The sequence below is a fragment of the Lampetra fluviatilis genome, chromosome 81 (assembly GCF_964198595.1).
Source record: "Lampetra fluviatilis chromosome 81, kcLamFluv1.1, whole genome shotgun sequence".
Taxonomy (NCBI): domain Eukaryota; kingdom Metazoa; phylum Chordata; class Hyperoartia; order Petromyzontiformes; family Petromyzontidae; genus Lampetra; species Lampetra fluviatilis.
Window position 1 is genome coordinate 1383894 of NC_136355.1, and position 119340 is coordinate 1503233.

A 119340-nucleotide genomic window follows, 5' to 3' on the forward strand; every position below is an offset into this window, starting at 1 on the left:
CATCCACACTACCACCACCCACACTACCACCACCCACACCACCACCACCCCCCACCACCACCCACACCACCACCACACCCGCCCACACCACCCACCCACACCACCACCACCCACCCCACCACCACCCCCACCACCACCCACACCACCACCACCCACACCACCACCACCACCCCCACCACCACCCACACCACCACCACCCCCACCACACACACTACCACCACCACCCACACCACCACCCACACCATCCACACCACCACCACCCCCACCACCACCCACACCACCACCACCCCCACCACACACACCACCCACACCACCACCACCACTCACACCACCACTAACACCACCACTAACACCACCACCCACACAACCACCACCACCACCACCCACCCCCACCACCACCACCACCCACATCACCACCACCACCACCCACACCACCACCACCCCCACCACCCCCACCACCCACACCACCACCACCACCACTAACACCACCACCCACACAACCACCACCACCACCCACACCACCACCCCCACCACCACCACCACCACCACCCACACCATCCACACCACCACCACCACCACCCCCACCACCAACCACCACCACCACCCACACCACCACCACCACCCACCACCCCCACCACCACCACCACCACCAACACCCACACTACCACCACCAACACGAACACCCCCACCACTACCACCACCCACACCACCACCACCCACCCCACCCACACCACCACCACCCTCACCACCACCCACACCACCCACAACACCCACACCACCACCACCACCCACACCACACACACCACACACACCACCACCACCCACACACCACCACCACCCACACCACCACCAACTCACCCGTTTGCTGGAGGTTGATGCTCACAACCAGTGAGGGTTGAGATGCCGTTGGGTTGCTGCTGCTGACAACTGCGGTTGTTGCTGCTGCGGCGGTGGTTGTTGTTGGTGGTTGTTGTGGTTGCGGTTGTTGTTGTTGTTGTGCCGCGGTCGCCGTGGTGACGCTGCCGGACTTCTCCTGCGGGTAGGAGTCTTGCTTCCGCTTCTTCAGGGGTTTGTCTACGGGGGGAGGGGGAGGGAGACACTCAGACCCAGCCACTCACCCAGCCACTCACTCACCCACTCACCCACCCAGCCACTCACCCACCCAGCCACTCACCCACCCAACCACTCGCCCACCCACCCGCCCAGCCACTCGCCCACTCACCCACACCACCCACCCAGCCACTCACTCACTCACACCAGCCACTCACCCACACCACCACCCAGCCACTCACCCAGCCACTCACCCAGCCACTCACCCAGCCACTCACCCACACCACCACCACTCACTCACTCACCCACCCACCCACCCACTCACCCACCCGCCCAGCCACTCACCCACACCACCCACCCACCCACTCACTCACCCACACCACCACCACCCACCCGCCCAGCCACCCGCCCACCCACCCGCCCAGCCACCCGCCCAGCCACTCGCCCACCCCACCCGCTCGCCCACCGACCCACCCACCCACCGACCCACCCACCCACCGACCCACCCACCCACCGACCCACCCACCCACTCGCCCACTCAGCCACTCGCCCACACACCCGCCCACCCGCCCGCCCACCCGCCCAGCCACTCGCCCACCCACCCAGCCACTCGCCCACCCACCCAGCCACTCGCCCATCCACCCAGCCACTCGCCCATCCACCCAGCCACTCGCCCACCCACCCAGCCACTCGCCCACCCACCCAGCCACTCGCCCACCGATCCACCCACCCACCCGCCCACCCACCTGCCCAGCCACTCGCCCAGCCACTCGCCCTCCCACCCGCCCAGCCACTCACCCACTCGCCCAGCCACTCGCCCACCCACCCACCCTCCCACCCGCCCAGCCACTCACCCACCGACCCACCCACCCACCCAGCCACTCACCCACCCACTCACCCACCCACCCACCCACTCACCTTTGTCCTGCACCTCCTTGAATGCACGCTCTCTCTCCAGCGCCGCCTCTCGCTCGATCCTCTCGATCTCCGCCAGCGCCTCCATCTCCGTCTCGTCACAGGCCGCGTCGCCCCCACCACCACCGCCACCACCACCACCGCCACCACCACCACCGACGCCCACAGCCTGCTGCTGCTGCTGCTGCTGCTGCTGTTGCCTGCCCTGCTGCTGCTGCTGCTGATGTCTTTCCCTGGGTCCCAGCGACTGCAAGATGTCCAGAGGAACTGCAACTGCAGCAGCAGCCGCCGCATGCTGCTGCTGCTGCTGCTGCTGCATCAGCAGCTGCCTGCGAACCCCAACAGCGTCGCCGCTTTCCTTGCCGCTAGCGCCCTCAGCCCCCGTGCCTCTGCCCCGTAGCGTGGCCAACGCACCCCCCCTCCTCTCCTCCGCCCCCTCCACCTCCTCCTCCTCCTCACCCTCCTCACCCTCCCCGGGTCCCACCCCCTCCTCCCCCTCCTCCTCGTCGCCCGTCCCCTCGTCGCGGCCGCAAAGCGACGGCTTCACACGAAGCTTCAGCGTCAACTTGCCGGGGTCGAGTCCCGCCGAGGTCACGATGTCGTACTCCACCTTGTCCACCACTCCAACTCCACCTCCTCCAACTCCACCACCGACGCCACCACCTCCACCACCACCACCTCCACCGGCTCGCTGCTGCTGCTGCTGCAGCTGTAACAGCTGCTGCTGCTGTAGCTGCTGTAGCTGCTGCTGCTGCAGAGTTGTTGGTTTGCAGCGTTTCTTGTGCTGCTGCTGCTGCTGCTGCAGCTGCTGCTGCTGGAGGCTTTTGCGATCTGGAGAATCACGGAGGATGTCTGGGGGCAGCTCGCTCGGAGAGTTGTACTGCTGCTGCTGCTGCTGTTGTTGTTGTTGGACCGTGGACGCTCCAGGCCCGAGGCCTGCCACTCGTCCTAATTGGCAAACTGTGGGAGGGGTGGGTGGGTGAGTGGGTGGGTGGGTGAGTGGGTGAGTGGGTGGGTTGGTGAGTGGGTGGGTGGGTGGGTGAGTGGGTGGGTGGGTGAGTGGGTGAGTGGGTGGGTGGGTGGGTTGGTGAGTGGGTGGGTGAGTGGGTGGGTGGGTGAGTGGGTGGGTGGGTGAGTTGGGTTGGTGAGTGGGTGGGTGGGTGAGTGGGTGGGTGGGTGAGTGGGTGGGTGAGTGGGTGGGTGGGTGGGTGGGTTGGTGAGTGGGTGGGTGGGTGGGTGAGTGGGTGAGTGAGTGGGTGGGTGGGTGAGTGGGTGGGCGAGTGGGTGGGCGAGTGGGTGGGTGGGTGAGTGGGCGAGTGAGTGAGTGGGTGAGTGGGTGGGTGAGTGGGTGGGTGGGTGGGTGAGTGAGTGAGTGGGTGAGTGGGGTGAACGAGTGGGTGGGTGAGTGAGTGAGTGGGTGGGTGAGCGAGTGGGTGGGTGAGCGAGTGGGTGGGTGAGTGGGTGAGTGAGTGGGTGGGTGAGCGAGTGGGTGGGTGAGCGAGTGGGTGGGTGGGTGAGCGAGTGAGTGGTGTGAGCGAGTGAGTGGGTGAGCGAGTGAGTGGGTGGGTGGGTGAGTGGGTGGGTGGGTGAGCGAGTGGGTGAGTGGGAGGAGAGTTACAGGGGGGCAGAGGAGGTGGTTGTGAGTTGGGATCAAGTACAGCCTGACTCTTGTGTGTGTGTCGCGTCTCCCCGCGTCTGCCAAAACAACCACGTGGGGAGTGCTGTGGGCCTCAGACAGAATTTGTCCGCACAGTTTGGTGCTCAGAGTTCGAATGTCTTAACTCAGCATCATCGGCTCCACTCACATCTCCCCGTGTCTCCCCCATGTCTGCCCGTGTCTCTCTCCCCGTGTCTCTCTCCCCGTGTCTCTCTCCTCGTGTCTCCCTCCCCGTGTCTCTCTCACCGTGTCTCCCTCCCCGTCTCTCCCTCTCCCCGTGTCTTCCTCCCCGTGTTTCCCTGTGTCTCTCTCCCCGTGTCTCTCTCCCTGTGTCTCCCTCCCCGCGTCTCCCCCACCGTGTCTCCCCCACCGTGTCTCCCTCCGCGTGTCTCTCTCCCTGCGTCTCTCCCCCCGTGTCTCTCCCACCCTCGCCACCCCCTCATCTCCCCCGTGTGTCTCTCACCCTCCCACCGCCCTCACCCCTCACCGCGTCTCCCCCACCGTGTCTCCCACCCTCATCTCCCCCGTGTGTCTCTCACCCTCCCACCACCCTCACCCCTCACCCCTCACCGCGTCTCCCCCACCGTGTCTCCCACCCTCATCTCCCCCGTGTGTCTCTCACCCTCCCACCACCCTCACCCCTCACCGCGTCTCCCCCACCGTGTCTCCCACCCTCATCTCCCCCGTGTGTCTCTCACCCTCCCACCGCCCTCACCCCCCATCGCGTCTCCCTCACCGTGTCTCCCACCCTCATCTCCCCCGTGTGTCTCTCACCCTCCCACCGCCCTCACCCCCCCACCGCGTCTCCCTCACCGTGTCTCCCACCCTCATCTCCCCCGTGTGTCTCTCACCCTCCCACCGCCCTCACCCCTCACCGCGTCTCCCTCACCGTGTCTCCCACCCTCATCTCCCCCGTGTGTCTCTCACCCTCCCACCGCCCTCACCCCCCACCGCGTCTCCCTCACCGTGTCTCCCACCCTCATCTCCCCCGTGTGTCTCTCACCCTCCCACCGCCCTCACCCCTCACCCCCCCCCCTCCCCCCCAGGTACCGCTGGTGCCAGGGTCCTGGCAGATGGGCGACTGTGGCACGCGTCCTGGGTAGATGGACACCGCAGACTGCCCCGTCGCTCCCTGCTGCTCCTCTTCACCACCACCAACACCACCACCCTGCTGCTGCTGCTGCTGCTGCAGCTGCTGCTGCTGTTGGTGGTGGTGGCCACTGCCGCTGTTGGAGCCGGCAGCTCCGAGCGGAGCCCCGTCGCTCATGGGGCGCAGAGGGACCCCAGCGGAGAGCAGAGGTGCTGAGAGCACACGGGGGGGGGGGGGGGGAGAGGGGAGTGGTTGAGTGAGTGACTTAGTGAGTGAGTGACAGAGTGAGTGACTGACTGAGTGAGTGACTTAGTGACTGACTGAGTGAGTGACTGAGTGACTTAGTGACTTACTGAGTGAGTGACTGACTGACTGGGTGAGTGACTGAGTGAGTGACTGAGTGAGTGACTGAGAGTGAGTGAGTGACTGAGTGAGTGAGTGACTGAGTGACTGACTGACTGAGTGAGTGAGTGAGTGACTGAGTGAGTGAGTACCCTGTTGCTGCAGCTGCTGGTGCTGGCTGTAGGAGGGGGGGGTGCTGGCTGTAGGCAGAGTCACTGAGTGAGTGACTGACTGGGTGAGTGACTGAGTGAGTGACTGAGTGAGCGAGCGACTGAGTGAGTGACTGAGTGACTGAGTGAGGGACTGAGTGAGTGAGTACCCTGTTGCTGCAGCTGCTGGTGCTGGCTGTAGGAGGGGGGGTGCTGGCTGTAGACAGAGTCACTGAGTGAGTGACTGACTGACTGAATGACTGAGTGACTGAGTGAGTGAGTGAGCGAGCGAGCGACTGAGTGACTGAGCGAGCGACTGAGTGAGTGACTGAATGACTGAATGAGTGACTGAGTGACTGAGTGAGTGACTGAGTGAGTGAGTACCCTGTTGCTGCAGCTGCTGGTGCTGGCTGTAGGAGGGGGGGTGCTGGCTGTAGGCAGCGTGGAAGGCGGCGGGGCTCTGAGGGGCGTAGGGGGAGGGGGCCGGGCTGCTCTGCTGGGGGTGGAACCGGCCAGAGCCGGAGCCGGACATCACCATGTACCTACTGGCGACACATACATACATATATATACATACATATACATACACAGACATCACCATGTACCTACTGGTGACACACACACAGTCACACATATATATATACATACATATATACACACATCACCATGTACCTACTGGTGATACACACACAGATACATACAGATATACATACAGATACATACATATATATACATATACACACACACATCACCATGTGTGTGAGGAGGTGAGTGAGTGAGTGGCTAGGTGAGTGAGTGAGTGAGTGGCTAGGTGAGTGAGTGAGTAGGTGAGTGAGTGGCTAGGTGAGTGAGTGAGTAGGTGAGTGAGTAGGTGAGTGAGTAGGTGAGTGAGTAGGTGAGTGAGTGAGTGGCTAGGTGAGTGGCTAGGTGAGTGAGTGAGTGAGTGGCTAGGTGAGTGGCTAGGTGAGTGAGTGGCTAGGTGAGTGAGTGAGTGGCTAGGTGAGTAAGTGAGTGAGTGAGTGGCTAGGTGAGTAGGTGAGTAGGTGAGTGAGTGGGTAGGTAGGTAGGTGAGTGGCTAGGTGAGTGGCTAGGTGAGTGAGTGGCTAGGTGAGTGAGTGGGTGAGTAGGTGAGTGGCTAGGTGAGTGAGTGGCTAGGTGAGTGAGTGGGTGAGTAGGTGAGTGGCTAGGTGAGTGAGTAGGTGAGTGAGTAGGTGAGTGGCTAGGTGAGTAGGTGAGTAGGTGAGTGAGTGGGCAGGTAGGTAGGTGAGTGGCTAGGTGAGTGAGTGGCTAGGTGAGTGAGTGGGTGAGTAGGTGAGTGGCTAGGTGAGTGAGTGGCTAGGTGAGTGAGTGGGTGAGTAGGTGAGTGGCTAGGTGAGTGAGTGAGTAGGTGAGTGGCTAGGTGAGTAGGTGAGTAGGTGAGTGAGTGGGTAGGTAGGTAGGTAGGTGAGTGGCTAGGTGAGTGGCTAGGTGAGTGAGTGGGTGAGTAGGTGAGTGAGTAGGTGAGTAAGAAGGTGAGTGGCTAGGTGAGTAGGTGAGTGAGTAGGTGAGTGGCTAGGTTGAGTGAGTGGGTGAGTAGGTGAGTGAGTAGGTGAGTAAGAAGGTGAGTGGCTAGGTGAGTAGGTGAGTGAGTAGGTGAGTGGCTAGGTGAGTGAGTGGCTAGGTGAGTGAGTGGGTGAGTAGGTGAGTGGCTAGGTGAGTGAGTGAGTAGGTGAGTGAGTAGGTGAGTGGCTAGGTGAGTAGGTGAGTAGGTGAGTGAGTGGGTAGGTAGGTAGGTGAGTGGCTAGGTGAGTGGCTAGGTGAGTGAGTGGGTGAGTAGGTGAGTGAGTAGGTGAGTAAGAAGGTGAGTGGCTAGGTGAGTAGGTGAGTGAGTAGGTGAGTGAGTAGGTGAGTGAGTGGCTAGGTGAGTGAGTGGGTGAGTAGGTGAGTGAGTAGGTGAGTAAGAAGGTGAGTGGCTAGGTGAGTAGGTGAGTGAGTAGGTGAGTGAGTAGGTGAGTGAGTGGCTAGGTGAGTAGGTGAGTGAGTAGGTGAGTGGCTAGGTGAGTGAGTGAGTAGGTGAGTGGCTAGGTGAGTGAGTGAGTAGGTGAGTGAGTAGGTGAGTAGGTAGGTGAGTGAGTAGGTGAGTGAGTAGGTGAGTGAGTGAGTAGGTGAGTAAGTAGGTGAGTGAGTAGGTGAGTGAGTGAGTGGGTAAGTAGGTGAGTGTGTAGGTGAGTGGCTAGGTGAGTAAGTAGGTGAGTGAGTAGGTATGTGAGTGAGTAGGTGAGTAGCTAAGTGAGTAAGAAGGTGAGTGAGTAGGTGAGTGAGTGAGTGAGTAGGTGAGTAGCTAAGTGAGTAAGATGGTGAGTAAGTAGGTGAGTGTGTAGGCACCTCGAGGGACTGGGAGGCATGGAGGCTGGCTGGTAAGAAGCTGCTACTGGGCTCCCGTGCATCGAGTTCTGAGAAAGCTTGTACTGCCCTCCCCCTCCGCCCCCACCTCCTCCTCCTCCACCCGCACCTCCTCCCCCATGGCCCCCACCTCCTCCCCCCCCCACCTCCTCCTCCTCCCCCGTGGCCCCCACCCCCCGCCTCCTCCTCCTCCTCCTGCCCCTCCCCCGTGCTGCAGCAGGGGCTGCTGCATGAGACCTGGGGGAGGTGAAACAAGAAAACAACAAGCCGGTACATCGTGTAGAGTGGCCACAGTGGTTCAGCATGTACAGTGGTGCTGCGCTTAGCGGTGCAGCGTACAGTGGTGCAGTGTGTACAGTGTGTACCAGAGGTGGGACAAAGTCATTGTTATGCAAGTCCAAGTCGAGTCGCAAGTCATCAAATTCATGACTCGAGTCTGACTCGAGTCCAAGTCACATGACTCGAGTCCACATCTCATAGGTGGGACAAAGTCATTGTTATGCAAGTCCAAGTCGAGTCGCAAGTCATCAAATTCATGACTCGAGTCTGACTCGAGTCCAAGTCACATGACTCGAGTCCACATCTCATAGGTGGGACAAAGTCATTGTTATGCAAGTCCAAGTCGAGTCGCAAGTCATCAAATTCATGACTCGAGTCTGACTCGAGTCCAAGTCACATGACTCGAGTCCACGCCTCTGGTGTGTACAGTGTGTAGTGGTGTGGCGTGTACAGTGGCACAGTGCATACAGTTTGTGTGCTGACGGAGCGTGTGCAGTTGTACAGTTTGTGTGGTGGTACGGTGTAGTGTAGTGGTGTCGTGTGTAGTGTAGTGGTGTAGTGTGATTAGTGGAGTGTGTCGTGTATAGTCTAGTGTAGCGCTGTAGTGTATAGTAGTGTAGTAGTGTATAGTGTAGTGTAGTAGTGTATAGTGTAGTGGTGTAGGGTGTGGTGGTGTAGTGTGTACGCTGTAGTGTGTATAATGCGGTGTAGGGGTGTAGTGTATACGGTGCAGTGTGTATACAGTGTAGTGTGTAGTGTGTATAGTGTAGTAGTGTGTGTAGTGTATGTGTATAGTGTAGTGTGTGTAGTGTACACGGTGCAGGGTGTAGGTTGCGGTGTAGTGTATACGGTGCAGTGTGTAGTGTGTATAGTGTAGTAGTGTATAGTGTAGTGTGTGTAGTGTAAAGTGTAGTGTGTGTAGTGTATAGTGTAGTAGTGTATAGTGTAGTGTGTGTAGTGTACACGGTGCAGGGTGTAGGTTGCTGTGTAGTGTGTATAGTGTAGTAGTGTATAGTGTAGTGTGTATAGTGTAGTGTGTATAGTGTACACGGTGCAGTGTGTAGGTTGCGGTGTAGTGCGGCTGTACCCTGTGCGTGCGGGAGGGAGTTGGAGGCGCTGGGTGACGGCTGCAGGATGTTGGGGGAGTGCATGCGGCTGTTGGACGGCTGTACGTACGGTGACGCCACCATGGGGGTGCGGGGCGCCAGGGCTGGGAGAGAACAGACAGACGCAAGACACACACAGGTAACAGTCACACACACACACAACACACACAGCACACACACACACAACACACACAGCACACGCACACAGCACACGCACAGGTAACAGTCACACACACAACACACACACAGCACACACACAGGTAACAGTCACACACACAACACACACACAGACACACACACACAACACACACAGAGTACACACACACACAACACACACACAGGGCAACAATCACACACACAACACACACAGCACACACACAGAGCACACACACACACAGGAAACAGTCACACACACAACACACACACAGCACACAAAACACACACACAAAACACACACACAGGGCAACAGTCACACACACAACACACAGAGCACACACACACAGGGTAACAGTCACACACACAACACACACAGCACACACACAGCACACGCAACACACACAGCACACGCAACACACACAGCACACGCAACACACACGCAGGTAACAGTCACACACACAACACACACAACACACACAACACACCACACGGAAGACACACACAACACAACACACACACAGCACACACACACACAACACACACACAGGTAACAGTCACACACACACACAGCACACACACACAGAGCACACACAACACAGCACACGCAACACACACACACAGCACACGCACACAACACACACAGCACACACACATAGCACACACACAGCACACACACACAGGGAAACACACACAGCACACACACACAGCACACGCAACACACACGCACACAGACACACACACACAACACACACAGCACACACACAGGGCAACAGTCACACACACAGCACACACAGCACACACACACAGGGCAACAGTGTAGTCTATAGTGTAGTCTGTAGTCTATAGTGTGGTCTATAACTCTATAGTATAGTGTAGTCTAGTGTAGTAGTATAGACTCACTCTGCACTCCGTAGTGTATAGTGTAGTGTATAGTGTAGTCTATAGTGTAGTGTATAGTGTATAGGCTCACTCTGCACTCCGTAGCGTATAGTGTAGTCTATAACTCTATAGCGTAGTGTATAGTGTAGTGTATAGTGTAGTCTGTAGTGTGGTATAGTACAGTAGTATAGCCTCACTCTGCACTCCGTAGCGTATAGTGTAGTCTATAGTGTAGTCTATAGTGTAGCGTATAGTGTAGTGTATAGTGTAGTCTATAACTCTACAGTGTGGTATAGTACAGTAGTATAGGCTCACTCTGCACTCCGTAGTGTATAGTGTAGTGTATAGTGTAGTGTATAGTGTAGTGTATAGTGTAGCGTATAGTGTAGTGTATAGTGTGGTCTATAGTCTGTAGTGTAGTCTGTAGTGTAGTCTATAATTCTATAGTATAGTATAGTGTATAGACTCACTCTGCACTCCGTAGTGTATAGTGTAGTGTATAGTGTAGTCTATAGTGTATAGTGTAGTGTATAGTGTAGTCTATAGTGTAGTCTATAGTGTAGTGTAGTGTATAGTGTAGTCTATTGTCTACAGTAGTATAGACTCACTCTGCACTCCGTAGCGCGACTGGAGGCTCTTCTCCTTGAAGACGGAGGGGCTGCGAGCCAACACCGACTGCAGCAAGGCCGGCACGTCGCCATCCGGCTCCTCAGAACCGCCCACACTCTCCTTCACCTCGCTACACAACAACAATAACAACACAACAACATCAACAACAACAACACGGGGGGGGGGGGGGGGGGAGACGTGATAGACTCACACGTGCTCTGTGGAGACCTGTGGGTGAGTGTGTGGGTGGGTAGGTGAGTGAGTGGGTGGGTAGGTGATTGGGTGAGTGAGTGGGTGGGTGGGTAGGTGGGTGGGTGAGTGGGTGGGTGGGTGGGTGGGTGAGTGAGTGAGTGAGTGAGTGGGTGAGTGAGTGGGTGAGTGAGTGAGTGGGTGGGTGGCTGGGTGAGTGGGTAGGTGAGTGGGTAGGTGAGTGGGTGGGTAGGTGAGTGTGTGTGTGTCTCTGGGTGAGTGGGTGGGTGGGTGGGTGAGTGAGTAAGTGGGTAGGTGAGTGTGTGTGTGTCTCTGGGTGAGTGGGTGGGTGGGCGAGTGAGTGGGTGGGTGAGTGGGTGGGTGTGTGTCTCTGGGTGGGTGGATGAGTGTGTGTGTGTTTCTGGGTGGGTGAGTGGGTGGGTGGGTAAGTGAGTGAGTGGGTGGGTGAGTGAGTGGGTGGGTGGGTGGGTGAGTGGGTGGGTGGGTGAGTGAGTGGGTGAGTGGGTGAGTGAGTGGGTGGGTGGGTGAGTGAGTGGGTGAGTGGGTGAGTGGGTGAGTGAGTGAGTGGGTGGGTGGGTGGGTGAGTGGGTGGGTGGGTGGGTGGGTGAGTGAGTGGGTGGGTGGGTGAGTGAGTGGGTGAGTGGGTGAGTGAGTGGGTGGGTGGGTGAGTGGATGGGTGAGTGGGTGAGTGGGTGGGTGGGTGAGTGGGTAGGTGAGTGGGTGAGTGTTTGAGTGTGTGTCTGTGTGTGTCTGTGTGTGTGTGTGTGTCTGTGTGTGCGTCTGTGTGTGTGTCTGTGTGTGTGTCTGTGTGTGTGTCTGTGTGTGTGTCTGTGTGTGTGTCTGTGTGTGTGTGTCTGTGTGTGTGTCTGTGTGTGCGTCTGTGTGTGTGTCTGTGTGTGTGTGTGTCTGTGTGTGTGTCTGTGTCTGTGTGTGCCACTCACATGTGCTCGGTGGAGACCTGTGCGAGGGCGTGGCACAGCTGGGCCACCAGCGCATCCTCCCGGCACGACAGCAGCCGAGCGGCATCCTCGGCCACGCGCGGAGAGAACAGCAGGGACTTGTTGGTGGTGGCGGGAAGCGGTGACGGTAGGGGCAGCTCGTTCAGCACTGGGGTGGACAATCACAGCGTGGGTGAGTGGGTGGGTGGGTGGGTGAGTGGGTGGGTGATTGAGTGGGTGGGTGATTGAGTGGGTGAGGTGAGTGGGTGAGGTGAGTGGGTGGGTGGGTGGGTGGATGAGTGCGTGGGTGGGTGAGTGCGTCGGTGAGTGCGTGGGTGAGTGGGTGATTGAGTGGGTGAGGTGAGTGGGTGGGTGGGTGGATGGGTGGGTGGATGAGTGGGTGGGTGGGTGAGTGGGTGGGTGGGTGGGTGGGTGAGTGGGTGGGTGATTGAGTGGGTGAGGTGAGTGGGTGGGTGGGTGGGTGGATGAGTGCGTGGGTGGGTGAGTGCGTCGGTGAGTGCGTGGGTGAGTGGGTGATTGAGTGGGTGAGGTGAGTGGGTGGGTGGGTGGATGGGTGGGTGGATGAGTGGGTGGGTGGGTGAGTGGGTGAGTGGGTGAGTGGGTGGGTGGGTGAGTGTGTGGGGTGAGTGGATGAGTGGGTGGGTGGTTGAGTGGGTGGGTGAGTGAGTGGTTGGGTGAGTGAGTGGGTGATTGTGTGGGTGATTGAGTGGGTGGGTGAGTGGGTGGGTGAATGCGTGGGTGGGTGGATGAGTGGGTGGGTGGGTGAGTGGGTGGGTGGATGAGTGGGTGGGTGGATGAGTGGGTGGGTGAGTGGGTGGGTGAGTGGGTGGGTGGATGGGTGGATGAGTGCGTGGGTGCGTGAGTGGGTGGGTGGGTGGATGAGTGGGTGGGTGGATGAGTGGGTGGGTGAGTGGGTGAATGGGTGAGTGGGTGGATGAGTGGATGAGTGATTGAATGGGTGGGTGGGTGAGTGAGTGGATGACCAAGCTGGTGGGTGAGTTGGTGAGCAACTCACGGTCGGTGAGGCTGGTAATGCCGGCCAGCGTAGTGATAGGGACATGAGGCATATCGCCATTCATCTTTCGGAGATTGGGCCACAGGCGTTTTCACTTAAAAATATCCGGCCGATGCTTCACCTACACACAAGGGAGAGATACACACGGCGACATGTTCACTACCTCGCCTGGTACACAGGGGGGGGGACAGAGACACGGGGGGGGGGGGGGACAGAGACACGAGGGGGGGGGGAGACACGGGGGGGGACAGAGACACGGGGGGGCAGAGACACGGGGGGAGACACTGGGATACACTGTGACACACTGAGACACTGGAAGACACAGGGAGACACTGGAAGACACAGGGAGACACAGGGAGTCTCTGGGAGACACTGAGACACTGTGAGACACTGTGAGACACTGAGAGTCTCTGGGAGACACTGTGAGACACTGAGACACTGGGAGACACTGTGACACACTGAGACACTGGAAGACACAGGGAGACACTGGAAGACACTGGAAGACACAGGGAGTCTCTGGGAGACACTGAGACACTGTGAGACACTGTGAGACACTGAGAGTCTCTGGGAGACACTGAGACACTGAGACACTGGGAGACACTGTGACACACTGAGACACTGGGATACACTGGAAGACACTGGAAGATACAGGGAGACACAGGGAGTCTCTGTGAGACACTGTGAGACACTGTGAGACACTGGGAGACACTGAGAGTCTCTGGGAGACACTGTGAGACACTGAGACACTGGGAGACACTGTGACACACTGAGACACTGGGAGACACTGGAAGACACAGGGAGACACAGGGAGTCTCTGGGAGACACTGAGACACTGTGAGACAGTGGGAGACACTGAGAGTCTCTGGGAGACACTGTGAGACACTGAGAGTATCTGGGAGACACTGAGACACTGTGAGATACTGGGAGACACTGTGACACACTGTGAGAGACACTGTGAGACACTGATACACTGGGAGACACTGGAAGACACAGGGAGACACTGAGAGCCTCTGGGAGACACTGTGAGATACTGGGAGACACTGTGATACACTGTGAGAGACACTGAGAGACACACTGAGATACACTTAGACACACTGAGAAATACCGGGAGGCACTGGGAGACACTGGGAGACACACTGAGATATTGGGAAACACAGAGACACTGAGAGAGACTGTGAGACAGAGACAGCAGGAGACACCGTGAGACACTGTGAGACACTGTGAGACACTGTGAGACACTGAGACACTGTGAGACACTGTGAGACACTGAGACACTGTGAGACACTGGGAGACACTGTGAGACAGAGACACTGTGAGACACTGTGAGACACTGTGAGACACTGTGAGACACTGAGACACTGGGACACTGTGAGACACCGGGAGACACCGTGAGACACTGAGACACTGGGAGACACTGAGACACTGGGAGACAGAGACACTGTGAGACACCGGGAGACACCGGGAGACACTGTGAGACACTAGAAGACACTGAGACACTGGGAGACACACTGATATATTGGGAGACACAGAGACACCGGGAGACACTGTGAGACACTGAGAGATACTATGAGATACTGTGAGACACTGGGAGACACTGGGAGACACACTGAGACACACTGAGACACACTGAGATATTGGGAAACACAGAGACACTGAGAGAGACTGTGAGACAGAGACGGCAGGAGAGACCGTGAGACACTGAGAGATATACTATGAGACACTGGGAGACACACAGAGACACAGAGAGACTGTGAGACACTGGGAGACACACTGAAACACACTGGGATATTGGGAGACACAGAGACACTGCGAGAGACTGTGAGACAGAGACGGCAGGATGGGGCCTTTTATCTCCGCAGGGTGACAAAGACTCAATCTGTCGCCTGCACTTAGCACTGTACACATAACACGATGCACCCCACAGACAAAGATCCCCCGCGTAGCCTCTAGCAGGCTGTAGGGGCAAGTGCTGTTAGTAGCATCTATACAGACAAAGATCCCCCGCGTAGCCTCTAGCAGGCTGTAGGGGCAAGTGCTGTTAGTAGCATCTATACAAAGATCCCCCGAGTAGCCTCTAGCAGGCAGTAGGGGCAAGTGCTCTAAGTAGCATCTATACAGAGACAAAGATCCCCCGTGTAGCCTCTAGCAGGCTGTAGGGGCAAGTGCTGTCAGTGGCACCTACACACAGACAAAGATCCCCCGTATAGCCTCTAGCAGGCTGTAGGGGCAAGTGCTGTTAGTAGCATCTATACAGACAAAGATCCCCCGTGTAGCCTCTATTAGGCTGTAGGGGCAAGTGCTGTTAGTAGCATCTATACAGACAAAGATCCCCCGTGTAGCCTCTAGCAGGCTGTAGGGGCAAGTGCTGTCAGTGGCACCTACACACAGACAAAGCTCCCCCGTGTAGCCTCTATCAGGCTGTAGGGGCAAGTGCTGTCAGTAGCACCTACACACAGACAAAGGTCCCCCGTGTAGCCTCTAGCAGGCTGTAGGGGCAAGTGCTGTTAGTAGCATCTATACAGACAAAGATCCCCCGTGTAGCCTCTAGCAGGCTGTAGGGGCAAGTGCTGTCAGTGGCACCTACACACAGACAAAGCTCCCCCGTGTAGCCTCTATCAGGCTGTAGGGGCAAGTGCTGTCAGTAGCACCTACACACAGACAAAGCTCCCCCGTGTAGCCTCTATCAGGCTGTAGGGGCAAGTGCTGTTAGTAGCATCTATACAGACAAAGATCCCCCGTGTAGCCTCTAGCAAGCTGTAGGGGCAAGTGCTGTTAGTAGCATCTATACAGACAAAGATCCCCCGTGTAGCCTCTAGCAGGCTGTAGGGGCAAGTGCTGTTAGTAGCATCTATACAGACAAAGGTCCCCCGTGTAGCCTCTAGCAGGCTGTAGGGGCAAGTGCTGTCAGTAGCACCTACACACAGACAAAGCTCCCCCGTGTAGCCTCTATCAGTCTGTAGGGGCAAGTGCTGTCAGTAGCACCTACACACAGACAAAGCTCCCCCGTGTAGCCTCTCGCAGGCTGTAGGGGCAAGTGCTATCAGTATCGAGTAGTAGTTTTACCTCAAATACTCTCACAATCCCTACACTGATGAGAGTTTTACCTCAGACATACACTCACACACCACCACTGATTCACCACAATCACTACACTGATGAGGTTTTACCTCAGACATACACTCACACACCACACCACTGATTCACCACAATCACTACACTGATGAGGTTTTACCTCAGACATACACTCACACCACACCACTGATTCACCACAATCACTACACTGATGAGGTTTTTACCTCAGACATACACTCACACAGCCACTGATTCACCACAATCACTACACTGATGAGGTTTTTACCTCAGACATACACTCACACAGCCACTGATTCACCACAATCACTACACTGATGAGGTTTTTACCTCAGAAATACACTCACACTCCCACTGATTCACCACAATCACTACACTGGTGAGGTTTTACCTCAGAAATACACTCACACTCCCACTGATTCACCACAATCACTACACTGGTGAGGTTTTACCTCAGAAATACACTCACACTCCCACTGATTCACCACAATCACTACACTGATGAGGTTTTTACCTCAGACATACACTCACACAGCCACTGATTCACCACAATCACTACACTGGTGAGGTTTTACCTCAGACATACACTCATACTCCCACTGATTCACCACAATCACTACACTGATGAAGTTACCTCAGAAATACACTCACACTCCCACTGATTCACCACAATCACTACACTGGTGAGGTTTTACCTCAGAAATACACTCACACTCCCACTGATTCACCACAATCACTACACTGGTGAGGTTTTACCTCAGAAATACACTCACACTCCCACTGATTCACCACAATCACTACACTGGTGAGGTTTTACCTCAGAAATACACTCACACTCCCACTGATTCACCACAATCACTAAACTGGTGAGGTTTTACCTCAGAAATACACTCACACTCCCACTGATTCACCACAATCACTACACTGGTGAGGTTTTACCTCAGAAATACACTCACACTCCACTGATTCACCACAATCACTACACTGATGAGGTTTTACCTCAGACATACACTCACACACCACCACTGATTCACCACAATCACTACACTGATGAGAGTTTTACCTCAGACATACACTCACACAGCCACTGATTCACCACAATCACTACACTGATGAGGTTTTACCTCAGACATACACTCACACAGCCACTGATTCACCACAATCACTACACTGGTGAGGTTTTACCTCAGACATACACTCACACTCCCACTGATTCACCACAATCACTGCACTGGTGAGGTTTTACCTCAGACATACACTCACACTCCCACTGATTCACCACAATCACTACACTGACGAAGTTTTACCTCGGACATACACTCACACTCCCACTGATTCACCACAATCACTGCACTGGTGAGGTTTTACCTCAGACATACACTCACACTCCCACTGATTCACCACAATCACTACACTGATGAAGTTTTACCTCAGACATACACTCACACAGCCACTGATTCACCACAATCACTACACTGATGAGGTTTTACCTCAGACATACACTCACACCACACCACTGATTCACCACAATCACTACACTGATGAAGTTTTACCTCAGACATACACTCACACTCCCACTGATTCACCACAATCACTACACTGACGAAGTTTTACCTCGGACATACACTCACACTCCCACTGATTCACCACAATCACTGCACTGGTGAGGTTTTACCTCAGACATACACTCACACTCCCACTGATTCACCACAATCACTACACTGGTGAGGTTTTACCTCAGAAATACACTCACACTCCACTGATTCACCACAATCACTACACTGATGAGGTTTTACCTCAGACATACACTCACACACCACCACTGATTCACCACAATCACTACACTGATGAGAGTTTTACCTCAGACATACACTCACACAGCCACTGATTCACCACAATCACTACACTGATGAGGTTTTACCTCAGACATACACTCACACAGCCACTGATTCACCACAATCACTACACTGGTGAGGTTTTACCTCAGACATACACTCACACTCCCACTGATTCACCACAATCACTGCACTGGTGAGGTTTTACCTCAGACATACACTCACACTCCCACTGATTCACCACAATCACTACACTGATGAGAGTTTTACCTCAGACATACACTCACACTCCCACTGATTCACCACAATCACTACACTGATGAAGTTTTACCTCAGACATACACTCACACAGCCACTGATTCACCACAATCACTACACTGATGAGGTTTTACCTCAGACATACACTCACACCACACCACTGATTCACCACAATCACTACACTGATGAAGTTTTACCTCAGACATACACTCACACTCCCACTGATTCACCACAATCACTACACTGACGAAGTTTTACCTCGGACATACACTCACACTCCCACTGATTCACCACAATCACTGCACTGGTGAGGTTTTACCTCAGACATACACTCACACCACTGATTCACCACAATCACTACACTGATGAAGTTTTACCTCAGACATACACTCACACTCCCACTGATTCACCACAATCACTACACTGATGAAGTTTTACCTCAGACATACACTCACACTCCCACTGATTCACCACAACCACTACACAACCACAAAGAGTGACTTTACCTCAGGAACACAACCACAACAACCACCACTACCACCACCACTACCACCACCACCATAGCCACAACAACCACCACCACTACCACCACCACGATTAATTTCAACTCAACAACACAGACAACCCGACACGGCTTTACACAACCAGAGTGAAATTACATCAGAAACACGACCACCACCAACAACAACCACCACCACCAACCACAACAACACCCACCACCAATCACAACCAAAACCACCAACCACAACAAAACCAACCACCGCTACAACCACAACCACCACCACAAAACCATCAACCACCGCCACCACCACCAACCACAACCATCACCAACCACAACAACCACAAAAACAACAACCACCACCACAACAACAATCACCGACACAACAATCACCACCACAACAACCGCCACCACAACAATCACCGACACAACAATCACCACCACAACCGCCACAACAACCACCACCACCACTACAACAACTACCACAACAACAACAACAACCACCACCACAACAACCACCACCACAATAATCACAACAACCGCCACCACCAACAACAACCACAACAACAACTCTGAACCCCAACCACCCACCAAGGCCCAAGGCTTCTCCTGTCCAGCGGCTCGCTCAGCCCACCGCGGGGGAGGGGCGAGTGGGGGAGGGGAGGGGCGAGTGGGGGGGGTGGGAGGGGCGAGTGGGGGAGGGGAGGGGCGAGTGGGGGAGGGGAGGGGCGAGTGGGGGAGGGGAGGGGCGAGTGGGGGGGAGGGGAGGGGCGAGTGGGGGGGTGGGAGGGGCGAGTGGGGGAGGGGAGGGGCGAGTGGGGGAGGGGAGGGGCGAGTGGGGGGGGTGGGAGGGGCGAGTGGGGGGTGGGAGGGGCGAGTGGGGGAGGGGAGGGGCGAGTGGGGGGGTGGGAGGGGCGAGTGGGGGAGGGGAGGGGCGAGTGGGGGAGGGGAGGGGCGAGTGGGGGAGGGGAGGGGCGAGTGGGGGGGTGGGAGGGGCGAGTGGGGGAGGGGAGGGGCGAGTGGGGGAGGGGAGGGGCGAGTGGGGGAGGGGAGGGGCGAGTGGGGGGGAGGGGAGGGGCGAGTGGGGGGGGTGGGAGGGGCGAGTGGGGGAGGGGAGGGGCGAGTGGGGGAGGGGAGGGGCGAGTGGGGGGGTGGGAGGGGCGAGTGGGGGGTGGGAGGGGCGAGTGGGGGAGGGGAGGGGCGAGTGGGGGGGTGGGAGGGGCGAGTGGGGGAGGGGAGGGGCGAGTGGGGGAGGGGAGGGGCGAGTGGGGGAGGGGAGGGGCGAGTGGGGGGGTGGGAGGGGCGAGTGGGGGGAGGAGAGGGGCGAGTGGGGGAGGGGAGGGGCGAGTGGGGGGGTGGGAGGGGCGAGTGGGGGGTGGGAGGGGCGAGTGGGGGAGGGGAGGGGCGAGTGGGGGAGGGGAGGGGCGAGTGGGGGTGGGAGGGGCGAGTGGGGGAGGGGCGAGTGGGGGAGGGGAGGGGCGAGTGGGGGAGGGGAGGGGCTAGTGGGGGTGGGAGGGGCGAGTGGGGGAGGGGCGAGTGGGGGAGGGGAAGGGCGAGTGGGGGGGTGGGAGGGGCGAGTGGGGGGTGGGAGGGGCGAGTGGGGGAGGGGAGGGGCGAGTGGGGGGGTGGGAGGGGCGAGTGGGGGAGGGGAGGGGCGAGTGGGGGGGTGGGAGGGGCGAGTGGGGGGAGGAGAGGGGCGAGTGGGGGAGGGGAGGGGCGAGTGGGGGGGTGGGAGGGGCGAGTGGGGGGAGGAGAGGGGCGAGTGGGGGAGGGGAGGGGCGAGTGGGGGGTGAGAGGGGCGAGTGGGGGAGGGGAGGGGCGAGTGGGGGGTGGGAGGGGCGAGTGGGGGAGGGGAGGGGCGAGTGGGGGAGGGGAGGGGCGAGTGGGGGTGGGAGGGGCGAGTGGGGGAGGGGAGGGGCGAGTGGGGGAGGGGAGGGGCGAGTGGGGGAGGGGAGGGGCGAGTGGGGGAGGGGCGAGTGGGGGGTGGGAGGGGCGAGTGGGGGGAGGAGAGGGGCGAGTGGGGGAGGGGAGGGGCGAGTGGGGGGGTGGGAGGGGCGAGTGGGGGGTGGGAGGGGCGAGTGGAGGAGGGGAGGGGCGAGTGGGGGGTGGGAGGGGCGAGTGGGGGAGGAGAGGGGCGAGTGGGGGAGGGGAGGGGCGAGTGGGGGAGGGGAGGGGCGAGTGGGGGAGGGGAGGGGCGAGTGGGGGGAGGAGAGGGGCGAGTGGGGGAGGGGAGGGGCGAGTGGGGGGGTGGGAGGGGCGAGTGGGGGGTGGGAGGGGCGAGTGGGGGAGGGGAGGGGCGAGTGGGGGGTGAGAGGGGCGAGTGGGGGAGGGGAGGGGCGAGTGGGGGAGGGGAGGGGCGAGTGGGGGAGGGGGGGGGCGAGTGGGGGAGGGGGGGGGGCGAGTGGGGGAGGGGGGTGGGAGGGGCGAGTGGGGGGTGGGAGGGGAGGGGCGAGTGGGGGGTGGGAGGGGAGGGGCTAGTGGGGGGTTGGAGCACCAATCCGCGGCCGTCTTTGTCTCTCCTCGCACTGTGCTCGCCACAACGCGCGCGCGCGCACTGTACACGGCGGTTCAACTCGCTGAGGTAAGCCCCGCCCCCCGTTAGGCCCCTCCCCCCGTTAAGCCCCTCCCCCCCCCCCCAGTTAGGCCCCTCCCCTCGATAACCCCTCCCCCCCCGGAGCCCCTCCACCCCAAACTCGCGCGCGCCAAGCAGCCCCGCCCCTCTACCACCAGCCCCCCCCCAAACTCCACCCGGCCCCTCCCCCACTCGGCCTTTGTCGCGCGCAGAAGGCGGGAAAACAAGAGACGAAAGGGGGGGGGGGGTTAGGTCAGTCAGGCAGAGCCAATAGGAATGCGGGGAAAGTGAGGGAGAGTAGGAGGGGTGGGTGAGAGGCGGAGCCAATAGGGAGCCGGGGAAAGCGGGCGAGAAGGGGGGGGGGTTAAAGAGGCGGAGCCAATAGGGAGCCGGGGAAAGTGATGGGAGACTCAGCACTGCAACCCATAGACTCAGCACTGTCACCCACAGACTCAGCACTGTCACCCACAGACTCAGCACTGTCACCCACAGACTCAGCACTGTCACCCATAGACTCAGCACTGTCACCCATAGACTCAGTACTGCCACCCATAGACTCAGCACTGTCACTCAGACTCAGTACTGTCACCCATAGACTCAGCACTGTCACCCATAGACTCAGCACTGTCACCCATAGACTCAGCACTGTCACCCATAGACTCAGCACTGTCACCCACAGACTCAGCACTGTCACCCACAGACTCAGCACTGTCACCCACAGACTCAGCACTGTCACCCACAGACTCAGCACTGTCACCCACAGACTCAGCACTGTCACCCACAGACTCAGCACTGTCACCCACAGACTCAGCACTGTCACCCATAGACTCAGCACTGTCACCCATAGACTCAGTACTGCCACCCATAGACTCAGCACTGTCACTCAGACTCAGTACTGTCACCCATAGACTCAGCACTGTCACCCATAGACTCAGCACTGTCACCCATAGACTCAGCACTGTCACCCATAGACTCAGTACTGTCACCCATAGACTCAGCACTGCCACCCATAGACTCAGCACTGTCACCCATAGACTCAGCACTGTCACCCATAGACTCAGCACTGTCACCCATAGACTCAGCACTGTCACCCATAGACTCAGCACTGTCACCCACAGACTCAGCACTGTCACCCATAGACTCAGCACTGCCACCCACAGACTCAGCACTGTCACCCACAGACTCAGCACTGTCACCCACAGACTCAGCACTGTCACCCATAGACTCAGCACTGCCACCCATAGACTCAGCACTGTCACCCATAGACTCAGCATTGCCACACATAGACTCAGCATTGTCACCCATAGACTCAGCACTGCCACCCACAGACTCAGCACTGTCACCCATAGACTCAGCACTGCCACCCACAGACTCAGCACTGTCACCCACAGACTCAGCACTGCCACCCACAGACTCAGCACTGCCACCCACAGACTCAGCACTGTCACCCACAGACTCAGCACTGTCACCCATAGACTCAGCACTGTCACCCACAGACTCAGCACTGCCACCCATAGACTCAGCACTGCCACCCACAGACTCAGCACTGCTATAGACTCAACACTGCCACCCACAGACTCAGCACTGTCACCCACAGACTCAGCACTGCCATAGACTCAGCACTGTCACCCATAGACTCAGCACTGTCACCCACAGACTCAGCACTGCCATAGACTCAGCACTGCCACCCATAGACTCAGCACTGTCATCCATAGACTCAGCACTGTCACCCACAGACTCAGCACTGCCATAGACTCAGCACTGTCACCCATAGACTCAGCACTGCCATAGACTCAGCACTGTCACCCACAGACTCAGCACTGTCACCCATAGACTCAGCACTGCTACCCATAGACTCAGCACTGCCACCCACAGACTCAGCACTGCCACCCACAGACTCAGCACTGTCACCCACAGACTCAGCACTGCCACCCACAGACTCAGCACTGTCACCCACAGACTCAGCACTGTCACCCACAGACTCAGCACTGTCACCCATAGACTCAGCACTGCTACCCATAGACTCAGCACTGCCACCCACAGACTCAGCACTGCCACCCACAGACTCAGCACTGTCACCCACAGACTCAGCACTGTCACCCATAGACTCAGCACTGCTACCCATAGACTCAGCACTGCCACCCACAGACTCAGCACTGCCACCCACAGACTCAGCACTGTCACCCACAGACTCAGCACTGCCACCCACAGACTCAGCACTGCCATAGGACTCAGCACTGTCACCCATAGACTCAGCACTGTCACCCACAAACTCAGCACTGCCACCCACAGACTCAGCACTGTCACCCACAGACTCAGCACTGCCATAGACTCAGTACTGCCACCCACAGACTCAGCACTGTCACCCACAGACTCAGCACTGCCACCCACAGACTCAGCACTGCCACCCACAGACTCAGCACTGCCATAGACTCAGCACTGTCACCCATAGACTCAGCACTGCCACCCATAGACTCAGCACTGTCATCCATAGACTCAGCACTGTCACCCACAGACTCAGCACTGCCACCCACAGACTCAGCACTGCCACCCACAGACTCAGCACTGCCATAGACTCAGCACTATCACCCACAGACTCAGTACTGCCACCCATAGACTCAGCACTGTCATCCATAGACTCAGCACTGTCACCCACAGACTCAGCACTGCCATAGACTCAGCACTGTCACCCATAGACTCAGCACTGCCACCCACAGACTCAGCACTGCCACAGACTCAACACTGCCACCCACAGACTCAGCACTGTCACCCACAGACTCAGCACTGTCACCCACAGACTCAGCACTGCCACCCACAGACTCAGCACTGTCACCCACAGACTCAGCACTGTCACCCATAGACTCAGCACTGCCACCCACAGACTCAGCACTGCTACCCATAGACTCAGCACTGTCACCCATAGACTCAGCACTGCCAGCCACAGACTCAGCACTGTCACCCATAGACTCAGCACTGTCACCCACAGACTCAGCACTGTCACCCATAGACTCAGCACTGCTACCCATAGACTCAGCACTGTCACCCACAGACTCAGCACTGCCACAGACTCAGCACTGTCACCCACAGACTCAGCACTGCCACCCATAGACTCAGCACTGCCACCCATACTCAGCACTGCCACAGACTCAGCACTATCACCCATAGACTCAGCACTGCCACAGACTCAGCACTGCCACCCACAGACTCACACCATTGCACCACATCAACACTGAGGCTGGCTCTGCCCACGGTAAGGCTTCCGTGGAGGAGGATGTTTAGCTTAGGACGCTGCTTGCTGGGCCAGTGTGCCAGGCTAGGTGCACCTTGAGGCGGCTGCTGGGCAGCTGGAGAGGCAGTCGCCCCTCCAGAAACAACGGAGGAGCGACGCTCACAACAACGAGCGGAGTGCCGGGCGGTTAAAGCACAGCAAGTTGGCACAGTGTGGTGGTACAGCTGGTGCACCTAGCCTGGCACAGTGGGGGGGAACATCTGTGCGTATCTGTGTGTGTCTTTGTGTGTCTTTGTGTGTCTTTGTGTCTGTGTGTATCTGTGTATTTATGTGTGTATCTATGTGTCTGTGTCTGTCTGTGTGTGTATCTATGTGTCTGTGTGTGTATCTGTGTGTGTGTCTGTGTCCGTGTATCTGTGTGTATCTATGTGTGTGTGTGTGTATCTGTGTGTGTGTGTATCTGTGTGTATCTGTGTGTATCTATGTGTGTCTATCTGTGTTTATCTGTGTGTATCTGTGTGTATCTGTGTGTGTGTATCTGTGTGTCTGTGTGTGTATCTGTGTGTGTGTATCTGTGTGTCTGTGTGTGTGTATCTGTGTGTGTATCTGTGTGTCTGTGTGTGTGTATCTGTGTGTGTGTATCTGTGTGTGTGTATCTGTGTGTGTCTGTGTGTGTGTATCTGTGTGTGTGTATCTGTGTGTCTGTGTGTGTGTATCTGTGTGTGTGTGTATCTGTGTGTATCTGTGTGTGTGTATCTGTGTGTGTGTGTATCTGTGTGTGTGTATCTGTGTGTATCTGTGTGTGTGTATCTGTGTGTGTGTATCTGTGTGTATCTGTGTGTGTATCTGTGTGTGTGTATCTGTGTGTCCGTGTGTGTGTATCTGTGTGTGTGTATCTGTGTGTGTGTATCTGTGTGTGTCTGTGTGTGTGTATCTGTGTGTATCTATGTGTCTGTGTATCTGTGTGTGTGTATCTGTGTGTATCTATCTGTGTGTGTGTATCTGTGTGTGTGTATCTGTGTGTATCTATGTGTCTGTGTATCTGTGTGTCTGTGTGTGTGTATCTGTGTGTATATGTGTGTATCTGCGTGTATCTGTGTATCTGCGTGTGTATCTATGTGTGTCTGCGTGTGTATCTGTGTGTCTGTGTGTATCTGTGTATATGTGTATCTGCGTGTGTATCTGTGTGTGTATCTGTGTGTCTGTGTGTATCTGTGTGTATGTGTATCTGTGTATCTGCGTGTGTATCTGTGTGTCTGTGTGTGTATCTGCGTGTGTATCTGTGTGTGTATCTGCGTGTGTGTATGTGTGTCTGTGTGTGTATCTGAGTGTATCTGTGTGTGTCTGTGTGTATCTGAGTGGGTCTCACCGTATATAGACTGTAGCTGTGTACTGTATGTAGACTGCAGCTGTGTACTGTATATATACAGTGGCTGTGCACTGTATGTAATATATGTACTGTAGCTGTGGACTGTATGTATACTGTAGCTGTGTACTGTATGTACTGTAGCTGTGCTGTATAGATACTGCAGATGTGTACTGTATATATACTGTAGCTGTGTACTGTATATGGACTGTAGCTATGCACTGTATATAGACTGTAGCTGTATACTGTATATACTGTAGCTGTGTACTGAATGCACTGTAGCTGTGCACTATATGTACTGTAGCTGTGTACTGTATGTACTGTATATACTGTACGTACTGTAGCTGTCTCACCTCTTCACTCGCGGTCCAGGCGCCAGCATCGCAGCCTCGGGGCCCTCGTCCCGCGGCCGCCTGTGTCTCTCCCCCCCCTCCCCCCCCACGACCGCCTTTGTCTCTCTCGCTCTCTCTCTCCGACCGCCTGTGTCTCCACCACCACCTCCACCACCTCCACCACCTCCACCACCTCCACCACCTCCACCACCACCTCCACTCTCTCACTCACCCACCACCTAGGCCGCCTCTGTGTCTCTCTCGCTCTCTCCTCTCGCGCGCGACTCGACCGTCTTTGTATCTCTCTCTCTCTCTCTATCGTCACGTCCACCTTTGTCTCCCCTCCTCCACCACCACCTCCACCACCTCCACCACCACCTCCACCTCCTCCTCGCGCGGAGCGCCGCTCGCTAAGGCGTCCCTCCACAGAAGAAGAAGCAGAAAATGTCTACCGCGTGACGTCACCCGCGGTAGCCGCTACAACTTTATAGACAACACTTCACTACAACTTTATAGACAACACTGATACAACTTTATAGACAACATTGATACAACTTTATAGACAACACCGATACAACTTTATAAACAACACTGATACAACTTTATAGACAACACTTCACTACAACTTTATAGACAACACTTCACTACAACTTTATAGACAACACTTCACTACAACTTTATAGACAACACTTCACTACAACTTTATAGACAACACTGATACAACTTTATAGAGAACACTTCACTACAACTTTATAGACAACACTGATACAACTTTATAGACAACACTGATACAACTTTATAGACAACATTGATACAACTTTATAGACAACACCGATACAACTTTATAGACAACACTGATACAACTTTATAGACAACACTGATACAACTTTATAGACAACACTTCACTACAACTTTATAGACAACACTGATACAACTTTATAGACAACACTTCACTACAACTTTATAGACAACACTTCACTACAACTTTATAGACAACACTGATACAACTTTATAGACAACATTGATACAACTTTATAGACAACACCGCTACAACTTTATAGACAACACCGATACAACTTTATAGACAACACTGATACAACTTTATAGACAACACTTCACTACAACTTTACAGACAACACTGATACAACTTTATAGACAACACTTTACTACAACTTTATAGACAACACTGATACAACTTTATAGGCAACACTGATACAACTTTATAGGCAACACTGATACAACTTTATAGACAACACTGATACAACTTTATAGACAACATTGATACAACTTTATAGACAACACCGATACAACTTTATAGACAACACTGATACAACTTTATAGACAACACCGATACAACTTTATAGACAACACCGATACAACTTTATAGACAACACCGATACAACTTTATAGACAACACCGATACAACTTTATAGACAACACCGATACAACTTTATAGACAACACCGATACAACTTTATAGACAACACCGATACAACTTTATAGACAACACCGATACAACTTTATAGACAACACCGATACAACTTTATAGACAACACTGATACAACTTTATAGACAACACTGATACAACTTTATAGACAACACCGATACAACTTTATAGACAACACCGATACAACTTTATAGACAACACCGATACAACTTTATAGACAACACTGATACAACTTTATAGACAACACTACAACTTTATAGACAACACTACAACTTTCTAAACAACACTAATACAATATAACTTTATAGACAAGACAGACGCTGTCTTCCCGACAGACCTGTCTTTAAATTTCGATTTAAAGCTTTCGTGACTGCAGGGATTCATCTTCTTGGTTCAATAATAAAAATAATAAAATAAAACATCTTCAGGTGAAGACGGATGCTTGCGTTGTAGCTGAAACGTCGTGAGAATTATTTTATTATGTTTTATTTTATTATTTTTATTGTTTCCATTCTACGTGACTTTACCGAAAGAACCAAGAAGATGAAGACCTGCCTTTCTCCTGAGGACGGCTGCTTGCGTTGTGGCCGAAACGTCGTGAGAATTGTATTTTATTATTTTATTTTTATTATTTTATAATTATATTTTATTATGTTTTATTTTTATCATTTTATTATTTCCCTTCTACGTGAAAGAACCAAGAAGATGAATCCCTGCAGTCACGAAAGCTTTAAATCGGAATCAAAACACCGTTTGCCGACCTCTGCCGTAAAATGCTACTGCTGCTGTCACCGCGCCAGGCACTGCAGTTGTAGCATGTGACCACAAGGTGGCGATGCAGCACCATGATGGTTAAGTTGGTTAGCGAGTGTCCATGTTGGTTAGGTTATTTAGCGAGTGTCCATGATGGTTAGGTTATTTAGCGAGTGTCCATGATGGTTAGGTTATTTAGCGAGTGTCCATGTTGGTTAGGTTATTTAGCGAGTGTCCATGATGGTTAGGTTATTTAGCGAGTGTCCATGATGGTTAGGTTATTTAGCGAGTGTCCATGATGGTTAGGTTATTTAGCGAGTGTCCATGATGGTTAAGTTGGTTAGCGAGTGTCCATGTTGGTTAGGTTATTTAGCGAGTGTCCATGATGGTTAGGTTATTTAGCGAGTGTCCATGATGGTTAGGTTATTTAGCGAGTGTCCATGTTGGTTAGGTTATTTAGCGAGTGTCCATGATGGTTAGGTTATTTAGCGAGTGTCCATGTTGGTTAGGTTATTTAGCGAGTGTCCATGATGGTTAGGTTATTTAGCGAGTGTCCATGTTGGTTAGGTTATTTAGCGAGTGTCCATGTTGGTTAGGTTATTTAGCGAGTGTCCATGATGGTTAGGTTATTTAGCGAGTGTCCATGTTGGTTAGGTTATTTAGCGAGTGTCCATGATGGTTAGGTTATTTAGCGAGTGTCCATGATGGTTAGGTTATTTAGCGAGTGTCCATGTTGGTTAGGTTATTTAGCGAGTGTCCATGATGGTTAGGTTATTTAGCGAGTGTCCATGATGGTTAGGTTATTTAGCGAGTGTCCATGTTGGTTAGGTTATTTAGCGAGTGTCCATGATGGTTAGGTTATTTAGCGAGTGTCCATGATGGTTAGGTTATTTAGCGAGTGTCCATGATGGTTAAGTTGGTTAGCGAGTGTCCATGTTGGTTAGGTTATTTACCGAGTGTCCATGATGGTTAGGTTATTTAGCGAGTGTCCATGATGGTTAGGTTATTTAGCGAGTGTCCATGATGGTTAGGTTATTTAGCGAGTGTCCATGATGGTTAGGTTATTTAGCGAGTGCCCATGTTGGTTAGGTTATTTAGCGAGTGTCCATGTTGGTTAGGTTATTTAGCGAGTGTCCATGATGGTTAGGTTATTTAGCGAGTGTCCATGATGGTTAGGTTATTTAGCGAGTGTCCATGATGGTTAGGTTATTTAGCGAGTTAATTTTAGAACTTTCGTGACTGCAGGAATTATTATTTGGTTCTTTCGGTTAAGTCACGTCTAAAGATAAAATAATAAATTAAATTAAATAATAGAATACGACGTTTCGATTGCAACACAAGCAATCATCAGGTATAATGAAATAGCGACATCAAATCTAACCAGAAAACTATAGACAGACATATTAGCAGACAGATATTACCAAAATACATCGCGAGAGTAACACAGGTAACAGAGAGGGGTGATCGTCTCTGTGTGGTGGCCTTAAATAGACAGAGGGGGGGGGGGGCGGAGGCAGAGAGAGGGAAGGGGGTAGAGAAAAAATTAGCATATCAATTGGTGCTGCAAGAACGATTACACGGCAAGCACGCCTGAAAATCAGGAGAAAGACACACTAAAATTAAATAACCTAGTAAAGTTTCGAAATGTTTGAAATACGTAATCAACCAGGCTATGCGTTAATTGTGTGTTGACCGACCCTCTGTGTTGTATTACATTACATTTCGAAATTTTACTAGGTTATTTAATTTTAGTGTGTCTTTCTCCTGATTTTCAGGCTTGCTTGCCGTGTAATCGTTCTTGCAGCACCAATTGATATGCTAATTTTTTCTCTACCCCCCTCCCTCTCTCTGCCTCCGCCCCCCCCCCCCTCTGTCTATTTAAGGCCACCACACAGAGACGATCACCCCTCTCTGTTACCTGTGTTACTCTCGCTATGTATTTTGGTAATATCTGTCTGCTAATATGTCTGTCTATAGTTTTCTGGTTAGATTTTATGTCGCTATTTCATTATACCTGATGATGATTGCTTGTGTTGCAATCGAAACGTCGTATTCTATTATTTAATTTAATTTATTATTTTATCTTTAGACGTGACTTAACCGAAAGAACCAAATAATATTTAGCGAGTGTCCATGTTGGTTAAGTTGGTTAGCGAGTGTCCATGTTGGTTAGGTTATTTAGCGAGTGTCCATGATGGTTATGTTATTTAGCGAGTGTCCATGTTGGTTAGGTTATTTAGCGAGTGTCCATGTTGGTTAGGTTATTTAGCGAGTGTCCATGATGGTTAGGTTATTTAGCGAGTGTCCATGATGGTTAGGTTATTTAGCGAGTGTCCATGTTGGTTAGGTTGTTTAGCGAGTGTCCATGTTGGTTAGGTTGTTTAGCGAGTGTCCATGTTGGTTAGGTTGTTTAGCGAGTGTCCATGATGGTTAGGTTATTTAGCGAGTGTCCATGTTGGTTAGGTTATTTAGCGAGTGTCCATGTTGGTTAGGTTATTTAGCGAGTGTCCATGTTGGTTAGGTTATTTATCGAGTGTCCATGATGGTTAGGTTATTTAGCGAGTGTCCATGATGGTTAGGTTATTTATCGAGTGTCCATGATGGTTAGGTTATTTAGCGAGTGTCCATGATGGTTAGGTTATTTAGTGAGTGTCCATGTTGGTTAGGTTATTTAGCGAGTGTCCATGATGGTTAGGTTATTTAGCGAGTGTCCATGTTGGTTAGGTTATTTAGCGAGTGTCCATGATGGTTAGGTTATTTAGCGAGTGTCCATGATGGTTAGGTTATTTAGCGAGTGTCCATGATGATTAGGTTATTTAGCGAGTGTCCATGTTGGTTAGGTTATTTAGCGAGTGTCCATGTTGGTTAGGTTATTTAGCGAGTGTCCATGATGGTTAGGTTATTTAGCGAGTGTCCATGTTGGTTAGGTTATTTAGCGAGTGTCCATGATGGTTAGGTTATTTAGTGAGTGTCCATGTTGGTTAGGTTATTTAGCGAGTGTCCATGATGGTTAGGTTATTTAGTGAGTGTACATGATGGTTAGGTTATTTAGCGAGTGTCCATGTTGGTTAGGTTATTTAGCGAGTGTCCATGATGGTTAGGTTATTTAGTGAGTGTCCATGATGGTTAGGTTATTTAGCGAGTGTCCATGATGGTTAGGTTATTTAGCGAGTGTCCATGATGGTTAGGTTATTTAGCGAGTGTCCATGTTGGTTAGGTTATTTAGCGAGTGTCCATGATGGTTAGGTTATTTAGCGAGTGTCCATGATGGTTATGTTATTTAGCGAGTGTCCATGATGGTTATGTTATTTAGCGAGTGTCCATGTTGGTTAGGTTATTTAGCGAGTGTCCATGTTGGTTAGGTTATTTAGCGAGTGTCCATGTTGGTTAGGTTATTTAGCGAGTGTCCATGTTGGTTAGGTTATTTAGCGAGTGTCCATGTTGGTTAGGTTATTTAGTGAGTGTCCATGTTGGTTAGGTTATTTAGCGAGTGTTCATGTTGGTTAGGTTATTTAGCGAGTGTCCATGTTGGTTAGGTTATTTAGTGAGTGTCCATGTTGGTTAGGTTATTTAGCGAGTGTTCATGTTGGTTAGGTTATTTAGCGAGTGTCCATGTTGGTTAGGTTATTTAGTGAGTGTCCATGTTGGTTAGGTTATTTAGCGAGTGTTCATGTTGGTTAGGTTATTTAGCGAGTGTCCATGATGGTTAGGTTATTTAGCGAGTGTCCATGATGGTTAGGTTATTTAGCGAGTGTCCATGTTGGTTAGGTTATTTAGCGAGTGTCCATGTTGGTTAGGTTATTTAGCGAGTGTCCATGTTGGTTAAGTTATTTAGCGAGTGTCCATGTTGGTTAGGTTGTTTAGCGAGTGTCCATGATGGTTAGGTTATTTAACGAGTGTCCATGATGGTTAGGTTATTTAGCGAGTGTCCATGATGGTTAAGTTATTTAGCGAGTGTCCATGTTGGTTAGGTTATTTAGCGAGTGTCCATGTTGGTTAGGTTATTTAGCAAGTGTCCATGATGGTTAGGTTATTTAGCGAGTGTTCATGTTGGTTAGGTTATTTAGCGAGTGTACATGATGGTTAGGTTATTTAGCGAGTGTCCATGTTGGTTAGGTTATTTAGCGAGTGTCCATGATGGTTAGGTTATTTAGCGAGTGTCCATGTTGGTTAGGTTATTTAGCGAGTGTACATGATGGTTAGGTTATTTAGCGAGTGTCCATGATGGTTAGGTTATTTAGCGAGTGTCCATGATGGTTAGGTTATTTAGCGAGTGTCCATGATGGTTAGGTTATTTAGCGAGTGTCCATGATGGTTAAGTTATTTAGCGAGTGTCCATGTTGGTTAGGTTATTTAGCGAGTGTCCATGATGGTTAGGTTATTTAGCGAGTGTCCATGATGGTTAGGTTATTTAGCGAGTGTCCATGTTGGTTAGGTTATTTAGCGAGTGTCCATGTTGGTTAGGTTATTTAGCGAGTGTCCATGATGGTTAAGTTATTTAGCGAGTGTCCATGTTGGTTAGGTTATTTAGCGAGTGTCCATGATGGTTAGGTTATTTAGCGAGTGTCCATGTTGGTTAGGTTATTTAGCGAGTGTCCATGATGGTTAGGTTATTTAGCGAGTGTCCATGATGGTTAGGTTATTTAGCGAGTGTCCATGTTGGTTAGGTTATTTAGCGAGTGTCCATGTTGGTTAGGTTATTTAGCAAGTGTCCATGATGGTTAGGTTATTTAGCGAGTGTCCATGTTGGTTAGGTTATTTAGCGAGTGTCCATGTTGGTTAGGTTATTTAGCGAGTGTCCATGTTGGTTAGGTTATTTAGCGAGTGTCCATGTTGGTGTGTATGTTGAACTTCTTTCACACCATACATAGCCAACCATGCTCACAGGAGGTGCGGGATGAGGACAAAAAACTAAGCACAAAAGCAGTTCTCAAGAAAATTTATTTTCAAACTAGATTCTACAAATGCGTAGCCCCAGTGACTTCCATATAAGAACGGGAGACAGAGCAGAGCCTCACCATTCTGGCGAATTGCCCGATGATGCTGGATGCAATTACCAGCGAAACGTTGTACTACTCAAATTATAAATGTTGTGGTTTCACGCTTCAACACACCGGTGGGCTAAAGCAGTGAACTATTTTGTCTTTTGTCAACGTGACACTTTTTTACTGATTGGCCGTGTCGGGTGGTGGAGGGTTACGACACATTTATAAATAACGCCATCTAAATCCAAAAACGTTGATTATGAATAATATTGGTCGCAAAAACCTCACACGTGTTAAGCTGACTTCCTAATATCGGAAGTGCATCTGAAAGCGTGCAATGCAGCGGCCGTCTTTGTTCAATGACAAGCCAAAATCTGCTGAGAGGATGACCAGAGTTTGCTTGATGGTTTATGCTCTTTGATGATACCAGCAAGGTATTGTGGTTCATTTGTGGCAAGCGCTTTATCTGTAATGAGTGCAACCTTCTAATGTGCGAGTTGGGCAACAGGAAGCCAATGCAGTTCGGTGAGCACTGGACAGATATGGTCGGATTTTGCAGTACGCGTCATGACGCCTGCCAAAGAATTTTGTACACGCTTCAGCTTGGTAATGTTTTTGCCAGATGTGCCGGAGAGTAGCGAGTTGGAATAATTGAGCCCTAACCCTATCCCTAACCCTAAACCCTAACCCCTTACCATAACCCTAAGCTTAACCCCTACCCTAACCCATAACCTTAACCCCTAACCCCAAACGCTAACTCCTAACAATAACCCTCTAACCTTAACTAACCCTAAACCTGTAACCCTAACCCTATAACCCTGAACGCTAAACATTAACCCTAACCCTAGCTCTAAACCCAACCAAAACTAATCCTACCCCTAACCCCTTCCCCTAAACTATAACCCTAACCCCCAACCCTAACTTCTAACCCCTAACCGTTATCCCTACCCTAACCCAACCCTAACACCTAACACTAACCCCTAAACCCTAACCGCTACCCTAACCCCTAACACTAACCCCTACCCATAACCCCTAACCCCTACACGTAACCCTAACCACTAGCCCTAACACATAACCCCTACCACTAACCCCTAACCCTAACATCTAACTTCTAACCCTAACCCCTAACCCAACCCTAACCCTTACCCCTAACCGTAAACCCTAACCCCTAACCGTAAACCCTAACCCCTAACCTAACCCCTAACCGTAAACCCTAACCCCTAACCGTAAACCCTAACCCCTAACGTAACCCCTAACCGTAAACCCTAACCCCTAACCGTAAACCCTAACCCCTAACCGTAAACCCTAACCCAACCCACACCGGGTACTCGTTTGAGGCCGAGTGGACACTGCTGCTCCCTTTCTGTCAACAAACTTGAACTCTGACCCCGCTCTCTGACGTCACCGCGCGGCGTGACCTCATCGGCGTCAAACGCTAGGGGGAGGTGTGCCTCGCTAGTGACGTCATGTCACCTACCCCGACCACCGCGCTTTTGAGCGTGACGTCACCTCTGCTCGGCCACTGCCGATATCTGTCCCAGTGCAAATCCTTATTTGGGCAAAGCCACGCCCGGTGACTGGCGCCTCATTAACATAATTTATTCGTGAAAGCCGTCGCTAGTTGAGAGCCGTTCATTGTGGGAGGGGAGTGTCATCGTACCCCGCAAGTGACGTCATGTCACCTGCTGCCGCGTGACGTCGCGAGGGACCAGAAAGTTGCCGCTCCGCCCGGGAACTAAAATCCGAGGTGAGAAATTCTCATCGCGGTTGTGGTGGTTGTGGTTGTGGTGGTGCTTGTGGTGGTGGTGGTGCTTGTGGTGGTGGTTGTGGTGGGGGTGATGTTGGTTGTGGTGGTGGTACCAATGGTGTAAATGCTTACCCCGAGCTCTCATACTCTTGTAGTAAGTATTTAGGACGCTTTGACGACGGGGTCGGAGGCACACTTATTTATGAATACCAACTCGTGTACAGTAACGGGTACACACACCACTTGAAGGGGTATCGTCCCCTTCACTCGTCTAACAGGGAGACACAACGCCTAACCCCGCTAACCTACGCCCGAGTCCTCCACTACGGAGTCTCCAGACTGGCTCTTATAAGAACGTCAGTCTGGGCTCTCGGGGCCACGCCACCGGCTTTCCCTGGTCGGTCCTGACAAGGACAGCGAGCCAGGGGAGCTCCGGGGCCTATTCTAGCTGGTCTTCACTCTTCACTGGTTAAAGCTAACACTCGACCTCGAGCACTCCGGCTCACCACCTTTTATAGCACTCGGCCCCTGGGAGGGGCCCGTGGGGGATGCAGGTGCGGACGTCGGTGTGAGCACCTCCTCTGTGTACGGCCCTAGCCACGCCCCTTGTGTTTGTTACCCATCCGTGCCCATACATTTCCACAATTACACCTCTACACTCTTATGGTGCATTGTCTTTGAGTTGTGCGCCTTTTGCCGTCATCTGGTCCAACACCATGTGAGACTAGGCTCTAAGGAAAGCTGTCTCGGGTGTGGACCAATCAACTTCAAGGACAGTGCACATACATTATCAGAGTTATGTTTTTTTGTTTGCATTACGACTGCAGGTATTGTGGTCTATGCAAACAAGACTCCTCGTAAAAAAAGGTGTCAGTTTTGTTGCCAGATAGAAAGGTAAAAAACCAATTATCTCTCGCTTAAGTTGAATTTGTCTTCACCCGACTCGCCACTTTGTAACTTTGTTTTACTTTAAATATTAACACAGTTTTTATTTTTACCAGGCCAAGCCCGCTTGAGCTGCTGTACCGCTCTTGTTTTCAGAAGCGACCTGCCCACAACAACAATAACAACAAGGTGGGGCTTGTCAACAGCGTGGTGGTGTTCACTCTGGACGTGTGACGGTGTTCACTCTAGACGCGTGGAGGTGTTCACTCTAGACGCGTGGCGGTGTTCACTCTGGACGCGTGGCGGTGTTCACTCTAGACACGTGGCGGTGTTCACTCTAGACACGTGGCGGTGTTCACTCTAGACACGTGGCGGTGTTCACTCTGGACGCGTGGTGGTGTTCACTGTAGACACATGGCGGTGTTCACTCTAGACACGTGGCGGTGTTCGCTCTGGACGCGTGGCGGTGTTCGCTCTGGACGCGTGGCGGTGTTCACTCGAGATGCGTGGCGGTGTTCACTCTGGACGCGTGGTGGTGTTCACTGTAGACACGTGGCGGTGTTCACTCTAGACACGTGGCGGTGTTCGCTCTGGACGCGTGGCGGTGTTCATTCTAGACGCGTGGCGGTGTTCGCTCTGGACGCGTGGCGGTGTTCATTCTAGACGCGTGGTGGTGTTCGCTCTGGACGCGTGGCGGTGTTCACTCGAGATGCGTGGCGGTGTTCATTCTAGACGCGTGGCGGTGTTCACTCTGGACGCGTGGCGGTGTTCACTCTAGACGCGTGGTGGTGTTCACTGTAGACACGTGGCGGTGTTCACTCTAGACACGTGGCGGTGTTCACTCTGGACGCGTGGCGGTGTTCACTCTCTGCATGTGGAGTGGGGACAAGCGGGGGATCCGGAGGGAAATCCACGCGACCACGGGAAGAGAGAAAGAGACACGCAAACTCCAAATATACAGCAGGCGTCAGGGTCGCGATTGAACCCACGACTTCCTGTATGCCAGGAGAGGTAGTTAACATCTCACCACAGAGAGACACGCAGCCTTGGCAATGTTGATTGATCCTCAATGAATTACTTGGTGGAGTCAGGAAGCATTAATAGTGAGCGGATGAAGGTGGTTAGGCATGGGTCTGGACACACCTCTTAACCATGCCAGTGTGTGACAGTGTAAAGTTTGTGTTGGCAGTAAAGTCTATTAACTCTATTGAACACGGAGGTTATATCACAACAATAGTTTGTTTTCGTTTTCCTCTGAAACGCTTCATAAGAATGGAAACAGTCGAGAAGTTAACACAGCACACACATGCAGCTGAAGTCAGATCAGCATTCAAGGACATCGTAAGCCTGGCTGGCTTCACACCTCTAAGTTGCGATTGAACATTAATTTATGCATTTCTGCATAACACAAATAGTATTATTTTCAACACCTTTTGCTATATCAACTGATCTTCTTGGTTCGGAAAGACAGCGTCTGAATGACGCATTCAGACGCTGCCTTTCCGACAGACCTGTTCTTCACCTGAGGATGGCTGCTTGTGTTGTGGCCGAAACGTTGTGATAATTGTATTATGTTTAATTATTTCATTATTTCCCTTATACGTGACTTTACCGAAAGAGCCAAGAAGATTAATCCCTGCAGTCATGAAAACTTTAAATCGAAATTCATGTAAACTGAATTTAGCTTTTAGAAATATTCCTTTTGTAGCCAGACAGCCGAAATTGTGTGCTCGGAGTTTTGGGTTAACATTCATTTTGAAGATACGAGGGCTTCCAGGCATGTTTATGACCATTCACCCTCATTGTGTGCCATAGCAGCCCGTGTGATGAATTTGGTAAACTTTTTCACTATGTCATGAATATATGAATAAGTATAGACTTGTAATTCACGTGTCACTGTGTATATATGCATTCCTCTGTGTGGATATTATTTTTTTTCTGTCTGCAGCTGTCGCTGCCTCTGTCGCTTCATCTGCCGAATTTGTCTGATGGAGCAAAGGCACTCGGCGAAGCTCGGTACGACAAGGCAACAATGCGACCGGTGTGCATACAGCACGGATCATCCTGGAAAATTGACACGGCACCAGAGAACTCACACACGAGAGAAACCCTTCAAGTGCAGTGTGTGTGGGAAGCCGTTTGCACATTCATCTATTCTTGTAATACACCAGAGAACACACACGGGAGAGAAACCTTTCAAGTGCAGTGTGTGTGGGAAGGCGTTTGCACAGTCATCTGCTCTTGTAGCACACCAGAGAACACACACGGGAGAGAAACCCTTCAAGTGCAGTGTGTGTGGGAAGGCGTTTTCAAAGTCATGTGCTCTTAAAAAACACCAGAGAACACACACGGGAGAGAAACCCTTCCAGTGCAGAGTGTGCGGGAAGGCGTTTGCACAGTCATTTGCTCTTGTAGCACACCAGAGAACACACACGGGAGAGAAACCCTTCCAGTGCAGAGTGTGTGGGAAGGCGTTTGCACAGTCATTTGCTCTTGTAGCACACCAGAGAACACACTCGGGAGAGAAACCCTTCAAGTGCACTGTGTGTGGGAAGGCGTTTTCAAAGTCATCTGCTCTTCAAAGACACCAGAGAACACACACGGGAGAGAAACCCTTCAAGTGCAGTGTGTGTGGGAAGGCGTTTGCACATTCATCTGCTCTTGTAATACACCAGAGAACACACACGGGAGAGAAACCCTTCAAGTGCAGTTTGTGTGGGAAGGCGTTTTCAGATCCATCTGCTCTTCATGTCCACCAGAGAAGACACACGGGAGACAAACCCTTCAAGTGCAGTGTGTGTGGGGAGGCGTTTGCACAGTTATCTGCTCTTGAAAGACACCAGAGAACACACATGGGAGAGAAACCCTTCAAGTGCACTGTGTGTGGGAAGGCGTTTGCACATTCATCTGCTCTTGAAAGACACCAGAGAACACACACGGGAGAGAAACCCTTCAAGTGCAGTGTGTGTGGGAAGGTGTTTGCACAGTCATCAAATCTTCAAAGACACCAGAGAAAACAGAAGCATCAGAAGATCCACAAGGAGTGGAGTCTGAAATCAGCTTGTGAAAGTCAAAGTGCCGCAATGAGCCCATCCCTCGTGAAACAAGAACCGGAAGAAAATCCCAGCTTGGACACTTTTAAGGGTATCGAGGTGAAATATGAAGAGGTGAACGTGAAATGTGAAGACGTGATGGTGAAGAGCGAAGAAGTGAAGGTAAAATGTGAAGATGAAGATTCAACTCCCAAATGGGACCTTCACTTCGATGGAGGCAACGTGAAGCAGGAGGAGAATTCTGACTGTGAGGCAGAGCGAGGCAACTCCCAGCAGTTTGTGGAAGTGGAGGTGTGGGTGGACTTCCTCTGAGAATACAAAGTCAAATGGAGACCCGGTAGATGTGTAAGCCTGAGACGATGTCGCTCCAATAGATGCACCTTTGTCACAGGCTGTTAATGACAAGAATGTGAAGTTGAACACTCAATTCCTATGTTCAACCTGCAGGGTAAGAGCGGCCAGTCTTTGTGGACCTGTGGGTTGGGTATATCTCTAACCAGGAGCGAGAGCCAATAAGCTCCCAAGCATTCACTATGTTATCAATTGCATTTATATGGTGCTTGCTTAATCGCCTCGGCAACTCAGAGTTTTGCATCGTATCTCGTTTCAAACACTCGAAGAGCATCCCCAAGTAGCAGCTGCCCCTGTGTGGCACAAGGTGGTGGCCCTGCACCGGCCTGCATGTGGACAAGAGCCTGTCAGTAGGGGGCGATGGTTGATGTGGCATCTCAGTTGTGGAGTTTGTCGGTAATGTTTAGAATTTCATCAATTTTGACCCAGACGCCAGCATGCAATGGCCGACTCGTTTTGAATGGTGCATTAGTATGTTGTACATACACTGTTAAGCAGATGGTGCGTATATTTTTAATTAGCTTCTTGTTAATAGGATGTAACGTAATGCAGTATATTTCAGTGCAGTAATTCAATTTTGTTAATATGCCTGTCAATAATTTAGAATGAATACTTGTATGATGGTGTGCGTACATGTACCATTTTGTCTATAAGGGTCAAACATTGAATAAGTGATGTTAGGACAAAGTGTGTGTTTTGCAAGTAGCCTGTACAGATCACTCAGGTGAGACTCATTGTTCTTGTGGTACAGGTCAAAGGGTACTTTTGTGTTTTCAGGAAGCATCTCCCTCTGGAGCAACTCATCGTCTTTGAAATAGGGAGCACACTCGGATCATTCATCTGTTACAAGGCATACCACTCAAAAGTTACACATAGTGGAGATACATTCTCAACAACACGAATTATAATTTTGTATTACGTGTTGACGTAGATTTTGTCGAATTAGGACGAGAAATGGTCCTTGCCGATTAACGTCTGGATGTTGACAACCATGGGGTGTAGCAAGCCTGACCGCCTGCGGTGCCCCTCACAACCATTTACGGCCTTGGGCCAGGAAAGTCACGAAAAAAATTGTCCACGAACGACGCATCCACGCAAGCACCCGATGCTCCCTTTTGAAGTTTTAATATGAAACAACTTTGAATTGTATATTGTTTTGCATTTGATTATTGTATTTCTTCATTAAAAGCCGATATTTTCCATCTGGAAGACTTCATTGAAAACAACATTTCGTGTGAATTTTCTCTAGTCGTGAGGAAAATGGCCTTTCCGGGGTTCGGTTCGATGCGGACTTTCTCCTGGTTGGGATCGCGGGGTGGAGATAAGGCGACACAGAGCTGGCCGTGCCAGAAGACCGCCGTCTGCAGATCGATTCCAACGCGATCGAACGTCTGTCCCTGCTCCTCCGTCGTTCATGTAGGGGGCGAGTAGGTTTGCAGTGCCTCCTGCATGAAAACGAAGGAAAGTGCAGCGTTCATCACAGATGAAGTTGTGTGCTTATATAAGAGTACTCGCGGGAAGTACCCAGCGTGAAATTTCCCACCTTGTATCGTAATATATAGGATACTAAGGCTAAACACACCCGAGGATTGCACTTTTGTTGAAAAATGAAGTTGCAAATATTTGTCCATTATTGGCCAAAAACGGCATAGGTTAGTATACCGATTTTATATATTGGGACGTGCACATTTCATCATAAAATGTTCAACTTTTAATCTAATACATAGCATACTAAGGGTAAATACAATTGATGAATGAACTTTTTGTTGAAAAAGAAAGCTATGAAAATTTGGCTCATTTTGGTTAAAACCGGCATAAGTAAGTATCCCCGATTTTATTTTTGGGACGTGAAAATGTAATCGTGAAATTTCCCACTTTTAAAGTAACATAGAGCATACTAATGCTGAACAAAATGGAGGAATTCACTTTTTCTTGGAAAATCTAGCTATGAAAATTGAGAAAATTTTGGCCAAGAACAGCATCGGTAAAGTATGCCGATTTGATCTTTTTACTTCAAATTTCATGGTCAAATTTCCCACTTTTAATGTAATATATAGGCTAGGCAGTCTAAACACAACCGAGGAATGCACTTTTTGTTAAAAAATACAGCTGTAAAAATTCGTTCAATTTTAGCCAAAAACGGCAGAGGTTAGTATGTCGATTTTCTGTTTGGGACGTGAACATTTCATCGTGAAATTTTCCACTTTTAATCTAATACGTGGCATACTAAGGCTAAATACAATGGAGGAATTAACTTTCGTCCTAAAATAAAGCTGTCAAAGTTGGGCTTATTGAGCCTAAAAACGACACAGTATGCCGATTAACTTTTTTACATTCGAAAATTTCATGCATGAAATTCCCCACTTTTTGACGTAATATATGGGCTACTCAGGCTAAACACAACCAAGGAATGCACTTTTCGTTGCAAAAAAAAGCTAAAAAAATTTTGATCGATTTTGCCAAAAAACGGCCTAGGTTAGTATGGCGATTATCTTTTATGGACGTGAAAATGTCATCGTGAAATGTCGCCAGCGGTGTGCTGGAGAGCCAAGCCACGACATCTACAAAGCGCTGCTCATAGCGAGTAGCAGCACCGATGGAGGTCGTCACGGCACACACAGAGGGGGTGGGTGGCCAGCACCACGCCCGGCCGCCTTTGTCTCCCCAGTGCTGGCGATGTTGACACACCGCACCGGGTTCTCGTTTGAGGCCGTTTCGACACTGCCGCTCCCTTTCTGTCAACAAACTTGACGTCACCGCTCAGCGTGACCTCATCGGCATCAAACGCCAGGGGGAGGTGTACCCCGCAAGTGACGTCATGTCACCTGCTGCCGCGTGACGTCACGAGGTAACGGAAAGTTGCCGCTCCGCGCGGGAACTGAAATCCGAGGTAAGAAATTCTGATCGCGGTTGTGGTGGTGGTTGTTGTGGTGGTTGTTGTTGTGGTGGTTGTTGTGGTGGTGGTTGTGGTTGTTGTTTACCGAGGTAGAGCCTCGCTCTCTCTCTCTCGTAGGGATGTCAATTGAGTAGCAGCGAGCATGGAAGCGATGTCCTGATTGAAACTTTACAACGCGGGGCCTTGCCTCCTGCCCTCGCCTGATCGCGTTCGCTTCAATTCTCTCGCTTCGTTGAGCAATTTCGATGTAAAGCTTCTTTCGTGACTGCAGTGATTCATCTGCTTGGTTCTTTCGGTAAAGTCATCACGTAGAATGGAAATAATGAAATAATAAACATAAAACAATAAAAATGTAACATAATAAACTTTTAATATGTTTTACATCACGTAGAATGGAAATAATAAAATAGTAAAACTAATATGTTAAATAATTTTTATTATTTTATTATTTCCATTCTACGTGACTTTACCGAAAGAACCAAGAAGATAGTTTAGCAACCTGTGGAAGAACGCGATCAGCCAGGCGATGCGTTAGTTGTGTTAACTCTAGATTTGAAGCTTTTGTGACTGCAAGGATTCATGCTCTTAGGTTTGTTAGGTAAAGTCACCGTGTAGGTGAAAAAATAAATAAAAATTAATAAAAGTAACAATAGAAATAAAATATTAAATAAAAAATAACGACGTTTCGGAGGCAACACAAGTCTCCGTCATCAGGTGGGACCGTCACAGCCAGATTTGCTGCATCAAGTGAGGCGTGATTTTTTATTATTTTATTTCTATTTTTACTTTTATTAATTTTAAATTAATTTGTTACCGACATGGTGACTTTACCGAAACAACCTAAGAGTACGTCAGTTGGTGTGTTGACCGACTCTCTGTGTTGTATTACATTTCAAATATTAAGTTTGTTTGATTAAGTGTCTCTCTCTGTGTGCAGTCACCAAAGCTCCAAATCTCTCATTGACACAAGGCCGTAATTATAATGTTATAATAAATATAATATATATTAATTATAATGTTATAATAAGTATATGTTATAATAATTATAACATGTTATAATAATCATAATATGTTATAATAATTATAATAATCAAATATGCCCCTCCAATATATTTCTGTAAAATATTTGTAAATAATAATTGCGATGCTCTGTTAATAAAAAGAACAATTTGCTAAACCTTGGCCACGAAATCTGGAGTTGTCTTCATATCACAATGCATAGATTTCTGTTTATATGATTGCGTTGTACTTTATGAATCCCTAATCTCTGCCATTACATACTATGAAACAAGAAAAGGTAAAAAAGAAAAAACAGAGCAATGTAATACAATACACTATTAGACATTATTGTATCAAATAAAACAAATTCCATCCCATGTGTTAGTGCACTTTTAAAAATATGTTTGGGAGGAAATGGCAGGAAATGAGTTTTCAAATTTAGATATTTTTCTGGGGGGGGGACCCCAGACCCCCCTGGAAGATTTGGTCCCCCCCAATGTTGACTCCATGGCTACGGCCTTGCATTGACGTGCTAATTTCTCTACCCCCCCCCCTCTCTACCCCCCCCCTCTCTCTGCCCCCCCCCCTCTCTCTGCCCCTCTCTCTATTTAAGGCCTCGACACAGGCGTTGTTTCTCTGTGTGCTTGTGTCTCTCTCTGTGTGTCTCTGTGTCATCTCTCTGTGTCTATGTGTGTGTGTCTCTCTCTGTGTGTCTGTGTCATCTGTCTGTGTGTCTACAGTGAGGGAAAAGAGTATTTGATCCCCTGCTGATTTTGTACGATTGCCCACTGACAAAGAAATGATCAGTCTATAATTTTAATGGTAGGTTTATTTGAACAGTGAGAGACAGAATAACAACAACAAAAATCCAGAAAAACGCATGTCAAAATGTTATAAATGGATTTGCGTTTTAATGAGGGAAATAAGTATTTGACCCCTCTGCAAAACATGACTTAGTACTTGGTGGCAAAACCCTTGTTGGCAATCACAGAGTTCAGACGTTTCTTGTAGTTGGCCACCAGGTTTGCACACATTTCAGGAGGGATTTTGTCCCACTCCTCTTTGCAGATCTTCTCCAAGTCATTAAGGTTTCGAGGCTGACGTTTGGCAACTCGAACCTTCAGCTCCCTCCACATATTTTCTATGGGATTAAGGTCTGGAGACTGGCTAGGCCACTCCAGGACCTTAATGTGCTTCTTCTTGAGCCACTCCTTTGTTGCCTTGGCCGTGTGTTTTGGGTCATTGTCATGCTGGAATACCCATCCACGACCTATTTTCAATGCCCTGGCTGAGGGAAGGAGGTTCTCACCCAAGATTTGACAGTACATGGCCCCGTCCATCGTCCCTTTGATGCGGTGAAGTTGTCATGTCCCTTTAGCAGAAAAACACCCCCAAAGCATAATGTTTCCATCTCCATGTTTGACGGTGGTGATGGTGTTCTTGGGGTGATAGGCAGCATTCCTCTTCCAAACGCGGCGAGTTGAGTTGATGCCAAAGAGCTCCATTTTGATCTCATCTGACCACAACACTTTCACCCAGTTGTCCTCTGAATCATTCAGATGTTCATTGGCAAACTTCAGATGGGCATGTAAATGTGCTTTCTTGAGCAGGGGGACCTTGCGGGCGCTGCAGGATTTCAGTCCTTCACGGCGTAGTGTGTTACCAACTGTTTTCTTGGTGACTATAGTCTCAGCTGCCTTGAGATCATTGACAAGATCCTCCCGTGTAGTTCTGGGCTGATTCCTCACCGTTTTCATGATCATTGCAACTCCACGAGGTGAGATCTTGCATGGAGCCCCAGGCCGAGTGAGATTTACAGTTCTTTTGTGTTTCTTCCATTTGCGAATAATCGCACCAACTGTTGTCACCTTATCGCCAAGCTGCTTGGCGATGGTCTTGTAGCCCATTCCAGCCTTGTGTAGGTCTACAATCTTGTCCCTGACATCCTTGGAGAGCTCTTTGGTCTTGGCCATGGTGGAGAGTTTGGAATCTGATTGATTGATTTCTACTGTGAACAGGTGTCTTTTATACAGGTAACAAGCTGATATTAGGAGCACTCCCTTTAAGAGTGTGCTCCTAATCTCAGCTCGTTACCTGTATAAAAGACACCTGGGAGCCAGAAATCATTCTGATTGAGAGGGGGTCAAATACTTATTTCCCTCATTAAAATGCAAATCAATTTATAACATTTTTGACATGCGTTTTTCTGGATTTTTGTTGTTGTTATTCTGTCTCTCACTGTTCAAATAAACCTACCATTAAAATTATAGACTGATCATTTCTTTGTCAGTGGGCAAACGTACAAAATCAGCAGGGGATCAAATACTTTTTTACCTCACTGTATGTGTGTGTCTCTCTTTGTGTGTCTCTGTGTCATCTCTCTCTGTGTGTCTATGTGTGTGTCTCTCTCTCTGTGTCTTTCTGTCATCTCTCTCTGCTTATGTGTCTGTCTATGTGTCTCTGTGTCTGTTTTGTCTCTCTCTCAAATTGAGCAATCTTTGGAAGAACGTTATCAACCAGTTGGGGTGTTGACTGTTATGTTAGCTGACTCTCTGTTGTATTGCATTACATTTCTAAGTTTACTAGGTTTTTTTTCTCTTTCATTTGTACCTGATGATGATTGCTTGTGTTGCAATCGAAACGTCGTATGCTATTTGCACACAGCGTTGGTTTAGGTGCTTTTTGTGGAATATTTTGCTGTTTTTCCCTGGATTTTAATGTTTGCACAGTCACATAGTCACTTTAAGATGTTTCCTCGTTCATGTTTTAGTTTTTTGTTTGTTACGGTTGCATCCGATTCAAGAGCCGAATGGCTCACGCGGCTATACCAAATAAATGAAACAGAAACTATAAATTGATTTATTTATTTATTCTACGTGACTTTACCGAAAGAACCAAAGAGTATCTTGCTTAAGTTTTAATTTCTCTTCACCTGGCTCGCTACTTTGTAACTTTGTTTTATTTGAAATATTCACACTTTTTTTTTTCATTTTTTACCAGGCCACGCCCGCTTGAGCTGCTGTACCGCTCTTGTTTTCAGAAGCGACCTGCTCACAACAACAACAACAACAAGGTGAGGCTTGTCAACAGCGTGGTGGTGTTCACTCTGGACGCGTGGCGGTGTTCACTCTGGACGCGTGGCGGTGTTCACTCTAGACGCGTGACGGTGTTCACTCTGGACGCGTGGCGGTGTTCACTCTGGACGCGTGGCGGTGTTCACTCTGGACGCGTGGCGGTGTTCACTCTGGACGCGTGGCGTTGTTCACTCTGGACGCGTGGCGGTGTTCACTCTGGACGCGTGGTGGTGTTCACTCTGGACGCGTGGCGGTGTTCACTCTGGACGCGTGGCGGTGTTCACTCTGGACGCGTGGCGTTGTTCACTCTGGACGCGTGGCGGTGTTCACTCTGGACGCGTGGCGGTGTTCACTCTGGACGCGTGGCGGTGTTCACTCTGGACGCGTGGCGGTGTTCACTCTGGACGCGTGGCGGTGTTCACTCTGGACGCGTGACGGTGTTCACTCTGGACGCGTGGCGTTGTTCATTCTGGACGCGTGGCGGTGTTCACTCTGGACGCGTGGCGGTGTTCACTCTGGACGCGTGGCGGTGTTCACTCTGGACGCGTGGCGGTGTTCACTCTGGACGCGTGGCGGTGTTCACTCTGGACGCGTGGCGGTGTTCACTCTGGACGCGTGGCGGTGTTCACTCTGGACGCGTGGCGTTGTTCACTCTCTGCATGTGGAGTGGGGACAATCGGGGGATCCGCAGGGAAATCCACGCGACCACGGGAAGAGAGAAAGACACACAAACTAAATATACAGCAGGCGTCAGGGTTGGGATGAATCCACGACTTCCTGTATGCCAGGAGAGGTAGTTAACATCTCACCACGGGGAGCGAGAGAGACACGCAGCCTCAGGGGTGTTGATTAATCCTCATTGAATTACTTTGTGGAGTCAGGAAGCATTAATAGTGAGCAAATGAAGGTGGGTAGGCATGGGTCTGGACACACCTCTTAACCATGCCAGTGTGTGACAGTGTAAAGTTTGTGTTGGCAGTTAAGTCTATTAACTCTATTGAACACGGAGGTTATACTGTATCACAACAATAGTTTGTTTTTGTTTTCCTCTGGAACTTTATAAGAATGGAAACAGTCAAGAAGTTAACACAGCACACACATGCAGCTGAAGTCAGATCTGTTCATTCCAGCGTGCAAGGACATCGTGAGCCTGGCTGGCTTCACACCTCTAAGTTGCGATTGAACATTAATTTATGCATTTTTGCATAACACAATTAGTATTATTTTCAACACCTTTTGCTATGTCAGCTAAATTTAGCTTTCATAAATATTCCTTTTGTAGCTAGACAGCCTAAAATTGCGTGCTCTGAGTTTTGGGTTAACATTCATTTTGAAGATACGAGGGCTTCCAGGCATGTTTATGACCATTCACCCTCTCATTGTGTGCCCTACCAGCCCGTGTGATGAATTTGGGAAACTTTTTCACTATGTCATGAATATATGAATAAGTGTCGACTTACAAGTCATGTGTTACTGTGTAAATATGCATTCCTCTGTGCATCGATACTGACGTGGATGTAACTTTTTTTCTGTCTGCAGCTGTCGCTTCCTCTGCAGAATTGGTCTGATGGAGCAAAGGCACTCGGCGCGGCTCGGTGCAAAAAGGCATCAATGCGACCGGTGTGCATACAGCACGGATCATCCTGGACATTTGACAAGGCACCAGAAAACTCACACAGGAGAGAAACCCTTCAAGGGCAGTGTGTGTGGGAAGGCGTTTTCAGATTCATCTACTCGTGTAAAACACCAGAGAATGCACACGGGAGATAAACCCTTCAAGTGCAGTGTGTGTGGGGAGGCGTTTGCACAGTCATCTGCTCTTGAAAGACACCAGAGAACACACACGGGAGAGAAACCCTTCAAGTGCAGTGTGTGTGGGAAGGCGTTTTCACAGTCAACTAATCTTGTAGCACACCAGAGAACACACACGGGAGAGAAACCCTTCAAGTGCAGTGTGTGTGGGAAGGCGTTTTCACAGTCAACTAATCTTGTAACACACCAGAAAACTCACACGGGAGAGAAACCCTTTAAGTGCAGTGTGTGTGGGAAGGCGTTTTTATTTTCATCTCATCTTGAAATACACCAGAGAACACACACGAGAGAGAAACCCTTCAGGTGCACTCTGTGCGGGGCGGCATTTGCACGTAAAGATTATCTTCAAGTACACCAGAGAACACACACGGGAGAGAAACCCTTCAAGTGCAGTGCGTGTGGGAAGGCGTTTTCAGATGCATCTACTCTTGTAACACACCAGAGAACACACACGGGAGAGAAACCCTTCAAGTGCAGTGTGTGTGGGAAGGCGTTTTCACAGTCAACTAATCTTGTAGCACACCAGAGAACACACACCAGAGAGAAACCCTTCAGGTGCACTCTGTGCGGGACGGCATTTGCACGTGATCAAACTCTTCAAGTACACCAGAGAACACACACGGGAGAAAAACCCTTCAAGTGCAGTGTGTGTGGGAAGGCGTTTGCACTGTCATCTGGTCTTGAAAGACACCAGAGAACACACACGGGAGAGAAACCCTTTAAGTGCAGTGTGTGTGGGAAGGCGTTTGCACAGTCATCTACTCTTCAAAGACACCAGAGAACACACAAGCATCAGAAGATCCACAAGGAGTGGAGTCTGAAATCAGCTTGCGAAAGTAAAAGTGCCGCAATGAGCCCATCCCTCATCAAACAAGAACCGGAAGACAATTCCAGCTTGGACGCTTTTAAAGGTATCGAGGTGAAACGTGAAGAAGTGATGGTGAAGAGTGAAGAAGTGATGGTGAAGAGCGAAGAAGTGAAGGTAAAATGTGAAGATGAAGATTCAACTCCAAAATCGGACCTTCACATCGATGGAGGCAACGTGAAGCAGGAGGAGAATTCTGACTGTGAGGCAGAGCGAGGCAACTCCCAGCAGTTTGTGGAAGTGGAGGTGTGGGTGGACTTCCTCCGAGACAATACAAAGTCAAATGGAGACCCGGTAGATGTGTAAGCCAGTGACGATGTCGCTCCAATAGACGCACCTTTGTGACAGGCTTTTTGTGACAAGAATGAAGTTGAACACTCAATTCCTAGGTTCAACCTGCAGAGTAAGAGCGGCCAGTCTGTGTGGACCTGTGTGTTGGGTAGATCTCTAACCAGGAGCGAGAGCCAATAAGCTCCCAAGCATTCGCTATGTTATCAATTGCATTTATATGGTGCTTGCTTAATCGCCTCGGCAACTCGGAGTTCTATAAACATACAAACAGACATAATTTCAACCGTGATGATGGGTACAAACTTAGTAATCATTGGAAAGATGTTAGCAACCACGCAAAAAAGACTTAATTACACATTTTTGGACCATCTTATCTGACAGGCACTATTTTACTTTACTTTACCGAGTGTTAACATCCCCAGTGTTTAACAGTACTCTCTTCATTGTTCAGCCAGCACTGGTATAAACATTGGCATTTTCGTTCTTTTCTATCATGTGTATCAACAGGTGCTTGTACACAAACATGTCCACGTACACTTGCACCCCACACTCTCTTTTGGCCTCCCCTCCCCCTCTCTGTCCAATGCGTTGGCGTGTGCAGCAGTAGTTGCTTGCGCACAACCACGTCCACGCCGCCGACTCTCGTGTACCACGTCGTGCATTCTTTTGGCCCCTCCCCCCCTCCCCCTCCCGATGCGTTCTACGTGGCACGTCGTGCCGTCTTTGAGCCCCGCCCCCCTCCCTCCCGATACGTTCCATTCATTGGCTACCACATTCTGATGAGCCCCCCCCCCCTCTCCTCCCCCCTCAACTTGCTTTTAAGGGATTACATCTTGAATCATTGCCTCACTTGATGCAGCAAATCTGGCTGTGACGGTCCCACCTGATGACGGAGACTTGTGTTGCCTCCGAAACGTCGTGATTTTTATTTTATTTTACTTTCATTAATTTTAATGTTTTACCTACGTGACTTTACCGAAAGAACCTAAGAATTTGAATCCTTGCAGTCACGAAAGCTTCAAATCTAGAATGAGTTCTATATCGTTTCTCGTCTCAAACACTTGAAGAGCATCCCCGAGTAGCAGCTGCCCCTATGTGGCACAAGGTGGTGGCCCTGCACTGGCCTGCATGTGGACAAGAGCCTGTCAGTAGGGGGCGATGGTTGATGTGGCATCTCAGTTGTGGAGTTTGTAGATAATGTTTTTAGAATTTGCTACATTTTGACCCAGATGCCAGCATGCAATGGCCGACTCGTTTTGAGTGGTGCATTAGTATGTTGTACATACACTGTTAAGCAGACGGTGCGTATTTTTTTAATTAGCTTCTTGTTAATAGGATGTAACCTAATGCAGTATATTTCAGTGCAGTAATTAAATTTTGTTAATATGCCTGTCAATAATTTAGAATGAATACTTGTATGATGGTGTGCGTACATGTACCATTTTGTCTATTAGGGTCAAACATTGAATAAGTGATGTTAGGACAAAGTGTGTGTTTTGCAAGTAACCTGTACAGATCACTCAGGTGAGACTCATTGTTCTTGTGATACAGGTAAAAGGGTATTTTTGTGTTTTCAGGAAGCATCTCCCTCTGGAGCAACTCATTGTCTTTGAAATAGTGAGCACACTCGGATCATTCATCTGTTACAAGGCAAACCACTCAAAAGTTACACGTAGAGGAGATACATTCTCTACAACACGAATTATAATTTTGTATTACGTGTTGACGTAGATTTTGTCTAACTAGGAAGAGAAATACTCCTTGCTGATTAACGTCTGGATATTCGTAATTGTCAGTTGAAGCAACCCCGGCTGCTCTTGAGACGCTGTGCACCAATACGGGTCCACAGGTGGCTTGCACTGAATCAATGACGGACTCCCAGAAGGCTGTGCTAGTTATAGTTTGTGTAAAATATTCCTCTTGTTTCATGGAGAGATCGATAAATGAAAGATGTCGTGTCTGCTGATCTGCTTCATAGCAAGGAGGTAATTTTAAGAGCACATTTGAAATGCATTTTTGGTACAGATTTGTATTCGGTTACAAGGCAGAGCACATCTAGTAGATACATTCTGCACAACAACACTCATTCGAATTTTGCATGATGTCTTATATGTTGGCGAACTAGGACGAGAAATGGTCCTTGCCGATTAACGTCTGGATGTTGACAACCATGGGGTTGAAGCAAGCCTCACTGCCTGCGGCGCCCCTCACAACCATTTACGGCCTTGGGCCAGGAAAGTCACAAAAAAAATTCACACGAACGACACATCCACGCAAGCACCCGATGCTCCGTTTAGAAGTTTTAAAATGAAACAACTTTGAATTGTATTCTTTTTGAATTAGATTATTGTATTTCTTAATTAAAAGCTGATATCATTTTCCATCTGGAAGACTTCATTGAAAACGACATTTCGTGTGAATTTTCTCTAGTTGTTAAGTAGATGGCCTTACCGGGGTTCGGTTCGATGCGGACTTTCACCTGGTTGGGATCGTGGGGTGGAGATGAGGCGACACAGAGCTGGCTGTGCCAGAAGACCGCCGTGTGCAGATCGATTCCAACGCGATCGAACGTCTGTCCCTGCTCCTCCGTCGTTCATGTAGGGGGCGAGTAGGTTTGCAGCGCCCCCTGCATGAAAACGAAGGAAAGTGCAGCGTTCATCACAGATGAAGTTGTGTGCTTATATAAGAGTACTCGCGGGAAGTACCCGGCGTGAAATTTCCCACCTTGTATCGTAATATATAGGATACTAAGGCTAAGCACACCCGAGGATTGCACTTTTGTTGAAAAATGAAGTTGCAAATATTTGTCCATTATTAGCCACAAACGGCAGAGGTTAGTATGTTGATTTTCTGTTTGGGACGTGAACATTTCATCGTGAAATTTTCCACTTTTAATCTAATACATAGCAAACTAAGGCTAAATACAATGGAGCAATGAACCTTTGTCGACAAATAAGGCTGTGAAAGTTTGGCCAATTTTGGCCGATTTTATTTTTTTACTTTAAAATTTCATGGTGAAATTTACCATTTTTTTACGTAATATATAGGATACTAAGGCTAAGCACACCCGAGGATTGCACTTTTGTTGAAAAATGAAGCTGTAAAAATTTGCCCATTATTGGCCAAAAACGGCATAGGTTAGTATGCTGAAAACGGCATTTTAATCTAATACATGGCATACTAAGGGTAAATACAATAGAGGAATAAACTTTCGTCCTAAAATAAAGCTGTGAAAGTTGGGCTTATTCAGCCTAAAAACGGCACAGTATGCCGATTAACTTTTTTACATAAGAAAATTTCATGCATGAAATTCCCCACTTTTTGACGTAATATATGGGCTACTCAGGCTAAACGCAACCAAGGAATGCACTTTTCGTTGCAAAAAAGCTAAAAAAAATTGGATCAATTTTGCCAAAAAACGGCCTAGGTTAGTATGGCGATTTTCCTTTTATGGACGTGAAAATGTCATCGTGAAATGTCGCCAGCGGTGTGCTGGAGAGCCAAGCCACGACATCTACAAAGTGCTGCTCATAGCGAGTAGCAGCACCGATGGAGGTCGTCACGGCACACACAGAGGGGGTGGGTGGCCAGCACCACGCCCGGCCGCCTTTGTCTTCCTAGTGGCGATGTTGACACACCGCACCGGGTACTCGTTTGAGGCTGAGTCGACGAAGGGGAGGCTCAGGACCGGCTCAGAAAGTCGTCACTGGCGGTGTTGGCCACGAGCGGGAATGGAACTCGGCTGGTCGGTACGGAGCGCAGCGCTCACCACGACACTGCCGCTCCCCTTCTGTCAACAAACTTGAACTCTGACCCCGCCCTCTGACGTCACCGCTCAGCGTGACCTCATCGGCATCAAACGCGAGAGGGAGGTGTACCCCGCAAGTGACGTCATGTCACCTACTGCCGCGTGACGTCACGAGGTAACGGAAAGTTGCCGCTCCGCGCGGGAACTGAAATCCGAGGTAAGAAATTCTCATCGCGGTTGTGGTGGTTGTTGTTGTTGTGGTGGTTGTGATGGTGGTTGTTGTTGTGGTGGTGGTTGTGGTTGTTGTTTACCGAGGTAGAGCCTCGCTCTCTCTCTCTCGTAGGGATGTTATTTGAGTAGCAGCGAGCATGGAAGCGATGTCCTGATTGAAACTTTACAACGCGGGGCCTTGCCTCCTGCCCTCGCCTGGTCGCGTTTTTATATTTTTATTTTATTATTTCCATCTACGTGACTTTACCGAAAGAACCAAGAAGATAGTTTAGCAACCTGTGGAAGAACGCGATCAGCCAGGCGATGCGTTAGTTGTGTTAACTCTAGATTTGAAGCTTTTGTGACTGCAAGGATTCATGCCCTTAGGTTTGTTCGGTAAAGTCACCGTGTAGGTGAAAAATTAAATAAAAATTAATAAAAGTAACAATAGAAATAAAATATAAAATAATAAATCACGACGTTTCGGAGGCAACACAAGTCATCAGGTGGGACCGTCACAGCCAGATTTGCTGCATCAAGTGAAGCGTGATTTTTTTATTATTTTATTTCTATTTTTACTTTTATTAAATTTAATTTAATTTTCTACCTACATGGTGACTTTACCAAAATAACCTAAGAGTACGTTAGTTGGTGTGTTGACCGACTCTGTGTTGCATTACATTTCAAATATTAAGTTTGTTGTGTCTCTCTCTGTGTGCAGTCACCAAAGCTCAAAATCTCTCATTGACACAAGGCCGTAGTTATAATGTTATAATAAATATAATATATATTAATTATAATGTTATAATAAGTATAATATGTTATAATAAATATAACATGTTATAATAATCATAATATGTTATAATAATTATAATAATCAAATATGCCCCTCCAATATATTTCTGTAAAATATTTGTAAATAATAATTGCGATGCTCTGTTAATAAAAAGAACAATTTGCTAAACCTTGGCCACGAAATCTGGAGTTGTCTTCATATCACAATGCATACATTTCTGTTTACATGATTGCGTTGTACTTTATGAATCCCTAATCTCTGCCATTACATACTATGAAACAAGAAAAGGTAAAAAAGAAAAAAACAGAGCAATGTAATACAATACACTATTAGACATTATTGTATCAAATAAAACAAATTCCATCCCATGTGTTAGTGAACTTTTAAAAATATGTTTGGGAGGAAATGGCAGGAAATGAGTTTTCAAATTTAGATATTTTTCTGGGGGGGGGGACCCCAGACCCCCCTGGAAGATTTGGTCCCCCCCCAATGTTGACTCCATGGCTACGGCCTTGCATTGACGTGCTAATTTCTCTACCCCCCCCCTCTCTACCCCCCCCTCTCTCTGCCCCTCTCTCTATTTAAGGCCTCGACACAGGCGTTGTTTCTCTGTGTGCTTGTGTCTCTCTCTGTGTGTCTCTGTGTCATCTCTCTGTGTCTATGTGTGTGTGTCTCTCTTTGTGTGTCTCTGTGTCATCTCTCTCTGTGTGTCTATGTGTGTGTCTCTCTCTCTGTGTCTTTCTGTCATCTCTCTCTGCTTATGTGTCTGTCTATGTGTCTCTGTGTCTGTGTTTTGTCTCTCTCTCAAATTGAGCAATCTTTGGAAGAACGTTATCAACCAGTTGGGGTGTTGACTGTTATGTTAGCTGACTCTCTGTTGTATTGCATTACATTTCTAAGTTTACTAGGTTTTTTTTCTCTTTCATTTGTACCTGATGATGATTGCTTGTGTTGCAATCGAAACGTTGTATGCTATTTGCACACAGCGTTGGTTTAGGTGCTTTTTGTGGAATATTTTGCTGTTTTTCCCTGGATTTTAATGTTTGCACAGTCACATAGTCACTTTAAGATGTTTCCTCGTTCATGTTTTTGTTTTTTGTTTGTTACGGTTGCATCTGATTCAAGAGCCGAATGGCTCATGGGGCTATACCAAATAAATGAAACTGAAAGTATAATGTAATTTATTTATTTATTCTACGTGACTTTACCGAAAGAACCAAAGAGTATCTTGCTTAAGTTTTAATTTCTCTTCACCTGGCTCGCTACTTTGTAACTTTGTTTTATTTGAAATATTCACACTTTTTTTTCATTTTTTACCAGGCCACGCCCGCTTGAGCTGCTGTACCGCTCTTGTTTTCAGAAGCGACCTGCTCACAACAACAACAAGGTGAGGCTTGTCAACAGCGTGGTGGTGTTCACTCTAGATGCGTGGCGGTGTTCACTCTGGACGTGTGGCGGTGTTCACTCTGGACGCGTGGCGTTGTTCACTCTGGACACGTGGCGTTGTTCGCTCTCTGCATGTGGAGTGGGGACAATCGGGGGATCCGGAGGGAAATCCACGCGACCACGGGAAGAGAGAAAGACACACAAACTAAATATACAGCAGGCGTCAGGGTTGGGATGAATCCACGACTTCCTGTATGCCAGGAGAGGTAGTTAACATCTCACCACGGGGAGCAAGAGAGACACGCAGCCTCGGCGATGTTGATTAATCCTCATTGAATTACTTTGTGGAGTCAGGAAGCATTAATAGTGAGTGGATGAAGGTGGCTAGGCATGGGTCTAGACACACCTCTTAACCATGCCAGTGTGTGACAGTGTAAAGTTTGTGTTTGCAGTTAAGTCTATTAACTCTATTGAACACGGAGGTTATGCTGTATCACAACAATAGTTTGTTTTTGTTTTCCTCTGGAACTTTATAAGAATGGAAACAGTCAAGAAGTTAACACAGCACACACATGCAGCTGAAGTCAGATCTGTTCATTCCAGCGTGCAAGGACATCGTGAGCCTGGCTGGCTTCACACCTCTAAGTTGCGATTGAACATTAATTTATGCATTTTTGCATAACACAAATAGTATTATTTTCAACACCTTTTGCTATGTCAGCTAAATTTAGCTTTCATAAATATTCCTTTTGTAGCTAGACAGCCTAAAATTGTGTGCTCTGAGTTTTGGGTTAACATTCATTTTGAAGATACGAGGGCTTCCAGGCATGTTTATGACCATTCACCCTCTCATTGTGTGCCAGAACAGCCCGTGTGATGAATTTGGGAAACTTTTTCACTATGTCATGAATATATGAATAAGTGTCGACTTATAAGTCATGTGTTACTGTGTAAATATGCATTCCTCTGTGCATCGATACTGACGTGGATATAACTTTTTTTCTGTCTGCAGCTGTCGCTTCCTCTGCAGAATTGGTCTGATGGAGCAAAGGCACTCGGCGCGGCTCGGTGCAAAAAGGCAACAACGCGACCGGTGTGCATACAGCACGGATCATCCTGGACATTTGACAAGGCACCAGAAAACTCACACAGGAGAGAAACCCTTCAAGGGCAGTGTGTGTGGGAAGGCGTTTTCAGATTCATCTACTCGTGTAAAACACCAGAGAATGCACACGGGAGAGAAACCCTTCAAGTGCAGTGTGTGTGGGAAGGCGTTTTCACAGTCAACTAATCTTGTAGCACACCAGAGAACACACACGGGAGAGAAACCCTTCAAGTGCAGTGTGTGTGGGAAGGCGTTTTCACAGTCAACTCATCTTGTAGCACACCAGAGAACACACACGAGAAAGAAACCCTTCAAGTGCAGTGTGTGTGGGAAGGCGTTTTCACAGTCATCTACTCTTGTAACACACCAGAGAACACACACCGGAGAGAAACCCTTCAGGTGCACTCTGTGCGGGACGGCATTTGCACGTAAACAAAATCTTCAAGTACACCAGAGAACACACACGGGAGAGAAACCCTTCAAGTGCAGTGTGTGTGGGGAGGCGTTTGCACAGTCATATGCTCTTGAAAGACACCAGAGAACACACACGGGAGAGAAACCCTTCAAGTGCAGTGTGTGTGGGAAGGCGTTTGCACGTTCATCTGCTCTTGAAAGACACCAGAGAACACAGAAGCATCAGAAGATCCACAAGGAGTGGAGTCTGAAATCAGCTTGCGAAAGTCAAAGTGCCGCAATGAGCCCATCCCTCGTGAAACAAGAACCGGAAGACAATTCCAGCTTGGACGCTTTTAAAGGTATCGAGGTGAAACATGAAGAGGTGAAGGTGAAATTTGAAGAAGTGATGGTGAAGAGCGAAGAAGTGATGGTGAAATGTGAAGAAGTGATGGTGAAGAGTGAAGAAGTGATGGTGAAGAGCGAAGAAGTGATGGTGAAGAGCGAAGAAGTGAAGGTAAAATGTGAAGATGAAGATTCAACTCCAAAATCTGACCTTCACATCGATGGAGGCAACGTGAAGCAGGAGGAGAATTCTGACTGTGAGGCAGAGCGAGGCAACTCCCAGCAGTTTGTGGAAGTGGAGGTGTGGGTGGACTTCCTCCGAGACAATACAAAGTCAAATGGAGACCCGGTAGATGCGTAAGCTTGAGACGATGTCGCTCCAATAGATGCACCTTTGTCACAGGCTTTTAATGACAAGAATGTGAAGTTGAACACTCAATTCCTAGGTTCAACCTGCAGAGTAAGAGCGGCCAGTCTGTGTGGACCTATGGGTTGGGTAGATCTCTAACCAGGAGCGAGAGCCAATAAGCTCCCAAGCATTCGCTATGTTATCAATTGCATTTATATGGTGCTTGCTTAATCGCCTCGGCAACTCTGAGTTTTGCATCGTATCTCGTTTCAAACACTCGAAGAGCATCCCCAAGTAGCAGCTGCCCCTGTGTGGCACAAGGTGGTGGCCGTGCACCGGCCTGCATGTGGACAAGAGCCTGTCAGTAGGGGGCGATGGTTGATGTGGCATCTTAGTTGTGGAGTTTGTAGGTAATGTTTAGAATTTCATCAATTTTGACCCAGATGCCAGCATGCAATGGCCTACTCGTTTTGAATGGTGCATTAGTATGTTGTACATACACTGTTAAGCAGACGGTGCGTATTTTTTAAATTAGCTTCTTGTTAATAGGATGTAACCTAATGCAGTATATTTCAGTGCAGTAATTCAATTTTGTTAATATGCCTGTCAATAATTTAGAATGAATACTTGTATGATGGTGTGCATACATGTATAATTTTGTCTATAAGGGTCAAACATTGAATAAGTGATGTTAGGACAAAGTGTGTGTTTTGCAAGTAACCTGTACAGATCACTCAGGTGAGACTCATAGTTCTTGTGATACAGGTCAAAGGGTACTTTTGTGTTTTCAGGACGCGACGGCCTTTGGAGCAACTCATTGTCTTTGAAATAGGGAGCACACTCAGATCATTCATCAGTTACAAGGCGACCACTCAAAAGTTACACGTAGAGGAGATACATTCTCAACAACACGAATTATAATTTTGTATTACGTGTTGACGTAGATTTTGTCGAATTAGGACGAGAAATGGTCCTTGCTGATTAACGTCTGGATGTTGACAACCATGGGTTGAAGCAAGCCTGACCGCCTGTGGTGCCCCTCAACCATTTACGGCCTTGGGCCAGGAAAGTCATGAAAAAAATTCACACGAACGACGCATCCACGCAAGCACCCGATGCTCCGTTTAAAAGTTTTAAAATGAAACAACTTTGAATTGTATTATTTTTGAATTAGATAATTGTATTTCTTCATTAAAGCTTATTTCATTTTACAACTGGAAGACTTCATTGAAAACAACATTTCGTGTGAAATTTCTCTAGTCGTGAGGTAAATGGCCTTACCAGGGTTCGGTTCGATGCGGACTTTCACCTGGTTGGGATCGCGGGGTGGAGATAAGGCGACACAGAGCTGGCTGTGCCAGAAGACCGCCGTGTGCAGATCGATTCCAACGCGATCGAACGTCTGTCCCTGCTCCTCCGTCGTTCATGTAGGGGGCGAGTAGGTTTGCAGCGCCTCCTGCATGAAAACGAAGGAAAGTGCAGCGTTCATCACAGATGAAGTTGTGTGCTTATATAAGAGTACTCGCGGGAAGTACCCGGCGTGAAATTTCCCACCTTGTATCGTAATCTATAGGATACTAAGGCTAAGCACACCCGAGGATTGCACTTTTGTTGAAAAATTAAGTTGCAAATATTTGTCCATTATTGGCCAAAAACGGCATAGGTTAGTATGCCGATTTTATATATTGGGACGTGCACATTTCATCATAAAATGTTCAACGTTTAATCTAATACATAGCATACTAAGGCTAAATACAATGGAGCAATGAACTTTTGTCGACAAATAAGGCTGAAAGTTTGGCCAATTTTGGCCGATTTTATTCTTTTACTTTAAAATTTCATGGAGAAATTTCCCACCTTGTATCGTAATGTATAGGAAACTAAGGCTAAACACACCCGAGGATTGCACTTTTGTTAAAAAATGAAGTTGTAAAAATGTGTCCATTATTGGTACGTGAACATTTCATCATAAAATATTCCACTTTTAATCTAATACACGGCATACTATGGGTAAATACAATTGATTAATTAACTTTTTGTTGAAAAGGAGAGCTATGAAAATTTTGCTTATTTTGGTTAAAACGGGCATAAGTATGGCGATTTTATTTTTGGGACGTGAAAATTTAATCGTGAAATTTCCCACTTTTAAAGTAACAGAGAGCATACTAATGCTGAACAAAATGGAGGAATTCACTTTTTCTTGGAAAATTTAGCTATGAAAATTGAGAAAATTTTGGCCAAGAACAGCATTGGTAAAGTATGCCGATTTGATCTTTTTACTTCAAATTTCATGGTCAAATTTCCCACTTTTAATGTAATATATAGGCTAGTCAGTCTAAACACAACCGAGGAATGCACTTTTTGTTAAAAAATACAGCTGTAAAAATTCGTTCAATTTTAGCCAAAAACGGCAGAGGTTAGTATGTCGATTTTCTGTTTGGGACGTGAACATTTCATCGTGAAATTTTCCACTTTTAATCTAATACATAGCATACTAAGGCTAAATACAATGGAGGAATTAACTTTCGTCCTAAAATAAAGCTGTCACAAAGTTGGGCTTATTGAGCCTAAAAACGACACAGTATGCCGGTTAACTTTTTTACATTCGAAAATTTCATGCATGAAATTCCCCACTTTTTAACGTAATATATGGGCTACTCAGGCTAAACACAACCAAGGAATGCACTTTTCGTTGCAAAAAAAAGCTAAAAAAATTTTGATCGATTTTGCCAAAAAACGGCCTAGGTTAGTATGGCGATTATCTTTTATGGACGTGAAAATGTCATCGTGAAATGTCGTCAGCGGTGTGCTGGAGAGCCAAGCCACGACATCTACAAAGCGCTGCTCATAGCGAGTAGCAGCACCGATGGAGGTCGTCACGGCACACACAGAGGGGGTGGGTGGCCAGCACCACGCCCGGCCGCCTTTGTCTCCCCAGTGCTGGCGATGTTGACACACCGCACCGGGTTCTCGTTTGAGGCCGTTTCGACACTGCCGCTCCCTTTCTGTCAACAAACTTGAACTCTGACCCCGCTCTCTGACGTCACCGCTCAGCGTGACCTCATCGGCATCAAACGCCAGGGGGAGGTGTACCCCGCAAGTGACGTCATGTCACCTGCTGCCGCGTGACGTCACGAGGTAACGGAAAGTTGCCGCTCCGCGCGGGAACTGAAATCCGAGGTAAGAAATTCTCATCGCGGTTGTGGTGGTTGTTGTTGTGGTGGTTGTTGTGGTGGTTGTTGTTGTGGTGGTTGTTGTGGTGGTGGTTGTGGTTGTTGTTTACCGAGGTAGAGCCTCGCTCTCTCTCTCTCGTAGGGATGTTATTTGAGTAGCAGCGAGCTTGGAAGCGATGTCCTGATTGAAACTTTACAACACGGGGCCTTGCCTCCTGCCCTCGCCTGATCGCGTTCGCTTCAATTCTCTCGCTTAGTTTAGCAATTTCGATTTAAAGCTTCTTTCGTGACTGCAGTGATTCATCTGCTTGGTTCTTTTGGTAAAGTCATCACGTAGAATGGAAATAATAAAATAATAAACATAAAACAATAAAAATGTAACATAATAAACTTTTAATATGTTTTACATCACGTAGAATGGAAATAATAAAATAGTAAAACTAATATGTTAAATATTTTTTATTATTTTATTATTTCCATCTACGTGACTTTACCGAAAGAACCAAGAAGATAGTTTAGCAACCTGTGGAAGAACGCGATCAGCCAGGCGATGCGTTAGTTGTGTTAACTCTAGATTTGAAGCTTTTGTGACTGCAAGGATTCATGCCCTTAGGTTTGTTCGGTAAAGTCACCGTGTAGGTGAAAAATTAAATAAAAATTAATAAAAGTAACAATAGAATAAAATATCAAATAAAAAATCACGACGTTTCGGAGGCAACACAAGTCATCAGGTGGGACCGTCACAGCCAGATTTGCTGCATCAAGTGAAGCGTGATTTTTTTATTATTTTATTTCTATTTTTACTTTTATTAATTTTAATTTAATTTTCTACCTACATGGTGACTTTACCAAAATAACCTAAGAGTACGTTAGTTGGTGTGTTGACCGACTCTGTGTTGCATTACATTTCAAATATTAAGTTTGTTTGATTAAGTGTCTCTCTCTGTGTGCAGTCACCAAAGCTCAAAATCTCTCATTGACACAAGGCCGTAATTATAATGTTATAATAAATATAACATGTTATAATAATCATAATATGTTATAATAATTATAATAATCAAATATGCCCCTCCAATATATTTCTGTAAAATATTTGTAAATAATAATTGCGATGCTCTGTTAATAAAAAGAACAATTTGCTAAACCTTGGCCATGAAATCTGGAGTTGTCTTTATATCACAATGCATAGATTTCTGTTCATATGATTGCGTTGTACTTTATGAATCCCTAATCTCTGCCATTACATACTATGAAACAAGAAAAGGTAAAAAAGAAAAAACAGAGCAATGTAATACAATACACTATTAGACATTATTGTATCAAATAAAACAAATTCCATCCCATGTGTTAGTGAACTTTTAAAAATATGTTTGGGAGGAAATGGCAGGAAATGAGTTTTCAAATTTAGATATTTTTCTGGGGGGGGGACCCCAGACCCCCCTGGAAGATTTGGTCCCCCCCCCCCCAATGTTGACTCCATGGCTACAGCCTTGCATTGACGTGCTAATTTCTCTACCCCCCCCCCTCTCTACCCCCCCCCCCCCTCTCTCTGCCCCCCCCCCCCCTCTCTCTGCCCCTCTCTCTATTTAAGGCCTCGACACAGGCGTTGTTTCTCTGTGTGCTTGTGTCTCTCTCTGTGTGTCTCTGTGTCATCTCTCTGTGTCTATGTGTGTGTGTGTCTCTCTCTGTGTGTCTGTGTCATCTGTCTGTGTGTCTACAGTGAGGGAAAAGAGTATTTGATCCCCTGCTGATTTTGTACGATTGCCCACTGACAAAGAAATGATCAGTCTATAATTTTAATGGTAGGTTTATTTGAACAGTGAGAGACAGAATAACAACAACAAAAATCCAGAAAAACGCATGTCAAAATGTTATAAATGGATTTGCGTTTTAATGAGGGAAATAAGTATTTGACCCCTCTGCAAAACATGACTTAGTACTTGGTGGCAAAACCCTTGTTGGCAATCACAGAGTTCAGACGTTTCTTGTAGTTGGCCACCAGGTTTGCACACATTTCAGGAGGGATTTTGTCCCACTCCTCTTTGCAGATCTTCTCCAAGTCATTAAGGTTTCGAGGCTGACGTTTGGCAACTCGAACCTTCAGCTCCCTCCACAGATTTTCTATGGGATTAAGGTCTGGAGACTGGCTAGGCCACTCCAGGACCTTAATGTGCTTCTTCTTGAGCCACTCATTTGTTGCCTTGGCCGTGTGTTTTGGGTCATTGTCATGCTGGAATACCCATCCACGACCTATTTTCAATGCCCTGGCTGAGGGAAGGAGGTTCTCACCCAAGATTTGACAGTACATGGCCCCGTCCATCGTCCCTTTGATGCGGTGAAGTTGTCATGTCCCTTTAGCAGAAAAACACCCCCAAAGCATAATGTTTCCATCTCCATGTTTGACGGTGGTGATGGTGTTCTTGGGGTGATAGGCAGCATTCCTCTTCCAAACGCGGCGAGTTGAGTTGATGCCAAAGAGCTCCATTTTGGTCTCATCTGACCACAACACTTTCACCCAGTTGTCCTCTGAATCATTCAGATGTTCATTGGCAAACTTCAGATGGGCATGTAAATGTGCTTTCTTGAGCAGGGGGACCTTGCGGGCGCTGCAGGATTTCAGTCCTTCACGGCGTAGTGTGTTACCAACTGTTTTCTTGGTGACTATAGTCTCAGCTGCCTTGAGATCATTGACAAGATCCTCCCGTGTAGTTCTGGGCTGATTCCTCACCGTTTTCATGATCATTGCAACTCCACGAGGTGAGATCTTGCATGGAGCCCCAGGCCGAGTGAGATTTACAGTTCTTTTGTGTTTCTTCCATTTGCGAATAATCGCACCAACTGTTGTCACCTTATCGCCAAGCTGCTTGGCGATGGTCTTGTAGCCCATTCCAGCCTTGTGTAGGTCTACAATCTTGTCCCTGACATCCTTGGAGAGCTCTTTGGTCTTGGCCATGGTGGAGAGTTTGGAATCTGATTGATTGATTTCTACTGTGAACAGGTGTCTTTTATACAGGTAACAAGCTGATATTAGGAGCACTCCCTTTAAGAGTGTGCTCCTAATCTCAGCTCGTTACCTGTATAAAAGACACCTGGGAGCCAGAAATCATTCTGATTGAGAGGGGGTCAAATACTTATTTCCCTCATTAAAATGCAAATCAATTTATAACATTTTTGACATGCGTTTTTCTGGATTTTTGTTGTTGTTATTCTGTCTCTCACTGTTCAAATAAACCTACCATTAAAATTATAGACTGATCATTTCTTTGTCAGTGGGCAAACGTACAAAATCAGCAGGGGATCAAATACTTTTTTACCTCACTGTATGTGTGTGTCTCTCTTCGTGTGTCTCTGTGTCATCTCTCTCTGTGTGTCTATGTGTGTGTCTCTCTCTCTGTGTCTTTCTGTCATCTCTCTCTGCTTATGTGTCTGTCTATGTGTCTCTGTGTCTGTGTTTTGTCTCTCTCTCAAATTGAGCAATCGTTGGAAGAACGTTATCAACCAGTTGGGGTGTTGACTGTTATGTTAGCTGACTCTCTGTTGTATTGCATTACATTTCTAAGTTTACTAGGTTTTTTTTCTCTTTCATTTGTACCTGATGATGATTGCTTGTGTTGCAATCGAAACGTCGTATGCTATTTGCACACAGCGTTGGTTTAGGTGCTTTTTGTGGAATATTTTGCTGTTTTTCCCTGGATTTTAATGTTTGCACAGTCACATAGTCACTTTAAGATGTTTCCTCGTTCATGTTTTAGTTTTTTGTTTGTTACGGTTGCATCCGATTCAAGAGCCGAATGGCTCACGGGGCTATACCAAATAAATGAAACAGAAACTATAATTTTATTTATTTATTTATTCTACGTGACTTTACCGAAAGAACCAAAGAGTATCTTGCTTAAGTTTTAATTTCTCTTCACCTGACTCGCTACTTTGTAACTTTGTTTTATTTGAAATATTCACACTTTTTTTTTTCATTTTTTACCAGGCCACGCCCGCTTGAGCTGCTGTACCGCTCTTGTTTTCAGAAGCGACCTGCTCACAACAACAACAACAACAAGGTGAGGCTTGTCAACAGCGTGGTGGTGTTCACTCTGGACGCGTGGCGGTGTTCACTCTGGACGCGTGGCGGTGTTCACTCTAGACGCGTGACGGTGTTCACTCTGGACGCGTGGCGGTGTTCACTCTGGACGCGTGGCGGTGTTCACTCTGGACGCGTGGCGGTGTTCACTCTGGACGCGTGGCGTTGTTCACTCTGGACGCGTGGCGGTGTTCACTCTGGACGCGTGGTGGTGTTCACTCTGGACGCGTGGCGGTGTTCACTCTGGACGCGTGGCGGTGTTCACTCTGGACGCGTGGCGTTGTTCACTCTGGACGCGTGGCGGTGTTCACTCTGGACGCGTGGCGGTGTTCACTCTGGACGCGTGGCGGTGTTCACTCTGGACGCGTGGCGGTGTTCACTCTGGACGCGTGGCGGTGTTCACTCTGGACGCGTGACGGTGTTCACTCTGGACGCGTGGCGTTGTTCACTCTAGACGCGTGGCGGTGTTCACTCTGGACGCGTGACGGTGTTCACTCTGGACGCGTGGCGGTGTTCACTCTAGACACGTGGTGGTGTTCACTCTGGACGCGTGGCGGTGTTCACTCTGGACGCGTGACGGTGTTCACTCTGGACGCGTGGCGGTGTTCACTCTGGACGCATGACGGTGTTCACTCTGGACGCTTGGCGGTGTTCACTCTGGACGCGTGGCGGTGTTCACTCTGGACGCTTGGCGGTGTTCACTCTGGACGCGTGGCGGTGTTCACTCTGGACGCGTGGCGGTGTTCACTCTGGACGCGTGGCGGTGTTCACTCTGGACGCGTGGCGGTGTTCACTCTGGACACGTGGCGTTGTTCACTCTCTGCATGTGGAGTGGGGACAATCGGGGGATCCGCAGGGAAATCCACGCGACCACGGGAAGAGAGAAAGACACACAAACTAAATATACAGCAGGCGTCAGGGTTGGGATGAATCCACGACTTCCTGTATGCCAGGAGAGGTAGTTAACATCTCACCACGGGGAGCGAGAGAGACACGCAGCCTCAGGGGTGTTGATTAATCCTCATTGAATTACTTTGTGGAGTCAGGAAGCATTAATAGTGAGCAAATGAAGGTGGGTAGGCATGGGTCTGGACACACCTCTTAACCATGCCAGTGTGTGACAGTGTAAAGTTTGTGTTGGCAGTTAAGTCTATTAACTCTATTGAACACGGAGGTTATACTGTATCACAACAATAGTTTGTTTTTGTTTTCCTCTGGAACTTTATAAGAATGGAAACAGTTAAGAAGTTAACACAGCACACACATGCAGCTGAAGTCAGATCTGTTCATTCCAGCGTGCAAGGACATCGTGAGCCTGACTGGCTTCACACCTCTAAGTTGCGATTGAACATTAATTTATGCATTTTTGCATAACACAAATAGTATTATTTTCAACACCTTTTGCTATGTCAGCTAAATTTAGCTTTCATAAATATTCCTTTTGTAGCTAGACAGCCTAAAATTGCGTGCTCTGAGTTTTGGGTTAACATTCATTTTGAAGATACGAGGGCTTCCAGGCATGTTTATGACCATTCACCCTCTCATTGTGTGCCCTACCAGCCCGTGTGATGAATTTGGGAAACTTTTTCACTATGTCATGAATATATGAATAAGTGTCGACTTATAAGTCATGTGTTACTGTGTAAATATGCATTCCTCTGTGCATCGATACTGACGTGGATGTAACTTTTTTTCTGTCTGCAGCTGTCGCTTCCTCTGCAGAATTGGTCTGATGGAGCAAAGGCATTCGGCGCGGCTCGGTGCAAAAAGGCATCAATGCGACCGGTGTGCATGCAGCACGGATCATCCTGGACATTTGACAAGGCACCAGAAAACTCACACAGGAGAGAAACCCTTCAAGGGCAGTGTGTGTGGGAAGGCGTTTTCAGATTCATCTACTCGTGTAAAACACCAGAGAATGCACACGGGAGATAAACCCTTCAAGTGCAGTGTGTGTGGGGAGGCGTTTGCACAGTCATCTGCTCTTGAAAGACACCAGAGAACACACACGGGAGAGAAACCCTTCAAGTGCAGTGTGTGTGGGAAGGCGTTTTCACAGTCAACTAATCTTGTAGCACACCAGAGAACACACACGGGAGAGAAACCCTTCAAGTGCAGTGTGTGTGGGAAGGCGTTTTCACAGTCAACTAATCTTGTAACACACCAGAAAACTCACACGGGAGAGAAACCCTTTAAGTGCAGTGTGTGTGGGAAGGCGTTTTTATTTTCATCTCATCTTGAAATACACCAGAGAACACACACGAGAGAGAAACCCTTCAGGTGCACTCTGTGCGGGACGGCATTTGCACGTAAAGATTATCTTCAAGTACACCAGAGAACACACACGGGAGAGAAACCCTTCAAGTGCAGTGCGTGTGGGAAGGCGTTTTCAGATGCATCTACTCTTGTAACACACCAGAGAACACACACGGGAGAGAAACCCTTCAAGTGCAGTGTGTGTGGGAAGGCGTTTTCACAGTCAACTAATCTTGTAGCACACCAGAGAACACACACCAGAGAGAAACCCTTCAGGTGCACTCTGTGCGGGACGGCATTTGCACGTGATCAAACTCTTCAAGTACACCAGAGAACACACACGGGAGAAAAACCCTTCAAGTGCAGTGTGTGTGGGAAGGCGTTTGCACTGTCATCTGGTCTTGAAAGACACCAGAGAACACACACGGGAGAGAAACCCTTCAAGTGCAGTGTGTGTGGGAAGGCGTTTGCACAGTCATCAAATTTTCATGTACACCAGAGAACACACAAGCATCAGAAGGTCCACCAGGAGTGGAGTCTGAAATCAGCTTGTGAAAGTCAAAGTGCTGCAATGAGCCCATCCCTCATCAAACAAGAACCAGAAGAAAATCCCAGCTTGGACACTTTTAAAGGTATCGAGGTGAAATATGAAGAGGTGAACGTGAAATGTGAAGACGTGATGGTGAAGAGCGAAGAAGTGAAGGTAAAATGTGAAGATGAAGATTCAACTCCCAAATCGGACCTTCACATCGATGGAGGCAACGTGAAGCAGGAGGAGAATTCTGACTGTGAGGCAGAGCGAGGCAACTCCCAGCAGTTTGTGGAAGTGGAGGTGTGGGTGGACTTCCTCCGAGACAATACAAAGTCAAATGGAGACCCGGTAGATGTGTAAGCCAGTGACGATGTCGCTCCAATAGACGCACCTTTGTGACAGGCTTTTTATGACAAGAATGAAGTTGAACACTCAATTCCTAGGTTCAACCTGCAGAGTAAGAGCGGCCAGTCTGTGTGGACCTGTGTGTTGGGTAGATCTCTAACCAGGAGCGAGAGCCAATAAGCTCCCAAGCATTCGCTATGTTATCAATTGCATTTATATGGTGCTTGCTTAATCGCCTCGGCAACTCGGAGTTCTATAAACATACAAATAGACATAATTTCAACCGTGATGATGGGTACAAACTTAGTAATCATTGGAAAGATGTTAGCAACCACGCAAAAAAGACTTAATTACACATTTTTGGACCATCTTATCTGACAGGCACTATTTTACTTTACTTTACCGAGTGTTAACATCCCCAGTGTTTAACAGTACTCTCTTCATTGTTCAGCCAGCACTGGTATAAACATTGGCATTTTCGTTCTTTTTTATCATGTGTATCAACAGGTGCTTGTACACAAACATGTCCACGTACACTTGCACCCCACACTCTCTTTTGGCCTCCCCTCCCCCTCTCTGTCCAATGCGTTGGCGTGTGCAGCAGTAGTTGCTTGCGCACAACCACGTCCACGCCGCCGACTCACGTGTACCACGTCGTGCATTCTTTTGGCCCCGCCCCCCCTCCCCCTCCCGATACGTTCTACGTGGCACGTCGTGCCGTCTTTGAGCCCCGCCCCCCTCCCTCCCGATACGTTCCATTCATTGGCTACCACATTCTGATGAGCTCCCCCCCCCCTCTCCTCCCCCCTCAACTTGCTTTTAAGGGATTACATCTTGAATCATTGCCTCACTTGATGCAGCAAATCTGGCTGTGACGGTCCCACCTGATGACGGAGACTTGTGTTGCCTCCGAAACGTCGTGATTTTTATTTTATTTTACTTTCATTAATTTTAATGTTTTACCTACGTGACTTTACCGAAAAAACCTAAGAATATGAATCCTTGCAGTCACGAAAGCTTCAAATCTAGAATGAGTTCTATATCGTTTCTCGTCTCAAACACTCGAAGAGCATCCCCGAGTAGCAGCTGCCCCTATGTGGCACAAGGTGGTGGCCGTGCACCGGCCTGCATGTGGACAAGAGCCTGTCAGTAGGGGGCGATGGTTGATGTGGCATCTCAGTTGTGGAGTTTGTAGATAATGTTTTTAGAATTTGCTACATTTTGACCCAGATGCCAGCATGCAATGGCCGACTCGTTTTGAGTGGTGCATTAGTATGTTGTACATACACTGTTAAGCAGACGGTGCGTATTTTTTTAATTAGCTTCTTGTTAATAGGATGTAACCTAATGCAGTATATTTCAGTGCAGTAATTAAATTTTGTTAATATGCCTGTCAATAATTTAGAATGAATACTTGTATGATGGTGTGCGTACATGTACCATTTTGTCTATAAGGGTCAAACATTGAATAAGTGATGTTAGGACAAAGTGTGTGTTTTGCAAGTAACCTGTACAGATCACTCAGGTGAGACTCATTGTTCTTGTGGTACAGGTCAAAGGGTACTTTTGTGTTTTCAGGAAGCATCTCCCTCTGGAGCAACTCATTGTCTTTGAAATAGGGAGCACACTCGGATCATTCATCAGTTACAAGGCATACCACTCAAAAGTTACACGTAGAGGAGGTACATTCTCAACAACACGAATTATAATTTTGTATTACGTGTTGACGTAGATTTTGTCGAATTAGGATGAGAAATGGTCCTTGCCTATTAACGTCTGGATGTTGACAACCATGGGGTGAAGCAAGCCTGACCGCCTGCGGTGCCCCTCACAACCATTTACGGCCTTGGGCCAGGAAAGTCACGAAAAAAATTCACACGAACGACACATCCACGCAAGCACCCGATGCTCCGTTTTGAAGTTTTAAAATGAAACAACTTTGAATTGTATTATTTTTGAATTAGATAATTGTATTTCTTCATTAAAGCTTATGTCATTTTACATCTGGAAGACTTCATTGAAAACAACATTTCGTGTGAAATTTCTCTAGTCGTTAAGTAGATGGCCTTACCGGGGTTCGGTTCGATGCGGACTTTCACCTGGTTGGGATCGCGGGGTGGAGATAAGGCGACACAGAGCTGGCCGTGCCAGAAGTCCGCCGTCTGCAGATCGATTCCAACGCGATTGAACGTCTGTCCCTGCTCCTCCGTCATTCATGCAGGGGGCGCGTAGGTTTGCAGCGCCTCCTGCATGAAAACGAATGAAAGTGCAGTGTTGACCACAGATGAAGTTGTGTGCTTATATAAGAGTACTCGCGGGAAGTACCCGGCGTGAAATTTCCCGCTTTTTATCGTAATCTATAGGATACTAAGGCTAAGCACACCCGAGATTGCACTTTTGTTGAAAAATGAAGTTGCAAATATTTGTTCATTATTGGCCAAAAACGGCATAGGTTAGTATGCCGATATTCTATATTGGGACGTGCACATTTCATCATAAAATGTTCCACTTTTAATCTAATACATAGCATACTAATGGTAAATACAATTGATGAATTCACTTTTTTTTTTTAAAAGAAAGCTATGAAAATTTTGCTTATTTTGGTTAAAACCGGCATAAGTATGCCGATTTTATTTTTGGGACGTTAAAATTTAATCGTGAAAATTTCCCACTTTTAAAGTAATATAGAGCATACGAATGCTTAACAAAATGGAGGAATTAACTTTTTCTTGGAAAATCTAGCTATGAAAATTGAGAAAATTTTGGCCAAGAACGGCATTGGTAAAGTATGCCGATTTGATGTTTTTACTTCAAATTTCATAGTGAAATTTCTCACTTTTAATGTAATATATAGACTACTCGGGCTAAACACAACCGAGGAATGCACTTTTTGTTAAAAAAATACGGCTGTAAAAATGCGTTAAATTTTAGCCAAAAACGGCAGAGGTTCGTATGCCGATTTCCTGTTTGGGGCGTGGAAATTTAATGGTGAAATTTCCCACTTTTAATGTAATATAGAGCATACTAATGCTTAACAAAATGGAGGAATTCACTTTTTCTTGTTACTTCTAAATTTAATGCATGAATTTCCACACTTTTAACGTAATATATGGGCTACTCAGGCTAAACACAACCAAGGAATGCACTTTTCGTTGCAAAAAAAGCTAAAAAAAATTTTGATCGATTTTGCCAAAAAACGGCCTAGGTTAGTATGGCGATTTTCTTTTATGGACGTGAAAATGTCATCGTGAAATGTCGCCAGCGGTGTGCTGGAGAGCCAAGCCACGACATCTACAAAGTGCTGCTCATAGCGAGTAGCAGCACCGATGGAGGTCGTCACGGCACACACAGAGGGGGTGGGTGGCCAGCACCACGCCCGGCCGCCTTTGTCTCCCCAGTGCTAGCGATGTTGACACACCGAACGGGGACTCGTTTGAGGCCGTTTCGACAACGCCGCTCCCCTTGTCAACAAACTTGAACTCTGACCCCGTTCTCTGACGTCACCGCTCAGCGTGACCTCATCGGCATCAAACGCCAGGGGGAGGTGTACCCCGCAAGTGACGTCATGTCACCTGCTGCCGCGTGACGTCGCGAGGGACCAGGAAGTTGCCGCTCCGCCCGTGAACTGAAATCCGAGGTGAGAAATTATCATCGCGGTTGTGGTGGTGGTGGTTGTTGTGGTGGTGGTGGGGGTGGTTGTGGTTGTTGTGTACCGAGGTAGAGCCTCTCTCTCTCGTAGGGATGTTAATTGAGTAGCAGCGAGCATGGAAGCGATGTGCAGATTGAAACTTTACAACGCGGGACCTTGCCTCCTGCCCTCGCCTGGTCGCGTTCGCTTCAATTCTCTCGCTTCAATTCTCTCGCTTCGTTTAGCAATTTCGATTTAAAGCTTCTTTCGTGACTGCAGTGATTCATCTGCTTGGTTCTTTCGGTAAAGTCATCACGTAGAATGGAAATAATAAAAGAATAAACATAAAATAATAAAAATTTAACATAATAAACTTTTAATATGTTTTATATCACGTAAAATGGAAATAATAAAATAAAAAACATAAACCGATGAAATAAAAAAAAACATAATAACCTTTTAATATGTTTTACATCACGTAGAATAGAAATAATAAAATAGTCAAACTAATATGTTTAATATTTTTATTATTTTATTATTTCCATTCTACGTGACTTTACCGAAAGAACCAAGAAGATAGTTTAGCAACCTGTGGAAGAACGCGATCAGCCAGGCGATGCGTTAGTTGTGTTAACTCTAGATTTGAAGCTTTCGTGACTGCAAGGATTCAAACTCTTAGGTTTTTTCGGTGAAGTCACCGTGTAGGTGAAAAATGTAATAAAAATTAATAAAAGTAACAATATAAATACAATCTAAAATTATAAATCACGACGTTTCGGAGGCAACACAAGTCTCCGTCATCAGGTGGGACCGTCACAGCCACATTTGCTGCATCAAGTGAGGCGTGATTTTTTATTATTTTATTACTTTTATTAATTTTAAATTAATTTGTTACCTAGATGGTGACTTTATCGACACAACCTAAGAGTACGTTAGTTGGTGTGTTGACCGACTCTCTGTGTTGCATTACATTTCAAATATTAAGTTTGTTTGATTAAGTGTCTCTTTGTGTGCAGTCACCAAAGCTCCAAATCTCTCATTGACACAATTCCGTAATTATAATGTTATAATAATGATAATATATTAATTGTAATGTTATAATAAATATAATATATATTAATTATAATGTTATAATAAGTATAATATGTTATAATAATTATAATGTTATAATAATTATAATAATCAAATATGACCATCCAATATATTGCTGTAAAATATTAATTGCGATGCTCTGTTAATAAAAAGAACTATTTGCTAAACCTTGGCCACGAAATCTGGACTTGTCTTAATATAACAATGCATAGATTTCTGTTCATATGATTGCGTTGTACTTCATGAATCCCTAATCTCTGCCATTACATACTATGAAACAAGAAAAGGTAAAAAAGAAAAAAACAGCAATGTAAAACAATACACTATTAGACATTATTGTATCAAATAAAACAAATATTTTAGGGAGGAAATGGCAGGAAATTAGTTTTCAAATTTAGATATTTTTCTGGGGGGGGGGGGGGGGGACCCCAGACCCCCTACAAGATTTGGTCCCCCCCCAATGTTGATTTCGACACAGAGGCGTTGTTTCTCTGTGTGCCTGTGTGTGTGTCTCTCTGTGTGTCTCTGTATGTGTGTCTCTCTCTGTCTCTGTATTATCTCTCTGTGTGTCTATGTGTGTATGTGTGTGTCTCTGTATTATCTGTCTGTGTGTCTATGTGTGTGTGTTTCTCTGTGTGCCTATGTGTGTGTGTCTCTCTGTGTGTGTCTCTCTTTGTGTCTCTGTATTATCTCTCTGTGTGTCTCTGTGTCATCTCTCTCTGTGTGTCTGTGTGTGTGTGTCTCTCTGTGTCTCTCTGTCATCTCTCTCTGTGTGTCTGTGTGTGTGTGTCTCTGTGTGTCTTTGTGTTATCTCTCTCTGTGTGTCTATGTGTGTGTGTGTCTCTCTGTGTGTCTCTGTGTCATCTCTCTCTGTGTGTCTATGTGTCATCTCTCTCTGTGTGTATATCTTTCTGTGTGTCTCTCTGTCATCTCTCTCTGTGTGTCTTTGTGTCATCTCTCTCTGTGTGTCTATGTGTGTGTGTCTCTCTGTGTGTCTCTGTGTCATCTCTCTCTGTGTGTCTATGTGTCATCTCTCTCTGTGTGTCTATGTGTGTGTCTTTCTGTGTGTCTCTGTGTCATCTCTCTCTGTGTGTCTGTGTCATCTCTCTGTGTGTGTATGTGTGTGTCTTTCTGTGTGTCTCTCTGTCATCTCTCTCTGTGTGTCTATGTGTGTGTCTCTCTCTCTGTGTGTCTTTGTGTCATCTCTCTCTGCTTATGTGTCTGTCTATGTGTCTCCGTGTCTCTCTCTAAAATTGAGCAATCTTTGGAAGAACGTAATCAACCAGTTGGGGTGTTGACTGTTATGTTAGCTGACTCTCTGTGTTGTATTGTATTACATTTATAAGTTGAGTAGGTTTTTTTTCTCTTTCATTTGTACCTGATGATGATTGCTTGTGTTGCAGTTGAAACGTCGTATGCTATTATTTAATTTATTTATTTATTCTACGTGACTTTACCGAAAGAACCAAAGGGTATCTTGCTTAAGTTTTAATTTCTCTTCACCTGTCTCGCTACTTTGTAACTTTGTTTATTTTAAATATTCACAGTTTATTTTTTACCAGGCCACGCCCACTTGAGCTGCTGTACCGCTCTTGTTTTCAGAAGCGACCTGCCCACAACAACAACAACAAGGTGGGGCTTGTCAACAGCGTGGCGGTGTTCACTCTAGACACGTGGCGGTGTTCACTCTAGACGCGTGGCGGTGTTCACTCTAGACGCGTGGCGGTGTTCACTCTGGACGCGTGGCGGTGTTCACTCTAGACGTGTGGCGGTGTTCACTCTAGACGCGTGGCGGTGTTCACTCTGGACGTGTGGCGGTGTTCACTCTCGACGCGTGGCGGTGTTCACTCTAGACACGTGGTAGTGTTCACTCTAGACATGTGGAGGGGAAACACGGGGATTGGGACGGAAATCAACGCGACCACTGGGAGAGAGAGAGAGAGACACGCAGCCTCGGCTGTGTTGGTTGATCCTCAATGAATTACTTGGTGGAGTGAGGAAGCAATAATACTGAGCAGGTGAAGGTGGCCAGGCGTGGGTCTGGACACACCACCACCTGTGAACCGTGATAGTGGTGGAGCCAGTGGGGGTGGGGTGGCACGTGCCCCCCCAACGATCCGATCGAAATCCCTAATTTCGATGGGATCATTGGGGTTTATTAGTAACTAGCTTCACTACCCAGCTTTGCCCGGGACTTGGATTCTTGTCTTGGATTAAAACACGTCCTACGCGGAGTGTTTGGGGGGGGGGGTGATGTCAGCAAGCACGCTGTGTAATGCTTCCGCATGCGGGTGTGACATCACAGATATGACGTCACCGCTCACTTGCGTGCAAAATAAATGCATTTTTGCGCCCCACCCCCTCCCCCCCAAAATACACAAGTCTATTTTTATACTTTTCGCATTGTGTACAGTCTGGAAGCTACCCACATGCCTAATTTCAAGTTTGTTGCATGTTTTCGAACAGACATTCACAAATTTCCCTTTTACATATATATAGATAAATCAGCATTTTGCGACCCCCACCGCCACCGTGTGGCATATTATTACGTGCCAGGGACTCTGAGAGGACAACAGTCCGTGTCCATAATTGGCAATAAGAAACGGCAAAGCAGTTACAAGCGACTCGCAGAATTGTGCGCAGTTTCGTCTACAGTACACGACTTCCCTGAAGGCATCAACACCTTCAGTGAGCACGATGCCGATCACACGCGTCAAATAAAAAGCAAGGGACAAGTTCTTACAACTCCTTACTAACAACTTCTTGCTTAATAACTGGAGGGGTTTCCCCCCCTACCTGAAAATCCTGGCTCCGCCTCTTGAGTGTGTGACAGTATGAAGTTTATAGTTGCAGTAAAGTCTATTAACTCCATTGAGCACGGAGGTTTTTCCAAAACAGTAGTTGTATTTTTTTTCATCTGGAACTCTTTATAAGAATGGAGTCAGGAAGTTATCACAGCACACGGTGCAGCTGAAGTCGGAACTGTTCATCCCAGCATTCAAGGACATCTGTGCCTGGCTTCACACCTCTAAGTTGCGATTGAACATTAATTTATGCATTTCTGCAGAACAAAAATTGTATTATTTTCAACACCCTTTGCTATGTCAGCTGAATTTAGCTTTCATAAATATTCCTTTTGAAGCCAGTCAGCCGAAATTGTGTGCTCGGAGTTTTGGGTTAACATTCATTTTGAAGATACGAGGGCTTCCAGGCATGTTTATGACCATTCACCCTCATTGTGTGCCATAACAGCCCGTGTGATGAATTTGGTAAACTTTTTCACTATGTCATGAATATATGAATAAGTATAGACGTGTAAATCACGTGTGACTGTGTATATGCATTCTTCTGTGCATCGATATTGATGTGTAGATGGTGTGGATATTCTTTTTTTCTGTCTGCAGCTGTCGTTGCCTCTGCAGAATTGGTCTGATGGAGCAAAGGCAGTCGGCGCGGTTCGGTGCAAAAAGGCAACAATGTGACCGGTGTGCATACAGCACGGATCATCCTGGAAATTTGACACAGCACCAGAGAACTCACACAGGAGAGAAACCGTTCAAGTGCAGTGTGTGTGGGAAGGCGTTTGCACAGTTGTCTGCTCTTGTAGCACACCAGAGAACACACACGGGAGAGAAACCCTTCAAGTGCACTGTGTGTGGGAGGGCGTTTTCAGATTCATCTGCTCTTATAAAACACCAGAGAACACACACGGGAGAAAAACCCTTCAAGTGCACTGTGTGTGGGAGGGCGTTTGCACAGTCATCCGCTCTTGTAACACACCAAAGAACACACACGGGAGAGAAACCCTTCAAGTGCAGTGTGTGTGGGAAGGCGTTTTCAGATTCATCTGCTCTTAGAAAACACCAGAGAACTCACACGGGAGAGAAACCCTTCAAGTGCAGTGTGTGTGGGAAGGCGTTTTCAGATTCATCTACTCGTGTAATACACCAGAGAACACACACGGGAGAGAAACCATTCAAGTGCACTGTGTGTGGGAATGCGTTTTCAGATTCATCTGCTCTTGTAACACACCAGAGAATACACACAGGAGAGAAACCCTTCAAGTGCAGTGTGTGTGGGAAGGCGTTTTCACAGTCAATTAATCTTGTAGCACACCAGAGAACACACACAGGAGAGAAACCCTTCAAGTGCAATGTGTGTGGGAAGTTGTTTTCACATTCATGTTCTCTTGTAGCACACCAGGGAACTCACAGACGAGAGAAACCCTTCAAGTGCAGTGTGTGTGGGAAGGCGCTTTCATATTCATCTTCTCTTGTAGCACACCAGAGAACTCACAGAGAAGAGAAACCCTTCAAGTGCAGTGTGTGTGGGAAGACGTTTTCAGATTCATCTAGTTTTGTAACACACCAGAGAATACACACGGGAGAGAAACCCTTCAAGTGCAGTGTGTGTGGGAAGGCATTTGCACGTTCATCTGCTCTTCATGCACACCAGAGAACACACACGGGAGAGAAACCCTTCAAGTGCAGTGTGTGTGGGAAAGCGTTTGCACGGTCATCACATCTTGAACAACACCAGAGAACACACAAGCATCAGAAGATCCACAAGGAGTGGAGTCTGAAATCAGCTTGCCAAAGTCAAAGTGCCGCAATGAGCCCATCCCTCGTGAAACAAGAACCGGAAGACAATTCCAGCTTGGACGCTTTTAAAGGTATCGAGGTGAAACATGAAGAGGTGAAGGTGAAATTTGAAGAAGTGATGGTGAAGAGCGAAGAAGTGATGGTGAAATGTGAAGAAGTGATGGTGAAGAGTGAAGAAGTGATGGTGAAGAGCGAAGAAGTGATGGTGAAGAGCGAAGAAGTGAAGGTAAAATGTGAAGATGAAGATTCAACTCCAAAATCTGACCTTCACATCGATGGAGGCAACGTAAAGCAGGAGGAGAATTCTGACTGTGAGGCAGAGCGAGGCAACTCCCAGCAGTTTGTGGAAGTGGAGGTGTGGGTGGACTTCCTCCGAGACAATACAAAGTCAAATGGAGACCCGGTAGATGCGTAAGCTTGAGACGATGTCGCTCCAATAGATGCACCTTTGTCACAGGCTATTAATGACAAGAATGAAGTTGAACACTCAATTCCTAGGTTCAACCTGCAGAGTAAGAGCGGCCAGTCTGTGTGGACCTGTGTGTTGGGTAGATCTCTAACCAGGAGTGAGAGCCAATAAGCTCCCAAGCATTCACTATGTTATCAGTTGCATTTATATGGTGCTTGCTTAATCGCCTCGGCAACTCGGAGTTTTGCATCGTATCTCGTTTCAAACACTCGAAGAGCATCCCCAAGTAGCAGCTGCCCCTGTGTGGCACAAGGTGGTGGCCATGCACCGGCCTGCATGTGGACAAGAGCCTGTCAGTAGGAGGCGATGGTTGATGTGGCATCTTAGTTGTGGAGTTTGTAGGTAATGTTTAGAATTTCATCAATTTTGACCCAGATGCCAGCATGCAATGGCCTACTCGTTTTGAATGGTGCATTAGTATGTTGTACATACACTGTTAAGCAGACGGTGCGTATTTTTTAAATTAGCTTCTTGTTAATGGGATGTAACCTAATGCAGTATATTTAAGTGCAGTAATTCAATTTTGTTAATATGCCTGTCAATAATTTAGAATGAATACTTGTATGATGGTGTGCGTACATGTACCATTTTGTCTATAAGGGTCAAACATTGAATAAGTGATGTTAGGACAAAGTGTGTGTTTTGCAAGTAACCTGTACAGATCACTCAGGTGAGACTCATTGTTCTTGTGATACAGGTAAAAGGGTACTTTTGTGTTTTCAGGAAGCATCTCCCTCTGGAGCAACTCATTGTCTTTGAAATAGGGAGCACACTCGGATCATTCATCAGTTACAAGGCATACCACTCAAAAGTTACACGTAGAGGAGATACATTCTCAACAACACGAATTATAATTTTGTATTACGTGTTGACGTAGCTTTTGTCGAATTGGGACGGGAAATGGTCCTTGCCGATTAACGTCTGGATGTTGACAACCATGGGTTGAAGCAAGCCTGACCGCCTGCGGTGCCCCTCACAACCATTTACAGCCTTGGGCCAGGAAAGTAAAAAAAAAATAGCACACGAACGACGCATCCGCGCAAGCACCCGATGCTCCCTTTTGAAGTTTTAATATGAAACAACTTTGAATTGTATATTGTTTTGCATTTGATTATTGTATTTCTTCAATAAAAGCCGATATCATTTTCCATCTGGAAGACTTCATTGAAAACAACATTTCGTGTGAATTTTCTCTCGGCGTGAGGTAAATGGCCTTACCGGGGTTCGGTTTGATGCGGACTTTCTCCTGGTTGGGATCGCGGGGTGGAGATAAGGCGACACAGAGCTGGCCGTGCCAGAAGACTGCCGTCTGCAGATCGATTCCAACGGGATCGAACGTCTGTCCCTGCTCCTCCGTCGTTCATTTAGGGTGCGAGTAGGTTTGCAGCGCCTCCTGCATGAAAACGAAGGAAAGTGCAGCGTTCATCACAGATGAAGTTGTGTGCTTAGATAAGAGTACTCGCGGGAAGTACCCGGCGTGAAATTTCCCACTTTTTATCGTAATATATAGGATACTAAGGCTAAGCACACCCGAGGATTGCACTTTTGTTGAAAAATGAAGTTGCAAATATTTGGCCATTATTGGTCAAAAACGGCATAGGTTAGTATGCCGATATTCTATATTGGGATGTGAACATTTCATCATAAAATGTTCCACTTTTAATCTAATACATAGCATACTAAGGGTAAATACAATTGATGAATTAACTTTTTGTTCAAAAAGAAAGCTATGAAAATTTGGCTTATTTTGGTTAATACCGGCATAAGTATGCCGATTTTATTTTTGGGACGTGAAAATGTAATCGTGAAATTTCCCACTTTTAAAGTAACAGAGCATACGAATGCTTAACAAAATGGAGGAATTCACTTTTTCTTTGAAAATCTAACTATGAAAATGTACCAAATTTTGGCCAAGAACAGCATTGGTAAAGTATGCCGATTTGATGTTTTTACTTAAAATTTCATGGTGAAATTTCTCACTTTCAATGTAATATATAGACTACTCAGGCTAAACACAACCGAGGAATGCACTTTTTGTTCAAAAATACAGCTGTAAAAATTCGTAAAATTTTAGCCAAAAACGGCAGAGGTTCGTATGGCGATTTCCTGTTTGGGACGTGAAAACTTAATGGTGAAATTTCCCACTTTTAATGTAATAGAGCATACTAATGCTTAACAAAATGGAGGAATTCACTTTTTTAAATCCTTTATATTAAGTTCGCTTGCTTGCTTGCTTGCGTGCTTGCTTACGACCGTGCAAATCTTTCGGTCGTTTTTTAACCCACTTCCCGTGATCCAATCGAGCTGACATTTTGCACACAGACTCGTTGTGCGAGACAATTAATGTTCGTGAAAAAAATGTCAAAAATTTTACACTTTTTAGGCAACAAAAAGTATTTTACATTTATTCAAATAGAACTCATTCATGGCTTTGGCTGAACGTCACAGTGTAGGAGCCCAGAGCGTAACCCCTCCACAGGCCGTGGTGGAGTAGCGCAGTTGGTAGCGCCCTCGCTTCCCATGCCAAAGGTCGCGGGATCGATCCCCGCGTCCTCCACAGGCGAATATATTTTTAAATCCTTTATATTAAGTTCGCTTGCTTGCTTAGGACCGTGCAAATCTTTCGCTCGTTTTTTAACCCACTTCCCGTGATCCAATCGAGCTGACATTTTCCACACAGACTCGTTGTGTGTGACAATTAATTTTCGTGAAAAATAATTTCCAAAATTTTACACTGTTTAGGGAAAACAAATTAAATATTTAATTACCAATTGCTTAATACTGGCAGACAATCATCTGACCCATAGGTGGCAGCCATCTCAAGCCAGAGGACGAGAGGACTCTAGCCGCCACGCATATAAAGGATTTAAAAACTTTGTTTTTAAATCCTTTATATTAAGTTCGCTTGCTTGCTTGCGTGCTTGCTTGCTTGCTTACGACCGTGCAAATCTTTCGATCGTTTTTTAACCCACTTCCCGTGATCAAATCGAGCTGACATTTTCCACACAGACTCGTTGTGCGTGACAATAAATTTTCGTGAAATTTTTTTTCCATAGGGAAAACAAATTAAATATTTAATTACCAATTGCTTAATACTGGCAGACAATCATCTGACCCATAGGTGGCAGCCATCTCAAGCCAGAGGACGAGAGGACTCTAGCCGCCACGCATATAAAGGATTTAGAGTGAAAAACTTTGTTTTTACGGGTTAATTTTTCTTTTTACTTCTAAATTTCATGCATGAAATTCCACACTTTTTAACGTAATATATAGGCTACTCAGGCTAAACACAACCAAGGAATGCACTTTTCGTTGAAAAATAAAGCTAGGAAAATTGGACCAATTTTGCCAAAAAACGGCCTAGGTTAGTATGGCGATTTTCCTTTTATGGACGTGAAAATGTCATCGTGAAATGTCGCCAGCGGTGTGCTGGAGAGCCAAGACACGACATCTACAAAGTGCTGCTCATAGCGAGTAGCAGCACCGATGGAGGTCGTCACGGCACACGAGGGGGTGGGTGGCCAGCACCACGCCCGGCCGCCTTTGTCTCCCCAGTGCGAGCGATGTTGACACACCGCACCGGGTTCTCGTTTGAGGCCGTTTCGACACTGCCGCTCCCTTTCTGTCAACAAACTTGAACTCTGACCCCGCTCTCTGACGTCACCGCTCAGCGTGACCTCATCGGCATCAAACGCCAGGGGGAGGTGTACCCCGCAAGTGACGTCATGTCACCTGCTGCCGTGTGACGTCGCGAGGGACCAGGAAGTTGCCGCTCCGCCCGTAAACTGAAATCCGAGGTGAGAAATTATCATCGCGGTTGTGGTGGTGGTTGTTGTAGTGGTGGTTGTAGTGGTGGTGGTGGTTGTAGTGGTGGTTGTAGTGGTGGTGGTGGCTGTAGTGGTGGTTGTTGTGGTGGAGGTTGTGGTGGGGGTGATGGTGGTTGTGGTGGGGGTGATGGTGGTGGTTGTGGTGTTGGTTGTGGTGGTGGTGGTTGTTGCGTACCGAGGTAGAGCCTCGCTCTCTCTCTCGTAGGGATGTCAATTGAGTAGCAGCGAGCATGGAAGCGATGTCCAGGTTGGAACTTTACAACGCGGGACCTTGCCTCCTGCCCTCGCCTGGTCGCGTTTGCTTCAATTCTCTCGCTCAGAGTTGTGTGTTTTGTTTGCGTTCCGACTGCAGATATTGTGGTCTATGCAAACATGACTCCTCGTAAAAAAGGTGTCAGTTTTCTTGCCAGATAGAAGAATAAAAAAACAATTATATCTCGCTTAAGTTGAATTTGTCTTCACCCGGCTCGCCACTTTGTAACTTTGTTTTACTTTAAATATTAACACAGTTTTTATTTTTACCAGGCCACGCCCGCGTGAGCTGCTGTACCGCTCTTGTTTTCACAAGCGACCTGCCCACAACAACAACAAGGTGGGGCTTGTCAACAGCGTGGTGTTCACTCTGGACGTGTGACGGTGTTCACTTTAGACGCGTGGAGGTGTTCACTCTAGACGCGTGGTGGTGTTCACTCTAGACGCGTGGCGGTGTTCACTCTCGACACGTGGCGGTGGTCACTCTAGACGCGTGGCGGTGTTCACTCTAGACGCGTGGCGGTGTTCACTCTAGACGCGTGGCGGTGTTCACTCTAGATGCGTGGCGGTGTTCACTCTAGACACGTGGCGGTGTTCACTCTGGACGCGTGGCGGTGTTCACTCTCTGCATGTGGAGTGGGGACAAGCGGGGGATCCGGAGGGAAATCCACGCGACCACGGGAAGAGAGAAAGAGATACGCAAACTCCAAATATACAGCAGGCGTCAGGGTCGCGATTGAACCCACGACTTCCTGTATGCCAGGAGAGGTAGTTAACATCTCACCACAGAGAGACACGCAGCCTTGGCAATGTTGATTGATCCTCAATGAATTACTTGGTGGAGTCAGGAAGCATTAATAGTGAGCGGATGAAGGTGGTTAGGCATGGGTCTGGACACACCTCTTAACCATGCCAGTGTGTGACAGTGTAAAGTTTGTGTTGGCAGTAAAGTCTTTTAACTCTATTGAACACGGAGGTTATATCACAACAATAGTTTGTTTTCGTTTTCCTCTAGAACGCTTCATAAGAATGGAAACAGTCGAGAAGTTAACACAGCACACACATGCAGCTGAAGTCAGATCAGCATTCAAGGACATCGTGAGCCTGGCTGGCTTCACACCTCTAAGTTGCGATTGAACATTAATTTATGCATTTCTGCATAACACAAATAGTATTATTTTCAACACCTTTTGCTATATCAACTGATCTTCTTGGTTCGGAAAGACAGCGTCTGAATGACGCATTCAGACGCTGCCTTTCTGACAGACCTGTTCTTCACCTGAGGATGGCTGCTTGTGTTGTGGCCGAAACGTTGTGATAATTTTATTATGTTTAATTATTTCATTATTTCCCTTCTACGTGACTTTACCGAAAGAGCCAAGAAGATGAATCTCTGCAGTCATGAAAGCTTTAAATCGAAATTCATGTAAACTGAATTTAGCTTTTATAAATATTCCTTTTGTAGCCAGACAGCCGAAATTGTGTGCTCGGAGTTTTGGGTTAACATTCATTTTGAAGATACGAGGGCTTCCAGGCATGTTTATTACCATTCACCCTCTCATTGTGTGCCATAACAGCCCGTGTGATGAATTTGGTAAACTTTTTCACTATGTCATGAATATATGAATAAGTATAGACGTGTAATTCACGTGTCACTGTGTATATATGCATTCCTCTGTGTGGATATTATTTTTTTTCTGTCTGCAGCTGTCGCTGCCTCTGTCGCTTCATCTGCCGAATTTGTCTGATGGAGCAAAGGCACTCGGCGAAGCTCGGTACGACAAGGCAACAATGCGACCGGTGTGCATACAGCACGGATCATCCTGGAAAATTGACACGGCACCAGAGAACTCACACACGAGAGAAACCCTTCAAGTGCAGTGTGTGTGGGAAGCCGTTTGCACATTCATCTATTCTTGTAATACACCAGAGAACACACACGGGAGAGAAACCTTTCAAGTGCAGTGTGTGTGGGAAGGCGTTTGCACAGTCATCTGCTCTTGTAGCACACCAGAGAACACACACGGGAGAGAAACCCTTCAAGTGCAGTGTGTGTGGGAAGGCGTTTTCAAAGTCATGTGCTCTTAAAAAACACCAGAGAACACACACGGGAGAGAAACCCTTCCAGTGCAGAGTGTGCGGGAAGGCGTTTGCACAGTCATTTGCTCTTGTAGCACACCAGAGAACACACACGGGAGAGAAACCCTTCCAGTGCAGAGTGTGTGGGAAGGCGTTTGCACAGTCATTTGCTCTTGTAGCACACCAGAGAACACACACGGGAGAGAAACCCTTCAAGTGCACTGTGTGTGGGAAGGCGTTTTCAAAGTCATCTGCTCTTCAAAGACACCAGAGAACACACACGGGAGAGAAACCCTTCAAGTGCAGTGTGTGTCGGAAGGCGTTTGCACATTCATCTGCTCTTGTAATACACCAGAGAACACACACGGGAGAGAAACCCTTCAAGTGCAGTTTGTGTGGGAAGGCGTTTTCAGATCCATCTGCTCTTCATGTCCACCAGAGAAGACACACGGGAGACAAACCCTTCAAGTGCAGTGTGTGTGGGGAGGCGTTTGCACAGTTATCTGCTCTTGAAAGACACCAGAGAACACACATGGGAGAGAAACCCTTCAAGTGCACTGTGTGTGGGAAGGCGTTTGCACATTCATCTGCTCTTGAAAAACACCAGAGAACACACACGGGAGAGAAACCCTTCAAGTGCAGTGTGTGTGGGAAGGTGTTTGCACAGTCATCAAATCTTCAAAGACACCAGAGAAAACAGAAGCATCAGAAGATCCACAAGGAGTGGAGTCTGAAATCAGCTTGTGAAAGTCAAAGTGCCGCAATGAGCCCATCCCTCGTGAAACAAGAACCGGAAGAAAATCCCAGCTTGGACACTTTTAAGGGTATCGAGGTGAAATATGAAGAGGTGAAGGTGAAATGTGAAGAAGTGATGGTGAAGAGTGAAGAAGTGATGGTAAAATTTGAAGATGAAGAGTCAACTCCAAAATCGGACCTTCACATCGATGGAGGCAACGTGAAGCAGGAGGAGAATTCTGACTGTGAGGCAGAGCGAGGCAACTCCCAGCAGTTTGTGGAAGTGGAGGTGTGGGTGGACTTCCTCCGAGACAATACAAAGTCAAATGGAGACCCGGTAAATGTGTAAGCCTGAGACGATGTTGCTCCAATAGATGCACCTTTGTCACAGGCTATTAATGACAAGAATGAAGTTGAACACTCAATTCCTAGGTTCAACCTGCAGAGTAAGAGCGGCCAGTCTGTGTGGACCTGTGTGTTGGGTAGATCTCTAACCAGGAGCGAGAGCCAATAAGCTCCCAAGCATTCACTATGTTATCAATTGCATTTATATGGTGCTTGCTTAATCGCCTCGGCAACTCGGAGTTCTATATCGTTTCTCGTCTCAAACACTCGAAGAGCATCCCCAAGTAGCAGCTGCCCCTGTGTGGCACAAGGTGGTGGCCCTACACCGGCCTGCATGTGGACAAGAGCCTGTCAGTAGGGGGCAATGGTTGATATGGCATCTCAGTTGTGGAGTTTGTACGTAATGTTTAGAATTTGCTAAATTTTACCCAGATGCCAGCATGCAATGGCCGACTCGTTTTGAATGGTGCATTAGTATGTTGTACATACACTGTTAAGCAGACGGTGCGTATTTTTTTAATTAGCTTCTTGTTATTAGGATGTAACCTAATGCAGTATATTTCAGTGCAGTAATTCAATTTTGTTAATATGCCTATCAATAATTTAGAATGAATACTTGTATGATGGTGTGCGTACATGTACCATTTTGTCTATAAGGGTCAAACATTGAATAAGTGATGTTAGGACAAAGTGTGTGTTTTGCAAGTAACCTGTACAGATCACTCAGATGAGACTCATAGTTCGTGTGATACAGGTCAAAGGGTACTTTTGTGTTTTCAGGAAGCGTCTGCCTCTGGAGCAACTCATTGTCTTTGAAATAGGGAGCACACTCGGATCATTCATCAGTTACAAGGCATACCACTCAAACGTTACACATAGAGGAACATTCTCTACAACATGAATTATAATTTTGTCTTACGTGTTGACGTAGATTTTGTCTAACTAGGAAGAGAAATACTCCTTGCTGATTAACGTCTGGATATTCGTAATTGTCAGTTGAAGCAACCCCGGCTGCTCTTGAGACGCTGTGCACCACCAATACGGGTCCACAGGTGGCTTGCACTGAATCAATGACGGACTCCCAGAAGGCTGTGCTAGCTATAGTTTGTGTAAAATATTCCTCTGTTTCATGGAGAGATCGATAAATGAAAGATGTCGTGTCTGCTGATCTGCTTCATAGCAAGGAGGTAATTTTAAGAGCACATTTGAAATGCATTTTTGGTACAGATTTGTATTCGGTTACAAGGCAGAGCACATCTAGTAGATACATTCTGCACAACAACACTCATTCGAATTTTGCATGATGTCTTATATGTTGGCGAACTAGGACGAGGAATGGTCCTTGCCGATTAACGTCTGGATGTTGACAACCATGGGGTTGAAGCAAGCCTCACTGCCTGCGGCGCCCCTCACAACCATTTACGGCCTTGGGCCAGGAAAGTCACAAAAAAAATTCACACGAACGACACATCCACGCAAGCACCCGATGCTCCGTTTAGAAGTTTTAAAATGAAACAACTTTGAATTGTATTCTTTTTGAATTAGATTATTGTATTTCTTAATTAAAAGCTGATATCATTTTCCATCTGGAAGACTTCATTGAAAACGACATTTCGTGTGAATTTTCTCTAGTCGTTAAGTAGATGGCCTTACCGGGGTTCGGTTCGATGCGGACTTTCACCTGGTTGGGATCGTGGGGTGGAGATGAGGCGACACAGAGCTGGCTGTGCCAGAAGACCGCCATCTTCAGATCGATTCCAACGCGATCGAACGTCTGTCCCTGCTCCTCCGTCGTTCATGTAGGGGGCGCGTAGGTTTGCAGCGCCTCCTGCATGAAAACGAAGGAAAGTGCAGGGTTCATCACAGATGAAGTTGTGTGCTTATATAAGAGTACTCGCGGGAAGTACCCGGCGTGAAATTTCCCGCTTTTTATCGTAATATATAGGATACTAAGGCTAAGCACACCCGAGGATTGCACTTTTGTTAAAAAATGAAGCTGTAAAAATGTGTCCATTATTGGCCAAAAACGGCATATGTTAGTATGCCGATTTTCTATACTGGGACGTGAACATTTCATCATAAAATGTTCCACTTTTAATCTAATACATGGCATACTAAGGGTAAATACAATTGATGAATGAACTTTTTGTTGAAAAAGAAAGCTATGAAAATTTTGCTTATTTTGGTTAAAACCGGCATAAGTATGGCGATTTTATTTTTGGGACGTGAAAATGTAATGGTGAAATTTCCCACTTTTAAAGTAATATAGAGCTTAACAAAATGGAGGAATTCACTTTTTCTTGGAAAATCTAGCTATGAAAATTGAGCAAATTTTGGCCAAGAACGGCATTGGTTAACTATGCTGATTTGATGTTTTTACTTCAAATTTCATGGTGAAATTTCCCACTTTTAATGTAATATATAGGCTACTCAGGCTAACCACAACCGAGGAATGCACTTTTTCTTCAAAAATACAGCTGTAAAAATTCGTTAGCCAAAAACGGCAGTATGCCGATTTCCTGTTTGGGACGTGAAAATTTAATGGTGAAATTTCCCACTTTTAATGTAATATAGAGCATACTAATCCTTAACAAAATGGAGGAATTCACTTTTTCTTTTTACTTCTAAATTTATGCATGAAATTCCACACTTTTTAACGTAATATATAGGCTACTCAGGCTAAACACAACTAAGGAATGCACTTTTCGTTGAAAAATAAAGCTAGGAAAATTGGACCAATTTTGCCAAAAAACGGCCTAGGTTAGTATGGCGATCATCTTTTTAAGGACGTGAAAATGTCATCGTGAAATGTCGAGAGCCAAGCCACGACATCTACAAAGTGCTGCTCATAGCGAGTAGCAGCACCGATGGAGGTCGTCACGGCACACACAGAGGGGGTGGGTGGCCAGCCCCACGCCCGGCCGCCTTTGTCTCCCCAGTGCGAGCGATGTTGACACACCGCACCGGGTTCTCGTTTGAGGCCGTTTCGACACTGCCGCTCCCCTTCTGTCAACAAACTTGAACTCTGACCCCGCCCTCTGACGTCACCGCTCAGTGTGACCTCATCGGCGTCAAACGCCAGGGGGAGGTGTGCCTCGTTAGTGACGTCATGTCACCAAGGTATTCTCCCCACCCCCCGACCACGAAGCTCTTGAGCGTGACGTCACCTCCGCTCGGCCGCTGCCGATATCTGTCCCAGTGCCAATCCTTATTTGGGCAAAGCTACGGCCGGTGACTGGCGCCTCATTAACATAATTTATTCGTGAAAGTCGTCGCGAGTTTTTTTGCCACGGGTTCAGCAGCCCCGCCCCATCCCTCCACGTCTGGGCTGGTCTCATTAACATAATTTGTTCAAGTTAAGTCCCGTTCGTCGTGGGAGGTGAGTGTCTTGTAACAGGCAAGTGACGTCATGTCACCGCCTGCTGCCGCGTGACGTCACGAGGTAACGGAAAGTTTCCGCTCCGCGCGGGAACTGAAATCCGAGGTGAGAAATTCTCATCGCGGTTGTGGTGGTTGTGGTTGTAGTGGTGGTTGTTGTTGTGGTGGTTGTGGTTGTTGTTTACCGAGGTAAAGCCTCGCTCTCTCTCTCTCGCAGGGATGTTATTTGAGTAGCAGCGAGCATGGAAGCGATGTCCAGATTGAAACTTTACAACGCGGGGCCTTGCCTCCTGCCCTCGCCTGGTCGCGTTCGCTTCAATTCTCTCGCTTCGTTTAGCAATTTCGATTTAAAGCTTCTTTCGTGACTGCAGTGATTCATCTGCTTGGTTCTTTCGGTAAAGTCATCACGTAGAATGGAAATAATAAAACAAAATAATACAAATAAAACATAGCATTTTATTATGTTTTATATCACGTAGAATGGAAACAAAAAAATAGTCTTATTTTTAATATTTGTTTTATTTTATTATTTCCATTCTACGTGACTTTACCGAAAGAACCAAGAAGATAGTTTAGCAACCTGTGGAAGAACGCGATCAGCCAGGCGATGCGTTAGTTGTGTTAACTCTAGATTTGAAGCTTTCGTGACTGCAGTGATTCATACTCTTAGGTTTGTTCGGTAAAGTCACCGTGTAGGTGAAAAATTAAATAAAAATTAATAAAAGTAACAATAGAAATAAAATATAAAATAAAAAATCACGACGTTTCGGAGGCAACACAAGTCATCAGGTGGGACCGTCACAGCCAGATTTGCTGCATCAAGTGAGGCGTGATTTTTTATTATTTTATTTCTATTTTTACTTTTATTAATTTTAAATTAATTTGTTACCGACATGGTGACTTTACCGAAACAACCTAAGAGTACGTCAGTTGGTGTGTTGACCGACTCTCTGTGTTGTATTACATTTCAAATATTAAGTTTGTTTGATTAAGTGTCTCTCTCTGTGTGCAGTCACCAAAGCTCCAAATCTCTCATTGACACAAGGCCGTAGTTATAATGTTATAATAAATATAATATATATTAATTATAATGTTATAATAAGTATATGTTATAATAATTATAACATGTTATAATAATCATAATATGTTATAATAATTATAATAATCAAATATGCCCCTCCAATATATTTCTGTAAAATATTTGTAAATAATAATTGCGATGCTCTGTTAATAAAAAGAACAATTTGCTAAACCTTGGCCACGAAATCTGGAGTTGTCTTCATATCACAATGCATAGATTTCTGTTTATATGATTGCGTTGTACTTTATGAATCCCTAATCTCTGCCATTACATACTATGAAACAAGAAAAGGTAAAAAAGAAAAAACAGAGCAATGTAATACAATACACTATTAGACATTATTGTATCAAATAAAACAAATTCCATCCCATGTGTTAGTGAACTTTTAAAAATATGTTTGGGAGGAAATGGCAGGAAATGAGTTTTCAAATTTAGATATTTTTCTGGGGGGGGGACCCCAGACCCCCCTGGAAGATTTGGTCCCCCCCAATGTTGACTCCATGGCTACGGCCTTGCATTGACGTGCTAATTTCTCTACCCCCCCCCTCTCTACCCCCCCCCCCCCTCTCTCTGCCCCCCCCCCCTCTCTCTGCCCCTCTCTCTATTTAAGGCCTCGACACAGGCGTTGTTTCTCTGTGTGCTTGTGTCTCTCTCTGTGTGTCTCTGTGTCATCTCTCTGTGTCTATGTGTGTGTGTCTCTCTCTGTGTGTCTGTGTCATCTGTCTGTGTGTCTACAGTGAGGGAAAAGAGTATTTGATCCCCTGCTGATTTTGTACGATTGCCCACTGACAAAGAAATGATCAGTCTATAATTTTAATGGTAGGTTTATTTGAACAGTGAGAGACAGAATAACAACAACAAAAATCCAGAAAAACGCATGTCAAAATGTTATAAATGGATTTGCGTTTTAATGAGGGAAATAAGTATTTGACCCCTCTGCAAAACATGACTTAGTACTTGGTGGCAAAACCCTTGTTGGCAATCACAGAGTTCAGACGTTTCTTGTAGTTGGCCACCAGGTTTGCACACATTTCAGGAGGGATTTTGTCCCACTCCTCTTTGCAGATCTTCTCCAAGTCATTAAGGTTTCGAGGCTGACGTTTGGCAACTCGAACCTTCAGCTCCCTCCACAGATTTTCTATGGGATTAAGGTCTGGAGACTGGCTAGGCCACTCCAGGACCTTAATGTGCTTCTTCTTGAGCCACTCCTTTGTTGCCTTGGCCGTGTGTTTTGGGTCATTGTCATGCTGGAATACCCATCCACGACCTATTTTCAATGCCCTGGCTGAGGGAAGGAGGTTCTCACCCAAGATTTGACAGTACATGGCCCCGTCCATCGTCCCTTTGATGCGGTGAAGTTGTCATGTCCCTTTAGCAGAAAAACACCCCCAAAGCATAATGTTTCCATCTCCATGTTTGACGGTGGTGATGGTGTTCTTGGGGTGATAGGCAGCATTCCTCTTCCAAACGCGGCGAGTTGAGTTGATGCCAAAGAGCTCCATTTTGGTCTCATCTGACCACAACACTTTCACCCAGTTGTCCTCTGAATCATTCAGATGTTCATTGGCAAACTTCAGATGGGCATTTAAATGTGCTTTCTTGAGCAGGGGGACCTTGCGGGCGCTGCAGGATTTCAGTCCTTCACGGCGTAGTGTGTTACCAACTGTTTTCTTGGTGACTATAGTCTCAGCTGCCTTGAGATCATTGACAAGATCCTCCCGTGTAGTTCTGGGCTGATTCCTCACCGTTTTCATGATCATTGCAACTCCACGAGGTGAGATCTTGCGTGGAGCCCCAGGCCGAGTGAGATTTACAGTTCTTTTGTGTTTCTTCCATTTGCGAATAATCGCACCAACTGTTGTCACCTTATCGCCAAGCTGCTTGGCGATGGTCTTGTAGCCCATTCCAGCCTTGTGTAGGTCTACAATCTTGTCCCTGACATCCTTGGAGAGCTCTTTGGTCTTGGCCATGGTGGAGATTTTGGAATCTGATTGATTGATTTCTATTGTGAACAGGTGTCTTTTATACAGGTAACAAGCTGATATTAGGAGCACTCCCTTTAAGAGTGTGCTCCTAATCTCAGCTCGTTACCTGTATAAAAGACACCTGGGAGCCAGAAATCATTCTGATTGAGAGGGGGTCAAATACTTATTTCCCTCATTAAAATGCAAATCAATTTATAACATTTTTGACATGCGTTTTTCTGGATTTTTGTTGTTGTTATTCTGTCTCTCACTGTTCAAATAAACCTACCATTAAAATTATAGACTGATCATTTCTTTGTCAGTGGGCAAACGTACAAAATCAGCAGGGGATCAAATACTTTTTTACCTCACTGTATGTGTGTGTCTCTCTTTGTGTCTCTGTGTCATCTCTCTCTGTGTGTCTATGTGTGTGTCTCTCTCTCTGTGTCTTTCTGTCATCTCTCTCTGCTTATGTGTCTGTCTATGTGTCTCTGTGTCTGTGTTTTGTCTCTCTCAAATTGAGCAATCTTTGGAAGAACGTTATCAACCAGTTGGGGTGTTGACTGTTATGTTAGCTGACTCTCTGTTGTATTGCATTACATTTCTAAGTTTACTAGGTTTTTTTTCTCTTTCATTTGTACCTGATGATGATTGCTTGTGTTGCAATCGAAACGTCGTATGCTATTTGCACACAGCGTTGGTTTAGGTGCTTTTTGTGGAATATTTTGCTGTTTTTCCCTGGATTTTAATGTCTGCACAGTCACATAGTCACTTTAAGATGTTTCCTCGTTCATGTTTTAGTTTTTTGTTTGTTACGGTTGCATCCGATTCAAGAGCCGAATGGCTCACGGGGCTATACCAAATAAATGAAACAGAAACTATAATTTTATTTATTTATTTATTCTATGTGACTTTACCGAAAGAACCAAAGAGTATCTTGCTTAAGTTTTAATTTCTCTTCACCTGGCTCGCTACTTTGTAACTTTGTTTTATTTGAAATATTCACACTTTTTTTTTTCATTTTTTACCAGGCCACGCCCGCTTGAGCTGCTGTACCGCTCTTGTTTTCAGAAGCGACCTGCTCACAACAACAACAACAACAACAAGGTGAGGCTTGTCAACAGCGTGGTGGTGTTCACTCTGGACGCGTGGCGGTGTTCACTCTGGACGCGTGGCGGTGTTCACTCTAGACGCGTGACGGTGTTCACTCTGGACGCGTGGCGGTGTTCACTCTGGACGCGTGGCGGTGTTCACTCTGGACGCGTGGCGGTGTTCACTCTGGACGCGTGGCGTTGTTCACTCTGGACGCGTGGCGGTGTTCACTCTGGACGCGTGGCGGTGTTCACTCTGGACGCGTGGCGGTGTTCACTCTGGACGCGTGGCGGTGTTCACTCTGGACGCGTGGCGTTGTTCACTCTGGACGCGTGGCGGTGTTCACTCTGGACGCGTGGCGGTGTTCACTCTGGACGCGTGGCGGTGTTCACTCTGGACGCGTGGCGGTGTTCACTCTGGACGCGTGGCGGTGTTCACTCTGGACGCGTGGCGGTGTTCACTCTGGACGCGTGACGGTGTTCACTCTGGACGCGTGGCGGTGTTCACTCTGGACGCGTGACGGTGTTCACTCTGGACACGTGGCGGTGTTCACTCTAGACACGTGGTGGAGTTCACTCTGGACGCGTGGCGGTGTTCACTCTGGACGCGTGACGGTGTTCACTCTGGACGCGTGGCGGTGTTCACTCTGGACGCGTGACGGTGTTCACTCTGGACGCGTGGCGGTGTTCACTCTGGACGCGTGGCGGTGTTCACTCTGGACGCGTGGCGGTGTTCACTCTGGACGCGTGGCGGTGTTCACTCTGGACGCGTGGCGGTGTTCACTCTGGACACGTGGCGTTGTTCACTCTCTGCATGTGGAGTGGGGACAATCGGGGGATCCGCAGGGAAATCCACGCGACCACGGGAAGAGAGAAAGACACACAAACTAAATATACAGCAGGCGTCAGGGTTGGGATGAATCCACGACTTCCTGTATGCAAGGAGAGGTAGTTAACATCTCACCACGGGGAGCGAGAGAGACACGCAGCCTCAGGGGTGTTGATTAATCCTCATTGAATTACTTTGTGGAGTCAGGAAGCATTAATAGTGAGCAAATGAAGGTGGGTAGGCATGGGTCTGGACACACCTCTTAACCATGCCAGTGTGTGACAGTGTAAAGTTTGTGTTGGCAGTTAAGTCTATTAACTCTATTGAACACGGAGGTTTTACTGTATCACAACAATAGTTTGTTTTTGTTTTCCTCTGGAACTTTATAAGAATGGAAACAGTCAAGAAGTTAACACAGCACACACATGCAGCTGAAGTCAGATCTGTTCATTCCAGCGTGCAAGGACATCGTGAGCCTGGCTGGCTTCACACCTCTAAGTTGCGATTGAACATTAATTTATGCATTTTTGCATAACACAATTAGTATTATTTTCAACACCTTTTGCTATGTCAGCTAAATTTAGCTTTCATAAATATTCCTTTTGTAGCTAGACAGCCTAAAATTGCGTGCTCTGAGTTTTGGGTTAACATTCATTTTGAAGATACGAGGGCTTCCAGGCATGTTTATGACCATTCACCCTCTCATTGTGTGCCCTACCAGCCCGTGTGATGAATTTGGGAAACTTTTTCACTATGTCATGAATATATGAATAAGTGTCGACTTATAAGTCATGTGTTACTGTGTAAATATGCATTCCTCTGTGCATCGATACTGACGTGGATGTAACTTTTTTTCTGTCTGCAGCTGTCGCTTCCTCTGCAGAATTGGTCTGATGGAGCAAAGGCACTCGGCGCGGCTCGGTGCAAAAAGGCATCAATGCGACCGGTGTGCATACAGCACGGATCATCCTGGACATTTGACAAGGCACCAGAAAACTCACACAGGAGAGAAACCCTTCAAGGGCAGTGTGTGTGGGAAGGCGTTTTCAGATTCATCTACTCGTGTAAAACACCAGAGAATGCACACGGGAGATAAACCCTTCAAGTGCAGTGTGTGTGGGGAGGCGTTTGCACAGTCATCTGCTCTTGAAAGACACCAGAGAACACACACGGGAGAGAAACCCTTCAAGTGCAGTGTGTGTGGGAAGGCGTTTTCACAGTCAACTAATCTTGTAGCACACCAGAGAACACACACGGGAGAGAAACCCTTCAAGTGCAGTGTGTGTGGGAAGGCGTTTTCACAGTCAACTAATCTTGTAACACACCAGAAAACTCACACGGGAGAGAAACCCTTCAGGTGCACTCTGTGCGGGACGGCATTTGCACGTAAAGATTATCTTCAAGTACACCAGAGAACACACACGGGAGAGAAACCCTTCAAGTGCAGTGCGTGTGGGAAGGCGTTTTCAGATGCATTTACTCTTGTAACACACCAGAGAACACACACGGGAGAGAAACCCTTCAAGTGCAGTGTGTGTGGAAAGGCGTTTTCACAGTCAACTAATCTTGTAGCACACCAGAGAACACACACCAGAGAGAAACCCTTCAGGTGCACTCTGTGCGGGACGGCATTTGCACGTGATCAAACTCTTCAAGTACACCAGAGAACACACACGGGAGAAAAACCCTTCAAGTGCAGTGTGTGTGGGAAGGCGTTTGCACTGTCATCTGGTCTTGAAAGACACCAGAGAACACACACGGGAGAGAAACCCTTCAAGTGCAGTGTGTGTGGGAAGGCGTTTGCACAGTCATCAAATTTTCATGTACACCAGAGAACACACAAGCATCAGAAGGTCCACCAGGAGTGGAGTCTGAAATCAGCTTGTGAAAGTCAAAGTGCTGCAATGAGCCCATCCCTCATCAAACAAGAACCAGAAGAAAATCCCAGCTTGGACACTTTTAAAGGTATCGAGGTGAAATATGAAGAGGTGAACGTGAAATGTGAAGAAGTGATGATGAAGAGCCAAGAAGTGAAGGTAAAATGTGAAGATGAAGATTCAACTCCAAAATCGGACCTTCACTTCGATGGAGGCAACGTGAAGCAGGAGGAGAATTCTGACTGTGAGGCAGAGCGAGGCAACTCCCAGCAGTTTGTGGAAGTGGAGGTGTGGGTGGACTTCCTCCGAGACAATACAAAGTCAAATGGAGACCCGGTAGATGTGTAAGCCTGAGACGATGTCGCTCCAATAGATGCACCTTTGTCACAGGCTGTTAATGACAAGAATGTGAAGTTGAACACTCAATTCCTATGTTCAACCTGCAGGGTAAGAGCGGCCAGTCTTTGTGGACCTGTGGGTTGGGTAGATCTCTAACCAGGAGCGAGAGCCAATAAGCTCCCAAGCATTCACTATGTTATCAATTGCATTTATATGGTGCTTGCTTAATCGCCTCGGCAACTCGGAGTTTTGCATCGTATCTCGTTTCAAACACTCGAAGAGCATCCCCAAGTAGCAGCTGCCCCTGTGTGGCACAAGGTGGTGGCCCTGCACCGGCCTGCATGTGGACAAGAGCCTGTCAGTAGGGGGCGATGGTTGATGTGGCATCTCAGTTGTGGAGTTTGTCGGTAATGTTTAGAATTTCATCAATTTTGACCCAGACGCCAGCATGCAATGGCCGACTCGTTTTGAATGGTGCATTAGTATGTTGTACATACACTGTTAAGCAGATGGTGCGTATATTTTTAATTAGCTTCTTGTTAATAGGATGTAACGTAATGCAGTATATTTCAGTGCAGTAATTCAATTTTGTTAATATGCCTGTCAATAATTTAGAATGAATACTTGTATGATGGTGTGCGTACATGTACCATTTTGTCTATAAGGGTCAAACATTGAATAAGTGATGTTAGGACAAAGTGTGTGTTTTGCAAGTAACCTGTACAGATCACTCAGGTGAGACTCATTGTTCTTGTGGTACAGGTCAAAGGGTACTTTTGTGTTTTCAGGAAGCATCTCCCTCTGGAGCAACTCATCGTCTTTGAAATAGGGAGCACACTCGGATCATTCATCTGTTACAAGGCATACCACTCAAAAGTTACACATAGTGGAGATACATTCTCAACAACACGAATTATAATTTTGTATTACGTGTTGACGTAGATTTTGTCGAATTAGGACGAGAAATGGTCCTTGCCGATTAACGTCTGGATGTTGACAACCATGGGGTGTAGCAAGCCTGACCGCCTGCGGTGCCCCTCACAACCATTTACGGCCTTGGGCCAGGAAAGTCACGAAAAAAATTGTCCACGAACGACGCATCCACGCAAGCACCCGATGCTCCCTTTTGAAGTTTTAATATGAAACAACTTTGAATTGTATATTGTTTTGCATTTGATTATTGTATTTCTTCATTAAAAGCCGATATTTTCCATCTGGAAGACTTCATTGAAAACAACATTTCGTGTGAATTTTCTCTAGTCGTGAGGTAAATGGCCTTACCGGGGTTCGGTTCGATGCGGACTTTCTCCTGGTTGGGATCGCGGGGTGGAGATAAGGCGACACAGAGCTGGCTGTGCCAGAAGACCGCCGTCTGCAGATCGATTCCAACGCGATCGAACGTCTGTCCCTGCTCCTCCGTCGTTCATGTAGGGGGCGAGTAGGTTTGCAGCGCCTCCTGCATGAAAACGAAGGAAAGTGCAGCGTTCATCACAGATGAAGTTGTGTGCTTATATAAGAGTACTCGCGGGAAGTACCCAGCGTGAAATTTCCCACCTTGTATCGTAATATATAGGATACTAAGGCTAAGCACACCCGAGGATTGCACTTTTGTTGAAAAATGAAGTTGCAAATATTTGTCCATTATTGGCCAAAAACGGCATAGGTTAGTATACCGATTTTATATATTGGGACGTGCACATTTCATCATAAAATGTTCAACTTTTAATCTAATACATAGCATACTAAGGGTAAATGAACTTTTTGTTGAAAAAGAAAGCTATGAAAATTTGGCTCATTTTGGTTAAAACCGGCATAAGTAAGTATCCCCGATTTTATTTTTGGGACGTGAAAATGTAATCGTGAAATTTCCCACTTTTAAAGTAATATAGAGCATACTAATGCTCAACAAAATGGAGGAATTCACTTTTTATTGGAAAATCTAGCTATGAAAATTGAGAAAATTTTGGCCAAGAACGGCATTGGTAAAGTATGCCGATTTGATCTTTTTACTTCAAATTTCGTGGTGAAATTTCTCACATATAGGCTACTCATGCTCAACACAACCGAGCAATGCACTTTTTGTTAAAAAATACAGCTGTAAAAATTCGTTCAATTTTAGCCTCGCTAGTGACGTCATGTCACCAAGGTATTCGCCCCACCCCCCCGACCGCGAAGCTCTTGAGCGTGACGTCACCTCCGCTCGGCCGCTGCCGATATCTGTCCCAGTGCCAATCCTTATTTGGGCAAAGCCACGCCCGGTGACTGGCGCCTCATTAACATAATTTATTCGTGAAATTCGCGAGTTTTTTGCGACGGGTTCAGCAGCCCCGCCCCATCCCTCCACGTCTGGGCTGGTCTCATTAACATAATTTATTCAAGTTAAGTCCCGTTCGTCGTGGGATGAGAGTGTCTCGTACGCGCAAGTGACGTCATGTCACCTGCTGCTGCCGCGTGACGTCACGAAGTAACGGAAAGTTGCGGCTCCGCGCGGGAACTGAAATCCGAGGTAAGAAATTCTGATCGCGGTTGTGGTGGTTGTGGTTGTAGTGGTGGTTGTTGTTGTGGTGGTTGTGGTTGTTGTTTACCGAGGTAGAGCCTCGCTCTCTCTCTCTCGCAGGGATGTTATTTGAGTAGCAGCGAGCATGGAAGCGATGTCCAGATTGAAACTTTACAACGCGGGGCCTTGCCTCCTGCCCTCGCCTGGTCGCGTTCGCTTCAATTCTCTCGCTTCGTTTAGCAATTTCGATTTAAAGCTTCTTTCGTGACTGCAGTGATTCATCTGCTTGGTTCTTTCGGTAAAGTCATCACGTAGAATGGAAATAATAAAAGAATAAACATAAAATAATAAAAATGTAACATAATAAACTTTGAATATGTTTTATATCACGTAAAATGGAAATAATAAAATAATAAACATAAACCGATAAAATAATAAAAATAAAACATAACCTTTTAATTTGTTTTATATCACGTAGAATGGAAATAATAAAATAATAAAAATAAAACAAACTTTTATTATGTTTCACATCACGTAGAATGAAAATAATAAAATAGTAAAACTAATATGTTTAATATTTGTATTATTTTATTATTTCCATTCTACGTGACTTTACCGAAAGAACCAAGAAGATAGTTTAGCAACCTGTGGAAGAACGCGATCAGCCAGGCGATGCGTTAGTTGTGACTGCAAGGATTCATGCCCTTAGGTTTGTTCGGTAAAGTCACCGTGTAGGTGAAAAATTAAATTAAAATTAATAAAAGTAACAATAGAATAAAATCTAAAATAAAAAATCACGACGTTTCGGAGGCAACACAAGTCATCAGGTGGGACCGTCACAGCCAGATTTGCTGCATCAACTGAAGCGTGATTTTTTTTATTATTTTATTTCTATTTTTACTTTTATTAATTTTAATTTAATTTTCTACCTACATGGTGACTTTACCAAAATAACCTAAGAGTACGTTAGTTGGTGTGTTGACCGACTCTGTGTTGCATTACATTTCAAATTATAAGTTTGTTGTGTCTCTCTCTGTGTGCAGTTTGGGAGGAAATGGCAGGAAATGAGTTTTCAAATTTAGATATTTTTCTGGGGGGGGGGACCCCAGACCCCCCTGGAAGATTTGGTCCCCCCCCAATGTTGACTCCATGGCTACGGCCTTGGATTGACGTGCTAATTTCTCTACCCCCCCCCCCTCTCTACCCCCCCCCCCCCTCTCTGCCCCCCCCCCCCCTCTCTCTGCCCCTCTCTCTATTTAAGGCCTCGACACAGGCGTTGTTTCTCTGTGTGCTTGTGTCTCTCTCTGTGTGTCTCTGTGTCATCTCTCTGTGTCTATGTGTGTGTGTCTCTCTCTGTGTGTCTGTGTCATCTGTCTGTGTGTCTACAGTGAGGGAAAAGAGTATTTGATCCCCTGCTGATTTTGTACGATTGCCCACTGACAAAGAAATGATCAGTCTATAATTTTAATGGTAGGTTTATTTGAACAGTGAGAGACAGAATAACAACAACAAAAATCCAGAAAAACGCATGTCAAAATGTTATAAATGGATTTGCGTTTTAATGAGGGAAATAAGTATTTGACCCCTCTGCAAAACATGACTTAGTACTTGGTGGCAAAACCCTTGTTGGCAATCACAGAGTTCAGACGTTTCTTGTAGTTGGCCACCAGGTTTGCACACATTTCAGGAGGGATTTTGTCCCACTCCTCTTTGCAGATCTTCTCCAAGTCATTAAGGTTTCGAGGCTGACGTTTGGCAACTCGAACCTTCAGCTCCCTCCACAGATTTTCTATGGGATTAAGGTCTGGAGACTGGCTAGGCCACTCCAGGACCTTAATGTGCTTCTTCTTGAGCCACTCCTTTGTTGCCTTGGCCGTGTGTTTTGGGTCATTGTCATGCTGGAATATCCATCCACGACCTATTTTCAATGCCCTGGCTGAGGGAAGGAGGTTCTCACCCAAGATTTGACAGTACATGGCCCCGTCCATCGTCCCTTTGATGCGGTGAAGTTGTCATGTCCCTTTAGCAGAAAAACACCCCCAAAGCATAATGTTTCCATCTCCATGTTTGACGGTGGTGATGGTGTTCTTGGGGTGATAGGCAGCATTCCTCTTCCAAACGCGGCGAGTTGAGTTGATGCCAAAGAGTACCATTGTGGTCTCATCTGACCACAACACTTTCACCCAGTTGTCCTCTGAATCATTCAGATGTTCATTGGCAAACTTCAGATGGGCATTTAAATGTGCTTTCTTGAGCAGGGGGACCTTGCGGGCGCTGCAGGATTTCAGTCCTTCACGGCGTAGTGTGTTACCAACTGTTTTCTTTGTGAATATAGTCTCAGCTGCCTTGAGATCATTGACAAGATCCTCCCATGTAGTTCTGGGCTGATTCCTCACCGTTTTCATGATCATTGCAACTCCACGAGGTGAGATCTTGCATGGAGCCCCAGGCCGAGTGAGATTTACAGTTCTTTTGTGTTTCTTCCATTTGCAAATAATCGCACCAACTGTTGTCACCTTATCGCCAAGCTGCTTGGCGATGGTCTTGTAGCCCATTCCAGCCTTGTGTAGGTCTACAATCTTGTCCCTGACATCCTTGGAGAGCTCTTTGGTCTTGGCCATGGTGGAGAGTTTGGAATCTGATTGATTGATTTCTACTGTGAACAGGTGTCTTTTATACAGGTGTAGGGCTGTTACGGGAGGGCTGTGGGTGCATACGATCCAACGGGTAACAAACACAGTGGGCGAAGTTACGGGAGTACACGGGGGGGGGTGCCCGCAACGACGTCCGCATCAGGCAGCCTGGGGGGTTGTGATCCTGACGGGGGGTATAAAGGGGGAGGACAGAGAGAGCTCGGGGCTCAGTCTGGGAACGAAGGAGGAAGAAGGAAGATCTTCTAGTTAGAAGCCCTGGATTCCCCTCGACACCGCCCTTGTAAGGGCTGCGGAGGATCGAGCCAGAGGCGTGGTTCCGTGAACCAGGGTCAGTACCCTGGGACTCCGGAGACCGTAGCCCGACTCACCAGTGTCGGGCCAGTTAGCCTCCCCTAGCCCGTTAGTGGAGGACTTGGGAGTAGGTCAGGACTAGCTAGGGTGTATCCCCAGTTATCCGGGTGAGGGGGCCGCTACCCCCTCTAGTGCTGTCCTGTACCGACAAGCTTGAATAAACATACGTGTGCCTCAACCTGGGTGTCCAGCGTACTTACCGGTACTTCATCTGGTGTCAGAAGAACTACGGACATGGAAACACGCCAGACAGCTCGAGCCAGAGTACCGGAGGAGGACACTGCTGAAGTCATTGAGCCCGAGACGGCTCACCAAGACATGGCGCAGCCGGGGGCCGACGCGTTCCTACCGGGGCATCGGCATGAGGAGGGGCCGCAGCCAGACGCGCTACGGCTGGCTCACGAGAGACTGGCGGAGCTACTGTACGCCGCTGCCGCCACGCTGGAAAACATCACGCGGCTGGGGGCTGGTGGTCCACCACGGGGCGAGGGGAGTCGTCGACCTGAGCGCCTTCCCGCCATTTCTGAAGACTCCAACTTTGAATTTCTCGCCATCGTTACGGCAGCTGCAGAGGGCGTGGCCGGGCTCAACCTTGGGTCCGACACCGCTCTCGCTGGGACAGCTGCGTCATCACCAGCGGAGGGAGCGTCATCACATCGGCGACAGGCGATTCCATCTGCCATTTGCGCCGACGCACAGCCGAGTCCCGGGAATAACAGCCTGCAGACTTCCAAGGCGAACGCTGCGCTGCAACAACGGCTGCCTCCGCTGAAAGAATTTGTTGGTGCAGAGGGCGACTGGGGCGGCTTCCAGCGACGCTTCATCGCCCACCAAGAAATGGCAAGGTGGTCCGACGATGAAGCCCTCTGCGCGCTGCCGGCGCTCCTCGACGCAGACGCGCTCGCCGCCCTCACATCGGCGCCGAAAGAGAAGCGGTCTACTCTGCCGAAGGCGCTACAACTGCTGGCCGGGGTCTATGGACCTTCAGCAGAATGCAGAGAGCAGTTCTACGAGCGCAAGCGGGGTGAAAAGGAGTCGCCCCTGGCATACAGGACGAGCCTCCTAGCGCTGGCTAAGACGGCTTTTCCCCGTATGGACGACGACGGCGTGGACGCGATGGTCACGGAGAAAATACTCCTCCTGGCAGACGACCTGGACATCGCTGTCGTCGCACAGGAGGACGCTGAGATGACCTCTCTTCAGGCGGCGCGCCTCCTTCACGCCAACCTTCTGTCCCTGCGGCGGAAAGCCAGCAGGGCATCGGCAGGGCGTGCGGTGGCTGCAGCCACCCTTCCGACGGAGGAGCTCTTCGCCGTCGACCATCGACGGCAACAGGCGCAAGAAGTACGGTCGGCCCGGGACGGGTCAAGCCGTTTCAACCGCCCATCGTCTCCACCGGGGCTCCCGCGGTGTTTCAACTGCGGCGTCCGGGGCCACGTCGCCTCGGGGTGCCGCTCTCCGCGACAGCGCGGGACGACGCCTCGACGGGACGCCGGCCCTCCTCTTCCCAAGCTCCAGCAACATGATCCGGCGAGTCGCGGCACCACACATGCTTGGCCAAAGCACCCACCCGTTGCACACTCTCGCACCACAACAAACGGGGGGCCGATGTCGCGTTGCAAGGGGCCAACGCGGATCACTGCGGGGACTCAAATCGAGCCCAAACAGTGGTCCGTGTTGGCCCATCGCGTGGTAGCCGCGTCGTCAGGGTCGTCGGCCGTGGTCGGACACATTGACGGGGTAGAAGTACGCATCTTGGTCGATACGGGGGCATCGGCGACAATCATTTCGGAATTAATTTACAATATTCTGCCCGTACAAAGCCGGCCTTTAATGCCGGTTAACGTCCCATTCTATGCCGCTAACGGGGGCTCTCTCGGCATCATGGGACAGATTCGAGCGCAAATTTCTATTGGGGACATCAAATTGTCGGGGCCGATTTTCGTTTCCTCCTCGCTGGCGGTTCCGTGCCTGCTGGGGACGGATTTCTTAGGCAAAATGCCCATTCGTATTTTGATCGACCAAGGATGCATTGAGCTTCCGTCGGGGCGGCGCATGGCGTTCCTGCCATCCCCTGCGGCGGCTCCGACGGCGTTCGCGACGGTACCGGCGTTCGTTGTTAAGACTGTTTGTGTGCCGCCGGGAGCTCAAATGCTAGTGCCTCTGAAACTTCGTAAGCCCTTCGCTAAGGGCATAGGGGATCAGGGTGTTTTGCTGGGACCGTCTAGGGCCGGGGTTAATGGACCTCATTTGATTCCGGCCCAGACCGTTGTAAGAGGGGACGGGGACCCTTTCATCGCGGTCCTCAATGTGGGATCGCAGACGGTGGTGGTTCCTCAAGGGACGGTGCTCGCGCATGCGACGCCGATGCCCTGCGAGGTACCTGTCGCGAACCACGTTGGCTCTGCTTCCCGGATGCTCCCACATTCGGACAGCGATGAAGGGTGGCTCGACGCGCTTTGTGCGGAATCGACGGACCTGACAAATTCAGAGCGCCAACAGCTTAGAAGGCTACTGAGGGAATTTTCCGACGTTTTCAGTCGTGATAAATATGATTTGGGTTGCACTCACCTGCTGCGTCACCATATTGACACGGGTGACAGCGCGCCAATTCGCCAAAATCCGTTTCGGTTAAGTCCCGCCGAAAAGGACCATGTCAAATCGGCTGTTGATGACATGTTAGCCGCCGACATCATTTCTCCCTCCACCAGCCCGTGGGGAGCGCCGATCGTCCTGGTTAAAAAGCAGGACGGCTCGTTGCGGTTTTGCGTGGATTTTCGGCGCCTTAATAAAATTTCGGTTGCCGACGCATACCCGCTCCCACGGATGGACGAATCGCTGGACGCTTTGGCGGGAGCGCGATTCTTCTCCACACTAGATTTACTTTCGGGATTCTGGCAGCTTCCTCTGGACGATGATTCTAAGCCTAAAACTGCTTTCCGTACACCGCACGGCCTGTTCCAATTCAACCGGTTGCCGATGGGCTTACACTCAGCGCCGGCAACTTTCCAGCGATTGATGGAATTGGTTTTGGCTGGGTTGCAATGGGAGTCGTGCCTGATTTATTTGGATGACGTTATTGTCTGTGGTAAAACTTTTGACGAACATCTCCAGAGGTTGCGGGCGGTTTTCCTAAAGATGCGGGCTGCTAATTTGAAATTTAAGCCCCAGAAATGCCATTTGTTACGCGAGTCGGTGCGTTATTTGGGGCACATCGTAGGGCGCTCGGGTATTGCTACCGATCCCGCCAAAACGCAGTGTGTCAGCTCCTGGCCGACTCCAACCACGGTGGGAGAGGTCAGGAGTTTTATTGGCTTCGCATCATATTACCGACGCTTCGTCGCTAATTTTGCAACCATTGCAAAACCCCTACACGCGTTAACATCTAAAGGGGTCCGGTTCCACTGGGGTCAGGATGAGGAAGCTGCTTTCTGCTCCCTTCGGGACGCGCTGGTAAAGGCTCCTCCCTTGATTTACCCAGATTTTTCGAGGCCGTTTTTGCTCGACACCGACGCGAGCAACACGGGTATTGGAGGCGTGCTTTCCCAGGTGGTTGACGGCGTGGAACGGGTGGTCGCGTACGGCAGTCGGGTGTTGTCTCCAACGGAGCAAAGATATTGTGTCACCCGTAGGGAACTGTTGGCAATTGTCTATTTCATCCAACAGTATCGCCCATATCTGTACGGTCGGCATTTCACCGTCCGCACAGATCATGCGGCACTGCAGTACGCCCTGAAGGTTCAACAGCCATCGGGACAATTGTCCCGATGGCTGGAGGTCCTCCAGGATTTCAGTTTTGAAACCACTTATCGTAAGGGCGTTCGCCACACCAACGCTGACGCTCTGTCACGGATGCCAACCGCCTCCGAATGCGCATGCCTCCTGGGGTCGGGGCGTTGCAAGCCAGTAGGGGACATGATGGTTCCGGTCCTGGCGGCGGCCGCCGACGATGAAACGGTAGTCCCCATTGATATCGCCGAACAGGGGAGAGATTCCCTGCTTGGATTGCCCGTTGATGAATGGGGGCGCCTCCAGTTGGAGGATGCCTCCCTCCTCGCGTTGCGTCGTCGCGCCGGGGAGAGGGGGCGTGTGACGGGTCATGCCGACGCATGGGAAACCCATGCGGGCTTGCTTATGCATTGGGACGGGAAATCCCAGCGTCACCGGCTGGTGGTCCCTTCTGGCCTACGGGGTAAGGTGGTGTGGGCTGCTCATGAGCGCCTCCTCCACCTAGGTACCCAGAAAACACTCGCCTTGCTCCAGCTGAATTATTTTTGGCCGGGCATGACTAGGGATGTCGCTGATCTGTTGGCGGCATGCCCTCAGTGTGCGCAGCGCAAACCACCAGCACGGGAGTCGAACCCGCCCTTGCAGTCCATCCAGGTCTCCAGAATAAATGAACTGGTCGCACTGGACATTCTGGGGCCATTCCCCGCCACCCCCAGGGGAAATAAATATTTGCTTACTGGGGTCGAATATTTTACGCGCTGGCCTATGGCCTGGCCCCTGGCGAATCAGTCGGCAGCAGCCATCGTCGACGCCTTTGTCCAAGGTTATGTCATGGACAAAGGTGCCCCGGAGCGGTTGTTGACCGACCAGGGTAGAAATTTTTCCGGGAAACTCCTAAAACAAGTCTGTGATCTCCTAGGAACGAAAAAAATTCGAACCTCTCCTTATCACCCGCAAACGGACGGGATGGTCGAGCGTCTGCATCGCACCATCTCGTCTATGTTGTCGCAGCAAGTCTCGGACTCACAGACTGATTGGGACTTACAAATTCAAGGGGTTCTAGCGGCATACAGATTGGCTCCCCATGCTGCGACGGGATTTTCACCATTCTTTCTTATGTATGGCCGCGAACCCGACCCACCTGTTCCGGCACAGCTGCAGATCCCCGCGCCGCTGGGTAAAATTAAATTGGATGAACACGTTAAATTTAACCTTGACAAACTGACTGAGGCGCGGGATGCTGCGAGGCTAAATTCTGACAGGCGTCAAAAGGCGAACGAGCGCCTCAGGCGGGCTCGCGCGCACGTGCTGCAGTGGAAGCCGGGGGACAGGGCATGGCTGCACTGTCCCCAGGTACCACTCGCGACCTCCTCTAAACTCGTGCGCCCGTGGCGGGGCCCCGTCGAGGTTGTCGAGGTTTTGAGGCCTCAGTGCGTTCGAATCAAATGGGGCAGGCGCCGGTGGTTTGTACACCCCTCTAGGCTAAAACCGTTTGTTGCGGTGCGAGGGCCCACTCCACACGCGCGGGGCCAAGCATGTGGGGGGTCGACCGACTCGGATGGTCCGTCGCTGCTCTCGCCTGATGTGTTGCCGGCTGTCCCACCCACAGGTGCACCGGGAATGACGGGCTCACGCCCTAGAACCCACACGGGTGATGCCGACAGTCGCGCGACTTCAATCGCGACCTCACCTCGAATGGGACAGCCGCCACCGGATGGTCCGCCGTCCGGGGTTGCCCCGTGTGACGGGCCTGCGGCAAGGACGCGCGCTAAAATGCGCAGACTCTTATAATATACAGAAGGAAGAAAAATAAAAAAAATAAAAATTTTATTTATTTTCCTTCACGTGTCATGGTTACTGTATGCTGCGTCGGTGATGTGCTCCTTGCACACTGTGTGTGTTGTGTTGTGTGGGCGCGGTGTGTGTGTGTGGGTGCGTTGTGTGTCGTGGGTGTGCTGTGTGTGCTGGGGGGAGTTCCTGGCTAGTTGTATATACGTGCTTTTACGGATTTCGTATTTATGCGGGAGGGGGGGGTGCGTCGGACATTCCCTTCGGGGGTAGGGTTGTTGTTCTTGTTGTTCTTCAATTTGCATTTTGTTGGAAAAAAATGAGGCACACACGGGGTCGAGGGGTAAATGTTCCTTTATTTGGAATTGTTGCAGCCGGGACGGCTGCGAGCTGTAATGGGGGGGGTGATGTAGGGCTGTTACGGGAGGGCTGTGGGTGCATACGATCCAACGGGTAACAAACACAGTGGGCGGAGTTACGGGAGTACACGGGGGGGGGTGCCCGCAACGACGTCCGCATCAGGCAGCCTGGGGGGTTGTGATCCTGACGGGGGGTATAAAGGGGGAGGACAGAGAGAGCTCGGGGCTCAGTCTGGGAACGAAGGAGGAAGAAGGAAGATCTTCTAGTTAGAAGCCCTGGACTCCCCTCGACGCCGCCCTTGTAAGGGCTGCGGAGGATCGAGCCAGAGGCGTGGTTCCGTGAACCAGGGTCAGTACCCTGGGACTCCGGAGACCGTAGCCCGACTCACCAGTGTCGGGCCAGTTAGCCTCCCCTAGCCCGTTAGTGGAGGACTTGGGAGTAGGTCAGGACTAGCTAGGGTGTATCCCCAGTTATCCGGGTGAGGGGGCCGCTACCCCCTCTAGTGCTGTCCTGTACCGACAAGCTTGAATAAACATACGTGTGCCTCAACCTGGGTGTCCAGCGTACTTACCGGTACTTCACAGGTAACAAGCTGATATTAGGAGCACTCCCTTTAAGAGTGTGCTCCTAATCTCAGCTCGTTACCTGTATAAAAGACACCTGGGAGCCATAAATCATTCTGATTGAGAGGGGGTCAAATACTTATTTCCCTCATTAAAATGCAAATCAATGTATAACATTTTTGACATGCGTTTTTCTGGATTTTTGTTGTTGTTATTCTGTCTCTCACTGTTCAAATAAACCTACCATTAAAATTATAGACTGATCATTTCTTTTTCAGTGGGCAAACGTACAAAATCAGCAGGGGATCAAATACTTTTTTACCTCACTGTATGTGTGTGTCTCTCTTTGTGTGTCTCTGTGTCATCTCTCTCTGTGTGTCTATGTGTGTGTCTCTCTCTCTGTGTCTTTCTGTCATCTCTCTCTGCTTATGTGTCTGTCTATGTGTCTCTGTGTCTGTGTTTTGTCTCTCTCTCAAATTGAGCAATCTTTGGAAGAACGTTATCAACCAGTTGGGGTGTTGACTGTTATGTTAGCTGACTCTCTGTTGTATTGCATTACATTTCTAAGTTTACTAGGTTTTTTTTCTCTTTCATTTGTACCTGATGATGATTGCTTGTGTTGCAATCGAAACGTCGTATGCTATTTGCACACAGCGTTGGTTTAGGTGCTTTTTGTGGAATATTTTGCTGTTTTTCCCTGGATTTTAATGTTTGCACAGTCACATAGTCACTTTAAGATGTTTCCTCGTTCATGTTTTTGTTTTTTGTTTGTTACGGTTGCATCTGATTCAAGAGCCGAATGGCTCACGGGGCTATACCAAATAAATTAAACTGAAAGTATAATGTAATTTATTTATTTATTCTACGTGACTTTACCGAAAGAACCAAAGAGTATCTTGCTTAAGTTTTAATTTCTCTTCACCTGGCTCGCTACTTTGTAACTTTGTTTTATTTGAAATATTCACACTTTTTTTTCATTTTTTACCAGGCCACGCCCGCTTGAGCTGCTGTACCGCTCTTGTTTTCAGAAGCGACCTGCTCACAACAACAACAAGGTGAGGCTTGTCAACAGCGTGGTGGTGTTCACTCTAGATGCGTGGCGGTGTTCACTCTGGACGCGTGGCGGTGTTCACTCTGAACGCGTGGCGGTGTTCACTCTGGACGCGTGGCGTTGTTCACTCTGGACACGTGGCGTTGTTCGCTCTCTGCATGTGGAGTGGGGACAATCGGGGGATCCGGAGGGAAATCCACGCGACCACGGGAAGAGAGAAAGACACACAAACTAAATATACAGCAGGCGTCAGGGTTGGGATGAATCCACGACTTCCTGTATGCCAGGAGAGGTAGTTAACATCTCACCACGGGGAGCAAGAGAGACACGCAGCCTCGGCGATGTTGATTAATCCTCATTGAATTACTTTGTGGAGTCAGGAAGCATTAATAGTGAGTGGATGAAGGTGGCTAGGCATGGGTCTAGACACACCTCTTAACCATGCCAGTGTGTGACAGTGTAAAGTTTGTGTTTGCAGTTAAGTCTATTAACTCTATTGAACACGGAGGTTATGCTGTATCACAACAATAGTTTGTTTTTGTTTTCCTCTGGAACTTTATAAGAATGGAAACAGTCAAGAAGTTAACACAGCACACACATGCAGCTGAAGTCAGATCTGTTCATTCCAGCGTGCAAGGACATCGTGAGCCTGGCTGGCTTCACACCTCTAAGTTGCGATTGAACATTAATTTATGCATTTTTGCATAACACAAATAGTATTATTTTCAACACCTTTTGCTATGTCAGCTAAATTTAGCTTTCATAAATATTCTTTTTGTAGCTAGACAGCCTAAAATTGTGTGCTCGGAGTTTTGGGTTAACATTCATTTTGAAGATACGAGGGCTTCCAGGCATGTTTATGACCATTCACCCTCTCATTGTGTGCCAGAACAGCCCGTGTGATGAATTTGGGAAACTTTTTCACTATGTCATGAATATATGAATAAGTGTCGACTTATAAGTCATGTGTTACTGTGTAAATATGCATTCCTCTGTGCATCGATACTGACGTGGATGTAACTTTTTTTCTGTCTGCAGCTGTCGCTTCCTCTGCAGAATTGGTCTGATGGAGCAAAGGCACTCGGCGCGGCTCGGTGCAAAAAGGCAACAATGCGACCGGTGTGCATACAGCACGGATCATCCTGGACATTTGACAAGGCACCAGAAAACTCACACAGGAGAGAAACCCTTCAAGGGCAGTGTGTGTGGGAAGGCGTTTTCAGATTCATCTACTCGTGTAAAACACCAGAGAATGCACACGGGAGAGAAACCCTTCAAGTGCAGTGTGTGTGGGAAGGCGTTTTCACAGTCAACTAATCTTGTAGCACACCAGAGAACACACACGGGAGAGAAACCCTTCAAGTGCAGTGTGTGTGGGAAGGCGTTTTCACAGTCAACTAATCTTGTAGCACACCAGAGAACACACACGAGAAAGAAACCCTTCAAGTGCAGTGTGTGTGGGAAGGCGTTTTCACAGTCATCTACTCTTGTAACACACCAGAGAACACACACCGGAGAGAAACCCTTCAGGTGCACTCTGTGCGGGACGGCATTTGCACGTAAACAAAATCTTCAAGTACACCAGAGAACACACACGGGAGAGAAACCCTTCAAGTGCAGTGTGTGTGGGGAGGCGTTTGCACAGTCATATTCTCTTGAAAGACACCAGAGAACACACACGGGAGAGAAACCCTTCAAGTGCAGTGTGTGTGGGAAGGCGTTTGCACGTTCATCTGCTCTTGAAAGACACCAGAGAACACAGAAGCATCAGAAGATCCACAAGGAGTGGAGTCTGAAATCAGCTTGCGAAAGTCAAAGTGCCGCAATGAGCCCATCCCTCGTGAAACAAGAACCGGAAGACAATTCCAGCTTGGACGCTTTTAAAGGTATCGAGGTGAAACATGAAGAGGTGAAGGTGAAATTTGAAGAAGTGATGGTGAAGAGCGAAGAAGTGATGGTGAAATGTGAAGAAGTGATGGTGAAGAGTGAAGAAGTGATGGTGAAGAGCGAAGAAGTGATGGTGAAGAGCGAAGAAGTGAAGGTAAAATGTGAAGATGAAGATTCAACTCCAAAATCTGACCTTCACATCGATGGAGGCAACGTGAAGCAGGAGGAGAATTCTGACTGTGAGGCAGAGCGAGGCAACTCCCAGCAGTTTGTGGAAGTGGAGGTGTGGGTGGACTTCCTCCGAGACAATACAAAGTCAAATGGAGACCCGGTAGATGCGTAAGCTTGAGACGATGTCGCTCCAATAGATGCACCTTTGTCACAGGCTTTTAATGACAAGAATGTGAAGTTGAACACTCAATTCCTAGGTTCAACCTGCAGAGTAAGAGCGGCCAGTCTGTGTGGACCTATGGGTTGGGTAGATCTCTAACCAGGAGCGAGAGCCAATAAGCTCCCAAGCATTCACTATGTTATCAATTGCATTTATATGGCAACTCTGAGTTTTGCATCGTATCTCGTTTCAAACACTCGAAGAGCATCCCCAAGTAGCAGCTGCCCCTGTGTGGCACAAGGTGGTGGCCGTGCACCGGCCTGCATGTGGACAAGAGCCTGTCAGTAGGGGGCGATGGTTGATGTGGCATCTTAGTTGTGGAGTTTGTAGGTAATGTTTAGAATTTCATCAATTTTGACCCAGATGCCAGCATGCAATGGCCTACTCGTTTTGAATGGTGCATTAGTATGTTGTACATACACTGTTAAGCAGACGGTGCGTATTTTTTAAATTAGCTTCTTGTTAATAGGATGTAACCTAATGCAGTATATTTCAGTGCAGTAATTCAATTTTGTTAATATGCCTGTCAATAATTTAGAATGAATACTTGTATGATGGTGTGCGTACATGTATAATTTTGTCTATAAGGGTCAAACATTGAATAAGTGATGTTAGGACAAAGTGTGTGTTTTGCAAGTAACCTGTACATATCACTCAGGTGAGACTCATAGTTCTTGTGATACAGGTCAAAGGGTACTTTTGTGTTTTCAGGACGCGACGGCCTTTGGAGCAACTCATTGTCTTTGAAATAGGGAGCACACTCGGATCATTCATCAGTTACAAGGCGACCACTCAAAAGTTACACGTAGAGGAGATACATTCTCAACAACACGAATTATAATTTTGTATTACGTGTTGACGTAGATTTTGTCGAATTAGGACGAGAAATGGTCCTTGCTGATTAACGTCTGGATGTTGACAACCATGGGTTGAAGCAAGCCTGACCGCCTGTGGTGCCCCTCACAACCATTTACGGCCTTGGGCCAGGAAAGTCATGAAAAAAATTCACACGAACGACGCATCCACGCAAGCACCCGATGCTCCGTTTAAAAGTTTTAAAATGAAACAACTTTGAATTGTATTATTTTTGAATTAGATAATTGTATTTCTTCATTAAAGCTTATTTCATTTTACAACTGGAAGACTTCATTGAAAACAACATTTCGTGTGAAATTTCTCTAGTCGTGAGGTAAATGGCCTTACCAGGGTTCGGTTCGATGCGGACTTTCACCTGGTTGGGATCGCGGGGTGGAGATAAGGCGACACAGAGCTGGCTGTGCCAGAAGACCGCCGTGTGCAGATCGATTCCAACGCGATCGAACGTCTGTCCCTGCTCCTCCGTCGTTCATGTAGGGGGCGAGTAGGTTTGCAGCGCCTCCTGCATGAAAACGAATGCAAAGTGCAGTGGTCATCACAGATGAAGTTGTGTGCTTATATAAGAGTACTCGCGGGAAGTACCCGGCGTGAAATTTCCCACCTTGTATCGTAATCTATAGGATACTAAGGCTAAGCACACCCGAGGATTGCACTTTTGTTGAAAAATTAAGTTGCAAATATTTGTCCATTATTGGCCAAAAACGGCATAGGTTAGTATGCCGATTTTATATATTGGGACGTGCACATTTCATCATAAAATGTTCAACGTTTAATCTAATACATAGCATACTAAGGCTAAATACAATGGAGCAATGAACTTTTGTCGACAAATAAGGCTGAAAGTTTGGCCAATTTTGGCCGATTTTATTCTTTTACTTTAAAATTTCATGGTGAAATTTCCCACCTTGTATCGTAATGTATAGGAAACTAAGGCTAAACACACCCGAGGATTGCACTTTTGTTAAAAAATGAAGCTGTAAAAATGTGTCCATTATTGGTACGTGAACATTTCATCATAAAATATTCCACTTTTAATCTAATACACGGCATACTAAGGGTAAATACAATTGATTAATTAACTTTTTGTTGAAAAGGAGAGCTATGAAAATTTTGCTTATTTTGGTTAAAACGGGCATAAGTATGGCGATTTTATTTTTGGGACGTGAAAATTTTATCGTGAAATTTCCCACTTTTAAAGTAACATAGAGCATACTAATGCTGAACAAAATGGAGGAATTCACTTTTTCTTGGAAAATCTAGCTATGAAAATTGAGAAAATTTTGGCCAAGAACAGCATCGGTAAAGTATGCCGATTTGATCTTTTTACTTCAAATTTCATGGTCAAATTTCCCACTTTTAATGTAATATATAGGCTAGGCAGTCTAAACACAACCGAGGAATGCACTTTTTGTTAAAAAATACAGCTGTAAAAATTCGTTCAATTTTAGCCAAAAACGGCAGAGGTTAGTATGTCGATTTTCTGTTTGGGACGTGAACATTTCATCGTGAAATTTTCCACTTTTAATCTAATACGTGGCATACTAAGGCTAAATACAATGGAGGAATTAACTTTCGTCCTAAAATAAAGCTGTCAAAGTTGGGCTTATTGAGCCTAAAAACGACACAGTATGCCGATTAACTTTTTTACATTCGAAAATTTCATGCATGAAATTCCCCACTTTTTTACGTAATATATTGGCTACTCAGGCTAAATACAACCAAGGAATGCACTTTTCGTTGAAAAATAAAGCTAGGAAAATTGGACCAATTTTGCCAAAAAACGGCCTAGGTTAGTATGGCGATTTTCCTTTTATGGACGTGAAAATGTCATCGTGAAATGTCGCCAGCGGTGTGCTGGAGAGCCAAGCCACGACATCTACAAAGTGCTGCTCATAGCGAGTAGCAGCACCGATGGAGGTCGTCACGGCACACACAGAGGGGGTGGGTGGCCAGCACCACGCCCGGCCGCCTTTGTCTCCCCAGTGCGAGCGATGTTGACACACCGCACCGGGGACTCGTTTGAGGCCGTTTCGACACTGCCGCTCCCTTTCTGTCAACAAACTTGAACTCTGACCCCGCTCTCTGACGTCACCGCTCAGCGTGACCTCATCGGCATCAAACGCCAGGGGGAGGTGTACCCCGCAAGTGACGTCATGTCACCTGCTGCCGCGTGACGTCGTGAGGGACCAGGAAGTTGCCGCTCCGCCCGTGAACTGAAATCCGAGGTGAGAAATTCTCATCGCGGTTGTGGTGGTGGTGGTTGTTGTGGTGGTTGTTGTGGTGTTTGTTGTGGTGTTTGTTGTGGTGTTTGTTGTGGTGGTTGTTGTGGTGGTTGTTGTGGTGGTTGTTGTGGTGGTTGTTGTGGTGGTTGTTGTGGTGGTTGTTGTGGTGGTTGTTGTGGTGGTTGTTGTGGTGGTTGTTGTGGTGGTTGTTGTGGTGGTTGTTGTGGTGGTTGTTGTGGTGGTTGTTGTGGTGGTAGTTGTGGGTTGTGGTGGTAGTTGTGGTGGTGGTGCTTGTGGTGGTGGTTGTAGTGGTGGTTGTAGTGGTGGTGGTGGTTGTAGTGGTGGCGGTGGTTGTAGTGGTGGTGGTGGTGGTTGTGGTGGGGGTGATGGTGGTGGTTGTTGTGGTTGTGGTGGTGGTGGTTGTGGTTGTTGTTGTTGTTTACCGAGGTAGAGCCTCGCTCTCTCTCTCGTAGGGATGTCAATTGAGTAGCAGCGAGCATGGAAGCGATGTCCACGTTGGAAATTTACAACGCGGGGCCTTGCCTCCTGCCCTCGCCTGGTCGCGTTCGCTTCAATTCTCTCGCTCAGAGTTGTGTTTTTTGTTTGCGTTCCGACTGCAGGTATTGTGGTCTATGCAAACATGACTCCTCGTAAAAAAGGTGTCAGTTTTCTTGCCAGATAGAAGAATAAAAAAACTATTATCTCTCGCTTAAGTTGAATTTGTCTTCACCCGGCTCCCCACTTTGTAACTTTGTTTTACTTTAAATATTAACACAGTTTTTATTTTTACCAGGCCACGCCCGCGTGAGCTGCTGTACCGCTCTTGTTTTCACAAGCGACCTGCCCACAACAACAACAAGGTAAGGCTTGTCAACAGCGTGGCGGTGTTCACTCTAGACGCGTGGTGGTGTTCACTCTCTGCATGTGGAGTGGGGGCAACCGGGAGATCCGGAGGGAAATCCACGCGACCACGGAGAGAGAGAGAGACACGCAAACTACAAATATACAGCAGGCGTCAAGGTCGGGATCGAACCCACGACTTCCTGTATGCCAGGAGAGGTAGTTAACATCTCACCACAGAGAGAGAGAGAGAGACACTCAGCCTCGGCTGTGTTGGTTGATCCTCAATGAATTACTTGGTGGAGTGAGGAAGCATTAATACTGAGCAGGTGAAGGTGGCCAGGCGTGGGTCTGGACACACCACCACCTGTGAACCATGCCAGTGTGTGACAGTGGTGGAGCCAGTGGGGGTGGGGTGGCACGTGCCCCCCCAACGATCCGATAGAAATCCCTAATTTCGATTGGATCATTGGGGTTTATTAGTAACTAGCTTCACTACCCGGCTTCGCCCGGGACTTGGATTATTGTTTTAGATTAATTTCATATTCCCTTATTTCACTGAAAAACTCTGAAAATGTTTTATTCTTGCAAGAAAGAAAACAGCTGAAACAAATCAATTTAACAAAATTGGATGTTTTTCACTGAAGGAAATTTAACCTTAACCCACTTATACGTAATGCTTCACACAAACAAACAGATGTAATTTCTACTTCATATTAAAGACGGCAGTTGTACCCGTTCTTCGCACGGATTTGTATTGAAACTCCGAGAAGCCAATGACTTCATCGGCCAGGAGCGAAGCGCCACCTAAAATCTCCCGGCACGCTGTGAACAGCTGTAGAAGTACGGCGCGCGAAGAGCCATGTGGTAGGGGGGTAAGCGTTGCAGAGCGCTTAGCTCAGGTGTGATGCGGGTTGACACCGCACACTACATGGTCATTTCTCCCCCCCCCCCCCCCCCAAAATACAAAAGTCTATTTTTATAGTTATTACATTGTGTACAGTATGGAACCTTCCCACATGCCAAATTTCATGTGTGTTGCATGTTGGGAAGTATGCTAAACATTTCGAACAGACACACACACATATCCACACATTTCCCTTTTATATATAGACTAGCTTTACTACCCGGCTTCGCCCGGGACTTGGATTAAAACACGTCCTACGCGGAGTGTTTGGGGGGGGGGGGGTGACGTCAGCAAGCACACTGAGTAACGCTGCCGCATGCGGGTGTGACATCACAGATGTGATCACAGATGTGATGTCACCGCTCATTTGCGTGCAAAATAAATGCACTATTGCACCCCCGCCCACTCCCCAAAATACAAAAGTCTATTTTTATACTTTTCGCATTGTGTACAGTCTGGAAGCTACCCACATGCCAATTTTTAAGTTTGTTGCATGTCGAGAAGTATGCTAAACATTTATAACAGACACATTCACAAATTTCCCTTTTTTATACATAAATAAATCAGCATTTTGCAACCCCCACCGCCACCGTTTGGCATATTATTACGTACCAACGGACTCTTGAGAGGACAACAGTCCAAGTCCATTATTGGCAATAAGTAACGGCAAGCAGTTACAAGCCACTCGCAAAATTGTGCGCAGTTGCGTCTACAGTACACGGCTTCTCTGAAAGTAAACACCTTCAGCGAGCGCAATGCCGATCACACGCGTCAAATAAAAAGCAAGGGACAAGTCCTTGCTTACTAACAACTCCTCACTAACAACTGCTTACTTAATAACAACTCCTATCATTTTTCATTGCTCGAGGGGTTTCCCCCCCTACCTGAAAATCCTGGCTCCGCTTCTTGAGTGTGTGACAGTGTCATGTTTATAGTTGCAGTAAAGTCTATTAAATTTATTGAGCACGGAGGTTTTTCCAAAACAGTAGTTGTTTTTTTTTGCCTCTGGAACTCTTTGTAAGAATTGAGTCAGGAAGTTAACACAGCACACGGTACAGCTGAAGTCAGAACTGTTCATCCCAGCATTCAAGGACATCTGTGCCTGGCTTCACACCTCTAAGTTGCGATTGATCATTAATTTATGCATTTCTGCAGAACACAAATACATAGTATTATTTTCAACACCCTTTGCTATGTCAGCTGTATTTAGCTTTCATAAATATTCCTTTTGAAGCCAGACAGCCGAAATTGTGTGCTCGGAGTTTTGGGTTAACATTCATTTTGAAGATACGAGGGCTTCCAGGCACGGTTATAACCATTTGCCCTCTCATTGTGTGCCATAACAGCCCGTGTGATGAATTTGGGACACTTTTTCACTATATCATGAATATATGAAGAAGTATAGGCGTGTAAGTCACGTGTGACTGTGTATATGCATTCCTCTGTGCATCGATACTGATATGTAGATGGTGTCGCTTCCTCTGCAGAATTTATCTGATGGAGCAAAGGCACTCGGCGCGGCTCGGTGCAAAAAGGCATCAATGCGACCGGTGTGCATACAGCACGGATTATATTAGACATTTGACACAGCACCAGAGAACTCACACAGGAGAGAAACCCTTCAAGTGCAGTGTGTGTGGGAAGGCGTTTGCACATTCATCTACTCTTGTAAAACACCAGAGAATGCACACGGGAGAGAAACCCTTCAAGTGCACTGTGTGTGGGAAGGCGTTTGCACGTTCATATACTCTTGTAAAACACCAGAGAACGCACACGGGAGAGAAACCCTTCAAGTGCACTGTGTGTGGGAAGGCGTTTGCACAGTCATTTACTCTTGTAGCACACCAGAGAACGCACACGGGAAAGAAACCCTTCAAGTGCACTGTGTGTGGGAAGGCGTTTGCACAGTCATTTACTCTTGTAATACACCAGAGAACACACACGGGAAAGAAACCCTTCAAGTGCAGTGTGTGTGGGAAGGCGTTTGCACATTCATCTGCTGTTGTTGTACACCAGAGAACACACACGGGAGAGAACCCCTTCAAGTGCACTTTGTGCGGGATGGTGTTTTCACTTAAACAAAATCTTCAAGTACACCAGAGAACACACACGGGGGAGAAACCCTTCAAGTGCAGTGTGTGTGGGAAGGCGTTTTCAGATTCATCTACTCTTGTAGCACACCAGAGAACACACACGGGAGAGAAACCCTTCAAGTGCAGTGTGTGTGTGAAGGCGTTTGCACAGTCATCTGCTCTTCAAAGACACCAGAGAACACACAAGCATCAGAAGGTCCACAAGGAGTGGAGTCTGAAATCAGCTTGTGAAAGTCAAAGTGCCGCAATGATCCCATCCCTCATCAAACAAGAACCGGAAGAAAATCCCAGCTTGGACACTTTTAAAGGTATCGAGGTGAAATATGAAGAAGTGATTGTGAAGAGCGAAGAAGTGAAGGTGAAATGTGAAGAAGTGATGGTGAAGAGCGAAGAAGTGAAGGTAAAATGTGAAGATGAAGATTCAACTCCAAAATCGGACCTTCACATCGATGGAGGCAACGTGAAGCAGGAGGAGAATTCTGACTGTGAGGCAGAGCGAGGCAACTCCCAGCAGTTTGTGGAAGTGGAGGTGTGGGTGGACTTCCTCTGAGACAGTACAAAGTCAAATGGAGACCCGGTAGATGTATAAGCTTGAGACGATGTCGCTCTAAGTTATGCACTTTTGTCACAGGCCTTTAATGACAAGAATGTGAAGTTGAACACTCAATTCCTAGGTTCAATCTGCAGAGTAAGAGCGGCCAGTCTTTGTGGACCTGTGGGTTTGGTAGATCTCTAACCAGGAGCGGGAGCCAATAAGCTCCCAAGCATTCACTATGTTATTAATTGCATTTATATGGTGCTTGCTTAATCGCCTCGGCAATTCGGATTTTTGTATCGTATCTCGTCTCAAACACTCGAAGAGCATCCCCAGGTAGCAGCTGCCCCTGTGTGGCACAAGGTGGTGGCCCTGCACCGGCCTGCATGTGGACAAGAGCCTTTCAGTAGAGGGCGATGGTTGATGTGGCATCTCAGTTGTGGAGTTTGTAATGTTTGGAATTTGCTCAATTTTGATCCAGACACCAGCATGCAAAGGCCTACTCGTTTTGAATGGCGCAAAAGTATGTTGTACATACACTGTTAAGCAGACGGTGAATACTTTTTTGAAATAGCTTGTTAATACAATGTTACCTGGTGCAGCATATTTCAGTGCAGTAATTCAATTTTGTTAAAATGACTCAATAATTTTGAATGAATACCTGTCTTATTGTGTGCGTACATGTAACATTTTGTTTATGTTCTGCCTCACGGCAGGGGCTTTGCCTCATGGCAGATGGGGGGGGGTGGGGGGGGGGGCGCGTATGTACACAGGAATTTCATGTTTTTAATGAAAATTTTAGTCACGTGACCAGGAAGTTGCGATTTAAGATTCCCACTCAACCACGCGGGTGCCGGCCATTACACACATAATTCAAGATGGCGGCACACATCGCGTCCCAGTGAAGCCAGCCGCAATTATCCATTGTGGGAGCTTAAGAAGCATTGTCTGTAAGTTCGTTTATGTTCTTATAATATTGGCAATGCTGTTATAATGTTAGAATGGCCGTTATAATGATGCAAATGCCTTTATAATGCTGTTAAATTGTTACGGTAAATACGAGGCCTAGTTAACAACGGAGCCTGCAACTTTCCTTATTGTGAATGTTACTTGTAATTTAATAAGTCGAGTCAAACTTGTACCCAAGTAACTATATTGCG

The 119340-nt window shown here is 47.6% G+C and overlaps 6 protein-coding genes across 9 annotated transcripts; 4 read left to right on the plus strand and 2 right to left on the minus strand.

Moving 5' to 3' along the window:
- Positions 1 to 2283: 2283 nt before the first annotated feature.
- Positions 2284 to 7686, minus strand: LOC144953704 (nipped-B-like protein). The gene is made up of 5 exons (XM_078884263.1): positions 7568 to 7686; positions 5588 to 5745; positions 4673 to 4924; positions 2380 to 2925; positions 2284 to 2294 (listed from the first exon to the last, which is right to left on the minus strand). The coding sequence occupies exons 1-5, from the start codon at positions 7627 to 7629 to the stop codon at positions 2284 to 2286; spliced, it is 1029 nt and encodes a 342-aa protein (XP_078740389.1). The 5' UTR covers positions 7630 to 7686.
- Positions 7687 to 7745: 59 nt separating this feature from the next.
- On the minus strand, positions 7746 to 19139 carry LOC144953705 (nipped-B-like protein; the record flags this gene model as incomplete). The annotated part of the gene is made up of 6 exons (XM_078884265.1): positions 19072 to 19139; positions 12799 to 12919; positions 11766 to 11931; positions 10614 to 10744; positions 8952 to 9074; positions 7746 to 7822 (listed from the first exon to the last, which is right to left on the minus strand). Coding segments are annotated over exons 2-6 (561 nt in total), but the record flags the coding sequence as incomplete, so codon positions are not given.
- Positions 19140 to 35916: 16777 nt separating this feature from the next.
- Positions 35917 to 78781, plus strand: LOC144953706 (uncharacterized). Its single transcript, XM_078884266.1, has 9 exons — positions 35917 to 35984; positions 37744 to 38770; positions 47883 to 49148; positions 52976 to 53021; positions 60607 to 60648; positions 64624 to 64696; positions 66421 to 67861; positions 74110 to 74201; positions 75974 to 78781. Exons 2-9 carry the CDS (start codon positions 37784 to 37786, stop codon positions 77583 to 77585), a joined length of 5559 nt encoding a protein of 1852 aa, XP_078740392.1. The 5' UTR covers positions 35917 to 35984; positions 37744 to 37783; the 3' UTR covers positions 77586 to 78781.
- Positions 78782 to 81381: 2600 nt separating this feature from the next.
- On the plus strand, positions 81382 to 95361 carry LOC144953726 (uncharacterized). 4 transcript variants are annotated; one of them, XR_013640884.1, is made up of 4 exons: positions 81382 to 81436; positions 81992 to 82058; positions 83426 to 84973; positions 95347 to 95361. XR_013640884.1 is itself a non-coding variant. In XM_078884296.1 (3 exons), exon 3 carries the CDS (start codon positions 83466 to 83468, stop codon positions 84879 to 84881), a length of 1416 nt encoding a protein of 471 aa, XP_078740422.1. In that variant the 5' UTR covers positions 81382 to 81436; positions 81992 to 82058; positions 83426 to 83465; the 3' UTR covers positions 84882 to 86443. The 4 variants fall into 4 exon arrangements, 3 of the variants coding, with proteins under 3 accessions (XP_078740422.1, XP_078740424.1, XP_078740423.1); XM_078884296.1 differs by lacking the exon at positions 95347 to 95361 and having other exon boundaries at positions 83426 to 86443; XM_078884297.1 differs by lacking the exons at positions 81382 to 81436; positions 95347 to 95361 and adding an exon at positions 82734 to 82844 and having other exon boundaries at positions 81990 to 82058; positions 83426 to 86443.
- LOC144953707 (uncharacterized) lies at positions 81387 to 118909 on the plus strand. The gene is made up of 9 exons (XM_078884267.1): positions 81387 to 81436; positions 81992 to 82058; positions 94086 to 95337; positions 97867 to 97942; positions 108367 to 108433; positions 109468 to 110655; positions 113683 to 113791; positions 114604 to 114665; positions 117040 to 118909. Exons 3-9 carry the CDS (start codon positions 94114 to 94116, stop codon positions 118193 to 118195), a joined length of 3882 nt encoding a protein of 1293 aa, XP_078740393.1. The 5' UTR covers positions 81387 to 81436; positions 81992 to 82058; positions 94086 to 94113; the 3' UTR covers positions 118196 to 118909.
- Positions 100070 to 106385, plus strand: LOC144953696 (uncharacterized). The gene is made up of 3 exons (XM_078884255.1): positions 100070 to 100079; positions 101561 to 102468; positions 106277 to 106385. The coding sequence occupies exons 1-3, from the start codon at positions 100070 to 100072 to the stop codon at positions 106289 to 106291; spliced, it is 933 nt and encodes a 310-aa protein (XP_078740381.1). The 3' UTR covers positions 106292 to 106385.
- Positions 118910 to 119340: the final 431 nt, after the last annotated feature.

Bases quoted from the DNA above. Each gene is read 5' to 3' on its own strand.
- LOC144953726 (XM_078884296.1), top strand. From the start codon at position 83,466: ATGGAGCAAAGGCACTCGGCGAAGCTCGGTACGACAAGGCAACAATGC.
- LOC144953706 (XM_078884266.1), top strand. From the start codon at position 37,784: ATGGAGCAAAGGCACTCGGCGAAGCTCGGTACGACAAGGCAACAATGC. The intron at 67,862-74,109 runs TAAGCCAGTGAC...TTATTTTAAATA, and splicing joins ATGGAGACCCGGTAGATGTG to TTCACAGTTTATTTTTTACC. The intron at 74,202-75,973 runs GTGGGGCTTGTC...TTCTGTCTGCAG, and splicing joins CCCACAACAACAACAACAAG to CTGTCGTTGCCTCTGCAGAA.
- LOC144953707 (XM_078884267.1), top strand. From the start codon at position 94,114: ATGGAGCAAAGGCACTCGGCGCGGCTCGGTGCAAAAAGGCATCAATGC. The intron at 97,943-108,366 runs GTAAGAAATTCT...ATTTTTTACCAG, and splicing joins CGCGGGAACTGAAATCCGAG to GCCACGCCCGCTTGAGCTGC. The intron at 114,666-117,039 runs GTAAGGCTTGTC...CTTCCTCTGCAG, and splicing joins CTGCCCACAACAACAACAAG to AATTTATCTGATGGAGCAAA.
- LOC144953704 (XM_078884263.1), bottom strand. From the start codon at position 7,629: ATGCACGGGAGCCCAGTAGCAGCTTCTTACCAGCCAGCCTCCATGCCT. The intron at 4,925-5,587 runs GTACTCACTCAC...GTGTGCTCTCAG, and splicing joins CCAGCAGCTGCAGCAACAGG to CACCTCTGCTCTCCGCTGGG. The intron at 2,926-4,672 runs GTACCTGGGGGG...CCCCTCCCACAG, and splicing joins CCAGGACCCTGGCACCAGCG to TTTGCCAATTAGGACGAGTG.